Consider the following 107,467-nt stretch of genomic DNA (forward strand, 5'->3'; position numbering starts at 1 on the left):
AAATATGTCATTATATGATTGCACTCCAGCATTAATTATGTGGGGAAGTACCAAATATTTATGTAGATGAAATCGCTCTAAATTGCATTATATTGTTAATCTTTGTTGAATATTGTGGACCAAATTTAGTTGGGCTGTTTTATTTGTGAGCCCAAGTGATTAAAGAGTTGACCTAATGCATTGTGAGGCCTGATTATCCGTTTCACGTACCTGAGCTCGTCGATGGCCACCACGTGTCACTCCACAAGGGTCACGAGCGTGAGCCGTCCAATCTTGGGAGTGTTTCTTCTCTGAGTACTTACCCCTCCTGACTCTTGGACTCTTTCATTTTCATCCATTCATATTGTGGAAACCCCTCTCTCTTGTGATTATAAGGGTGTTGACCCTCTCACTTCTCTCTCTCTACCTCTTCGATCGTTTTCTCTGGTCATTCTCTTGTGCTTTAGTGAGCTTTCATCGGTGTAATCTCTAGCAGATGCAAATCCTTCGTTTGATTTGCTAAGTCGGAGAAAATTCCTTTAGTGTACATGCGAGAGCTGAGAGTCTTTTGTGTTATTGTGGTTCTTGTTAAAGGTTCTTGTTCATTTGAGGTGCTACCTATGTCGAGAAGTTGTGTTGGCGATAGTCAGTGAAACCTAGGGTTTTTGGTTATGAACGTTTGATGGTTCACTACTTAAGACTATCGGTTGAGATTTGGGGAGGTCCTTGACCCAGTATAGTTGCTGCGCAAACTGAGCCATATTCATATCTTCACTCTTTGTTCCTTGTCTTTTGAATTTGTTTAGATCCATTAGGATCTATTACTTGTGTTAATCTATTTATTGAGTGTGCATGTGATACAAGTTGAGGATTCTGACCAGGGTTTTAGTTAATCTCACTGCAATGTATTTTTTTCACTTTACACACATGTTTATATATTTATTTATAGTTTGATATTGTGTTCACTTTACACACATATTTATATATTTATTTTTAGTTTGATATTGTTCGTTTGGGGTCAAGCTTGCACGGATTTGTTTTTTGGTCACTCTCAAAATGCCTCAAACTAATTGGGTTGGACATTAATTATATACACCTTCCAACTTCTCTCACTCATCCGATGTGGGACGGGTTTGTAACCCAACCAGAAGTGTTGTAAGTGGAGAGATAATAAAACTATTTGCATGCCCTTAATGAGCTTATGGGTTAAACTGTCTGCTCATGCACTTAAGGCGTATTTTTTATAATTCGGATTCTTAAAATCGTTATTTTTCCAAATTCAAATTATAAGTATGTAAATTTGATTTTGAGACTAATTATGAAAACATTCTTTAAATGAATATTGGTACTTGAGAGGTGGAGTCATCCTCCTGTTGTAACTGTTATGACTAATGACTTATTAATGTCGGAATCTTCATCGTTGTAATACATATGCCAACAATTGAATGTTTAAATGTTTACAACTTTACAATTATATTCCTACTCATTCCAAGTAGTGGAAGAGACTTTGACATTGACCCAAACCAATATTGATATTAGTGGGGTATTTGAAATACCAAAAAAAATTCGAAAAAAAAATAGCAAGAGTTTGAATCATTAATGGCAGAATCTTCATCGCTGTAATACTGTAGTATTTCTTAGTATTGATGTTGCTGGAAGCAATTCGATATTAATGGTGTAAGTCTATAAGATGTCAATGACTCGAAATCTTGCAAGATTTTTCTGATATTTTTCTCGGCATCTATCTTGATGACTAAGAATCGTAACACCAAATAAACTGGAGTACTATATTCGTTCATACTCCACAACTTTTAAGAGTAACCTGCCCCAACATAAAAATTTTAGCTCCATCACTTATTGATCCGATACCGACATGAACCTAACATTACATGATAACTCAATACCATATCTGAACAGAGAGAAAACAATAACCTAACTCAGTAAACTGGAAACATTAACCTATGTACTAGTACAATTTAGACTAAAGTCTGATTTTAGTCCCTTACATTTGTCGTAAAATTCTTTTTAGTCCCATATATTAAGTTTGTGACCTTTTGGTTCCTAACATATTGTTTGGTACATTTTGGTCCCAAACAAGGTCACAAACTTAATGTATGGGATCCGAAAAGAATTTATTGAAAAATGTACGGGATCAAAATTGAACTTAGTTCCTAGATTATAATTAAGTTATGGAATTGGTTAAAACATTTTGACTGTTAGTTTTATCAGAAAATGGTTTTGAACCAAAACAATATATTTGGAACCAAAAGCTTCCAAAACAATATGTTACTATGTTAGGGACCAAAAGGTCACAAACATAATGTATGAGACCAAAAAAAAAATTAGGTTAAATATTATGGACCAAAATTGAACTTTAGTCTATAATTTATAGTACATCTCATAAGGGGAGTGATCAATTGCTATCTAATTAGCAATTCCAAACTAAGACTAAATTTTAGCCATTAGATTAGAAGATCTAGTGGTTGAAATAATGTCACATGGATTATATTTTTAATTAAAAAAATTAATAAATAAAATTAGAGGGTATTAATGTCAATTTTCTCCCATTAAAATCATCTTAAAACTTTAAATTTATGTAACTCTCTCGATTTAAATTATTTTTTCGCAAAAAATATATCAAATTAAAGATAATTTTATAAGGATTCAAACGAGATCTCAATTGCATATGTTCCGACGACGTTCGGATGATGAAATTTGATATTTTTTATTTTAAATTTTTGTAAATGTTGATTACCAAATTTTTATCAACAAATACATCAAAAAGTTCTCAATAAAACCATTTAAAAATCTCAATAAATATGTGTTGATATTTTCTTGTACTGGTGTTGATATTCTTATGTCATATTGTTGATATTTGTAATATACTATGTTGATATAAAAAAACATTCACGAAAATTATCATAGATAACATAATGACGATATTACCCTTTTGTTGATATTTTGTCCACTATTTATTGAGATTCGTAAGATTTAATCCCATCCACTCATTTTAAAATCTAAGGATAGAAATTTGGTTTTGATTTTAGATTAGCATGCTATAAACATTAGAATATGAACTGATCTCCTGATACACTATTAAATAGACAAGCGGATTATATTTATATAAAAATGAAAATCAATTTTTAGTATAACCTTGTGTCATGCACTTTCTCTCTTCTTTACTTTCTTTTTCATTTTTCTCTCTACTATTTTTTATCTAAATAATTATATTAACCTTTTTTAAAAAAAATCTAATACTATTATTAGTTAATAGTATGACATAGTCCGTACATAAGATGTATATATTTTATTGTTTTAAAATATAAAGTATACATAGTATTAGGATGTATCATGTGTTTTGATTGTGTTAATATATTAAATAAAGAATTAAAATAATACTGGCATAACATAACATGTACTCCAAACTATATGAGAAATCATGGTTGAGCGTGAGCTTATAACCACCAGAATTCGTAGCTTTCTGGCCGATGTTCTAAAAAATTATCAGAGCATCCCCATCCGTGCTCTTAGCTAAGAGCAAAGAAGTGGACCCGAATCCACTTTTACTCCTTGTCCTTAGCTAAGAGCACAACATCCACATCCGTGCTTTTAGCTAAGGACAAGCTCAAGGGTCCCACCATTCTATTATTCAATTTAAATAAAAACATTTTCACAATATTAAAATGCATTAAAAATACCCGGAATACTATTACAAATTACAAAATAATTAAAAATTACATAATTAAAATCCTAAAAAATTTAAAATTACATAATTAAAATTCATAAAATTAAAAAGACCCACTATTCGTTGCTGAATTTCGCCCAAATATGATTGATTAGATCTTTTTGTAGCTCAGTGTGGGCTCTTGCATCGCGCATTGTGTGTCTTCCTCCGATCCTCTCGTTCACGTCGAGACCTCGCGGTTGAGCTTCCGGTTTCATCCTCGTCGTAAAAGTTAGCCGTCATCGGTCCTTCGTCAGCTATAATCATGTTGTGCAAGATAATACACGTGTACATGATGTCGGTGATATTCTTAACGTACCACAGCCGAGACGGGGCCTTCACAATGTTGAATCGGCCTTGAAGGACCCCAAAAGCTCTTTCGACGTCTTTCCGAGTAGACTCTTGACGCTCCGCCACAAGAATCCGTCTCGTGTCTTGCGGATTGCTGAACGTCTTCACAAAAGTCGACCACCTTGGGTAGATACCATCGGCGAGATAGTAACCCATGTGGTACGCATTTCCGTTGATGGTGAAGTCGGTCGCTGGTGCTACACCATTCAAAACATCATCGAAGAGTGGTGAAGAATAGAGCACGTTCAAGTCGTTGTTGGATCTGACAACACCGAAATATGCATGTCAAATCCATAGGCGGTAGTCGGCGACCGCTTCAATGATAAGCGTTGGGCCGCCGCCTTTGTGGCCGCTTAAGTATTGCTCCCTCCAAGTAGTCGGACAATTCTTCCACTTCCAATGCATGCAGTCAATGTTGCCTAGCATACCGGGAAAATCGTGGACTATTTCGTGAAGATGAAGCAACCGTTGACAATCTTTGGTGGTGGGTGCTCGAAGGAATTCCTCGCCGAAAGCAGAACGAACGCCGTCGCAAAAAAATTTTAGGCATAGGATTCCAGTTGACTCACCTACATGCAAATACTCGTCGAAGAGGTCAGCCGTTTGCCTAATAGCAAGTTGTCGGATGGCACAAGTACACTTTTGCAACGCCGAGAAACTTTGCCGACCGATTGCGTCTACACCTGATTGAAAATATTCAACACGGGTGGACAATGTGTTGACAATACGCATAAACAACCGTTTTGACATGCGAAAACGGCGCCGAAAGTAATCTTCTGGATACCGCGGCTGGTCGGAAAAATAGTCGGCAATGAGCCTTTCGTGGGCTCCCTCCCGATCACGATGGATGTAGCGACGTTTTGATCTAGTTGGTTGAGGAGGAGGGACGGGGATATTGGCGGTGACATAGGCTTCATAGGCGACACGATATTGTTCCATGTATTCTTGTTCTTCGCGCTCCGCTTCCGCAATGAGATCGGTGAAATCCATTTTTGAATTTTTTTAGAGAGGGTTTGAGTGCAAGGGGAAGATGTAGATGATTTAGTATGAAAAAGTATGAATGAGAGATAATTTGATGTGACAAGTGGATGATGAATGTGTGTATTTATAGATGATTTTGGGATTAAAAAAAACAAAAAAATCCAAAAAAAACGTCCATAAACGACTCTATTTTTTGGGAATCCATTTTTTTTAAAAAAAAAGAAAAATCAATTTTGCCACGTAAGACTGCTCAGCGGCACGGACGTGCTCTTATTTAAGAGCAGCGCCGTGCCGCTGGTAAGGACGGACAACGTACATTGGCGGACGAGCTTGTCCTTGCCAGCGGCACGAACGGACAGCGGTTTCATTCCCGCTGCGGAAGCTCGTATTGAAAATAGAAGCTTGTTTGCAAATTGCAATGCTCTTTAGTCTTTACTCTTACACTAGCAATTCATGCATCAGATTTCAGTATAATGCCATTACTTTTTTGGCAAAACACTCTACTTCCACAACCTATTTATTTTGTGTAAAAACACTTTGAACTCCATAGATAATTTGTCTTGGTACATCATTAAGGCCTAAATGAAGATTAAACTACGTCTTAGCACATCAACTAAAGATTAAATTAATGCTTTGAACTCACTAGAGACATTTAAAAAGAAACCCCCCTTTAATAATATAGTTCGTTCATTTTGCATACTCAAAACAAATGGTTGCATTTCAGGAAATAATAGGTGGCTCTGGGGAAGTAGAATGTTTAGTGGCCTTCAGATTATCTGGAGATGGAGATGACCACCACCATTCATGCCCACATGAAACCCAAAGGGGAAACAAACACATCTTAACATATTTTGCTCACAATCATCACTATTTGACTTCTATCTCTACATTATTTATATTTAATTTTTAAAAGTAGAATTTTATTATTGCATTGCAGCCCTACTGATCTGTATATTCCTTCATCACCTTAAAGGGAAAGGAACAAAATTGAGGAGATTTAGTAATCACCTACTCATCAACAAACTTTTTTCATTCATTAGTCATTCTATATGTGTTAGGGGTGACAAATCGTGCGTGTCGGATCGTTATCGTGTCAACACGATAACGACACGAACACGATAACAACAAACACGAACACGACCCGTTAAGAAAATCTCAAACACGAACACGAACACGACCCGCTACCCTCAGACACGAACACGACACGAACCCATTAACGACACGAACCGTTTTGGGTCAACACGACACGAACCCATTAATGACACGAAAATAAGTATTGAAAAATGAAAATAATAAGAATAATAATATTAAAATATTATGTGTTAACGGATAACACGAACACGACACGAACACGCATTGTTAACGGATAATACGAACCCGACACGAACACGACACGAAATTTTCGTGTCCTTAATGGGTCGACCCGATAAGAACACGAACACGATAAGCTCTGACTCAAACCTATTAATTTCGTGCCGGTTCGTGTCGCGTTATCGTGTCGTGTCAAAAATTGTCAGCCCTAATATGTGCGCGCACACATATAGAAAGAGCCTCCGATTAGTATTATACCCTCATTCATCCACAACCAATAGTCTTGTTTTTGTCCATAAAAATTAGACATTAATTTTTATTGTGGATAAGTTTTTTTTAATGTGATATTTTTATTTCCATTAATAGTAATATTCCTACTTAATTAATTGTGTATTATAATTTGTAAAGTTAATTAGTAAGATTATTGACAGTGGAAAAAAATAGAGAGTGAGGAATATGAGAAACATCAACGTCTCATTTGATTTGCAATTAAAAATAAATAAAAGTAGGGCCCAAGCTTGTTGATTAGTGATGAGCGCGGCCCAGAACAGAAGAAGCCCAATTCAACTTTATTTAAAAATATTATTCACAACTCATCATCTCCTAACCCTATATTAAAATTAATTTATTTCAACTTAATTGAAAAACAAAATTTATTACAATTCTAAAATTATATTTAATTGAAAACTGAAAAAAATACATAATTAAAAATTGTATGCAATTAAATGTATCATGGCTCCGTCAGCTCTCATTAAATGTATCGTGACGCGACCATCCGCCACCGTTGTGGATGCCCTTACTCCTATAGTCCTATAGTCATACATAATCGATACATACCTTATTTGTATATATACTTAATCTATATATGGATTCATATGCAAGCAAATGGCTGTCTTAAGAATATAGGCAAACTGATTTGATTAAAAATAGTTGGTGGTAGGCTAGTTGTGTTGTACAATAAAGAATCCTATGGAAATTAGCATCAAATTAGAAATAAATATTCCGGTAATGGTATGAGTAGAGGCGTTAATAATAGATTTGGTGTTGGAGCAATGTCAACTTAGCTGGACTACAATTATTGATTGGCCTCACTCAAATCTTTGTTTATAATCATATACTACTATTTATTTATTTAATTATAATCAAGTCACGTGCAATGCCAATAACCTAATGTATTTTGTATTTGTAGATTAAATTAATTGATTATTTAAATTAAAAACGTTTCAACCTCATTTCATCTCTCTCTGTAATTTACTGAGTAGATTCCCAGCAAAGCAGCTTCTCTCTCTGTTTTAATGGTGGGTGGAAGTAATAAATATACAAAATTGGTGTAGAGGGATTGGTGGAGTGGAGCTTATTGTCGGCGGCAGCATCCTTTCTGTCGGCATTATCTCTCTCTCTGCCTTTCTATTAGTATTAGTGTTGCTGGATTGAATTACTAGCTGTGCAATCCTCGCTTTTCCCCTTGTATATATGCTAACCCTTTCCTATCCACCTCACACATTCTCTGCTTTTCAATCCCTATTCATATCTCCTCATCTCCTTCCTTTGCTTTTTTCCCTTTTTCCATTACTTATTTGCTGCTAATCCTCTCATAATTTCACATCTTCTGTCATCCAATTCTGCAGAGCATAGCATGTGTTGGCACCGTATAATTTCCTACAATTTGAAAATCTTCTGAATTTCAGCTTCCATGTATGATAATTATACTCTGTTTGTATTGGAACCCTAGCTCAATTGGATCCCAGACCAAATGTCAACGACTCTTGCAGCAATTATAGGTGGTGCTGCTGCAGGAGGCGTGGCATTGGTGGGGATATTCGTGTTTACCATTTGGTATTGCATCTTCCGGCCTAGGAACGCTTCGAGAACGTCTGATACTGCTTCTTCTGATCCCTCTGTTCAAGGTAACTTCATTTTCTCTCTGTTATGTTATGTTATTGCCTACCAATGCCGTTTAACACCATTGTTGAATTGAATTGAATTGAATTAAGCAGTTGGGAGAGCTGTTGGAATTGAGTTTTCTATGCGAGATGCTAGGAGGTTTGCGATGGACGAATTGTCAGCTGCTACAAAGAATTTTAGTGACAAGAGTTTGATAGGACAAGGGAAATTTGGGGAAGTCTACAAAGGCTTGCTTCATGATGGGATACTTGTAGCCATTAAGAAGCGACCCGCGCCTCCTACCCATGAATTTATTGAGGAGGTATCTCACTTTCTCACCAACTTGATATTGATATGCATACTTGTCAGATGCCTGTGGGAAGTTAAATGTTGCTTATTATCACTACATTGCTTTTTACTAGCATGTGCCATTTCACCCTGTAGTTGCTTTTTCACCTCTGATGGATTTAATGACATGAATATGTATACTGTGCTCGTTTCGACGTTGTTAAAGAGGTCTTGAAGAAATTGTGCATACGTGTTCAGGGCTTAATGCACTTTTTTTGCTCTATATGTTTGAAACCAATTTGCTTTTCTGTTACATTGATAGCAAATCACATGCTGCGACTGAGTTTAGAGTTCATTTCTTATCAGGTCCGATATCTTTCATCTATTCAACATCGAAATCTGGTCACTCTTTTAGGTTATTGCCAGGAAAATGATGTTCAGATTCTTGTCTATGAGTACATACCCAATGGAAGTGTGTCTATTCACTTGTATGGTAATTATTTTTCCTCCATTCATCTCTTAGTATGTTTCTTGTTGCGCGTGCCTGTTAGTGATTTTGACGCATCAGTTCTTTCAGTGCTAAAGTAAAATTTTTAACAGAATGCTGTTTTGCAACAAATTTCATGCCTTTGTTTAGATGACTGACACCTCTGCAACTGATTATATCCTCTGCGCTTGCAAATATTCTTGTTCATCGCCTTTTCTCTGTCTTCCCTCTAACTCCAGTTTTTATTATCTCTTAAGTATTCACTTTCATTAATTTGCGACTCCACCCCCTTCCTTCACAATTCTGTTCTGCGTTAGAGCATCTAACCTAACTCCATGTCATATCTCAGGTGCTGGTCAGGTTTCACAGGAAAAGCTTGAATTCAAGCACAGGCTTCAAATAGCTCTTGGGGCAGCTAAAGGTGATCTTCTGCAAAACCAGTGAGCATTTTTTGGCTTTCCTGGTATTAATTCATCTTGTTTTGTGCTGAAACAATAATCAGCGAGTACTTTTAGCTTTCTTGTATTAATCCATCTTATCTTGTGCTGAAAAAGAATGCTATACAAAACATGGCTTAACAAAAACATGTGTATAGTTTCACAAAGCTTCAAAGTGAGCGTTCTTGAAATATAGCGTATATATGTGTGCTCATCCTCACTTTATATGCACAGGTTTGGCTCACCTTCACTCTCTAAGTCCTAGGTTGATACACAAGGATTTCAAAACAGCAAATGTTCTTGTGGACGAGAATTTCATAGCAAAAGTAGCAGATGCTGGTTTACGCAATTTTCTCGGAAGATTTGATTCTGCAGGCACATCTGCTCAAGTGGCAGTTGATGATGTTTTTCTTGCCCCAGAGTAATATACTTGCTAGTTGGTTTTGTATTACAGTTATTTAATGGAGTAATTATTAATTGTATTGTCATGTGCTGATGCAGGGCCAGTGAATTCAGGCGATTTTCTGACAAAAGCGATGTTTACAGTTTTGGGGTGTTCCTTTTGGAGTTAGTAAGCGGGCAGGAAGCAAAAGAATTGCTATCTTCAGACATCAATCATAATTTGGTTGAATGGGTAAATTCGCTTTTTGCACAAATTTCCATAACCAGATTCTCTACGTGGAACGTTTTACCTCTGCTAATATAAATCATTATACCTACTGCCTTGTATACCAAGAAGCATGTTACACTAGTAGTAATTGTTGTGCTTTTCTTTTCCTTGATCTCATAATGGTATCATGGTGATATTGTAGAAATCATTAACTGTATATACGCTTGGCAAAATAACATATAATTCGAGACACAAAGTGCTCGGGAGTTATACTGCATCACTTACACGAGCCATCCTAAAGCCATGTCAATTTCATGAAAATTCAAATATTTGTGTGGTTGTAAAATACAAACTTATTATGTTTGCAGCTGCAGAATCTTCAGGAAGGTGGCAGCATATCTACCATCATTGATCAGAGATTGGGTAATAGCTTTACAACAGAAGGCATGGAAGAGTTCATGCAGCTGATTGTGCAGTGTGTGAATCCTTCAAGTGAGAGGCGTTCTCTTATGAGCTATGTGGTGACCGAGCTAGATCGGATTCTTGAGAAAGAAATGAGCTTGACGACGATCATGGGGGAAGGAACCCCAGTTGTGACCTTGGGAAGCCAGCTTTTTATGGCTTCAAAATAAGAAGGCTGAGTTGTTGCATTTTGAGTGTGTTTTGAGAAAAATAGAAGTAAAGAATATATCCAGCTGTTTGATAATTGTATAAAGAACAGTTGGATAATTTTTTAATTTTTTCATAAGTTTGTCAACCAATTAATGTTCTTGTAAACCAAACTTCTATATATTGTTAATATTATAGTGAGATTGAGTTGGACATTGTCTTCACATTTCAAATACTTTACCTGCTGAATTGGATTAGTAAATTTTCCTCCCATAGTTTATTATTTGACATCAGTTTTAGAAAAAATGGAATTAGACAGCTTGATCATTGACATGAGATTTCTTAATTGAGCCAAACAAGAAAAAATAATGGAGTCCTATTCCGGAAAAATAAGGTTCATTCTTCAACAAACACATATACACTAACTACTACATTCTTACATTGGCATTGGCATGATGCCATCCATGATTACAAACAGCACATACCACGTGTTATATACAAGAAAAAATAAAATGGAAATGGTGAACTACTGGAGAAATTAGAAATAACTACAACAATAGCTAAAGAAAATCACAAGCTTACAGTTGTTTAGTGAAATAAATCAAGAAGAGGCAGAGGCAGGGGCTGGACTCTGTTTAGCCTTTAGGACAAGTTCTTCCGTAGTCGTGCCTATGATCTCATTAGCACGCTTCAGACCAACACAGTAGTATCGTCCAATTGTATCCTATATCCAGTACCATTACAACCACGACTCAGCCACCTCAACAATCACAAGTTCATTCTTGTATCCCTAACTTTACAAGAATTTTAAAGCCACTATTTTACAAGAACTGAAAAAGCTCACCCGACAAACTATGCCTAGTTTTTCCAGTTTGTGGACTGCATCGTCAACATCAAAATTGCAGCGTTCACCAAATTCATCTGTTATTAGTTCTTCACACTGATGGTCAAGGTCCTGTTTTTATATCATGAGAACACCAGACTGCATATCAGAAATTGTACATCTAGAGGCGCAAACTCGGGATCAACCTAACCTATCATGAAAAGCATTCTAAATCCAGATCTGTGTACCTCAAGAGTAGCTTTCCCTTGTTCCATCAATATGAAAAAACAAATAATGACCTCCTTTACCTGCACATGTGTGATAATTTAGATATTTGGAAGCAGATAAAGTCATGACCACATTCCATGCCAGTTTCTGTTTTGGTAGGCAGTATTCAGATAACACAATTCTATCAAGTTTAAACTCATGCCAACATTCCATGCTCAATGTAATAATCATAAATTCCAGAGGCATGGAAAAAATGTTGTTGCTCATAACACACAAAAAAAATCCTCAGAGCTTTTGTTTGATTGCTTCCAAGTACTTGTACAGAAAAATTATGTCCTCTAGGGAAAGAAAATGAGTCATCCAAACAATTATTGGCTGTCAAGCTTGGAAGTAAACTATACACTGGTCTTACTTACCTCTTGTTGAATTACATCATCGCACAAGTGAAGAAGAGTGCCCCGTCCACTATCCAATTGTTTGTCATACATCGATTGTGTGATTAGATTCTGATATGTAGCCATATTCTGTTGAAACCTGGAAAGTGAACAAACTTCAGCTAACTACACAAAAGTTAAAATCAACTCAAATATGAAGAAACAATCCACGATGGAAATATGGATGGGATAAGAGATTGTGACAAGCCTGCTCACAGAGGATACAGAACAAAAAGACATGGGTTGGCCTAATCACATCAAAAGAGTAGTAGGAATCAAACTACCTTTGAAGGGAGGGATCTTGGGTTCTGGTTGATGCATATTAACAAACTCAATATACAACTGATTGAGCAAAATTTTTTGGAGGGGCTGATTGCGCCTGATTAATTCATACATGGTTAATTTATTTAGTTATGAATAAATCTTTTTTTGTGAAGGTTCTCTTGATAGACTTAATAAATGGATTGCCTGTTGAGAAAAATCAATTTTTACATGTTTTACAAACTATCAAGGGGCAATAACTTATCTTGTCTTTGCTAATCGTTTCCAGTTTAATTATCTGGTTCAGTTTAAAACACACATTTAATACTGTTCATATGAAATACGCCTATCTCTCTGGTGCAAGGAGCAAAATTTCTGATATGCACACAATCATAATCAATGCTAAGGCTAACTTTAGGTTTTTCTGAATGACAATGACTGTGGAACTTGTGATTTCAGCTTTTCAATATTAACACTAAATTATATATGCATTAAAAGAAATAAATTCCAAGGTTGGAAATGCTTAACGTGAAGTAAATCTTAGCACAGTAACCAAGCACTGTGGAAAGAATAGCAAACATGACCCAGAGGTCAGCTTTAGGCATTTCCACAGATCCTACGACAGCAACCTGAAAGAGTAAAACCATGGATATGTTTTTGAAAATTGAATAAAGGAAGTGGCTATGAAATGCAACTAAAGATGATTATGGAAGAAGTTGACCAACCAGCCCAACAACTGCAGATACAAGAAATTTGACCCAGTCCATTGGAGTTAAACTTGGATTTTTTTTCTCCGGCTGTGTTACAAAGAACATAAACTGTCTAATAAGCTCTCATCAGCAATACAAATCTTAACAGGAAACTCCAGCATCTAGGTGAAAATGAAAGCAGGGTAGAGGATCAAGAAAACCAACAAGGACAATTTCCATATCAGCCATAGGGATGTGTTTGAAATGTTTCACATATATGCCTCGTTCTGCTTTGGTTTTTGAACTCGCTCGCCTGCATAGCATTCTCTGTTAACCTTTTGAATTCGGTCAAAACAACAAGAATCAAAATCTCTGACTAACAGTATAAAACAAGGGTGGAAAAGGCACCCAGTTAGCTCAAAGAAATTGAGGTTTAAGTTTTCTTAGTCAATATATATCTGTTAAAGTTTCGACTTGCAACATCAATTCATAAATAATTTCTCAAGTAAAAGTAATTTAGTAAGAAGGGAATCAGTAAAGTAGAGTTCAGTAGTAAAGAGAAAGAATCAAGGCAATTTACGTGGAAACAAAAAGTACTAAGAAACTACAACTTAAAGCTGTTGGACCTGATTATACGTAGTGCAATGTATAGAAATACAAGAGTAACAGAGAAACAATGTTGCAGACATGTAACTATTACTCAATAACAAGATATCAATTGGATACCTGTACACAACTATGATCCTATCGAAAGTAGGTTCTTGAATTGTATTTTGTCTCAGCAGATTTTTTAAACTGAAACAAGAAACAATAAAAGCCATTGGCAAGTTAGCATTACTCAGCATCTTCAGTTAAACATCTTGAAAACATATAATGTGCCCGACTTGGCTTTTTTAGCATCACAGCTAGCTTAGCCTCAGGTAGGTTCACAATTCTCACAACATACAAAGTCAGAGCATAAAACTTATTGTGAGGATCTTCAAACTAAAGAATGTAATATTCAATTCAAGCAACAAAAAAATGGATCATTTATAACATCACTATGAAACCTGAGCTCCATATTTTCAAGTCTAATGCGTTCAACGTATAATTCATGATCTTCAGTTTGGGAAATGAATTCATCGTCTTTTTTAGGATCCTTCTTCTGCCTTGAACTAGTCCTCCTTGAAAAAACCTTCTCTAATCTGAAAGCAGAGAAGACAAGAGCGATTAAAAATCCAGCATGCGTGTGCTTGAAATGAAGGAATAAATGAACTTTATTAGCAGAACAAGGGGAAAGTGAAGGCAGGAGATGACAGCTGATCTTTAAGCAAATCAGACTTCACATGGAAACTTAGTTATCTCGAATCTTTGGCTCAAACAAGTGTTTGCAACACTGAAATTCACTCACCTGGTCTTTCTCATTAACCACCCCCACAGACGTGCAATTATTGCGTCAACTTTTTCCATGACAAAATAATCAGTTGTCTTGTCAATGCCAATCCCACGCCTGAAGATTACATACTGAAGAGCAAAGAAACACAAGTAGAATAATGGAATCCAACAAAATATAATGATGCAGCAAAAAAATTTAAAATAATACTAGTAATGCAACTTATGTTGTATCTAACATCGCAATGGACTATTATGATATATAGGCTAGTAAAGAAGCGAGTATTTATAACTATGAAGGAGACTCATAATATCACCAAATTATGGTGGGTGTATACATTACAATTTACAAGTGATAGAGCAGAAATATTAACTGCTTACTTACATCCTGCTCATTTAGTAACCCACCATCTTGTTTACTTGCAAAAAATCAACTGTCTCAACTAATTAGAAAGCTTTTCAACTTCCTATAAACTCTCATATCAAGTACACAAATATCATCATCCTAGACATAATCGAGCATTATTGCAGTCACTCTAAAATAGTAAATCAAAATCAAAATTTAGTTGGGCATGGGGCACGGACAATATCCATGTTTGCCTTCGTCCTAAACAAAAGTAAGCATTTTTGCAGTTACTCTAAAATACAGTAGTAAATTTAATTTTGGTTAGCTACAGGTGCACAGACAATATCTCAAGAGTGTCAAATTGAGGGTTAAGAGTCTATATTTATAATTATTATTGGAGTACACAGTAATTAGAGATAAATAAGCTAGGACATGTTATAGAAAAATCAATGGGCAGTTTTCTCTTACATCAAGCATGTAAGAAATATGCAATAAAACCATACCGGAGAGAAGCGACAGATACCTTATCTGCAAAGTCTGGGAGATTTTCGTGAGGATGTGTTTCAAAGAACTTCTTCAAAACCTTGTTGTCAAGCTACATTCAGCAACAATAGTTCTTTAAACAGATGAATGCATATCAGAAAGCATGCTATATTACGATTCAACGCATTCATTACTCTACACCTTAGACTCATCAACTGTGATCGGAAGATTAAGGAGATATTGCCCAGAATGTGCCACTTCAATCTCTTCATCAGTGGCTATCTTAAAATTGCTTTTCTCCATAATCTGCAAAACAAGATTAAAAAAAAAGAAAAGAAATATGCATTAACAAGAAACAAAAAAGGGAATTAAAGGTAGATAGGAGATTATAAACATTATAGTCGAAAGCGAATCCAATTGAGAATTTCAGTGTTGCTATAAGTTGACGAATGAAATCCAATATCAACTGTGAGTAGGAGAAGCATAAGCTTACCTGAAACAAGTATCTCAAGAAATTCTGTTCTAGTGTGTCAATTTCTTCGGAAGACAAGTTCTGCTGCTCCAACTTTTGCGTTCCATAGACAGGATCGAAAAGGGAGTAGAGTTGCTGCAGTCATATTCATATTGAATAAGTAAGGTGTTAATTATACATAACAACTCAAGGAATATAGACTAAAGAGAACAGGAGAGGAAGGACAAGGAAATCACCATGAGGTCCTCAAACTGCAACATGTACCATGCCCGGATTGTGTACTCCACTCTCTTGCAGAGTTTCAAGAACTCTGCACGATCGGAGCTCTGTTCTGCAGGATGATTAAAGACATACAAACATTTCAAGTGCTGCAAAAATGCTAAAGGCCATTTTTGTTTGCATTAAATAAACTGAAGCAGTTTCGTTGTAAGGTTAAGATTATTGATCAACAAATGACCCAAATAGGTAAATAGGAAAAAGAGTTTGCCATAATACAATCAATTTCTAACAAATTGGTACAATGCAATTAACATCAGGAATTGGATTGAAAGAATGAAAATTGAAAGGGAGGAGGCAGAGATTGTACCAATGAGATTGGATAAGTGGACGGTGAGCCTGGGCTTGAGGATTGGAATAACAGCTTCGCGCTCCAGCCGGATCACTTCTCTGTTGGTGCCCAAGGTAATCTTCTCTATCGTCGGCATCTTGCCACAACAGAATTCTATCAGAATCTTCCTCTTCCTCGGCCAAATATATGAACGTCCAATTAATCAATGCAGCTGGTTTTTTCAAAAATATATTACTATTATCTTTATGATAAATTTATCATTTTACCAACCTAGCTATGCAAAATTATAAATGGCTCCAATTAATTGACAAAGGGCTTGTGCTATTATTTAAGAACCAAGTTTATACCCACGTGAATTGGAATAAGATAAAGCTGTGGTTCAAGATAATGGCATCGCTTTGCATCTAAGTTTCTAGTGCCATTCTTGAGAGAGAGAGAGAGAGAGAGAGACTACTACTATAATTGAATTTGAGTGGTATGATTATTGTTTAGCAGTTATGATGAAAAAGGAAAGGATGTGACAAAAATACTGTATTTTTTATTGCCGACACTGACAGTTTGCAATTTCTAAAACAGCATAACTAACTTGCACATTGACACAAAAAAGCTCACAACACTTTGAATCTTATTATAAATAGCACATGAGATTTGGCGCCTTCACCAACCCCAAAACCACAATACATTACATATCCCATCAAAATCAAACTATGTAGTAATGTATCCCCTCTCCTCTCCTCCCTACTTAATATACATGGCATAACCAATACCCATTCGTCTCTATCTATTTACACCCAACTCAAAATTCCATCTCAAAAATTTGCTACAATTCACTCCTCTACTGAGTCCACGACCTCAGGAATGGTTTCCCGATCGACTCCTGCATTCCTGAACTCTGCTGTGTCGTCGGCAATCCCATCCATCCCAGGTTGTTCATCTTTATACCGCCTGACCCTTCGTGCCCACTCAAGTAGTTCAGTGGATTCGTAGACACTGGTAAGAAACTGCTGCTGCTGCTGCTGCTGCTCGATGCATGTATACCTCCTATACCGTTGTACGTTCCTGCCTGTATCAATCGTTCTGTGGACCCTGTTGCTGTAGCAGCATCGTAACTGGCTCGTGGTAGCCCATTGCATTCGGATAGGACGCTGAAAAGTGTCTGATCGGAGCTACTTCCATTATTAAACCCGTTAACAGGCTCAAGCGCATGCCATCCGTCCCTATTTCCATTCTCGCCTGTATACCAGCTCTGACCCAACTCTCCGCTGTTCAGATGATGAGCAACTGGCATGCGTACAATATTGACAGTCGCCCAATCATGAGCATTAACTGCCAACGTCTCCTGTCTAGGAACACTAGTAAACCGGTTTCCAGGATAAATATTCTCCTGAATGTTCTGATGCACGTATGGATCATTCAGTCTCTTTTGCCTCATATCTGTTGGAGGAACCGGTGGATGAACATGCTCCCTAAAATGTCCAGGAAAATGAGCGGTCTCCATCACGAGATCACTTCCAGGCTGAAAATCTAGTCCAGAATGTTTTTGTGCTTGATGATGGTATGGAAAAGTACTCTGCGCCTTCAGCAGAGAATGAAGCAATTCACTTCGGTCTTGGTTAGCATATGGATTGAAGAACGACATATCGTCAGTTGGCCTATGCAACATGTCCTTCCTAGTATCTTTGTCTGACCGGTTTGTTTGAACATTAAGCATTTGCACTACTTGCCCCTGCTGGATAAGTTGCGGATGCCCGATCGGTAACTCATGAGTGGATGCATATCCAGGATTTAACGCAGTAGATTGGTAGTAAGAGCCATGAACATCACTAACTGGCCAAATATCACTAGAGGATGCAAGAGATGCCCCTTGGCTAAGTGAAACCTCCACATGATTCATATCTCGCGAGTAACCAGAAACAATTTGCGGGTCAATTTTTGCAGTTCCACTATCACCATTAGATTCCATCTCCTTCGAATTGGTATGTTGATTACTATCGAGTGAACTGATTTGCTGCTGATGGTGATCCTGGAGAAAACCAGGGCTGGATGAAGTTATCCTTGTGCTCCTAGGGCTATTATTAAGCGACTCTCTGTGATCCTGAAGGAAGACATGGTTGGGTTCATCATCGTCCTCATTCATTTCTATATTATCACTAGAACGCTTCTCAACTATGCCATCATTTCTACTTTCTTTTTGATCCTGTCAATCAAATCAAATGAAATTAGAAAATTCAACTTTAGAACTGTCACATATAGAGTCAAAACAAGCAAATCCAGAACCAAATATTTGTAATAAAAAATAGAAAGGAGCAGCAAGATCAACCTCTATTTCTGTATCCATTTCATTAACAGATTCTACATTATCATTCTGTTCCTCGAGTGAGTCAACACTTTGCTCTTTTTCCACCTCCTGCCAGCCAGTATAGAAATCCAGAAAGTGGATTATAATTATGCTAGTCAACGAAATGGTTTTTAAAGAAACTCAAAATTCACACTATCTAGATTAAAATATCTATAAAAGGACTGCTTATAAACCTCAACTGTGTCGGAAGCTGGAACTTCCCCTTCACCATCCGAGAGCTCCATCACATCATTGCTAGAGACATCTTTCTCATCATCCAGATTATTCTGGAGAAATGTGACAAGTAAACAATTGCATCAATTTCACATTTTCAAGTCCAAGTACACAACCAAAATTCGAATAAAACTACAATGCATCAGAACCATAGCAAAAGGCATCAAACCTCTTGAAGTTCCACCTTTTGCCCTATTTCTTCACCCAGGGTCTGTGTTAGTTCTTGTCTCTGCAATTGTCTTTTTCTCCAGCCAGCAAAACCAACTGGGATATCTCTAGTCACCAATTTAACCCTGAGATGTTCACATTTTAATGTGAGTCCGGGATCTCAAACAGCTACCTAGTTTCAACTTTAAAATAAAGTAAATGAATGAACTAACCAATATTCATGCAGCTTCTTACGCTCTTCTTCCTCAAATCTTGCAAATGGTTGCACATTTAAAGCATCAAAGCTACCTAAGACATTATTCAGAGACTTGGGCTGAATGCTATTTCCAGCACACTTGATGCTACTTTTAACACGTTCATGCTGCTCCTTGCTGACCTATAGGATCAGAGGCAGTCAAAACCAACTCAACCATAATATAATAGTAAAACAAAAAGGCATACTACAGAAAAACCATATACTGTGACTTAGTCATGAAGAAATGTCTGGGGAAAAACATTTCCTACGAAAATAGCTGACTTTGATAAGAGTATGAGGCAAACAAAATAGCCCTCCATGGAATCAGTACAGAATAGTTAAAAGTGCTATTTTGGCAAGACCCAAAGGAGTAACAAATACAGCTGTATGTGACACCACACGACCTTGATGTAGGACATGTATTTGGCTCCATCATTTTGCTGGATATTCCATTGGTGTATATTCTCCCCTTTCCTATGTGCCGCACCCACCACTTTTATCCCACTGGAGGAACTATCAGATATCTTTTTCAAGAAGTCTCCTCTGCACATTCCAGCAAACAAGACAAAATTATTACTAACATGGACTTGAAAACAGTGGTGGAGGCCAGGGGTGCACATATTCAATGCCTCAAGCTAACGAAGATAACTCTAATGAATATGGATATCACATTGCACTAAAAAAGGTATTACCTTCTATAAGATTCTCCTTGCACTGTTCCCTGTTTCTGGTTTTCACTACTATAAACCATCTCAGAATTTTCCCAGGAGCAAGAGTCAGGTGTAGCAACATGGTTCTCCTCAGTACCATTGAATCTAGCATTGGACGCATGCATGGTTTTCTCAACATGCTTTCTAGAGCTGTCACACAACATGCAACTCCTTAACATTATTTTGTTTGCATGAAAGAGGCATGCAAGAGGTACAAAACTTGGTATTTTGCCAATCTTAGATATGAACAAGTCAACTAGTTCAGGAAATATATGAACAGTTCTGCTCTAAAGAGAGCAATGATGTTGAAAGTTGCCAGGAAACCAGAATGTTAACCATTCAGCTACCAAGGACTCTGAAACAAGATATATCATCTTATGCAATTCCAAGGACCCACAGAAAGCTTTAAAAATATACAAATCCAACTGCAAAACTTTGTGAACTCATAATCTCATATACTAGTAAAGTAGTAAAGTACATAAAAAAGCATAAAAAAGGGATAACCTCCAAATGTTCTGCATAATATCCACTTCAGGATCCTCGCAACTTGACCACTTATCCTTCCACATTTGTACGTTTTCAATCATACTGGCAAAAGAAGCACAATAACATGGTCACAACACAACTCAGAGTCTCAGACCCATAAAAGGTAATGGATGAAGATATAATTGAGCTAAAAAACAATATGTGGAATAATAAACCAGGAATACATACTCATTATGATAGTTTTCTAAAAAGGAATAGTATGTCTTCTTGGAAGCTTTGAGAGACTGCTCCTTATGTAGAACATTATCTGGATGAAGCTCCCCAAAACAGATAGAAGCACTCCTACAGCAACAAAGTGCAAAAGACCATCAAACTTAGACCATGGGCACCCTACTTACTAAAATTGGATTTATCAGTCATAATTGAGAAATAAAGAGCATGCCAATTACATTTTGTTTCCCACATAAGGAACCCAGAGTAGAGCATGCTCGAAACGAAATATGATAACATAGATAAAATGAATGCTAACAGAGAAAGGAAAGGAAGACAAGGATTCCCAGAAGTACCAATGCCAATGAGGACAAAAGACCAAACAGAGAAAACAAATTATGAAAGATAGTTATCCAAATGCTAAGGATGGAGAAGAAATGCGATGGGATTCCGATAGTTTAGGATGCATTTCCATAACCTGGACCTTGATTGCAAAATGTTCACAGCATAAGCTGCTTACAGCAAAGTATCTTCAAACATCAAAAAGACTTTAACATCTTTTCAGAAGACTAGAGTATTCAAACAGATCATTTCTATTGAAAGAATCGCCATCCAATTTGGTTTCCAAAAAAGAGAAGACAGTTCAACAAGTTTCTGAGAAAGAATCAACACGAGCATCCCCAATCAAAAAAAGAAAAAGAAAGCAGGAAGAGGGGGTTTCAGCCAATGAAAGGGTTCCAAGTGATGATTAAATAGGAGCCATTCCCTTGAGACTCACAAAAAATATAAAAGAAAAAACGAAAACATAAGAATTAGACCAGAAAGGTTTTGAAGCAATATGCAACTAAATCTAATATACTGCCCAAAAAGGACATAAGTGACACTTGCCATTTCATAAAAGGATTTCCAAAATGGAAGTTGTCTCCAGAAAACAATTCTTGAACGGTTTTATCAGGCTCGACTTCTTTAGGTAGGAATTGTGAAAGAAAGCTTCTCTCATTGTCGGATAAATGGCTCTTCCATACCTACAGTAAGTTCCAGATGATGGATAAGTCCCAGAAAAGAAACTTGTGTTTAGAAGATGGAACTTCCTTTGGAATCAAAATTATATGTTACCTCACTAGAAAGAACATCAGAAAGGTTGTCCAATTCAAATATCTCTGTAGGAATGGGGACGACATCAGCCAGAATGCTCCGGCCTCGAGAACCAGGTTCAATAAATGGAATCAAGTGCCTTTTTGAGAAACCAATCTGATCCTTCCTAGAAACTACACTTTTTCTCCTGCCATCCCACTCAAGAGAGATGTTGGGTCTCATGTTCAAATCATGCTGTTGAACGCGCAGTTTTTTCCTGTTTACCCTATATTTTTCATGAGAAGTGCATCCAACCAAATTGGCAGCATTAACCCGCTTCTTTTTCCGCTGATCAGCTGCCATTTTGCCCAACTCAAAAGCTTGTCAGAGAACTCCCAACAAGAGCATTTGATATCTTGACCTAAGTAGAAAATTGTCCCGTACTACATTCCAAACCAAACAACACCTGAAAATAAATAAAATCCAGAGTTTAACATGCATATTAAATAAATTCCCAATTCTTAAAAGATGAAGACCCAAATCATGATTAAAGAATTAGTATTGTCCCCATGAGTCAGGTGTCTTGATCACTTTTATGATTTCCTAAAGTCCCTAAATATACAGCTGAGAATCGAGTGATAATGGCATCCAAATTGTGCACAATAGTGTAGGAATTGAGAGAGGCGTTTAACCAAACAGACAAAATTGGAAGATAAGATAATTCATCCAAACAATGAATAACTAATAAGCAATTAAGTACAACAGGCAGGGGCGATGAATTAGCCATAACAAGCATCTGTTGGACAGCACACACACACACACTAGCAAGACCGAAACTTTTGCAGAGAGAATGAAACAATAAGGGAGAATTGCATGCGAGTATAGGATGGGGCCATGGAATGAAGACGCAACAAACGAAAAACGCAGGTAATTCCTTAAACAAGCAGGCAAGGCAAGCAATTAAATATAACAAGAAGGGAGGAGGAAGCAAGGCCTACAAATCAAGAAGGGATAGAGGATTTGAAACAAGAGGAATAGAAAAGAGCCCTAAAAGAATTGGAGAGCAAGGGTGGGAAAAAAGTAGTACCTGGTAAAGGAGGCGAAAATCAATCGGCAAAAACGATAGAAAAATAAAAGAAGAGAAGAGAGGTAGAGATGAAAATTAAGGCAGAGGGAAGAAGGGGGCGTTGATTGGAGGAAGAGTACGTATAGAGAGAGTATAGGTTAAGGAGGATAGTAGGAGTATCTGTAGCAGACAAATTCCATGGAGCAGCAGGATATACCGTATATGGATGGGATATGAATACGCCCTACCCACTTCCTTCCCTTCCTCCCTCCATTGCAATTTGCAACTCTTCAGGCCCAACTCCCAAAGTCCCTATCTTTTACATTCCATATTCATCATCTTGAATCACAAAAAAAAAAGGTTCTACTATGTGTTTTAACATTGAGATACATACTGATCATTCCAATTGAACAATACAATTTCGATCCCACATCTTAAAATATATTCCTCATTTTTTATTTAAGTTTAATGTCCAACTCTATTTTTGTCCATGTATTGTATTGTTAACTCAGTCCTGAATAGCAGACCTAGATACGGTATGGGCCGGTTCAAGTACGGTGTAATGGTGAAATGTAAGTCTACATATTTGGATAGGTGGACCCAAATTTTCTAAAATGACCTACCTGATACTCGATTAGTCGATCCACATGTCAATTTGGATACCCTAATATCCGATGTAAGTATATGAACCGACTAATCAAGTGCCCACAAACCTGAAATTATTGTATTTCAGATTTATTTTATTCATATAAATTATTCTGTATGTTGTTATGAGTTTATGAGTTATTAAAACTATTTAATACTTATGTTGTTCAAAGTTCAAACTTTAATTTTAGTGTTTTACATTTTTTCATTATTATGATGTTACGACTATACATATATACTAGGGGCGGTGAGTTGGTACAGTCTATACCTTATCGAATCCATCATACTGTATACATTACCGAAATTTCGGTATTTTATTAAAAAAAAAAACATATCTTTACCTTATTAAAATTTTCGGTATATAAATTTCAATATCGGTATTGTACCTCATTTTCAATATGTTATATCAAAATTTGATATATTGTAGTTTTGTGGTATAGTACAAAACATTCTACATCAATAAAAATAGAATGTTTGGGTTTTTAGAATATTATTTAGACTTTATAATTTAAAAATAGTATTAAATATTATATAGTCCATATAATTATATTTATATTTCAAAATATATTTTATGATTCAAAATATATAAAATTTACATATAACTAATTATATTTATATTTTAAGGTATATACAGTGTGAGAAATGATATGCTTATGTGGGCTCCTTATATGAGCATCACTCTCGTTTGACACACATTTAGCGTTATTCGTTTCGATTATCTATTTGGTTTTACTCTAATACATTAAAAAATGTTATTACAATTTTTAATTTCACAAAACTCATAAAAATCAAAGCTCGATTTGCTCGATTTCTCTATAATTTCAAATAAATGAATAAAATAATAAATCAAGTTTTGATTTTTATGAATTTTGTGAAATTAAAAATTGCAATAACATTTTTTAATGTATTAGAATTAAACTAAATAGATAAATCGAAACGAATGACGCTAAAAGTGTGTCAAACGAGAGTGGTGCTCACATAAGGTATGTAGCATATCATTCCTCTATACAGTGTTATACCATATTTTTGACATACCGCGGTATATGAATTCATACCATACCTTACTGAAATCTTTCGGTAAGGTATCATACCGTATAAAAAATAACGATATTTCAAAATTTTGGTATTTTCGTTATTTTTTAAGTACGATAGTCCGGTATTTTAGTAATTCGGTAATTTTTCGCACCCCCTACTAGGAGACATTAGATATTGAAGTACTCAGTTTCAAAAATAAAGGAACTTGTAGGGTGTAGTGGCGGCGAATCAAGGTGGACAAAATAAATTTAAAGTTGAAAGAGTGAACACAAAACATTGGTTTTTGTTAAAAAGATTGATTAAATTAATTTACCCTATGTGCCCATGATAAAAAATATCAATAACAAGTATAAATGCACATATCCATATTTGGATATTAACATGGTACTAATCGGACACCCGAAATCTAGAAAAATCATTGCACCAATTACCTGAACATGTACCAGGCTAGGATCGGGTATACCCAAAACCTAAAAACTAAAATCCCAACTCTAGTAAAATGAATTGGGTTTGGGTTGGGTTCATTGGTTGAAGCATGTTCCAATTGGTTCATTTTCATTCTTATGCTCATCCCATCATAAACTCAACTCGGGTCTAATCCGACGCGACCTAGAACTGGCTCTAATAAAGCTCACAATTAGGAATGTCAATCGGGTTATTCTGTTTTCAAGTCGATCCTGCCGGCTAATCAGTCAGTAAATTTATTGAATTAGAAATTTTCAACTTCGATCCTAAATATTTGGGTTTCGGGCTAGCCCAATAAATTAATTAGATTATTAATAATAGAATAGATATGATCAATCTAGTGCATAATAATGACAATTAATTGTATTTATAAAATGTAAATATAAGAAATTTTGAGATATACTACATAGTATGTTTGACGAGCCAAACTCCAGCTCAACCCACGATTTCAGTGAAATGGTATATTAAAAAAAGGTACGTGGATTGGAATGGATTGAATCAACGGCCATGTTAATGTATATACTTGAAATTCATCCATAAATATACTTAACTTTCTACTTATTGTATCCAAAAAATGCCATAATATGAGGTTGAACCTTTTAAAAATTGTTGAAAATCAGGCTTACGATATCAGGTTGAACCTTTTAAAAACTGTTAAAAAGCATAATTCATCCATAATTTGCTTTACTTATGCTATTTATGTTTTGTGAAATTTGACAAAGAAATGATATAGTAGTACTACTACTTTACAAGACAGTGAATAACATAATCTCTCTGACACATTAGGATTTAGTCAGTAATTTTATACTATTATTTTCTAGAGTAATTTTAATTTTTATGATATTTTGTGTTGATTTTAAAATTTGAAAAAACAAATCTAATTTATTACATAATCAATTCATTTTATCATCCTATAATCATGCAAATAATTTGACTGTCATGTTTTACCGTACATTCAATATTAAAAATTGATCGACAATTATGTTATTACTGTAAATTCAAAAAAATCAATAGATCAATTGGATTCCATGAATCTTGGAATCGGTCGTTAATTGATTTATTATCTTTAAATAAATATTACTGAATATATGAATAAATAATTAATTAAAAAATGGTGGAACTAGATATAGAAAAGAAGTAAACCAATGGTGTTTGCTCCTATATTCTCGCACAAACATTCATTCATCTCGATCCGTTTTCGGATTCCCCCCAATTCTCATCTCAAGAAACGGTTTTGACATTGGGATATTCCATTCTCAACATTATTGCATTGCTAGCATAAATTTAGCTCTTAATTTTGTTTGCATGTAAGCTTTATTAATGGCGATCGCCGCAGTAGTGATCCTCCCTTTAGGTCTCCTCTTCATTCTCTCCGGCCTCATTGTTAACCTGCTTCAGGTATACCCATCGCTCTATTTGTTTATACTTGCGCTATTGTTTCTGGATCTAGCAACCTTTTTTTATGAATGCTGATTAAATTACTAGATGAATGAAATTGAACAAACTTGTTGAATTTTAAGATAGTATTGAATGGCATTAGAATGATAGGGAACATTTGAATGTGGCATTTAAGTAGCAGAGTTGAAGATTTGATTTTGTTTATTGTCTCCATGGGAACATTTAAGTACAAAATTTATTATTCTCAATACAGATGTGTTCTAATCCTCAAACATGGGTTCTGTATATAGAATGTTGTGCCTACTTATGGAGTAAGACATTACTGGCTTACTAAAAAGGAAAAAGGGAAACGATAACGAGAGCGTAGTTTGCTGAGATGCACTTGCAATTGAAAGTGAAGTAAAATAATAACTTGTGAAATGGTGGGTGACTTGAAAACAATGAAAAAGCAGCTTTTAGCTTTTGTAAAGGATTTGGCAGCTTGCTTAAATTTCTTTCCAGAACCTTGAAGTTGAACCTTTCTTTGCCCTTTTGATAAAATGCCAAAGATCTGGTAACTAATGCTTTCAAAATCAGATACTCTTTATTAGTAGCATGTGGTTACATGATTAGCCCATTAACTTATACAGCTTGAACTTGAACTTGAATTGCACATGCCACCACCACACTAACAACCCAGGAATTGGTTAAGCTTTATCTGGTTTTGTAGTATTATGCTTGATCTTTTTAAAAGGTATCATTAGGTTATCCAAAGGCAAGATACATAATTACTGGGATCCTCGTAGCAAATGACTGATCCTGTAGTTCGATCAACTATAGCATTTATTTCTCTGCACTCAATTTTCTTTTGGCTTTAAGTACAAGAGTTAAATGAAGTGCCACCTTCATGGTGTAAGAGGCTATCCTTGATCAAGACGTTGATTCATTCAAGTTTATGTCCAAGAAGTAGTATACATTATTATGTGGTAGCAGAGTACTTTAATGCATGCATTTAATTGTTTGTTTGTTTACTTAGATGGTTGTAACCTGTCTAATATTGATACTTCCCTTAATTTTCAGGCATTCTTTTATATCCTTATTCGTCCATTCTCAAGAAATGCTTTCAGAAGGATCAATAAGGGAATCATGGAACTACTATCACTGGAACTCATCTGGCTTTTCGACTGGTGGGCAAATAATAAGGTATTCTGGAAGTATCATATTACATAGGCTATATACATGATTGAATTTTTCTCTTCCTGATTGAGATTGGAAAGTATGGAAACACTAAAACAAACCAAAAAAGTGCCAGAACAGTTTATAAGATTATGCACAATTCATCAATGATGTAAGAAATGATATGTTATGGCTGCCCTCCTGCTGTATTGTTTACTTACACGGGTGATTAATTGTTCTGACAGGTTCAGCTATTTGCAGATAAAGAAATCATTGAACTCATGGGTAAGGAATTTTTCAATAGCTCAACGTTTGTGCCCAAGCAAAGTGTTTTCCCAAAATGTTGAGCTTTCCTATCAAGGGTTTGAACATTAAGATTTGGGATATTATTTTAGGAAAGGAGCGAGCACTTCTCATTTGTAACCATAGAAGTGATATTGATTGGCTTGTCGGATGGGTATTAGCACAGGTTAGCCACTAATTTATATTGGTCATATATTCTCGACTTGATGAATGTTTTTCTATGATGTTGTCTTTATGATCTTCTTTCATATGTACTTGATGGGATCTTCTCATTGACTAAACAGTTATCTCACTTTTGCTAGCACGCAGGTTGCCTTGGTAGCTGCTTAGCCATTATAAAGAAAGAGATATTATGCCTTCCTGTGAGTTTTCTAAATACATTGGCAACTATATAGGGAATGGAACGTCAAGGTTTTGTTTTTTTAATTGTTCATAGCGCAAACACATACCCAAAATTGGCAGTCCACATGATGCAATAACATTTTATACTATGAAGTTTGCAATGAAATATGATGTCCTCTTCAAACTTAAGTTGATTTGCTTGTTTTCTGCAAATAAGCTCAATTTATAGGCACAAACAATTATAACCAATGTTATTATTATACATACAGGTCATAGGTTGTAGGTATTCTATGCCAGTTTATAACATTTCTGTTCAAAATATTGCGATAAAAATATTATTTCTACTTCTTGCTTTCTCTGATTTATGAAAAACAGCTCAATTTGTAGGCACAAACTATTATAACCTATGTTATTATTCACACAGGTCATAGGCTGGGCAATGTGGTTTTCTGGTTATATTTTTCTGCAGAGAAGTTGGGCAAAAGACGAAAACACCCTAAAGGTGTGCAGTTTAGTGTATATACTTTCTTATCCATCTGGGTTGTAAAACTTATCAGTCCACTAATGTGTTTTTCTTGATGTCTAATTGCAGTCTGGATTTGAGGGGCTAAATGATTTCCCTTTACCTTTTTGGTTGGCTCTTTTTGTTGAAGGAACACGTTTTACCCAGGCAAAACTTTTTGCAGCCCAACAATATGCTGCTTCAGTTGGGCTGCCTATTCCAAGGAATGTCCTAATTCCTCGTACCAAGGTTAGTTATAAGCATTGAATGCGGACAAGTATGAAACCTAGCTTACTGAGATCATTATGTCTCTTAGTTAATCTCATTGATGATTTACTTTTCCTAGACCAGTAGTTAATTCTAACCAGTATATCATTTTACCAAAACTCTGATATACTGTAAGTTTTTTCTAGTAGTTAAATTGTTTTAAGGGGCTTAATGCTAGGTATTATCATTCCAGTTGTCTTTGAATTAGTGAAATATAACTTCTTCACTTGTTAGTAATTAGTATTTTTATTTTCTGTACAGGGTTTTGTTGCAGCAGTAACTCATCTGCGATCACATGTTCCTGCAATTTATAATATTACAGTTGCTATCCCAAAAGATGAACCTTGTCCTACCCTTTTGAGAATCTTCAGGAGGCGTTCTTCTACGGTATGCCATGAGAGTTTGTCAACTTTATTTAATACAATTGCAGAACTGTTGCGGTGAAGTGCTGAATTTTGAATGCTTATCTACATCTCATCTTCAATTTCTTCCATGACACTTTTAATACTGATGAGCCAAGTACAGGCCTTTTTATTCTAAACTGGTTTCAACAAGTATGTTGATGAACTTCCAAATCTCCTACTGTAGGTACATGTGCATATTGAGCGACATCTAATGCAGGAATTACCTGAAACTAGTAGTGGGATAGCACAATGGTGCAAAGACGTATTCGTTGCAAAGGTAATGCTTTCTTGAAAATTGGTTACTTAAAAAATGTCACTCTGTGCAAAAGCAACATCTTGCTTAGGGAGTCACTAAAGTGGTGCACTTAAATGAATGTGTCAACTGGTGAATGAATGGTGAAACAATAAACTAATAAAATCCTTGTTTTCCAAAATTGACAATGATATTTCCACCACATCTATCATTGGTAAATTAGTTTGTCTTGTTTGTCATTGGTAGTGATGTTTTCTTAATAGGGTGGAGTGTTTAGCCCCAATTTTTGAGCAATTTGCCTTTTCATTCGAGATATATATCATACGAAGCCACTTATTCGTTGAATACTACACTGTTCTACTTCATAAGTAGAGTACATGGAATCACCTGAACAATAGGAGCTTTGTAACCAGGATGCTTTATTAGAGCAACATCTCGAAGCGAACTCATTTGGACCTGGACTGCCGCATGAGCTTCGCAGAACAAAAAAATCTTTAATGGTAACTACAACCATACAGTAAGTTGCTTCACTGCACAAAATCGTGATTGATTTTAAACATGTCTCCCGCTTGATGGATAGGTCGTGATTTGCTGGTCGTGTTTCCTACTTGCTGGCGTTGTGAGCTTGTTGGAACGTTTTCCATTCTCGTGGGGAGAAGTGGCCTTTTGCTTGTCGTTCTTGGGTGTCACTGTCATCCTTATGCACATACTCATTATGTTTAGTCAGTCGGAGCGTTCAACTCCTCCAAAGGAGCACCAACCAGACCCGTTGAATCAGGTGCTCCTTCAAACTTGAGCATTCGTATACAATAACAATGGCTATGCATACGAGTCAGGTAGATCTTAATTAGGTTGCAATATACCACATTACAAGCTAGTATGTGGTTTTTCTGGTTTTATTTATTTGTTTATTTATTAATTTATATTGAAAGAAGGATGCCATTTTTCCTTCTTTTTCCAACTTTACTGTATTTTTTTTTTTAGTTCAGCTCTTGTGAAAATAGTAACCAATTTATTTATACGAATATATAAATCATTGGTGGCTTCACTTTTCTTTTCTTACGAAACTAATCAACTTTTATGTGAATCTATTAATCAACATGAAATGTGATCAACTGATGCCAAAAAAAATTGTACCCGCCCTAATACCATATACTGTAATTGACATTAATAAAAAAATAATTTTGGGATCAATAAACTTTAATCGAAGACATTGGCTAATCCTGGTTGAATTAAATCATGGTGGTGTTATTTTAAATTTGTAATTCTAATCTGTAATTTCTGTCATTTTTAAATCTGTAACAATATTTTGCTTGGATTGTCTTCACCCACAAATCTAATCGCTCAATCTTTTCTATAGTACTACTATTTAATAAAATTTCTCTCCCTATAGACTATGCTTTTTTGCTATCTCCATGACTCAAATTTCTATCCCTAAAGACTATGTCACTATTTTGCTATTTAAGAAAATGCAATTTTCGTACGTAGCTATAAAGAGACCCCATTTATTAAAGCATTTTTCGGATTTTAGCCTTTTCTAATTAGTTTTGAGCCATGTTAAGTGGGATAAAAAAGTAGATTTCTATTTATTTCCCTTAAAAAAAGTAGTAGTATCCTTTCTCCGAACACAAAGATATTTTTTTATGGTTTGCGATAACAACGCAATCATCTAATCATAGTATTGTTGTTCTATTTTATTTAATAAATGTAAAATAATTAAAAATACAAAATAATCAAAATAAAATGTAATTATTGCAAATACAAAATTGATAGATAAATACTCTATAAAAGTGAACTACAAAAAGTACTCCGTTTCTGGAAACGTGAACAATTGGACTTCATTTTTAGCATAAATAAGTTATTTTATTCATTTCTATGGTTCCAGTTGTGCCGAGACTATACAATTATTAAAAGTAAAACACTACTATTTGGCAGGTTTGTAAAGTGGTGTGACGTTCAACCATCGCTTTGCTTCCATGTGTATAGAATATGATAGAATAAATAAGAATATAGCAACACAATAATTAATACTCACATCACAAAAATTATGCAAATATATTAAATACAATTTTTTTTTAGAAAAAATCTATGTTATCGAGCACTTTTGGTGAATGTTTGTAATTTATATATTCATACAAAATTGGTTTCAGTTTTTAGTTTTAAACTTAGTATTAATGAGTTTGATGAAATAAATTATAACTAAATAGTATAGTTGACCAGTAGTAGTAAACTTATTCCGAAGGAATTTGGGCGATTTAACGTTTCTAATAGTGAGCCACATTTCATACAAACAAAAATTTATAATGTGTTGTCTAATTATTCGCATTTAATGTATATTACGCAGCCACGTTGTCAAGTGTTGTGTTAATCTCCAACTATCCATGCGTTTTTACTTTCTTTTTTGTATTTAAATAATCAGATGAGAATAGTATAGATTCTAATAAAAGACATGGTCTTGTTTATTCCATGATCCGATGATCGAGACTTTTCATATTTCTAGATTTTATTTTAAACAGATTATTAATGGTAAGAACCCATTAAACCTACTTTTGTGCTTCATGTTTAACACAAAAATACATAAACTAAATTAAAATATTTTGAATTTAAGGATACGTACGTACACAAATCGTTGAACACAAATTCGCATGCAATATGCACTTTTTAATTAGTAACACCCCATCATATTTAAAAAGCAAAAAAATAAAAATAAAAAAGAGATCCGCATGAATTATAGTAAAATTCTCAGTGTCAAATTATATGTGAATGTAAATTCAACTCCTTTGCAGTATAACAATTCTGAGTGAAATTTGTGTGTGAATCATATACTAGTAGTAAAAACGTTCTTACATGATGAAGCTATTTTAAAACAAAGCATGTGTGAGTGTGATAGAGAATGCTAATGCAGTGCACTTCCACAAATGCAGGAATCCAAATCTTGACAGCTAAATGCTTTATTATCCAAACTTAGTAAAAGCCACTCTACTTGTCCGAATGTAACATCAACTTTGAAATTTCATGTGTGGTTTCTGTTCTGCAACCTTTCTCATTTCTGGAGGTCTTCTTTGGGCCCCACACTATTGGGGCTCCGGATTCCAGCTGCAACCTTTTTCTGTTTCACAATTTAATTGCATTTACTTGCCTTCCCTGCCCACAATTTAAGTCTATAGTCTCTAGTTTTTCACCCAAACACTTGCACACCATTAGTCCATTACCATGCTAGCTTAGTTTTTGAGGCGTGCCGTTTCTGAATTGCCACCATTTTTGTCCTCAAGCTTATTCAACAAACTATTTTGCGATCATTCTTAGTTGCGTGTTTTTGTTTTTGTTTTTGTTTTTGTTTTTGCGATCACCAGCTGTCTGCAACAAGGGGATGGCTTGAGAGAATAGAATTATACTATACTCATTACGGTTATGGCGGACAATGATTTTACTCGTCGGGAGAATCCAAGCTGCATATTATTCAAGGATGTCAGGTATGGATGGAATTCTCTTCAATGTTAACTCAGTGGAATAATTTCAGACGTTTGAAATCGATTTCTGTTGTCATTTTGTGTACTTGTAAAGATGATCAATGTTATGTTGTGAGCAGGTCAGCCCTTAAACTTGATGAGCTAGGTGTAGAGATAGCTACTATTGCTCTTCCTGCAGCAATGGCTTTGACAGCTGATCCTATAGCATCTCTCATTGATACCGCATTTATCGGCCAAATTGGTATCATCTTCATCTTCACCCTTTCAGTTAGTTATACACAAAGTTTTGAGCAAACATATATCTGAATGAACAACTATTTATATAGTGAGTGTTTGATCTAATCAGGTGCTGTTGAGCTTGCTGCGGTGGGAGTTTCGATTGCTTTGTTCAATCAGATATCAAGGATTGCGATATTCCCACTTGTCAGTGTGACAACTTCTTTTGTTGCCGAGGAAGATTCAAAGAACGGGGCGAACTTAGATTTCAAAGAGGACGACTTATCTAGCCAAGACAGTGAGGATAAGATGTTGATACCACAAAAGGGTAATGCTAGTTTTTATTATTGAATACAAATTTTATTATATCTCATCTTCCTTTAATTTGTGCTAGGTTTGGATGAGAAAGTCCACCGTTTGGACTCTGCAAAGAGTTTTGAGATAGGTGGGGTTGAGCAGGGGAAAAAGCAGATTGCATCGGCCCCTTCAGCGTTAATCATTGGTGGCATTCTAGGCCTACTCCAAGCTGTGTTTCTCATCACTGCAGCCAGACCATTACTAAGTTTCATGGGAGTGAAATATGTGAGGGAAACACTGTTTTCCATCTTTACTTGTACATATATTTTAGTATTATGATGTCATGGACTCTTGCTCTCGTAGGGCTCAGAGATGTCGAAACCTGCTGAACAGTACTTGAAGCTCAGATCGCTTGGTGCTCCTGCAGTTCTCTTGTCCTTAGCTATGCAAGGAGTGTTTCGTGGTCTCAAAGACACAAAAACTCCGCTTTATGCAACAGGTATACATTCAAACCAGCATCTCCCAAGCATATATCAATTATCAAGGCAAGACCAAGAAGATGCCTTATGTTCCTCACTACTCTCATTCCTCATTTAGTGTCCGGAGATTTAGCAAACATCATTTTGGACCCGATATTTATATTTGTTCTGAAGATGGGAGTCAGGGGTGCAGCCACTGCACACGTTATCTCTCAGTAAGTCGAACACACTCACATATAGCCTTTGGTATGGCAATGTTACATAAAAGCAGCTGCTGTTTTTAGGTATTTGATTGCTCTAATACTCTTCTGGAGATTGCAAAGGCAAGTGGAGCTCTTATCTCCTAGTCTTGGATATCTTCAATTAGGTCGTTTTATGAAAAATGGTGAGAATCTACATGACAAGTTCTTAAATAATTACCTTATAACCACAAATGATAACATCGATTGAAATTCAGGATTGCAATTGCTTATAAGGGTCATAGCCGTAACATTCTGTGTGACGCTAGCTGCATCAATGGCAGCCAGGCTGGGATCGACAGAAATGGCTGCATTTCAGGTTTGCTTGCAGGTTTGGCTAGCTAGTTCTCTTTTGGCAGATGGTTTGGCCGTTGCTGGACAGGTGATCCACATCACTCTTTATCCCTTTCATTGTTCTTTGCGATGGAAAACGTATCATTTTGTATGGATTAATTAAGAATGGTTTCTCTCTTTAGGCCATACTTGCAAGTGCTTTTGCAAGGAAAGACTATAGTAGGGCAGCTGCCACAGCGTCCCGAGTGCTGCAGGTGACTTAAAAATACAAGAAAAGGCTATCATGACATATTGGCTTGATGTAAACCTGTCTGATACGGTCGAGCATTTCACTGCAGTTGAGTTTAGCTCTGGGATTCTGCTTAGCTGTCATGCTCGGGTTTGGATTGCATTTTGGAGCACGAATCTTCACCAAAGACGCTGATGTTATCCGCCTTATTGGTGTTGGCATCCCGGTAGTTTAACCAACTCAACAAGTTTGTCTAATCCAGCGTTTTCCACTTTAAGATTCTCGAAATTCTTGGCCATTGCAGTTTGTGGCAGCAACTCAGCCGATCAACTCATTGGCCTTTGTTTTTGATGGTGTCAACTTTGGAGCATCTGATTTTGCATATTCAGCCTACTCAATGGTATGTTTCTATCTCTTTGTGAGAGATACAATGATGAATAATCCAACAAGCCGGTCTCTAACTCGTGCATAATGGATATGCCTGCAGGTTATAGTGGCTATTTTTAGCATCATCGCGTTGTTGGTTCTTTCATCCACCTGTGGTTTTATAGGGATATGGGTTGCCCTTACTGTCTACATGAGTTTAAGAGCATTAGCTGGATTTTGGAGGTGAGTTTTCCGACATAACATAAGATCTTCAGCACATGGTTTGATGAATTTGTCAACTTTGAGCTATTTGGACAATAGCATTCTTGAAATATTGTGCTTTTCTTTTGTGTCTGATGCAGAATAGGGACAGCAACAGGGCCATGGGAATTTCTTAGGAGTTGATTCTGTTTTGTTTTAGAGATGTGGAAAATCAAATCGATCGATGGCTTCTTCATGTATTAGGAACTAAGATTTGAAAATGTGTTATTGTATATATATATATAGGTTGCGTTTAGGGAGGCTTGAGACCATCAATGATGGCTTCTCAAACCAAGATACTACTAACCAACTATTTTAAATGTGTCTTAATATTAAGCAATACTATTGGGAAATAATATATCCCCAATCAATGTTATGGTGTCACAATTCAAATAGTAGTTTGTATTTATTCATTTGAACACACCTTGTCAATTTGATTATTTTGTATAGAAGATTACTACTATAAAAGTTGTTACCACGAACAAATTAACAGACAAGAGTTGAGCTAATCTGGTAATAACAAAAAAGAAGAAAAAAAGATATGACTAGAGTGGTGGTGGGGGTGATGGTGATCTCCTCCTCATCCGGTGTTGGTGTTAGTGTCATCCGAGGGCCAGATAACAGTCTCTATGAGACGTTCGCGCATCAACTCCAGATTCTGATCCGAGATCCTCTCATACATCTCCACATGATCACATTTCTACATTCACCATTGCTTGTATACATCAACATTCATTCATCACCATCATATCTATAATCATGCTTGCAATTGCTCAACTAACCTTAATCCATCTCCCATAGAGGTGAAGCCGAGTCACCATCACTCTCTCAGCCAGCTCCAGCTTATCCTGTGTCCAAAAAACCACCCATGCTTCAGTTAACCACTAGCTACATTAATAAACAACCCTTCCCTACCTTGACAAGTTCGCGAATGAAGGCCTTGCCGTAGCCACGCTCATTTGATGCAATATAACTGCCACACAAACACATTGCAAACTCTATAATTTCGTATTTCATTTCCAAAAATTGAATGTAGGACTACTCTTACTTATAAAACCAACGATATTGTGGAGGATTCATCTCATAAAGCTGGTTCAACACAGTCCTCACTGCTTTGTAAGTGAAGAAGTCCACAAGTTGCTGCAATCAAACTCACAATTAGGTCAATTTCACTCACAATTAAGTGTATTTATTAACTGAAATGAAACATACTCTTTTAACATCCTCATAGCTTTCCTCATACTGGCCACCTAATCCACCGACTCCAACAACAGTCATCTTTTTCCGGTGTTTCTTCTGCAAATTAGTTGGAGGGGAGAAGAAAGCTCTGTTTGGAGAAGAAGTGCTCAAATCCAAACGAGGAGGCATATGCTTTCTCCCAACTGAGGAATGCCTCAGCGGGATTAAATCTCCGCCGCTCAAATTGCAGGAAGCACACTCCACCAACGACGATGAACCGCCAACTACACACACTGCTCCCGCCATCTGTTACAGAAATCAAACAACAACAACAACAAACACTCTGTTTGTTTGTTTGTTTTTGTTGAATTTCGATGTTATAATTATAGAATAAGAGTATAAGAAGAGATTCAATTTGATTGACCTGGATATATATAGAGGATTCAGATTGGAATTGCTTCTGCTGACTTGAATATTCAACAAATTAAGCGAGACAAAGCTTCCACGGAAACGGTTGATGCACTTTGGAGAAAAGGGTGTCCAAATTCACAACGGAATGTGTTTGGCCAACAACAAAAATTGCTCATTTGTTGAATTATGACCAGAATAATATTCTGAGGCTCACAATGTCCCAACCAATAGAATCTCACTCTGTTACACAAACCAACCTTCTACCATTGCTTCGACTTGGCACATGTTCTAATTTACTACATGTTGCTATTTAAATTACAAATTTTATTCATTTATTATTAATTTAATAAAGTTTCGAAAACTATTTAATTACAAAATTTCAATTTTTTACTCTACACCCCCAAATCTTTAAAATGATGTATTCTAAAATATGGTTTAAGTTTTTTATTGTTATGATTGTACTACTAAGTAGCTAATTGAAGTGACATACACATCCAACTACTGTATTTCTTAGTATATCAGATTCTTATTGAAGGAAAATTACCAATTGTCTAACAAGTAGTAAAAAATTACTACTACGGAGGAGGAGTATATATTTAGCTACAATCTTTTTAGTGTAATTGAGATGTAAATTAAGTGTGAATAGAAAATCTACATGTCAATGTTTGTTTGGCGGATCAGTGACCGGTATTGATTCAAATTTGTTTGATTTAGTATTCTAATTTTGACTTCTAAATATTCACATTAAGTAATGGTTTTTTTTTTTGACATTTAAATATTCACATTTATTAAATAAAAAATGTTTTTGTCTTCTAAATATTCACATTGATTAAATGAAATTTGTTTTGAAGTTTTTGCAGACAGTTGTTCATCTTTTACTTATAAGTTTCCCCAAGTCTTATATTAGTTGGAAAATTTTCGAGACTATTACTACTAGTATTACTTAAGATATACTATTTCAAAACCTCTATTGAATAGTGTACATATTGAAAAATGATTTAAAAGCAGTATTCCATTGTTTAATATCTTCATTCTCTATGCATGATAATTTTTTGACCATGTTTAGATGGACAAGTAATAGAGCCATTATGGCTTGGGGCCATGTGCTCTTAAGATGGTTCTACACTTCTACATGAAAATAGTAGTACTTCTATTCATCTAGTATTTACTTAGGTGGTCAATGATTTTACAGAAACAATTCAGCAGAAACAATTCTTTAGCCAATCGTAAGAAGGATCAAATGTATAAATTCACAAGCCACTCCATAAATAAAGAAAGAGAAAAACATTTGTACATACATGAGTGATGAGACTACGTCTTCACTAGTACCAGATTAAATTAATCACACAATTACGGCAGTGTAGATTGTAGACAAGCACAATTGTCAATGTCTCTTTTTAGCAAGTGCACATTTTAAGTAGGTTTAAAGAAGCCCTTCTCCTTCAAGCTTTCAACAGTTAGCTTGAGGGTTTCTTCAAGAGGGGTGAACTCAACGCCTAGGCTTTTTGCTCTTTCCTTCGAAACCTGATATGTAGGCATCAAAGGCTTGTCATCCGCACACCTGCTCGTAGGATGTCCACATTAAACGAAAGCCATATCAGTTATAAGCAGCATTGCAGTTAGCAACTACATGAAAATCTTCCACTAACCCCTTACTCAAACCCCGACTTACTAATTGGGAGTGAAACGTCTTAACAACTTGGCTACGCTTCGTTGTCAGCTTAGAATCCATGTATAAATAAGTGAAGAAGGAACACAACATGAAGCACCCTTATGGCTATAAACCTAGTTAGAAAATAATTTCACAATTCTTTGAGACTTACTTCGTATGGACTAGGCTATAATTGTCCAACACCATCCTCTAATTGACGAGTGCAAGAAGCAGAAGTAGCTCAAGCTATATTATATGAGGGCTTGACAAAGAACATGGTTCAGTTAAATTTAGTTTTTCAATTTGGTGTCATTAGCTTCAAACGAAACACCAAACAAATTAACTTGAAAAAAACTATGTAGAGAGTAGATGCAGACAATCACATAGTCAATGAGACCGACTGCTAACGTAAAGCCAGAAGGCAAGTAGTGTAATATATCGAGTTGAAATCAAGAACATACTTTTCAGGAAGATGCAAAGTAGGATCGATTTCATGTAATATCTTCACCAATTCTGAGTAGTGTAGAACTCTCCCCACTGTGCAGTATCTTCCATTAGCTGCAGGGTTCTCGAAAGCCAAAATGTGCGCGTTGGCAACATCTCGTACATCCACCCATCCAACTACAGCATTTTGATATGTTTCCGCACCTGTATATATATTTTTTAACAAGACAGGCCAAGATTAGGAACGCAAAAGTTCATTCATACCAATTCAGCATAAAAAATACCAGACACTAGGATTCTCAGCAATCAAGAGTGGTCTGGTGTACGAAGCTTGTTGGGCAATCTCAGTAACTTGACTAATCGATCGAAATTTCTACTTAATGTTAAGCTATAAGTTTCAAAACGCAAATGAGGAAGGGATGATTTTGATTAGTGGGTATAACTCATAAATCATAATTCATTGAAATCATTAGCACATGAAATTATAAAAGAGATAGCATAGAAGACTTATACAGTTGAAGCATCAACTGGATAGACATACCATTTATCAAGTTCAAAATTGCAGCAGAACTTGTGTTGAGAGTTGGCTGCAGGAGCGGACCGATTACCATAGAAGGGTTTATTGCAACCATGTCGATACCTTTCTCTTTCACAAATTTCCATGCAGCATCTTCGGCCAATGTCTTTGAAAGCATATACCATTGCTAATGACAGACAGTAGTGAAGAATGTAACGGTCCGTGGACATACACCAAAAAGTGAAGTTGTCAATACATTTTAAAGAGAGATAGAACTGATCGCAAGAGAAAGAGAGAAATTGAACATTTAATTATGATAATAGCACAGATTAAGAATTATCCATGCATAACTGTGTGCAATACATTTTTTGTATGTAACATCATGCAAATTTATGTTCAACATTATGCATATTTTTCACGTAGCTCCCAACTTATGAATATACAGTATACTGATGTTTTAATGTGCATGTTATGTTTAATTATAATCTACATATTTGTATTCAACTATATACGTGCATATTTGTGTTACTATATTCATAATGTGTACAAATAAACATATTTTAATTTTTGGGGATGGTCACCGGCGTGCGACAGTCTGACATCATTTTTGTCATCATCGCCATAAATGAGCTAATCGCATGAGAAACAGATAAGATGAACAGTAAATTATGGCAATATACTAAGAATTATCCATGCATATTTATGTTCAGTATTATGCATAAAATTGTTTCCGCCTTATGATCAATTAAAACCTAAAAATATGCAAAAAAAGATAAAGCATTAGATTTTTTAGGGACAAAAATATCCCTATGCGCTTTTGATACTAAAAGGGAAGGTGTCGCAGTGTGCCACGTGAACAAAATGTGTGATCCAGATTTGGATCTATATACGCTGAGTGCAAGTGTTCTCACGTTATCAACTATAATAAAGTTATCATCTTAACTCACCCTTCTATACGTTTGGGTGAGAATGACAAAAGTACAAAAGAAATGAGAATTATTTTCAGCTCTTTGATCACAAAGATCCACGGTGAACGCATATCTTTATTGGATTTATGCAGCTCTTGTGTTCGAATCTCAGCGAATATTTTATATTTGTTCATTTATTTCATGTTTGTTGATTTTGTGTGCTTGTTAGTTGATTTTATGTGCTTGTTCTCAGGAAAAGTGCATCCACCATAGATCTTTTTGATCAGAAAGCTAACCATGATTCCCCATTTCTCTCTTACTATTGTCATTCTCACCCAATACATTTCCTATACACTCACATGGGAGGGAGTAAACTGACCTGCGCCTTTTTGCAAAAGTCTGGGTCAGACCACCAAGTCTCATCAACTACAACTTCAGGTGTTCGAGGTCTGCCATTGGCAAAAACTGCAGCTATGGAAGATGTTAAAACAACCCTTTTGATGGATGGCGTCCTTGCACATGATCCAAGCACATTGAGTGTCCCTTTTAATGCAGGATCAATCAAATCTGCCTGAAGGAAGTGAGTCAAAGTGACAAAAGTTTAGCTGAATATAGTGAAGTTTGAAAACCATATATGTGAACCAAAATATAACAAGAAGGTCCCATTAATTTATGACAAGTATAAAAGGCTTATTTTCTAGGAGTGTTACTTAATTCAAATATCATTTAGATTCTCTATTCAATGTCCTCCAAAATGAAAACTTGGAAAACCTGTGGATCATTGGTTGCAATGAAAAATGGGGATGCAGTATGAAAAACACCATCGCATCCGTCAACTACAGCATCAAATGAGCCTTCTTCCAGAAGATCTGCTTTGATCAAATTAAGTCTCTCCTTTGCCCCATCAAGCTCGAGTAGGTGTTGAGTCTTCTTTGGATTATCTGCCATATAAATATGTCCACCTTAAAACTAAACATGATTTCCATTGGCAATATGAATCAACATATACAACAAAACAAACATCATAGAGGTTATCAATACCACATACCAGTTCTACCTAACTTCTGTTTCATGGCTTAAACGTAGTATAAGAGGGAAAAAAAAGATATGCCAAATTAAAGGAACTGACAGATTTACTAGAGGAAAAGATTGAAACCGCAGAAAAGTATATGTGAAGCCTATTTACTTCCATACTACTACTGCTTTACAAGAACTGAGAAGATAATCTGCTAAATCTTTTTAAACTTATGGTAACTCCTTAAGATCCCAAAGGTGCAGTTCAATGCAATGAACCATGTTTGTAGCTCAAAGGAAAGGTCATAGAAATTTAAACAAGGAGTGGAGCCATCTTGCATCATTTAATCAAATTTATCACAAATATTAATTGGACGAAGATCACCGCTGATCTACATGATCTAGAGCAATTTGATTAATTGTGAAGCAAATTTCAGCTACTTTATTGATCTTTTGCCAGCTCGCTTCGTGGAAACATACAGATCAAGGCAAAATACAGTAAAACCACTCTCTGCACTAATTAACCTCGCAAAAGTTAGGGCAAAGACTAGCCGAATTTGGTCGAGAGAAACAATAAGGGTAATTAAAAATGTGAGATGAAAAATAAAGTGAATCCAGAAATACAATATCGCGAAAAGTGAAGAGGAAAACAATGTAAATAGGAGAAGCAAATAGTTAAAGGTAAGGGAGAAGGATGATTGAAGTAACTGGTATCACGAACAGATGCATTGACAGTGTAGCCGCGGCGGAGCAGGAGTTTGACTAGCCAAGAAGCAACGTAGCCTGAGGCTCCTGTTACACACACCTTCTTCATCTCTGCTGATTATTTGTGATGTTCAGAGACACTGAGAGAGATGACTGTATGGTATGATGTAGGGAGTTAGGTAAGAGAGTTTATATTGTTGATCGCTGCTTATCCACCAACTGCCAGGAAGACAAATATCATTACATTTAAATACTCCATCCATCCCATATAATTATTGACACGTGTTTTAATTATAATTGATAAATTAAGAAAGAGGATAAATAAAAAGAGAATGAGAAAAAAAGTTGTCATAAATGAATATGAACTATTTCTATATGACCGACGAAAAATGAAATATGGTCTATTTCTATGGAATAGAGGAAGTATTTATATCCATTTCAATATTTCATGGATTTGTTGAATACTCACTCCGTCCCACAATAAGAGTTATATTTTGTCATTTCGGTCTGTTTCACAATAAGATTCCTATTTCACTTTTACCATAAATAGTAAGTAGGTTCCATATTCCACAAACTTATTCTACTCACATTTCATCTACTATAAAACTAATACATATGAGTGAGACTCATATTCCACTAACTTATTTAACCCATTTTTCATACTTTCTTAAAACATGTGTCATAACTAAATAATACTATTTCTATTGCAGGGCGGAGGGAATATATTACATAAAAGTTTCGTTGAGGTCTAATTCAAATTTGTTACAGATGGTCATCGAGCAAGATGGTAAAAAATTTCTATTTTGATTCATTTGTGAATTAGAGTTCCAGATCATAACTACTATAAATTGTAAAAAGAAGTCCACTCCTCACACTATCATTTAAAATTATATATACTATGGAGGGGGCCTAGAGTTACAACATCCTTCTGCTCATATGATGCCACATGGCACGTAGATGCAACATAACAACATAATTAAGCAACAAAGGATGACACAAAAAAAAATGACGTCAGATTGCATAAATGACATTTTTTATTGCATTAAATGCAATTTATTTTGCATTTTAGTCTATAATGCAACATAAAAGGTTTTTATACCGTCTGTTTATTTAAGTCATCCACTAAGTTTGTTGTTTAATAACTTTGTTTTGTTACTTATATATGTCACGTGGTAGTACGCGATTAAAAGAATGCTGTGAACTTAAATAAATCCGTTTGCTAGCAAATGTCAAATTTCACTATAGGAGTGGTGAATTGGGTCAGAGATTCAAACGACACTGCATCTTTTAATGGATTTAATTCTTTAAAAGTTGAATTCAACTTAATAAGACTATTAATATTAATTAAGTCTACTTAATTTTTTAACACTAAACTACCAAGCATAGTATATAGAGTTGTTAAAGTTGAAGATGAAACGACTTTAGATTTGTCGTAGTACATCATTATTAACATTAAACTACCAAGCATAGTGAAGATGAAGAGACATTTGATTTCCATGTCATTTTTTTTTCTTGTATCAAATGATGCCAAAAAGTTAAAAATGGGCAGTCATCTCATCATAAGTCCGTGCAAATACGCCTTACCTTACTCTGCATAAACACCAACCCACGTCATATTCTTGTTGTCAACTTCTCATTCGTCACCCCCATCCTCCACCGGCGACGCCGCCGGAACCCTACCATTTCACCACCACCTCTTTCCCTAACTCCAAAGGTGACAATATTTCTCCTTTTTCGACTTTGCATTGTTTAATTAATCATCAAGTTGACACTAGAATCAAAATCAAGTTGACAATGGTTTCAAAATTGGGTCTTGCTTGAAGTTTGCTCTTTAATTCTAATTTTTACCATGTTTCACCAGTAGCTGATCCGATTGTACCCCCGTCTCGATTCTGTCATACATAAAGACTGTTATTTTCCGCTACTTGCGTTTTAGCTTGCATGGAGAAAGCATAATGCTATGTATCAATGGATGTTTTCTTTTTTTCTTGGCAATATTTTTGCTCTCAGTTCTGATTTACTTTATGCATGCTTTCTTTATGCCAACCCAAACTAATTGGTAAGTCAGAATCAGTAAAGAATGCACATAGTTAGTTCAGAAAATTTGTCAAAAAAAAATTACCATTTACATGGATTCATCAAATGTTGATGTGGTGTTTGGTGTGCCTAGTGTATATGTGATATGAGGTATCTGTTCCTAAGTTGGTTATATAGGGAGTACTGGATTTCTTAAAATTTGTGTTTGATTATGTATGTTTGCTTTTTTCTCATAATTTTGTGGACTGGTTGATACTTGATACCATATTCAATTTACAAGCTTTGGTTTAAAGCTGGTTGTTTCAAATGATGCAGGGCCCTTACCAGTCAACATGACTGGATTTTGTGATTCATTCTTTTTACACATGAGTGATGAGAGTGATACTGTTATTTTTTTTCCCATGTGTGATGAGAATTGATGTTGTCTTTAGACGCTTTTTAGTATTTGCTGATCTTTTATGATTTGATTGGCTTTTTCGCCCTTCTTTCTAATGTGCTAGTATTGTCTTTTATCATTGATTCATTTATTGTTTGTTAAATGATGGCCATCAGATGGGAAGCAGCTCAGAAGAAGAGTTGGACGTTAGTGATTCGGAGATAAATGAATATAAAGAGAAACCATATGAACTGCTTAAGGCGGGTACTTATAAAGTAAAGTGCACAAACGGTTTCTTCAGATGCCCTTTTTGTGCTGGTAAGAAGAAACAAGATTATCAGTATAGTCATCTTTATCAGCATGCAATTGGAGTAACTAAGGGCGTAGCCAGTGCAAAGCAGAAAGCTAACCATCTAGCACTAGCTACTTTCTTGGAACATGACCTGGCTAACGAGGCTGAGCCGCTGCCTCAACAATCAGCCCCTTTACCTGCTTCTAAACCTGAGAAGAGTGAGCTTTATTGCTGGCCTTGGGTGGGTATAGTTGCTAACATACAAGATGAGTCAAAGTGTGGTGGCTGTGCTGATATCCGTGGTTACTGGCTGAATAAATTCTCCAGATACAAGCCTATAGACATTGAGATGTTCTGGGACGACCATCAGCAAAATGCACAAGCTGTTCTGAGCTTTGATAATAATTGGTATGGGTTCAAGAAAGCAATGGAGTTTGAGAATTCATTTGAAGCTGATGGTCGAAGCAAGAAGGAATGGGACAAAGAAAGAACTTCTCCAGGTCCTAGTCTATATGGGTGGTTTGCTCGTGAAGATGATTACTATTCTAGAGGACTTGTGGGAGAATTTCTTCGCAGGAATGGAGAGTTGAAGACAATTGCTGACCTCGTGCAAGAAGCAATCAATGATAGTAACAGAATTGTTGTGAATCTGGTCAGTGAGATTGACTCAAAGAATGAAAATATTGGTCAATTGCAGATCAAATACAATGAGAAGACATGGTCACTGAGTAGGGTGCTTGAAGAGAAAGCTGAACTTAATCGTTCCTTCTACGAAGGTATCTTTCTTAGATTCTATCATCTTCCCACATGCTCTTGTTAGGTTGTTGTCGGCGATTGACTGTCAGTATGCATGTCTCTCATCAGTTAATTTTACGAGCCTGCTGTAGTATTGTGTTATAATCTATCATTGCTCCAAAACAATTTTTGGTCGTGCCTTCTTGTGTTCTTCAACTCATTAACATGACTTTACAACATATCTTGGTTGTTTATAGATAATCAGAGCAATGGATTATGTTGTTGGCTAGCCATTTATCTAAACCTACTGTTATAAACTCTTTGAGACTGCTTAATTTTGTTGAATCTTGTTCCTTATCAGAAACTAGAAAAATGCAATGCCTTGCTCGTGAACACATTAAGAGAGTTATGGATGAGCAAGAGATGTTAAACATGGAGCTGGTGAACAAAAAGAAAAGGCTTGATTCTTGGAGCAGAGAACTCAAAAACCGTGAGGCATTAACTGAACGCGAGAGGCAAAAGCTTGAAGAAGAGAAGGAAAAGGCAAGTCACTTCCCAATTGTAAATGAGTTTGTATGAATCCACATCAAAATGTTACACTTCTCTCCTGAATGCTAGGCAAGCTGGACTATTAATTTATTCTCATGATTTTCCCACTAGATTTTATGTCTTTCATGTTACACTGAATTTATGTTCAGCTTCTTTTTGTCTTATCCGCTTATCTAGTTTCCTCTGTTTTGGTACTATACTGACCAACTATATAAATCAAATGCATTTACCTTTCTCCCAATCTTCCAAACATAGTGTACTTATATTTGATTAGTGTTAATAGTGAAACTAAACTGATGCTAATGTATGTACTTTTTTATGCTGTCAGAATGATATGAGAAACAGTTCCCTTCAATTAGCTTCGGAGGAGCAAAGCAAAGCTGACAAGAATGTGCTGAAGCTAGTTGCAGAACAAAAGGTATGTCTCTTTACATTTATCTTTCCTTGTTGTATAATGAGCACATGTACACTATAAACTTGTACTATTATCCAGTCACCAGTTTCTCTTGCTTCCCATATATCATGACATCTACTGTAATTTGCAGAAAGAGAAAGAAGAGGCTCTAAAAAAGGTTCTTGAGCTAGAGAGAAATTTAGCTGAAAAGCAAACACTGGAAATGGAAATTCAAGAACTTAAAGGAAAGTTGGACGTGATGAAACATATGGGAGGTGATGACGATGCAGTTGTTCAGCAAAAGATGAAGGAATTCAGTGATCTCCTACAGGAAAAGAAAGAGAATTTGGAGAGCATGGAAGATTTAAACCTGCAGTTAATAGTTAAAGAGCGGCAAAGCAATGATGAGCTTCAAGAGGCTCGCAAGGAACTAATTGCGGTATGATATTTTTTATTTCTAACAAATCAGTTTCCAACTGTAACATGCTACATGTAACATGCTGATACGATTACAAAGGGTAGAAAGTTTCATCAAAGTTAACAATGAATGGATTGTTGTGTATTCATGCATAGAACTTTGGATCTTATTGTTTATTTTGAAGATATGCTGAAGTTCAAAAACAGATTTGGTTCTTATCGTGTATTCACTCTGTTGAGTAATCTTTAGGACTACAAACAGATTTTAGTCGGGCCATGGTTTCTATCCTCATCAACCATGGAAAAAATTGAATTGGATAAATAGACGTATGTGAATTTTCTTGAGGATGGAACATAATTTTTTAGATATTGACTTTGTTTAATGGAACTGTTTTTGTATTTTCGTATGTAATGTATTTTTAATTTAATGATTTTTAGGGTTTGGCTGAAATGCTGAGCGGTAGCCGTGTTAATATTGGGATAAAAAGAATGGGTGAAATCGACGAGAAAGTCTTCGAGAATGTATGTAAACAAAGATACTCACCTGAAGAAGCAGATATCAAGGCTGCCGAACTCTGCTCCTTATGGCAAGAAAAGCTGGAAAATCACGACTGGCGCCCATTACACTATGTTGATGATCAGGTCGCTCGAAAAGACTTATAAACTTCTCATACATTCTTCCAACATGATCATCTGTCAGTTGCAAAACTTAATCCATAATTATGCTGGTTCACGTTGCAGTATGTGCTAAATGAGCACGACGAAGTGCTAGTCCAACTTAAGGAAGAATGGGGAGATGAAGTCTATGAAGCCGTTGGTACAGCATTGAAGGAGATCGAAGTGTACAACGCAAGTGGACGTTACGTGGTGCAAGAGTTGTGGAATTTTAAGGAAAACAGGAAGGCCACTCTCAAGGAAGTGATCAGTTACATTTTCAAACAGTTGAAGAATCTCAAGCGCAAGAGAAATTAAGGAGGTTTGTTTGTGACTGTTTCAACATGGAAACAAAAGCCTTAGTAAATATGTGCATCCTTTTTTGCTTCTCCTAATATGAATGATGGATGCTTTTGGGACAATATTATATTAGGATTTCTCTGTCTTAACTATGTTGTTGTCTTATCCTTATATATATGTGTATGCTAAAGACTGAGTGGCTATTTTAGCTAATGGAATGGAAACTGTCTTAACACTCTCAAACTGTCAACTAAAATTGCTGAAACTGCATGTTATATGTATTTTGCTATGCATCTTTTATTTTTCAACATGATTTATTAGACATAAGATTACAAATAGCAAATATTGTGATATCATGTCCTATAAATAATTTTATACGTCGACCATCTTGTTATATGCAATTTACTTCTATTTTATTAGTTAGTTACTAATCTAATGTTGAGTTTGTTTGTTTTTTTTAAAAATCAATTCCCATAAGTATATATGTTGAGTAGTTGGAAGTGATCAATTGCTAACTCATTATTTAATTATTAACTACAACTAATTTAAGATCATATGATTTTAGAAAAATTGTGGTCTAAAATTTGTCACGTGTAATTTTCATTTTTATTAATTAAATCTAAAAATATAAAAAAAAACTACCAAATTAGGGTTTTGGATGAAAATGTCAATATAGTGTTCCGTAAATATCAACACAATGCTTTGAGAATGTTACACATTATTTATATTGACATTCTACATGTATTATATTAACATATTTTATATACTATGTTGGCATTTGTGTTGTACGAAAAAATTAAAAAAATTTGATTTTTTTTTCTAATTTTGACGTCGGAACATATGCAAGTGAGATTTCGTTAGAATCTTTATGAAACTATCTTTAATTTGATACATGTTGTGCGAAAAAATAATTTAAATCGAGAAAGTTATATGTGTTTCAAAGTTATGGGATATTTTTCAAAAGTTTTTTACAACTAATGTGTTGTAAATTGACCTTAATACCCTTATTGACGTTTTTTTTTATCGTATTGACATTTCAGGGTTGATGATCTAGACATTTAATTTAAATATCTAATGGCTATTATTTAGTTGTAATTAGCAATTAAGTATTGAGTTAGCAATATAATACTTCATTGTTGAGTAGTATTATTATACTCCATCCGTCCCCGATTAAGAGTCACATTTTGACCGGGCACGAGTTTTAAGAAAGATAAAGAAAAGTTGGTTGAAAAAGTTAGTAGAATGTGGGATCCATTTTTTTATATTAATTTTATAATAAAATTTAAGTGAATTGAGTTAGTGGAATGTAGGACCTACTTACTATTTATGCTAAAAATGAAGTGTGACTCTAATTGGAGATGGACCGAAATGGAAAAGTGTGACTCTTAATCGTGGACGGGGGGAGTATTTTATATCGAATTGTGATAAACCTACATAATACTGCAATTTAATCTTTTTCATAATTTCTACAAATAAGGGATTGGTTTACTTAAGAAAAATGTTACTCCCTCCGTTTTTTCATAGTCGAGGCGAAACTTTTCGGCACGGAGTTTTAGAAAGGAATGTTGGGTGTGTTAAATAAATAGATAAAAATGTAAGAGAGAGGAAAATGTGGAGATAATAAAGTATAAAGTGAATAAAGTAAGAGAGAGTAAAGTAAGAAAGAGAAAAAAGTTACCATATATGGAAATGACTCAACTATGAAAAAAATTATCGAAATAGAAAAATGACTCAACTATGAAGAAATGGAGGGAGTATTTTTCAAGATATGTAATTATGTAATGGATCTAATTCCAATTTTAAAAAGAACAGCGTAAGTTTTCATTAATAATAAATGTTACCATAAATATGTAGTACTATTAAATATGTGGTTAGCAGTGATACTATAGCGATGAAAAGAATGGGTGATCTCAATGTTGAAGTATGAAGAAGATATCAAGGCCGTCCAACTATGCTCCTTTTGGCAAGAAAAGATGAATGGTTCCCATACCGGGTGGTGCACGATAATTAATTTACTCTGTCTTCCTTGTATATCCATATGAAAATGCATGTAACATAGTAGTAGTAGTAATACCTATGTTGTTTGCTGGCTTATTCCGTAAAAGACTATGTGGTGAAGAAGGATGACAAATTGCTAGTACAGCTCAAAGAAGAATGGGGAGATGAAGTCTATGGTGCCGTTGCTATCAAGGCATACAACCCGAACAGGGGTCGTGAGGAACGGGTGCTGCGGAATTTTGGTGAGAGCAGAGAGCCCAACCTCCATTAACTCCTCGTTGACATTTTGGGACGGTCCAGAGACTCAAGCACAAGAGTTCTTAAGAAGATAATACATTTTTGGATGTTACTCCCTCCGTCTGCCATTAGTAGTCTCATTTACGGGCGGCAAGTGTTTTAAGAAATACTCCCTCCGTTCCAGATTAAGAGTCACTTTTTGCCATAAAAGTCCGTCATAGTTTAAGAGTCACTTTTAGAATTTTCCATATTTGGTCATATAATTTTATCCCATTCTTCATCAAAATTACATAAAAATGTCATTATCTACATTAAAATAAATCAAAACAAAAATCAAAAGTTAAAAGGGACCCAACTTCAACGAACTCCACCATCTCACTTCATTTATTACACACTCTATCATCTCACTTCATTTATTATACACTCCACCATCTCACTTCATTTATTACGCACTTCAACTCTTTCTTAAAATACGAGCCATAACAATAAGTGACTCCAAATATGGGACGGAGGGAGTATTAAGAAAGTGAGTAGAAAAAAGTTAGTGAAATAAAAGTCTCACACTCGTATATATTAGTTTTAAATAAAATGTGAGTGGAATGAGTTAATGGAAGGTGTGATCCTATTATCATTTATGGTAAAAGTGAACCAGGACTCCTATTTGCGGACGAACTAGAATGGAAAAACGAGTCCTATTCGCGGACAGAGGTAGTATTACTTTTTTGTGATATAACTTCAGTTAATATAATATTCACCACGTAGTTTCCTTGTGTTAAAACTCCCTCCGTCTACGAATAGGAGTCTCATTTTTCCATTTTAGTCCGTCCCCGAATAGGAGTCTCCGGTTCACTTTTACCATAAATGGTAATAGAGCCTCCACCTTCCACTAACTCATTTCATTCATATTTCATTTAAAAGTAATATATACATGTAAGACCTATATTTCACTAACTTTTTTCCACTCACTTTTCTTAATATTTCTTAAAATTTGTGCCGCCAATAAATGAGACTCCTAACAGCGGACGGAGGGAGTACTTGGAAACTATTTAGATCTTTCAGTCTCAATTAACCTCCACCGTTCTCTCAATTTTAATTGGACAAGTGTGACTGTTACTATTAAATCAAGTATCATAATTTATATTTGTATTTGCATCCATGGCATGCAAAATAAAATGTTGTTGGGTCACGAAAAACATACAAATTTTGTTATATACTTCTGCAATTGGTATTGGTTGTATTTTTGCTTGCAATGTCAAAGCAGCATAATACTTCAGTGAGTAGTAAATTGTACTACTACAAAATGATTACGGAGCATACACACTTTGCTTGATGAGGATATTAAAATTTATCCCTCTATTACTAAGAGCATTCCCAATGGAGGTGGCGAATTCTCGGCGATAAATCGCCGGTTATCGCCGAATTATCGCCGGCCATTGTGGCGAAGTCGGCGATAATTCGGCGATAATGTTGCCGTTGCTTCGCCGAGTGGCGTTCTAACGCCGGATTATCGCCGAGCGATCGCCGGCCACTGTGGCGACGCTCGGCGATAATCGGCGATAATTAAAATTTTTTTTTTTTTTTTTTGAACCCAACGGCTATTTTACATTCCACCCCTATAAATATTTCCTCCACTTCCTCCATTCATCACCCACAATCTTCATTCTCTCCATTTTCAATCTCTTCTCCCAATCTTCAATTTTCATCAAAATTATGAGCTTTTGGAAGAAAAGTTCCCGATCGGGTAAGGATAAGGGTAAGGGGAAAGAGTCGAGTTCACAAATTCCCAACACGGATGAAGCAAACGAGCAGTGGATGCAGTCGTTGTTGGCGATGGGTTCTCCTCCCGGCCAACTTCCATACGGGGGTCCGTCTCCTTTGCAGACTCCTCCGGCGCGGAGACTTTCTCCGTACTTCAACTCTGCCGGCAGAATGCCCTTTCCAGCCGACGATGTGTATCGGCCCCAGTTCGACACCCCCGGATCAACCCCAGGCGACCAAGAATCTCAGGCCGCGACACTGAGCGCGGAGGACTTCGAGGTGGAAGAAACGCCCACCGAGCCGCCTTCTAGGAGCGGGAGGGGGAAGGCGCCGGCGTCGTCGGCTGCGACTGATACGGGTTCCGATGAGAGGCCGAAGCGGGTAAGGACTACTTACACTCTGCAAGAGTCCGAGCTGATAGCCGACTGTTGGGCGGACACGTCACAGGACGCGGAGCGCAGCAACTACCAGACTGAGATCATATTCTGGGAGCGGATTGCCGCGAAGTACAGGAGCCACAAGACTGCCTCAATGAAGGACCATGGCAGCGAGGCGATCCGTCGGCATTGGGAGCGCCTCATGAGGGACTGCGGGCACTTCAACGGTATTTATTCTAACTTGATGACTCACATGACGAGTGGCCAGAACGAGCACATGGTCCGAGATGAGGCCATCCGGATGTATAGTAGCCAGTACTTGTCGACGAAGGGCTTCAAGTATTGGAACATCTACGATAAGCTGAAGGATCTCCCCAAATTCCGGACGGGAATGCACGACGCGCTGCACGGGAAATCGGTGCGCTCGCGACTTAGCGTTTCGGAGAGCGAGGGGAGCGCGGCCCACATCGACTTGAGTGGGGATGGTCCGCACGAGCGCCCGGAGGGAGTGAAGAAGGCGAAGGGGAGGCGGAAGGGGAAGGGCGCAACGTCGGAAGTCGCGTCGGAATCCGTCATCGACTTAGAAAAAGCCACTTATTCGAGCAATGTCGCCAATCTGACCCAGATGTACACGCTGTACTTCACCGGCGGCGGGACCCCTGAAGAAAAGGCGGCCCTCTGGAAATGCATCCAACACCTGCAGAGTACGCTGGGGCTCGATCCCGACGCCCCTCCGGCCCCTCCGTCTTAGATTTTTTTTTTTTAAATCTTTGTTTATTTGCGTTTTTTATTTGTAGTTTTTTTTTTCTCGTTGTATTATATTTTCCAATGATTAATACAACGATGAATTGTTCATTATTAGTCTATTTATTAAATACATTTGTAGGGAAAATTAAATAATATAAAAAATAATGATGTAAAAATGAAATGTTGAGTTAGGGAGAAATAAGGGAGAAATAAGGGAGAAACCAATGTAGCACTTGGCTAAAAACTGGGGATAAATTTTGGTGCTGATGTGGCGCTGATGTGGCAGGAGTTAGGGAGAAATAAGGGAGTTTTTAGGGAACTCCATTGGGAGTGCTCTAATAACCATGATATCAATTTCTTTTATACATTTAGAACAATTAGCAAGCAATATCAGATAAAATTCTAAACTAAAACATCGACTGTAGACAAGTAGGCCGGGACTACCAACTTATCTACTCCTAATAAATTAGCATTAATCTCGATACACAAATTCTATAAATATTTTTGCTTTTCTTTGAAATTTTACTAGACCAATGCAATGAATATATCTATTTGAGAGTGATCAGAATTCAGGCATCATTCAAATATTTGAGCATTTTTTAAATGTGAGATGCAAACCGCCTCAAAAGATAATAAACGAAGAAATTTATAAGTGCGGGAATAGACTGAATAGTATAAGTGCATTCATAGCCCCGGCCCGGATTCAGGCCTCAAATCCCATCTACGTCATCATTTTCCTAAATTTCAGGCCCAGACTACAATTCTTATAACCTCATAGGTCCCATTTAGGTCATAACTATTAAATTGCACGATTCATAATTTACAACCTATTTTGTACGTGACATAAAAAACGTTAAACAATTAAAGCACAGAAAATTCATTCTTCATTCGGAAATTGAAATTACACATCGAAAAATAAAAATCGTTCTTCCTTTCTCAACACCAACACCCCACCGCCTCTCTCTCTCCACAAAGCTACTTGCTCCCAATCCCATCTCTCTCTATTTTTAATTGCTACCAAATTCCACCACCTCCCATCTCCGCATGCGACTGCCAATTCCGCCAAATTCCACCACCTCACAAAGCTACTTGTGGCCCGACCCCCTCCAATGCCGGGACGGGACGCAACGGGGCACGGCCCCGCATCCTCCAACCCCGAGCCGGGCCACAACGGGGCGCGACCCCGGGACTCAACTCCGTCACCTGGCGCGGCCTAAGCCGCGTCTCGCTCCCCTCCAACGCGCAGGTCGCGGCTCTAAGGCCGTTACCCGTTGGCCTAATTGCATACTCCATGTATTAGGACACCCCACTTAGAGGTGCCCAAGGTTCCGGAACCGGCGGTTACGGTTCGGAACCGCCGGTTTCGGTTCCGAATCGGCGGTTTTTTAGCGATATTTTACGGTTTTTTCACGATTTTGAACCGTTGGTTTTTTTCCAATCCCGGCTTAGTTTTACGGTTTTTTGCGGTTTCGAGTTGAAACCGCTTGGAACCGAACCACGGTTCAAAAATCGACGGTTTTAGTTCGGATAAATTCTCACAGTTTCGGTTCAAAACTGTAACCGGCTGCTTGATAAACTTTGGGTAGGTCTATCCCACTATGAGCTTTACAAAAAGAGAAATCTTCTGGTGTGTAACAACATTAAATATTTTGAATTCGAGTGTACAACCGTTAAAAGTTGTATTCATTTTTATATATAAAAAATCCTTTTATTTTATTAATATTATTAAAAAATATGCAGTGATCGCGTCCAATTCACTATAATTACCTACTCCATCTCACTGAAACGTTCTTTTAACATAAGATTTTTATGTAGTACATAGTATATTGTCTGTTAGGTTAAGTTTAGAAAGAATAAAAATGTGTTATCCATATTATGAATATCTCTAATTAATATACTGTATTAATGTAAAGAGAAAAATACTCCCTTCGTCCTAAGGAAGATGACCCATTTCTTGAGCGGCACGGGATTTTATGCAACTTTATTGTGTTTGTTAAGTGGAAAGAGTAAAGTAAGAGAGAGGGAATAAAGTAGAGATAAAGGGATTTCCATTTTAAGTAATGGGTCATCTTGATTAGAACAAATCAAAAAGGAAAGTGAGTCATCTTCAATCGGACTTGAGGGAGTAAATTTGAAATGAAGAAAATAAAAAAGATAAAATGCAGTGGGTGGGGCTATTAAAAAAATCCCCATCGTATTTCGAGCCCTCCTAAATTCAAATTTGATTCCCATCTCCATTTTCTCCTTAAAAAGCCCTTTCAAAACCCTCAACCCTTCATCTTCAATCCCTTTCGCCACCACCAAAAATTAGGTCAGATTTTTCCGGTTAAAGTAAAGGAGATGGCGAAGAAAAAAGTATCCCATGCCAACCACCAGAAGCCATCGCAGAAGCAGGACGAAACGGTGAAGTCTCACTCGTTGGACTCGCCGCCGCCGTCTTCAGTAGATTCGGAGAAGATCGAGAGCCTCAAATCTCTGAATCAGATGCTGCTCAAAGAGGCGGTCGAGCGCCGCCAGCAGGTGGACTCCCTTCTCCAGTCCAAAGGCTCTCTGGAGATGGAGCTGACTCGCTCGAACTCGGACAAGGAGGCTTTGGGATCCGAGTTGGCTCGGCTTGTTGAGCGGGTGGCAGAGCTTGAACTTGAGAGGAGAGTTGTGGCAGTTTATGTAGCTGTTCAGGTTGGTGTGGAAGGGGAGGAGATTGTTCGGGAAATGAAGGGGTTGGAGATGGAATTGAGAGAGAAGGAGAGAGAAGTCGAGGAGAGGGCTAGTACGATTGCGAGGCTGAATGCAGCGTTGAGTGAGAGCGAAGGTGCGTTGGGGGCTGAGAGAGCGGCTTCGAAGCGAGTTCACGTGGAGAGGGATGTTTTTGAAGCTAAGCTGAATCGGCAAATTGAGGAGGATTTAGGGCTGAGGGCGAATCTGGCTGAATTGAGTGAAAAAATTAGGGATTTCGAAAGGGAGATTGAAGAGTCGCGAGCTGCCTACAATGCTGTAGTGAGTGAGAGAGAGGGAATGGAAATGCGGATCAAGTTGCTGATTGAAGAGAAGGATTCGTCGGTGAGAGATTTGAAGGAGTCTAATAAACTTTTAGAGAAGCTGAAGGATGATATCAGTGTGATTGTTAGGGAGAAAGAAGAGGTTGAGAAGGAGAAGAATGGGGAGATTGGCAAAAGGAGAGAGTTGGAGATTGTTATGACCGGAATCAATGAGATGGTGGCTGGCTTGAAGAAAGAAGAGGCGAATCTGCAGAAGATTGTGGCCGAGTTGGATAAGAAGTGTGCTGAGGGTGAGACAAAGCTTAGTGAGATGTGGAAGGAGACTGATCGATTGGTTGGGGAGATGAAGCTGAGTGAGAAGAGGTATAAGGAGTTGGGTGCTGAGAAAGGTGTCATTGAAAAGGAATTGAATGATGCGCGTAAGAATTTAGCTGAGAGCAGTCTTGAATTGGAGGGCTTAGCTAATGAGAAGATTGTGATTTTGGAGGAGAAAAGTTGTGTGGAGGACCGAGTTAGAGAGTTGGGAAGCCATGTAGATGAACTTAGGACTGCTGTTGTCGAGTTGGAGGGATCGAATGTGGCTTATGTTGACAAGATCAGGAACTTAGAATCTCAAGTTGGTGAGTATAAGAGTAAACTCGAGAAGGTTTATGTTGAAAGAGAAGGAGTGGAGCGTTGCCTCAACGACGAGAAGCAGAATGCTCTGAAACTGAAGGCTAAGATTGAAGAAATGGAGAAAAGAATCAAGGAAAGCCACAAGGCTAGTAAGGAGGTGAAGACAGAGAAGGCTGCAATCTTGTGTGAGAAAGTGGAGTTAGAGAGCCGATGTGGAATGCTGAAGGAGGAGATTGCTTCTCTGCAAGAAACCATGGCTAGATCGCAGGCTGAACTCAAATCAATGAAGAGTAAGGCAGAGACTGCAGATGCCAACTTGAAACTAGTGCTGAAAATGCTAAAGGGCATATCGGCCTTCTGCTCTAAAGAGGTGTGTGAGAGTGAATTTAGCAATGTGCACGCTAATGGCGAGGCGCTGAAGGTGCACGTTGTGGAAATGGAGACGATAAAGAATGCTTTCAAAAGCAAAGCTGGTAAGGTGGAGGAGATGAAGAGGCAGTTGGAGGTGCTGCAATGCAGTGTGATGGAAGAGCAGAAGAAGAAGAGCTTTTGGACTATGTTGTCATCGGCCACCACGCTCTTGGCTGCGTTATCCCTTGCATATGTTTTTCGTGGCCATTGAACAACATTGTTTTGGGGGCTCACCTCCGATTAGTGTTGGAGGCATGAACTGAATTTTGGTATGCTAACTAGAGGTGAAGAGAGACGTAGTATAATACTATTTGAGAAATTTCGTTTATGAAGAAATAAGCTAAAGCTTTGATGCTAATGGCAAATGTTTGAAACCATTGTGGTAGGTAGTAGATGAGTAACTACTCTTATTTCATCAACTCTTTGCTTAATTACGTTTCCTGCCTCTTTGTTTCAATGAAATTGATTACATTTTGCAGTCTTCAGTTCAAGAAATTACTCTGTTTCTTTTGATTGTTTCTGGAGTTTAAACCGACAGCTTTCGTTTAGAAATTATTCTTGGTATTGAATTTTTAAAATAGTGAATAATAATTCTAAATGATGGTTTTGCAGATGAAACAAAGAACATTGCTTTCATTTTCCTAGATTAAGTTTTCCTACAAACATGAAGTCGTCTCCACAAAACAAGGAATGACTCGAATTATTCGCAACCATTAAATCTGAAGGTTTTTGAAAAGAGAAAGTAAACCAAAAACATATTCAGGAAAACTATAGTAGGCTCTTGAGATCCAGTGTATCATAATTTACTATCCCACCTTTTCATGATCTGTTTTGATTTTTTTTCATCTTTTTTTCTTCAATTCAATTTATACTATGTAGTTTAAATTTGTACTATCTATGAACTAGGATTATCTCAAATAGGATCTTCATCGGTAAAAAAATATTAAAATGAATACATTCCACGTAAAGCAATGTTGTTGTTTTTGCTGGTTTTTCATTTCTCAAGACATTTTGTATGTTTTGTTTTTTAATTATGAGAATCCGTTGATAAGATATTGGATTTCATATCCTACAAACGTAAGAGGACAATTGATAATTGAAAAATACTTAGTCCGTATTTTAACTCTTCTATTCAGTTTGAAATATAAATTTCTTGCAATAAACTCGAACCCAAAATCGGGCAATAGCCACTCTAATATTATTAGGCAACTCACCTCACAATGTTGAATACTCTGTTTTCCTTTTACTTTTGATTTTTGAACTAGGAGGTGGTCTCTAGTGGGCGACTTCCAACAATGACAACAATTCAAATCGGCATTAATTAATTCATTAAAATGTAATTAATTACTATAGTAAGTATTATTTAACCCATCAAAAATATGCCTAATTAGGTGGAGCGTTTGGTGCTCATTACGCATATTAGGCAGGTTTGTTTTGCCTCCTCCTCGCATTTGGTATTTCTTTTTGGGAAATGTTATGCGGCCATAACGTGGCTGGCCATAAAATGGTATTTCAATAAATATAAATACTACGAATAGAAATCATTTAATTACCTTATTTAATGCTTAAACAATGTTTACATTATTACCCTTTACTTAATTGCAATAGTAAATTTCAATTACACAATTTGTTATTTATATTTCTTTTGTTTTAAAACTCTTTCAGTTTTTATTTTTTATTTTTACTAATATAATTTTATGTATGATGTATTATTTATTTAAATATAATGTGTATAATCCAGTTATTAGTTATACGATTGAGAAACTGAAATTTTGATTAATATAATTTCATACTGATTGAATTTAATTAGAACAATAAATATTTGTTGTTAATCATTGAAATATATAGCAATATAGCTTCATAGTCAATATATTTATTTGTATATTAGTGAGATGTATAGTACTAGTACTAATTACTAGTAAGAAATGAGGGATGAAATTGAGCTTAATGGATGAGTTTTGGTAGTTGGTGCCCTGTGATAGACTACTCAAAGTTTTATCTGAGTTTTATAGTAGTAATATTTTATTTTTACATAATACAGTAGTATTATACCATCATGATATGATATTATATAACTTAATAAAAATATTACATACTACTCAAATTGATCTCCTAATTAACATTGGTGATAGTATATTAAATTATCGATAATTCATTTGACTTATAAATATAAAATGGTGATATTCACAACTATAATGATTCGTGCGCTACAAAAGATTACCTTTTAAGGACACGAATTAACGTCCTTAATTGTATCAAAAATTTCTTTAACAATATTTATGTTGTAAAATTAGAACTAATCAAAATTGAGTTAATATATGATTAAATTATAAGTTTATGATCGTTCAAATAAGTAATTGAGTTAATATATGGTCAAACTCAACTACTACGTTGTATTATGAATTTAGGATATACAAATAAATATAATTATGGTTTTTATATTGATCTTAGATTCAACGGGAGATTTAATTCATTTTTATTTAATTGGATGATTATGTTTCAATTCAAGATTTTAATTGATAATATTAAGATGTGACATCATAACAATTGAGGGTTTATACTGATTATAGATATATAATTGAACAATATTAATTTTAAATAAAAATGTATACTACTCATTTTCGATTAATTGAATTGTTGAATACATTAAACTGATTATAAACTATACATGAGTTTTTGTCATAACTAAGCTTTATAAATTATCTAGGATTTTAATTTATTTAATGGATTTCAATTAAGTAATTTCCAATTGTCTAATTTATACATTCAGAATAAGACATTTTCTATGTATACTTTTAATATTGAAACATTGTCTCCTCTAAAAAACTGAATTACCTTTTTTTATAAATGCATTGTATACTAGTATAATATTTATATATATTTTGTTATAATTATGTAAATACTAACTATTAATAATTGACTTATTTTTATAAAGGATAACAAAAATAATTAGTAAAAATTGAATTCTAATATCATTAGATATTTATATTAGTATAACTTTAAAATTATTTTTACACAAAATTTTAAATAACAAAACAAAAATAATAAATAAAAATATAAAAAAGTGATACGAAATCTACATAAAAGAATTGAAAAGAGGGTTACATTTCTCTTATGTTTTCTATATATAGGAATTTTGATTTATTTTATTTTTAATTTGTTAATTAAGTATCTCAAATGATTTTCAACTGAGTGTTCAAAACTTCAAATTCAGTATAATTGAACAACTGAGAGTTCCTATTAATTTTTAGATTTAATATAAAAATTAAAAAATTTCTAATTGATCTTATATTCAATTAATAATTTAATTAATTTTGATTTGATTGAATTATTGAGGATTTCAATGGATTTTTATTATGAATTGCACAATAGTTTGTGTCTCAATTTTTATGAACCATTCAAGATTTCAATTAATCTCCAACCATCAATTTTATATTTTATTTAATCAGAATTTTCTATATATACTTTTAATATTGGAATAATCTTTTCTCAAAAAGTTTGAATTAGTATGTAAAATAATGAATAAAACGTTTACATCTATTTTATTTATAAGTTATTTAAATATTAATATTAAATATAATATACTTTAAATTATTTCATTTGTAAGTGAATCTATATAATAATCAACAATAATCAAATTTTAATATCATAAAGCTATAGGTTCTGATTTAAAAGCAGTTATATATATTAAACAATTAAATAATAAAATATAAAACAATAAATTAAAGTTTACAAAAAAAACTGAGTAAGCTGACATAAAACGAGAATGAGCTACAAATTCAAAGTTCCAAGATGATTTGATGACTTAGTTTTTATGTGTATTTATTTGTCTTATGTGTATTTATTTATGGACAAAGAGTAAATTAGTTTTAGATAATTGTTACTTTTAAGATGAACTAAATCCAAGTAAATAAGTATTAAATGTAACAATATTTTATTAATATTTTATTTTTATGGTCAGCCATATTATGACCATTTAGCATTATTTTTTCTTTTTTCCTTTCTGGCTTTGATTCTTTATTATTTTTCTCCACCAGTCTCTCGATTTTAATTAGACAATGATGTCTTGAATATCATATCAAGTTTCACCATTTTATTTTGTACATGTGTTGTAATCCTAACGTTTAGGATACAAATGTTCAATCGATCGCACGAGATTTATTTAGTACTACTACCTATAATAATGGATGTCAATTCAATTCCAGACATGCGAATTGCTCCGTATAATCTTAGTTTTATAAGTTTATGGATGAAAATTTAGAGTCCAAAAAAAAGCACAATCCGTATGACCCCAAATCATATAGCCAGTAACCCGATAGAGTATTATTTAATTTTCAATTCATAATCCGAATGACATGTATCCAAAGTACTTCATTCGTCTTTCTCACTTACTTTACTTTCTACTAATAGTGTCATTTTTTTAATAAATAAGTGCTTAAAAAAGCGCATCGTTAATAGTGTGACGAACGGAGTCAAATGTGGTAGTGTACATACTATGCCATTGTATTTTGTCTTCAATATCAAAATCAGTACAATAATAGCTCTCAAAATAGTTAGTATTAGTACCCCATATAAGATGTAGGTACAAAATGATAATGATGTGGTGATAAAATTTCTCCTTCTATTATTAATAGCCATATTATCACTTTCTTTTATTCATTTCAGCAAATTAGTAAGCAATATTCTGAGCTAAAAATCGACTATAGACAAGTGATCCCTGACTGGCAAATTTTCTACAAAGAATTTTGATATTTAAAAAAAAAATTATTTACACCTATGTAATGAATAATATCTTTTCACGGTAGTAGAGGACACATTATTTAATTGCTACTATTAGATAATTTTATAGGAGTACTAATTTTTAGATACAAACCGCCTCAACAGACAATAACTGAATAAATTTGTGAGTTGGGAAATAAAAAAATGGCGTTGGTCAAATTACATACGAGCATATATTAAGGCACCCAATGAGGGTGGGCATTAACAATGACGAAGCTTCGTCTTTATTCGAGGTGCATACTTCTACTAACTCCATTAATGGAGTATTAAATGATTCTCATCAACAAAAAATGATAAATAAAATAAGAAAACAAAATTATACTAGTAGTATTAATAGAGAATGTGGTCCATCATAAAATATATAGAAATTTAGGAAAAAATGGTGGATTAATTTTGCAAGACTGATAAAAAATTAAGAAATAAGATTTTTATTTGAAACAAAGGAAGTCTTATTTTTTATTTTAATTTCCATAAATTTAATTATGTTTCTTTGTCGTGACTAACTATTTTCTCTTTTTCTTCTATTTCTTTGCTCTTATTTATTCAATTATTAAATAATTCTTTTGCTAATTTTATTATTAAAACATGTTGAAAATACATACGGTACATTACTCATCATTTTCATTGAGAGCGAAATATTTATTTTTCAGACTCGAGATATTCTGCACACAATAAAGTGAAAGAAAGAAATATTTCTATTTTTATAAATTTTTCACTTTAATGTGATATTCCAAAAAGAAGGATTGTGTTACATTGATTAGGAATCAAAGATAAATATTCCCCAGTTCCATAATATGAATCACAATTTGTATGAGTACACATTTTAAAAAATGTAAATGCCAATTTGTATGAGCACACATTTTAAAAAATGTAAATGCTAATGGATAAAAAGTTAGTGGAATATGGAATTTACTTTTTTATATTAATTTTATAATAGAATTTGAGTGAAGTGAGTTAGTGGAATGTGATACTTACTTGTTATTTAGTAATAATTTTACCCCAAAAAAGAAACATACTCCATACTCCATTCAATTCGTCATTAGGAGTTCCATTTCTTGGCGACACGAGTTTTAAGAAATGTTAAGAAGAGTGAGTGAAAAAAAGTTAATGGAATGTGTCTCACTTGTATATATTAGTTTTAAATTAAATGTGAGTGAAATGAGTTAGTGAAAGGTGATGACCCTACCATTTATGATAAAAGTGAATCGGGACTTCTATTCGTGAATGGATTAAAATGGAAAAATAAGACTCCTGTACGGCGACGGAGGGAGTACTCTCGATGGCCCCATAAATATGTCATATTCCACTTCTTAATTGATAGTACATTTTTAGTCTGTAATTTATTTTAGTTTAACTTGGCGCGAGTTTTAAGAAATTATTTAATTTTATTATAAAAATGTTAGGAAGGATTAGAAAAGATTAGTTCAACTTTTATATATTATTTTTATAGTAAAATGAGAGTATAATAGTTTAATAAAGCAAGAGTCCCCTTTTATCCAAATTGAAAAAAAAATTAAATGCAGATGTGTCAAGATAACAAGACATTATTTTATACTCTAGAAGATTGATAGTATAAAATTTGATGAGATGCTGTTTAATATATTAAAATACAAATTAAAAACATTATTTTAGGAGTACTAATTAAAAACTTCGTCCATCCTATAATAAAGACTTTATAGATGATACGAGTTTTATTATGAAATTAGTAAAGTATGAGAAAAATAAAAAGAAAAAGTGATTGATATATTGTTAGAACACCAATAATATTGGACAAAAAACCACCCCAAAATCTACTACAACCATTTTTTATTATATTTTATATTTTATTCTTTTAATTTTTGATTTAGAAAACAAATAATATAGATACTATCCTCACTGTCCCAACTAAGTTGGTACAAAACTTTTGGCACGAAGATTAAGAAATTGTGTTGAATTGATTAACTGAAAGTAAAATAAAATAGGAAAGAAAAAAAAGTAGGAGAGATAAAGAAAGAGTCAAGTAGATGATGAAATAAAGTAAGAGTGATTGATATTTTGTTTTTAGTCAAAAAATGAAATGACTCAACTATGTTGGAACGTCCAACGATTTAACTTAGTTGGGACGGAGGGAGTATAATGATAGAAGAAGAATGAGTATTTAAGTTTGTCAAAAACAAAAATGATTTAATTTTTTGAGACAAAATATAAAAAAAAGTTTATATTTATGAAATGGAGGGACTATGTTAGTCAGTGTTTTAAAAACCGGACCGGACCGGCCGGTTCGACCGGTCGAACCGCGAACCGGTAAGTAGTCCGGTCCGATTTGCTCATATAAACCGCTTCTGCATTAAGCCGCCTTGAACCAATTAAACCGGCCGGTTGGACCGGATGAACCGCGAACCGAAAACCGATTTTTATAAAAAAATGCTTAAAACCTTGTTGTCAAGGAGGCTTGAACCCAAGACCTCTTGTCAAATCAGTAACACCACCTTTACCACTCCACCACAATGCTTTGAGTGATACTCTCTCCGTCCGTGAATAGGAGTCCCGTTTTTCCATTTTAGTCCGTCCGCGAATAAGAGTTCCGGTTCACTTTTACCATAAATGGTAATAAGGTCCCACCTTCCACTAACTCACTTCACTCACATTTCATTTAAAACTAATATATACAAGTGAGACCCCTATTCCACTAACTATTTTCCATCTACTTTTCTTAACATTTCTTAAAACCCATGCCATTGAGAAATGAGACTCCTAATGGTGGACGGAGGAAGTATGACATAAACATTAACTAAATTTATATATTAACCATGATAAATTTTTATTTACACTGACTTATAATCAAAATTAATTAAATAATTATCAATTATATTATCTATAACTATATTTAGTACTCACTAAATTTTATTATTATTAATATATGGTCTATAATTAAAAATTAGATAAAGAGAGGTGGGGAGGGGCCTATAATAATAAATCCCCCTCGTAGTTCGAGCCCTCCAAAATTTAAATCTGATTCCATCCCTTTCATATCTCTCTCTTCAGCCCCCTTTTTCTTATTGCGGTTACACTTTGGTATTTTCGTGCGGCATTTTATTCGATAACGAGTTAAAATCCTCCCAATAATTTAAACAAAAACCCTCAACCCTTCATCTTCAATCCATTTCTCCACCACCAAAAATTAGGGCAAATTATTTGCCGTTAAAGGAAAAAAAACAGATGGCGAAGAAGAAAGCATCCAATGCCAACAACGGCAAGCAGGAGGAAACGGTGATATCGCACTCCATGGACTCGCCGCCGCCGTCTTCCGTTGATTCGGAGAAGCTCGAGAGCCTCAAGTCGCTGAATCAGATGCTGCTCAAGGAGGCGGTCGAGCGCCGCCAGCAGGTGGACTCCCTTCTCCAGTCCAAAGGCTCTCTGGAGACGGAGCTGAATCAGTCGAACTCGGAGAAGGAGGCTTTGGGCTCCGACTTGGCTCGGCTTGTCGATCGGGTGGCGGAGCTCGAAGTTGAGAGGAGAGTTGTGGCAGTTTACGTAGATGTTCAGGTTGTATTGAAAGGAGAGGAGTTTGTTAGGGAAATGAAGGGGTTGGAGATGGAATTGAGAGAGAAGGAGAGAGAGGTCGAGGAGAGAGCGAGTGCGATTTCGAGGCTGAATGGAGCGTTGAGTGAGAGTGAAGGGGCGTTGGGGGATGAGAGAGAGGCTTCGAAGCGAGTTCGTGTGGAGAGGGATGTTTTTGAAGCTAAGCTGAATCGGCAAATTGAGGAGGGTTTAGGGTTGAGGGCGAATCTGGCTGAGTTGAGTGAAAAAATTAGGGATTTCGAAAGGGAGATTGAAGAATCACGATCTGCCTACAATGCTCTAGTGAGTGAGAAAGAAGGAATGGCAACGCGGATCAAGTTGCTGATGGAAGAGAAGGATTTGTCGGTGAGGGATTTGATGGAGTCGAAGAAGCTTATAGAGAAGATGAAGGATGAAATCAGTGTGATTGTTAGGGAAAAAGAAGAGGTTGAGAAGGAGAAGAATGGGGAGATTGGCAAAAGACAAGAGTTGGAGAATGTTGTGACCGGAATCAATGAGATGGTGGCTGGCTTGAAGAAAGAAGAGGCGAAGCTGCAGAAGATGGTGGCTGAATTGGATAAGAAGTGTGCTGATGGTGAGACGAAGCTTAGTGAGATGTGGAAGGATACTGATCGATTGGTTGGGGAGGTGAAGTTGAGTGAGAAGAGGTATAAGGAGTTGGCTGCTGAGAAAGGTGTGATTGAAAAGGAATTGAATGATGCGCGTAAGAATTTAGCTGAGAGGAGTCTTGAATTGGAGGGCTTGGCTAATGAGAAGATTGCGATTTCGGAGGAAAAAAGTAGCTTGGAGGGCCAAGTTAAAGAGTTGGGAAGCCATGTTGATGAACTTAGGGCTGATCTTGTTAAGTTGGAGGGTTCAAATGTGGCTCATGTTAACAAGATCAGCAGCTTAGAATCTGAAGTTGGTGAGTATAAGAGTAAACTCGAGAAGGCTTATGTTGAAAGGGAAGGAGTGGAGCGTTGCCTCGATGAGGAGAAGCAGAATGCTTTGAAATTGAAGGCTAAGATTGAAGAATTGGAGAAAAGAATTGAGGAAAGCCACAGCGCTAGTGGGGAGGTGAAGACAGAGAAGGCTGCAATATTGAGTGAGAAAGTGGAGTTGGAAAGCCGATGTGGAATGCTGAGGGAGGAGATTGCTTCTCTGCAAGAAACCATTGGTAAATTGCAGGCTGAATTTGATTCAATGAAGAGTAAGGCAGAGATAGCAGATGCCAACTCAGAGCTAGTGCTGAATATGCTGAAGGGCACATCTGCTTTCTGCTCTAAAGAGAAGAGTGAGGGTGAAGTTGGCAACGTGCACGTTAATGGTGAGGCGCTGAAGGTGCACGCAGTGGAAATGGAGACCATAAAGAATGCTTTCAAGAGCAAAGCTGCTAAGGTGGAGGAGATGAATAGGCAGTTGGAGGTGCTGCGGAGCAGTGTGATGGACGAGCAGAAGAAGAAAAGCTTTTGGACAATGTTGTCATCGGCCACCACGCTCTTGGCTGCTTTGTCCCTTGCGTATGTTGTTCGTGGCCATTGAAACAATCTTGTTTTGGGTGCTCTCCTCTGATTAGTGTTGGAGGCATGAAGTGAGTTTTGTTATGCTAACTAGAGGTGAAAACAAACTATGATGAGGTAGTATAATAGTTGAGAGAGCTCGTTTATGAAAAAATAAGCAAAAGCTTTGATGCTAATGGCAGTTTGATGCCAGGGGTAGTTAGTAGATGAGTAACTACCCTTTGCTTTCATCTCCTTGATGCAGTTACTCTTTGTCTAAGTGATGCTGCTTAATTTCGTTTCCTGTTTCTTGTTTCTTGTTTCAATGAATTTTGTTTACTACACTAACTTTACTGTTTGTGTGTGTGATGCCACCAATTCAGTGAAATGCTGTTGATAATAACATTTCAACGACAGACCATTTCCTTTTTCTCTTTTTCTTCTTCCTCCTTTAATTGAACTATGGTGGGGAATTTTTTCTTCCTCCACGCTAGGGTAAAAAATTAAAAAAATCATCAAGACTGATGATTTAGGGCATTACTTAGTGTCGCTTAAACTGAATTTTAGAAATTCTTGACTACTTGCGACTTCAAATAGGCTTGAATTTAGAGATTTCGATTTTTATTTCTGCCAACAAATAAGACTGAAAATCAAAATTTTCTTAAAATTGAATTTAGATTGAATCAAATTATCTGAAATATCGAATTTGAAAATTCAAAAAATGAGGCTAAACAATCATATTTTGCCCACTTAAGCCTAACCATTCAAAATACATGTTCATGTATTATATCCCATATTTAATTTGTTTTAAAATAAAATAAAATCAAGTGTTTGTTTTGATGGATTTGTTTGTTGTGCCTATATTTCATTCCAAAAAAGATGTGCTTTTCTATCTCCACCCTATAAAACAAAATGTACTAGAAATTTATGTATTGTATTTACTATTTAGTTTACTTTTAACATTTTATGAGCAACTACTTTTTTTGTGCTCGTTGGCACAACCGCTGCAAGATAGATCACACATGACACTCCCACATCTGCACTTACTCGAGCACATCGTCGAACCATTGACGACGCCACATGGCATTTCCTATAATTTAAAAATTAAAAAAACTAAAAAAGAAAAATAGGAAAAATGGACAAATAAAAGTGTAACACTCAATTTCTTTGTATTCAATTGTTATATAGTAGGAGTAATGAAAACATGTGAATGATGTTCCTCAATGTTTAAAGGTTGTTAATGCCCCTTACAACGTATACTTTTATATCCCTAATTTTAATGTTTTTACATAAACCATATCCAATTTTTGGTGTCTTTCCAAAACCTAGAATTTGACAAAAAGTTTGATTTAACCCCCGTTCTCAACAACGAGAAATCTTTGGTGTATTATAGTTTAATTAAGATAAAATTATTTTTGGGTTATTCATATTTTGTACCTGAATATTGTAATTTTAAAGAGAAAAACGAGAAAGTTGTCGTTGCAATACATGATTAACTCGTCGTTAAACCCATTAACAAATAGTCAGTCCAGCTAAGAACCCAACGAGCTGACTCATTATTTAACTTTAGATTATAATCAATTAGGATATAAATCAAATTATTCACAAAATTGAAGATTTTTTAAAAGAAAATGTAAATCATAGACATAATAAAAAAAAAAAACTGAAAATTATGAACATGATCTATTAATAAAAAAATAGTGCTAATTTAGAAGTTACCGAGATAAGAATGCGAGTGTAGTAAACGCTAGCCTCGAGACAGAAAAATCAATGATGCTAGCTAGTACTAGTATTTAATAAAAGAAATGGTTGCCAAGTTCTTCATTGAAGAAAGCTACCCTCCCTACACCACCACCCACTAGTTAAACCAAACTACTACTTCAGATAAAACACCAAGAGGGCAACAAGCCATGCCACACATTAAATGCCTAATGAGTGAAATAATGAAGAAATGTAGCCAGTCTCACTGCACATGGTATATAACTGATCAAAATGCCCAAGAAGAAAGAGGCAGATTGGCAATGCTCCTCAAATACTTAGAGCACAATTCAAAAACTTCCTAGCTAAAGCCAATAAGCCATTAACTTGATAAATTGAGTCCAAGAAGTTACCTTCCTAATCACAACTAACATATGCGTGCTTAGAAGGGCTCAGAAAATCAAAACCAAAAATAAAACCTAAAGAGGTAGGTCAAATATATTGCAACTAAAAAATTCTGATTTCCATCTCTTTATTAGTGGGTATGGACATCTAAACTCATAGCACAGGCCAGTCCACATGTGCGTGGAATACCAAAGGTAGAACGCAGTGCAACGCAATAAAAATCAGAAAGAAGCTCCGCCTCAGGTCAGTTGATATATAGCACAAGCATTTCTACTTCCTATTCGAGTAAGAGGAGGGGGGGGGTGTTTGGCTGAGCTTATGAGCTCCTCAAAACAGCCTATAGGCTCTAAGCTCCCCAAAAGTAAGTTACTCAACCCCAACTTATTTTTTAAAATAACTACTATGATTTGTTATCTCCATAGCCTTATACACCTCTCCAATTTGATATCTCTAGCTCACAACATATTGACAACTTATAATCTTTTAACACAATACATCCAATACCTTCTGAAGCTTTTAAGCTCCCTAAGATAACCTTAACCAAACATCACATAACAAACATAAATGATCCAACTTTATTCAACATCTTGAGTTAAACAGAAAAGCCTAAATCCCACATACTCAATCAAAGTCATAATTCCCAATATGAAATGAAGTATAGCAATAGCACTAACAAACAGTACAAGACAGATACTTCAAGGCAATTGAATTTCAAATCCCTTCGCATCTTATCAAATCCAAAACACAAACACACACACACATATACGTATAATATGTACTGATTCAATCATCAAACCACCTCCTTGGCAGGCGGCGCAGGTTTCTTGAGGTCGTCGGTGGTCACCGCAGGGATCGACACGTACCCTAATTTCCTCTTGATATCGGCGACGTCGTCGTCATCCTCATCGTCGGAAACATCGTCGAAATCGAATCGGCCGGGGGAGAAGAGGGCGTACATGAAGTACATCACGGCCCCGGTGAGGGCCCCGCAGCCGACGCCGAAGAGCAGCGCGCCGACGACGCTCATGATATCGGTGGCCCGGTCGCGGATTGAGCTGGAGACGGAGGAATAGAATTTGAGAGGGAAAAAATCGGATGACGTCATAGCTGGGGATGAGTGAGAATTGGCGTCGGAGGAGGGATCGGATTTGAAATTGAGCGAGGGGCGGTGGCCGGAGAAGGGTTTGGGGGCGGTGGAGGTGAAGATGAAGGTGACATAGCGGGGATTGAGGCGGCGGAGGGCGGAATTGGGGTTAGGGTTTGCTAATTGGGAATGGAAAGGATAATAGGTTGTGGTGGTGGTGGTGGTCGTTGTGGCGGAGAAATAGAAAATGGTTTTGCAGGGGCGGGCGGAGGAGGTGGCTGCGAGGAGGGAGAAGAGGAGAAGCAACGCTAGAGCTGAGGCTGCCATTTCCAAGAGATGAAAGATTGAAAGATGAAAGAGAAAGATGAACTCAAGCCGTTAAAAGGGAGGTAATTTCCTTTGGATTAATTTAATAACTCAATTTACATGAAGGTCAATGGGAAAATTGAATAACAAATAGAAATATCTAGTTATAGTACAATGTTTAATAGTAATTCAACATCCAACAAATAATTCTCTTGACAAAGTACTTTCAAGTTTCAACTCATATTTTTAACTACTTTTCTAATCCAAACACTATAGTCAATACTATCATTATGATTTATGAGACTATTTTGAAACCTACTCCTACTTAGAGATTTTCAATTATACGTCTAGTTGACAATACAAAATGTATGGTAATACATAAAAGAGAGAAAAGATTACAAGTGTGACAATATTCAAAAGAAGAATTGTGATCCCATTTCCTATTAAAATGAAACAAGCAACAGAGAAATGGGCCGCAAACTAAAAGATGTAAATGGGCCATAAGCCCAATAATTCTGTTATGAAATACAAAGAAAATTAATTGATTTTTGGCCAAAATGTTTATACAGCATAAGACACTGTAACTGCAAGAAAAGCAGAACCGAGTTGTTGAAATGAAGAAAACAAGTGGAGGCGGAGGCGGAGGCGGAGGCGGAGGCAGTGGAGCAGCTGGCGATAAGAAGAGAGGGCGCCGCTCTTACGTGGACTCCTCTACCGATACCCCTCCTAGGGTTAGTTTTATTCTCAATTTTGTAGTTGAATTGTGCCCGCATTTGAGATTGTGATCGTTTCACCCTATTCCGTTGAATGCTTGCTCTTTGATTTTTGTGTTTGTTCGTGCAGCTATGTTTCCCAGAAAGATCTGCAGTCTTTAATTTACAGATGATCTCTTGTTTACTTGAATTTGTGCTGTTTAAAACTTTAAATCTTGGTTAGGTTTAAAAATACTAGTACATTAGAAGGACAGTCATCTTGAATGAAATTAGGAAGACTTAATCCAACGGCTGTTCCAATTAGTTCAAGTTGATAGTGGATGGTTCATTTAGTTAGCGAAACAAATTCATGGAGTATTCCTGTTTCTCCTCCACTGTTCTGCCCTTTTCCTGCAGGGATAAACATGATTTATATGCTCCTTCATTTCTTTTTACTTGATTTAACATATTATATTAAGAAAATGACTCCATAGGGGCATTCGCCAAAGAAACGTGGAACCCGTAACTTGTAAAAATTCTTTATTATCTTAGAAAATGAAATTTGCATTCCTTGACCGTAGCTTATTAGTTTGATTGAGTTGTACGGATGTGATTGCAGCTGCTCCCCTGTGCCAGTTATGGTGATAACAGCACAACCTCTGGAATTATGAATGTATAAAAGGAATGTCCAATAAGTTAATTGATTTTTTTATGAGTTTCCCATTTGTATGAATTATGAAATGAGGGTGGTAGGAAATTTGTTCTCACATTGACGTTGAACTTTCAATTTCAGAAGCAAGCTGCAAAGAAGGATGTTTTTCAGACATTTGCTGAGAAAGTGAGGGACCATAAAGAACTGGAGTCTAGGTGGGCTGTTTTGCAGGAAACAAGAGTTGAATATTTTAGAGGGAAAGATTTTGTTAGTTTCTTGAGAAATCATCCCGAAATCAAAGACTTACTTGAATCAGATAAGAATTTAGAAATCGAAGATGTTGCAAACTCGCTGCTGAGAAAGAATCTTATAGTGCGATGTGACCGTGTTGTCAAAACTGTTCGACCTGGAAAGAGAAAACTATCTACATGGCCTGCACATTTGGAGATTTTTCCAGTAAGTTCCTTCCAACACTTTAATTTGTGCAATAAGGATTAAATGTCTACTGCTCAGTGCTCTGTGTTCTGGTGGAAGTACTATTTACCACTTGTGTTACTCCTTTCACTAGACGTGCTGGTCAACATTTCTAACTTTCATGTGACTGAATCAAAAACTGATAAAAGAGTGTGGCTATTAGCACCCTTTTAATTCTACCCACACTAACTGGACTCAAACAGTAAAAGGAGGGAGGGCTTCTCATGCATGATTTCTTTCCTCAACAAACAAAACAAACCAAGTATCCAAGTCTTTCCAAACATTAGAAAGAAAAAACCCTAAACCATAATAATTGTTCTGCTGGTCTACAACTCCTACAACTCCTTGGATGCTGGTATATTTGAGGGATGACCAGGCACCTAGTTACCAACATCTCATAGCCACTACAGTGGGTGGTGATGTTGTTGCACTTACTTCATTGATGAATACCAGTAGCAGCTGATGGTGTTGGTATTGAGTGGCAGTTGATGGGGGGTTTTTAATAGAGGAATGGCTGATGTGTTGTGAGTTCATGAGCTCACACAAACTTTTCAGATAAAGTGGCAGTACTCATGGGGGTCACCTTCAACCTGCGTGATAGTTTTAGGATGGAATGGTGATGTTATTGGTAAAAGTGGTGAAGCTATTCTGGGTGGTGTTTTCAGGTGGTGATTGGTGGCAAAGAAGCAATTTTGTGCATCGGTCAGGTGATCTGACAGCAGCATGATCTGCAGTCCTGTTCTGGCTGTTCCTGTATGGTTCGATGTTATCTGAAGAAGGGGGCAGTGGTGGTATGACAGAGCTAATTAGGGCCATTTTCATCATTTTTCGTTGGGTCATTCTCACTATAAATTAAAAATAGTAAAAAATAAAGAATTGGTGTATTAAGATCTGCCAATGTGATTATCACTCCCATTAATAAATATGAAATGGATGCTGCATGGAGATACCAATAACATAACACCTCTCTGGGGACATGGTCTTAAAAAGATAAGCTGAAGGTCGTGGAGTTGCATCCGACAGATAGGAATAATCAAAATTTATCGTGCCATTGTATTTGTTTTTCTCTCCTTTGCTTGTATTTACATTTCTTGTATGGATAATTGGATATACCTTGATCTTGACCCTTTTCCACCTGGGCTGTGTAGCTCTTCTTTCTTTTACTTTTTTATTGTAAACTGAAAAAAATGTTGGAGTCAGGAGTGGTGACTCTCCTTGCATATTAGACAGTGAGTTTGATGGTTCATTATCTTTTTAGTATGGATATCTTGTTTTCCATATCTTATTTTTTGTGATATGCAGGACCAAGTATTTTCTGATAATGACGCATTCTTTGCATGGACTTTTGTCAACCGAAGACCATTATGGCAGACCCTTCTCTCATTTTGCTGGCCTGTTTTGACGCTAGCAATATGCTTGTTTCCTGTGTATCCCCACCAAGTCAAGCTACTTATTCTCTACTTCTGTGCGGGTGTATTGCTTCTTATACTCTGCCTGCTTTTGTGTAAGTTTTTTGTGCTGATGCTATTGTCATTTTTATACATTGGATCATCCTGCCGACCTATATCTACATGACCTAACTTATGTAATGGATCTCTAGGTATGTATGTCATGTATTCACTTTAAAGTATCTCTATAACTTCATATACACTGAAAGTTATGTTAGCATGTATGACTGATTGATATCCAAGACACAAGAGCTGTTTGTTATGAGTTACACTTTGTCTTGTATCATCATACTATTTCTGTTTTTAGTTGATAGGACATCTAACCTGAGTAGTTCCTCCATGTTTTGTAGATCACTGCATGAGTATTTATGTTGCAGTTGTTGGTTGTACTTTTTGATTTGTATGTTGCCTTGAACTAATATTAGGTTTCATTTACTTGCAGTAAGAGCCCTTGTATTCGGAGCTCTATGGATTGTTCTTGGAAAAAGGGTATGGTTCTTTCCGAATATTCTTGCAGAAGAAGCAACTCTTAAGGAGTTATTCCAGTTTTGGCCCCAGAAAGATGAGGGAGAGCGCCCCAAGTGGACTGCTCGGATGTTTTTTGCACTTGTTGCCTTTCTTGTCATTCTATTACTGAGGCACCATGCTCCGGATGAAGCCGCCAGAGCCAGGTACTGGTTATGAACCATCTATCCAGTGAAAATTTATGATAGCTTCTAAGAAGTCTGTATGTTTTGCCAGTAAACTATATGAGTAGTTCTTTAGTATCTATGATAATAGTTTGATATGCTAAATTCATAATATATGTTTGTTCACCGCATGCTTTGATGGCTGAACTATTTTGAGCTTATTGATCATGTAATCTCGATATTCTCAATATAACCGAAGTAAATTGCCCCTGCTTGTTTGTGTTCCTGCCTAATTAGTGAGACCATAAATTGCATTAAGCTGAAGTGTGGTAATTCTGTCTTTACAGGTACCAGAAGCGGGTGTCCAATATAATAGATGATGTTCTCGAATGGTCTCCCAGGCTTGCCCTGTCAGGTATGATGGACAAGGTTAATGAGACAGATTCTGAGAACAATACAACTGATGATGGTGTCAAGGCAACACCTCAGCCCGATCATACAGCGGGAGAAACAACAATTCCAGAGGAATTTGAGGCAGATGAAACCCCAGATCACCATTATTAAATATTAGGATGATATGCTACCACAGTAATGAAAGTCCCAACTCCAAGTTTACATTTGTTTCTTTTATCAGCTTGCCCTATGTATTCTCTTTTATCTTTAGGTTTCTTTTTCTTTTCTTTTTTTCAAATAATGTTTTCACCTCGCATTTGTCTGTGGATTTTGTTATTCTGTTGTAAGTTGATATATTATGCCGGAGGTAAGTTTACAAGTGTGCCTTATCAACACAGAATTTTATTGAACTTTCCAAATGTCATGCAATAGTGTTGCTTTATATTTTCACTAAAATTTTTCAATAATTGACAATTGTCAAGCCAAATTCTGTCTACTGCAACCTCGGTTAGTTTAGTCAATTAGCACAAAACAAGTTCCAATAAACATTTTATATCAAACCAAAAACTGTAGCAGCATAGCTTGGTTTAATCCAACATATTATGGCAAGTGCACTTTTAAATCTGGAAATTCGACCACTCCAAGCATTAAAAACATGAAGCACAACTTTACAATAATTCTAGGAAAAGTAGCTTTCGCCTACTCAAAACTCAAGCTTCAATAATTCTAGGAAAAGTAGGTTTTGCCTATTAAAAACTCAAGCTTCCTTCCCACTCGCTCACAAGATTTTATACAGAAAGTAACAAATAGTCATCGAAACAAGCCAAGAATGAATTGCCGCCCAGCTAGTGAAAAGCCGGGATTTTAAGCCTTTGAAAATCACCACCACCTGCATATGTAGTTCTTTCCCTGTCTTTAGTGAGAAAGGGGCTGGTGAGATTTCTGCAAGTTGGTTTGCTTCCTAAAATTGCATGCACCAGCATTGGTCTGAACCCCAGGCAATTTAGTTCCAGAGAGGAAGGACTTGGCACGTGATGAACTGTTGGTGTGAGACAAGACACCGCCTGAGCTGGGCTCTGTATCCTTACAGCTATCCGCATCAGACTTCTTTGCGAAACGACCACCAGAACCTCTTTCTCTCCGCAAGGCGTGTTGATGCCGGGACTCATGGAGATAAGGCTGTCGATATCAGAGAGAGAGACCCAATAAAACCATTAAGTATTAATACCAGAGAAGTAAAAGAAGAAACAAGCCCAAAGATTCTTGACACATCTATTGATTACAAGAAAATGAAAAAACACCTTTCGGGCTTTTATTAGTTTCCTCTCTAGCTCTGCTTTAGCACGGGATTGTCGTCTTCGCAGAATACCATGATACTGCTTGGCATTAACATATACAGGCTCTTGCGCCATCTCCAAGGGTAGAGGCATCCTTGTGTGGTGCATATCGTACAAATGAGGAGGGACCTTTACAAAAACCCATATTTCATGATCATGATGGCAAGCATTTAATTAAATGAAACTATTTTCAAGGTGTTTATGTCGAAGGATTTACTGATCTTTAGAATAATGGTTTCAATTACATGGCACTAGATTGCAAGTACACACTATAGCTCATCAGTACAGCAAAATCAAATTGAAGATATCTATATAGCTTAGAGAACCATGGAAGAATCAGTAATCTTGTCCAAATAACTAGACCACAAATTCAAATACATAGTAAAACACTATTAGAACCAAACTATAAATATTCAGAAGTGTCATGCACACTAACATACTTTGTTTAGGTACTGATATCATGTTACTTCAAACACATCTTAGACATCAAATACAACTAATTGTTAATAAGGAACAAACATTTTCTAGGGAGAACTTGACCAAAGACCAAAGAAACTCTAGTCCACAACAGAACCATGGTGAGATTTCTATTGAAAGTTTGTAACTAAAACTCAAACATCCAGTTGTATTACAGCACAAACCTTTTATAAGACCAAATTTGACAAAAGAAACTTCAGAACACAACAGGATAATTTATAGGTTTTGATGTAACTAAAACTCAATGTCCAAACATACTTCATAGTTGGAACGAACTTAGTGAATCTGCACCACTCTCTGACTCTGTCTGCCTATACCACAAAGTAAAAGCAATCAAAGTTGATATGATCCCTCCAATAGCACCATTTTCATTAAATTCATATCAATTGCAGAGGCAAGTTGTGGGATGCCCATAGGTACTTGCAGGAAGCACACAGATACAAGCACAAACAGTATGAACAGAAACTAGAATACTGCCTGGCAGTAAAGCAACTTTCCTACTACAAGGGCGTGAAAAATAAAAAACAACAGTAAAGTTCTGCAGCCATACTCATACCAAAGGTTGGCCATAAGCTGCCATCATTCCTCCATAATATGGATCGTACGGATTAGATCCACAGGCCTGATGATAAACATATTTTCATGTGAAAACAATAGATTTGAACACTTCAAGATATTGCGACAGTGTGCAGCATTCTTACAATTGAGTGTGCAACGAGCTCAGCTTGTGGAGCTTGGTTGAAGCTTACATCAGGTCTTGGATGGAAGGTCGGTGGAACTTGCAGATGCTTCGGACCCTCCCGCTCATAGTTTCTTTCTGTGGTTGAAGCAAGACTTAGTGCATCAAAATTTGTGTCAGAAAAACAAGAAATTCAATTCAAGAATGTATTATAACCTGCTGTCATATTAACATAAAAATGTACACTATTATAATAAGAAACACAACCTTTAGTTTCCCATTTCGGTAAACAAAATGTAGCTTGGAAGAAATGAAGAAACTACTATCAGGCACACAATTGAAAGATAATGTTAGTCTTCTTTCACCAACATTAGTTTTTGTTTAGACATGGAACACATAAAACGATCAATAAATGTCCTTTCTAATAGGAATATAAAGAGAATGGAAACTAGTCGTCTAGTCCCCAACAAATGTCCAACCACACTTTAGTTAAATTAAGTATGTATACAGTATATTATAGGTATATCAACTATCATCATCATATGCTAGTGACTTGACAATGTAACTAAGAACAAGATCAAACACAACCAACAACGCCTGCTGGCCAGAAGGAAGAAGCCTGGCTGAACCAACGATCCGTCTGAACCAAAAGTCAACATAAAATCTTGAAACCTAAGTCGCAAGCACTAAACATTACCAGGCTGCAAAGATGAAGTGCTTGGTGACTGTTTGGCAGTATCATCATCTTCATTTATCCCACCTTCAGACTGTGACTGCTCATCCACGGATTGTTCCGGCGATGATGAATCTGATGCATTTTCCCGCATCATCATGGGGGAAAAGGAGTTAAATCCATTATTATTCAACCAAGGATCAGAATATCCAGTTGAGGTTGCAACATTATAAGGGTTGGGTTGTCCTTGGTTAACACTCTTAGGCTTGGATTGCATGCTCCTTTGATTTCTCTAAGTGGTTGATGTGGCCTTACATTAACACAAAATAGAAGACCAAGTTAGTCCTAATGAGGTCAAAGTTAAAACTTGGGATACGGCTTAAATATCAAAAATAAACATTACACTACGGGATAGAATACTGCAGAAGAGATTCTATAAGCATCCACCATAAATATGGTTTCCAATTAAGTACCTCAAAAGTGAGCCAGACACACAAAATTGTGATGGAATCAATTCGCAAACTTACACCCAGTAATGCTAATATTTGGCCTCATAAATAACAAGTTACTATCCAAGACCCTGCCAATCACAACATAGAAACTCACTTGGATTATTTAGCAATTTTGTAAAGATAAGTACTGAAATTCTCATAATTGGTAACAATGGGATTCCCAATCTACTAACCTAAATTGGATCATCAAGACAAACAAAAGAATAGCTTAGTTTCCAAATTCAGTGAGTGGAAAACAACAAACACACAACAATGCATATATTAATAAATTGCACAAGAGAGAGATGAAGAAAAGTATCGAAGATAGATCTTTTGTAACACTGATCAATAGGCAAGCAATTTTCTAATTTAGGCAGCCAGAAATTCACGACCAGCAATTACCACCAGCCAGGCATCTTTGAAAATGAGATATATATGCATAATGTTTTAAGTAAAATTACGAGCAAAAAATTAATGAGAACATATGTACAAGAAGACCTACAGCTTGCAAAATACCACATGCCATTCTAAGTGTTTCAGATCTTGCATCAGCATCTTTTGCGTATGTTGTAAAAACATTTTATTTAAAAATAGCTTAAAGTATTTCATTTATTTTGCCATACTTAGGGACAACCTCAAAAGTGGCCATTCATTCTGATCAGTAGGGAGTAGTAGTCAATGATAATTGAAGAATCACAATTGATTTTATTCCAGGATCCCCATTCCAATTCCTCATTCTAATACTTCTAAGCAAGCACTCCCGGTTAATGAATTCAAATCAAAAGTCTCCTCTTCTTGAAGCAACACAGGCTTTAACATAATTTCGGCATACCAATATAAGACATGAACACTTCAACTACTGTAACCTCGAAATTGTTTGCCCTAACTTCATTGAACTGAGCCCAAAAAAATACACCTCACAAATGAAAAGAAAGAATGCCAAGACACAACCTTGCAAATTTAAACCCAAAAGAAAAGGAGAGATAGAAAAACACACTGGCGCTTACTACAATGGTGGGGGGACAGAAACAACAACTCAAATAATTGCTAGAAAGCTTAAACCAGCTAGAATTCACAAATAGAAGAAAACACAGATAAGAAAGCTCATTCTATAAAAAAATTAAACACATGCATATGCAAATAGAGACATATAAAGCTGAAAACATGCGTAGAAAGGGCACATGCAGCAGAAAATACACGAAATTGTAGGTAACGAAAAGAGAGAAAACGACCTGTTAAGGCGAGGAGTGAAGAGGATCGGGAAAAGAACCCTAGAATTTGGGGATGTGAGAGAATTTGGAGTGAAGGGTGGACTGCAGAATTTTTTAAAAAGAGTTTACAACAGCAGAAGTTGGGCTTTGATACAGTCACCGTCTGTGACTTTGAGCAACCCATAGTTCCACGCCACACGTGTTACATGATCCGCTATACTTTTCAGTTTTCACCAAATGGATCGATCATTATTAAATCCTTCAAGACATAGTTGTTGGCTATATAAACTGTATTATAATAATAATAATAATAATAATAATAATAATAATAATAATAATCTTTTGGTTGGTGATTTTAATATAAAAAATGTTGATCTAATATTAAATTCTATTAAAAAAAAGATAATAATGAATATATTTATTGAGATTAATAAATATTCCCTCCTTCCACAGGAAGAGTCTTGTTTTGTTATTTCAGTTCGTCTCACATTAAGGGTGCGTTTGATTAGTATGAGAGTATTGTGTATGATAGGGTAGTTGTATATGGCTTTACATGATAATGGCGATAGTATTATATCTCAATCGGATGTTTGTTTGGGCTGACAGTGCAAATCATATAACTTATGTAGTCTTTAGTTGGCCTAATACAAAACCTAGATAGCAGCTTTGTTTGACACATATGCCCTCATAAACATTTCGTATTGACCAAATTACCCTCATTAAACCCTATTGACTTCAACCTCAAAATGAAAATGGCGCCCAAACTAAAAACACCGCGCCTTTCTCAAATTCACCGCTTGGTGAGAAGCGGGAGGCGATTTAGCTCTACCAAATCCTAAAATTCACCATCTCGAATGGGCTCTCAGCAGATGGGTTTCAGCGATGACGATGGTAGCCTAGCAGCAGAGGGTATTTGTGTATAATCTTCAATTTGGTCGCTAATATTGAAGGCTGAATCGATCTGAATTAATTTGTGCATTCTCGTTCATTTAATTTTGTAGGTAGCCACGATTTGGGTCCGAACAAAAACGTGAAAGTCAATAGGTTGAGGCGCGTTTGGAGTGCTCGCGAGGAAGAGATACTAATGGCAACATTGAAGGATCTGGCAGCCCACGGCTGGAAGGCCGACAACGACTTCCGGTCGGGATATCTTGTACGGTGTAGGGAGGCGATAAATCGAGAATTTCCAAAAACGGATATCTTGCCTCATCCTCACGTCTATTCGAAGATGACAACGTGGAAGAGGAATTACGGTTCTCTAAAGATGATGCTTAACTTCAGTGGTATTGGGTTCAATTCCGATGGTAAATACAAAATCGAATGTGATGATGAGTCGTGGGCACAATTCTTTAAGGTTTGTCGTAATGTGGATAAGTTCAATGATTATTAGTATTGTATGAATTTCGCGACCATCCTTGAATGATCTATTGTAGTATATACTTTCCTATACTTGCATCTGTCACCATTATTTCCTCTATTTGTCTGGAACTGTTAATGCTTGTATATCATGAATGACTAATGCTTGAATAGTTAGAATGAGTATATGTAAGAATTACAGTATCATTTCTTGAGCTATCTATGTACAAACTGAGTAATGCTTCGACCTCACTTCACCATATCCTCATGGAGTCTGCATGCTTATAAGTAGCTTAAACATTTGTAGTTTGTTGCTGCTTCTAATGGCACCTTTGTATTTCACTTTGAAATGTGTTAGAAAGACAACAACGCAAGGTATATGAGGAATAAGTCGTGGCCGCAATATGAAGACTGGAAGGAGGTATTCGGAGTTGATCGTGCTGACAGTGAACGCGGTGCAGATGTTGCGGCTTCAGCTGATAAGATCTATGGTCAGAAAGAGGTCTCCCCTGACGCGGTTGGTCCATCCCACCCAATGACATTTGAAGAGCTATTCTCGGATGAAGTCTTCCCAGATGGTGTTCTCCCGGAGATGGTAGATGAGGGCCAATTTGTTACAGAGGGTGGTGCGGCTATGACTGGTGCAGGGGCTGGGTCAGGGACAGGTGCTTCGGTAGGGGCTGGAAAAGGGGTTGCGGGAGCAGGACGAGAATCCGTGTAACATTCCGAGTTTTTCCTATCTTTTTAGTTGATCTTGAAAAGACGTCAAATGGGTATCCGATTTTATTTTTTTTTTTGTTTAATCTTCATTCATTTTTTACAATCAAAGGAGTATTAGATGTTTACGATCGATCGAGGAGTCGTAATTTAAGTTTAGTAATTAGCATACCACTAAAGTACTAATTGTCAAATTTTATGAAATGAATTTAAATTCAAGAAATAAAGCATAGAAGAAATAAAATGATTTATTTCTTGTGGATCTAATTTAAAAAGAAAATTTCATCATTTTGAGAGTCCACTCTCTGAAAACCCAAATCACTAAAATTATTTCTTCTTTGGAGCCCAAAAGGTCCAACACCAAATCTCTATGTGGATAGCTCTCCTCCACCTCCTTCTTGCTTGATTACTATCCCCCACATCAAGCCACGTCTATCCTCCACCTCATGCGATTAGAGTCCACCTCCTACACACTAACTCTCAAACGTAATGCCAATCAATTCCACTTTAATCACACAATCAAATTCAGAGAGTTAGTAAGAAAACAGAGAGAGAGCGCTAGAGGTGGGCAAGAATTTGGAGTTCGTATTCAATCCTTTCAAGAATTTACCTATCAAAAGGTATAATTCTTTCCTCATTCAAACTCATTTTTCTTCATGAATGGCATAGCATGTAATCAACCACAAAATAATCACATAATTCGAACAGTAGCATCAAATAAGCACCAATCGAACACCCTCGCTGATTAATCGAAAACGTAAGATAAGAACATAACTAGAATGTAAAGAACTTATCTTTTGTGGTTGTTCGGGTTGTTTTGGGGTTGTTCGGATGTAAACGGAGGCTGTCCGGTTTCCGTCGGGGTGAATCGGGGTTGTTTCGGGGCTGTTCGTGCTTAGTCGGGGATGCCGAGTGGTTGAACAGGGGCTTCCAAATAGCCGTTGACGGAGAATTTAGAGGATCGATGGACTACTCCTCGAACTGTATAGCGGCAATGACTGAATAGGCGAGATAAGGCCGCAGAGTAGCGACAACGAGGTGCCTGACTCGACGCTGTTGTTCGGCTGCGGTGATTCCACGGTGGTGGATTGTGAACAACGACCACCCCCTCTCGCTGCAGCTGCGATTTTCGCCAAAAAGACAGCAGCGGCGTGGCTGGCGAGGGCTGACCCGGCGAGCTGGGATAGCAGCGACGGCGTGATACCGGCGGCGTGGAGTCGTGAGGAGGAAGGCAACTAGTTCGGGTTGCCGATTTGGGGATTTCTCAATTTGGGGGAAATCCTTTGTGAATTAAAATAAGGGGAAGGGAGTGATGGAATCGATGGTGAAGGATGGGAGTATAATTTTTGGGCCATAGCAATTGGATTGGGCTAAGGAGTTTTTGAATTAAACCTTTGGGCCAAAAGAATTAGGAGAAGGAGAAAAGAAACTTAGGTCAAGGGAATTAAAATAGTTGGGCTGCTAGTATATTGAGTTTGGCTGGAAGATCAATTAGGTGCTTGAACTGAATTTTCCTAAGGAACAACGAAATCGTAAAATGAACTCCACTTAGGCTGCATGGATTTATTTTTAGATGACTTCTTTGAGTCTGAATAGTATGTGCTTTTATTGTTTGCAAGAAGGCCATCTCCACGAGCGAGTTAAGGTTGGAGTAAGAAAATTCAAGTTATGGAAATTAAACGAACGAGGTGCACTTTCCTATCCTACATACTAATGTGGATGAAAAATATGAAAATATGAACTTATGTATGTTGTTTATGCAAATGATGTTGTCTTGCCATAAATGATTTATTTTTATGTGTATGGAGCCTATCTGTTTGGTTGGAACATAAGAATCGAATTCAGGTTCGAGTGAGGGTGGTGTCCCAACTCGGATTAGTGTACACAGGTGATCGTGGAAGGTGGCCACCTTCTACGGCACAAAGATGATATAGTGGAGGCCGTTGGGAGGTGGCCACCTCCCCGGCTGGAGAAAGATGTAGGTGACTGTGGGAGAGCACCATCTCCACGGCACTTGGTGTTCAGATATGACAAAAGTACATAAAGAACTTAGACTGATCAGTCGAACTTTAGCTCACAAAGAATTTAGTAAGCTCGGGCCTTTTAAGAGAAAACCCTCGAGTGTTACTGTGATGGCATGACAATATTTTCATTTTATGTATGTATATTTTGGCAATGTGTTCACTTATACTCAGCCCTGCATATATTTCTAAATGTGCAGGTTGAGCAGTGACGGTGGAGAATGATGAGCAGAGTTATGATTTTCCTTTTATTTTAAGTAGAGGCTCTCGGCGGTGCATGTCTCCATACATGTGACCGCGTTCATTCCGCTGCGTATCGTCCTTCTATACTCTGATAAATAATTATTGAATAGTAAGATTTTCATTAAAGTTCTTATGATTAAAAGTTAATAAGAAATTGTTTTTCCCCTTATTTCTAAGTGAATATTCGGTCATTGTTTTATTCCCCTTTCTGTTCTCCTCTTCTTATTTCCCACCCGGTTCTGGATCTGGAGCGGGAAAGATATCGAAGAAAGTTCTCAAGAAATGGAAAATAGAAGACAAGATGGACGGAGTCCTTACTCTCATGGGACAGATACACACTGATACAAATGAGCGGCTTAAAGAGATCTCAGCGAGGATTGGATACGAGTTCGGTCTGAGTACCAAGAGGACCGAAGTGTTTGATCAAATGAAAGGTATTCTGGGTCTAACTTTGAAGCAACTGTTCTACATTTCAAAGAAGCTTGTGAAGGAACCCGAACTACTTGACCTCTTTCGGGGATTGCATGAGACTGCTCGTGTGGCCTTTGTCTTTGATATGTTGGAAACAGATGGAATGCTCAATGTGACCGTTGTGGCCGCTTAAGTGTTGCCCCCTCCAAGCATTCGGACAATTCTTCCACTTCCAATGCATGCAGTCAATGCTGCCAAGCATACCGGGAAAACTGTGGACTATTTCGTGAAGATGAAGCAACCGTTGACAATCTTCGGTGGTGGATGCCCGAAGGAATTCCTCACCGAAAGCAGAACGAATGCCGTCGCAAAAAATTTTGAGGCATAGGATTCCAGTTGACTCACCCACATGCAAATACTCGTCGAAAAGGTCTGCCGTTTGCCCAGTAGCAAGTTGTCGGAGGGCACAAGTACACTTTTGCAACACCAAGAGATTTTGCCGACCGGTTGCGTCTCTACGTGATTGAAAGTATTCAACACGGACGGACAATGTGTTGACAATACGCATAAAGAACCGTTTTGACATGCGAAAACGGCGCCGAAAGTAATCTTCCGAAAACCGCGGCTGATCGGAAAAATAGTCGGCAATGAGTCTTTTGTTGGCTCCCTCCCGGTCACGAGGGATGTAGCGGTGATTTGATCTAGTTGGTCGAGGATGAGGGGCGGGGGTAGTGGCGGCGACATAGGCTTCATAGGCGGCACGATATTGTTCATTGTATTCTTGTTCTTCGCGCTCCGCTTCCGCAATGATATCATTGAAATCCATTTTTGAATTTTTAGAGAGGGTTTGAGTGAGAGAGGAAGAAGATGTAGATGAGTTGTATTAAAAAATATGAATGAGAGATAATTTGATGTGAAAAATGGATGATGAAAGTGTGTATTTATAGATGATTTTGGGATTAATTTTTTTTAAAAATAAATTTTAAAAAAATTTAAAAAACGGTAATAAAACGGCTATAATTTTGGAAATCCGAAAATATATATTTTTTAATTTTTGCTATTATTTTCAATTTAAAAAAAAATAGAAAATCCAACGGCTAATCCGTTGGCGAATAGAAACGCGCCACGTCGCTTGCTCAGCAACACAGATGTGCCCGATGCATCGAGCAATGCCGTGGGAGCGGCAGACAAGGGGTTGTCGCGCCAGCGGCATGGACGCCGTCCTCCGCAGAGAGCACCGATACGGATGCTCTAAATCAATATAGTTTTCAATGTGACTTTTTATCCTACTTGTTATGAACTTAAAAAGTAGTAGTTTGAAATAGAGTAAAGGCCAAAATTTATCCTGAACATATGACTATTTTACCATTTTGGTCCTAAACTTTATCTTTTGGATTTTTTGGTCCTGCACACATGGAAATTTGATCATTTTGGTCCTCCGTCAATAGTTCCGTTAAAAACTAACAGTCAACGGGTTTAATCCCGATTTTGGAAAAAGATAATGTCAGGAGCAGAGCACTCTGTTGCGCTTTATAACATTTTTGGGCTGATTTGCTCGATGTGGTGAGGAAAATTGTTGATGCATATAAAAGGAAGAAACAACAATTTTTCATAAAAAATAGCTCTTGGATTTTTTGGTCAAAACTTTCAGAAAGAGGAAATTTTTCAGAAAAAAAAAAACATTGTTGGAGATTTACGAAATTTGAATTGTGAAGACCAAGAAATTTGGGCAAAAAAGATAGAGCTTTTGAATCAAACATGAAGAAACTGACAATGGATGAAGCTGAAACGATTTGAATACCACGTTCCAAAAGAGAGAGATAGAGAGAGAGAGAGGGAGACGAAGGAAAGAAAAATCACCATTACGTTTTCTCCTCCACTGAAACCTACAACCTCTGCCGATAAAATCTGATAAATATCAGTAAAGCCGGAGTCCTCCAAATCTGCAACAACATGCAACCAAAAAAAATTCGTTACGCACACAAAATGTAAATCATACGCCAATTTTCTAATATTATCCCAACAAATTACCTTGGTCTTCAACTTGGATGTTAACAGAGTTGAACCTCTCGAAAAAACTTCAAAAGAAATGAATCCGCATCCCATACACCTAAAAAAAAGCAGAATCCATAGCAATTTAAGTTGATTCGCTCCCATACAGCGCTGAAAATAGCGCTTTTAGCAGAGAAACACGAAGAATTCTGAGGTTTATTCGGTCGATTGCGATCCTCTCATCCACGAAACCGATCTCAAATCTCTCAAAAATTCACCCAAGATTTATTTTTAATTTTAAATGGATATTTGTTAAAATAATTAGGAGATTAATTAGTGACTTAAAAATCAGAATTAAGAGTTTAATTTGGTCAAAATCGGGATTAAACCCGTTGACCGTTAGTTTTTAACGGAATTATTGACGGGAGGACCAAAATGATCAAATTTCCATATGTGCAGGACCAAAATGATCAAATTTCCATATTTGCAGGACCAAAAAATCAAAAAGATAAAGTTTAGGACCTAAAAGGTAAAATGACCATATGTTCAGGACCAATTTTGGCCTTTACTCTTTAAAATATCATAAAACATACTGTTGCCAACATAAAACAAAATTTTGAAGAAAATATCTTATTTGAGGCAGTTTGAGAAATACCAAACAAAGTGTAAAGTTTATGATATTATAGATCAATTTTAAAGTTCGTGGAAAATAAATGGCAAAGTTTATGATTTTAGGGATCAATATCTCTGTATATAAGTGGAACTCATATTCCACTAACTTATTCAACTCATTTTTCTTTAATTTTTAAAACTCGTGTCGTAACCAATATTTATAGTTGTAGATATTTTAAAATATTAAGAATGGGTAAACAGTTCATCGGTTATTAATTAACCGATAATTGAACTATCGACCTCACTTAGATATTAATTATTACTACTACTCGAGATGTCAAACTTAGTTTGCAAAAAAATCATCGACCTCCACATAATTCTCGAGGCATTTTTTGTTGCCCAATATGAAAGACGTTTCTAATTGCGAATTTTTTGCAACATCGATGTCATTTGTCAATCCAAAGATTAGATGACTTTTCCTAAACGCTGCAACGATTAAATTCAATGGGTTGTTTAGTCCGTTGCTAGTTTATAAGGTTGTGAAACTTTATTGATTGGATGATAAACTTTGTGACGTAATAACATTTTCATAAAATGCATAACAATTAACACATGGACTATATATACACGGCATCGTGATTCTTTCCTACCAACGCATGTGTGTCAGTGTGTCTGTATATATTATGGGGTAGGGCTAAGATAAGATTGGTCATGCGTAAACACTTTATAATTAAATTATTTATTCAATTTTGTGATTTGAAGTATAAAATTGAGGTGGGATAGAAAAAACAAGTTGAAGACCACTTCGCTCCAAAAATTCAAAAATTGACTAATATAGATAGTAATTTATAGTAGTAAAAAATTTAATGACTGGAATTCGTATGGGTTTGTGATGATCTTCAAAATCAGGCATAGGCCCAGTGCAATCATTTAGAACTCCTTTCTATAAATTCTACTACTACAATATAATTCTTTAATTACATGTACTTAAATCGTAATTTTTCATTTACCTCTTGTCAATGTATTTATGAAATTGGAATATAAAATTATGACCTTTTAATTTATTCACAAATGTTAAAATCAAAACTAATATGATATGACAACAAAACCAAAGTGTTTCAGATAAATCAATATTATTTTAATTAACACTCAAAATAAAATGAGTTAAATCAATATAAAATTCTTATTTAAACAGCAATCATCCCTTAATTAAATTAAAAAATACTGCACATACTCGAGCCATAAATTCCTCACATTAATCTTGAAAGTAAAGATTTTACTGCAACCTGTTAAACAAAGAGTACATAACTAATTTGAATTAATGCAATGACTAATGAGTATCTGGATTATGCTTATATATCTTCATTTGATTTCTTTGTACATTTTGGAACCACAGTACATTTCTTTGTTTACATTGAAAGTTTGACTTGCTATTAAATTTGGACGATTGTAATTACAAAATAAATTTGATTGTTCGGTATTTATACAACGATATACAAGTAATAAAAAGTTAATTACCAATACAACAATCATCCCTTAATAAAATTATATTGCAATCATCACTATCAGAATTTAATACTATTGTTATTCGCTGGCTAAATATAATAAATTCCCATGTGTGATCTAGCTAGTGGGAGAACAATTATTTGGTCACAAAGAGACATTTATTAGGATTTGATTAGGAGGATTGCTGGGCTAGATACCTAGTAATATATGTTGAGATTTTTTTTAGAATGTGACAGATTGGTGTGGCGTATAAATTAATTAAGGAATTGGAGGTACGATAAAACTTTTAAATAAATAATTTAAAACCGACAGTGACAATGGGTCCACTCCCCAGGTCTTCGGAAGTTGAATCCAATGTTTTCGGGTGATAATTTATTTTATTGAATTTTCATGTATTATTGAATATTAGTATTACAATTAATTTTTAATGGACACTAATAGAGTTTCACAAGTACCCACAGTCCACTTATCACAAACAAACTAGACATTATTTACTTCTCTAATGTCATGGAGTATATTTATTTAAATTTGATATTTTAAAGTTAAAAAACAAAGTACATTATTGAAAACTTAAAGTTATACAAATAAAACCATAAAATAATAGAATTAAAAAATTAGAAATCACTTAATCCTAAATGGTGTCAAGTTGGTCGACAAAGCTTTCGTACTTTTGCTGAATATATTGCTCATGTCTTGGACAACGCTTTATAGTACATGCTGGCCAACATCGCACAACTTATTGAATCCATTTTATCGGCCACATTGTCCATAAAATCCGAACCCTTAATTCCACTACTCATTGTCACCTCATCTTCCTCCGACCTTCCGTTTTACCGTTTTTACCAATGGAAAGACCATCACTCGATCCCGTATCCTCAACTCGAGAGTGAGGTTATATTTGGTGCTTGCGCTGATACTCGGGTATTGGTAGGAGGCGGAGACTTCATTCTCTTTGGACCACAATGAACATCACAACAGAACTTAGGGTGGCCTTTCACAATCTCTCACATCACCTCATTTGACTCAAATTGCAAGGACATAAAAAGTTGAGCTTTGCATCACCCAAATTAAACATCATTCTTCTAGAAGTTCATCGCAGTCTTGAATTAGAATAAAGTTGTAAGGGCAGATGGGAATCATAGACCTAAAATAAAACAACAAAAGTAATACACCCAACAGAAAGAGCAAACGAAGTAGACACGTAATTCCTTGAATAACAAATGTCTCACTTATATATCTGACGGAGTTTTCTATGTCCCATTTTCCCCATGCCTTATTAATTACTACTAGCTTTTTATGTTGAATTCAAAAAAGAAGTGTCTAATTAGGCTTCTTTAGTAAATTTGTGGCAATTGATTGGATAATGGAGTACTAATATACTGGAAATTGGTTTTTATTAGAGCTAGTGGTGCTTGGTTTTGAAGATCAATAAGGTTCATAATGACCAAATCCAAGCCAAAATTACAGTTTATGTTTATATTAATATTAGTTTTTGATTTATTTTATATACAATCAAAATTTTATTGTTTCTAATTCTTAACATTTATGCCCCCTTCATACTATTAACACACCGCATGAAGTTTCAGTTTTCTTTATATAGTCTTTATTCAACATTAGAAAAAAAAAAAAAAAAAAAACAGAACAAATTGTAAGAAAAGAAAACAGAATTGCAAAAGAAAAGAAGTACGCAGGAGTACAACAAAAGAAAATATTCCTTACATCCGCGATTAGGAGTCTCGGTTTAGTTAGATAAATATTACTCCCTCCGTTCCATAGTAATAGAGTTATTTTGCCATTTTGGTACGTTCCATAGTAATAGAGTCATTTCCCTTTTTAGTAAAAGTCAACACATTTTTTCACACCTACTTTACTCCCTCTTACTTTTCTCTCTCTTCATCTTTCTACCTTTTTCATTTTTCACTTTTTCTCCCTTTACTTAACTCACCTAACACAATTTTTCTTAATCTCCGTGCCGAAAAAAAACGCCTCCATTACTATGGAACGGAGGGGGTAAGAAATAGTATAAAGGAAAATAATACTAGAAGAAAATTTGAGATAAATTTAAATTAGAATCATTATCATAACAAGTGGAGTGAATGTTAAGAATTACTATAACAATCCCTTAAATGAAATTTTGAAAATGCAAAAGTTTCAATGTTTAATTGGTAAAATAAGATAGATATAAGAAAGAAAAAATAATTAAACTATTGGCCGTGGAGAATAGTTTTAACATCATTAGAAAGAGAGATAAAGATTTCCTTAATAGAAAATAATAATTTCAGGAGATGACCTAAAATAAAAGTAGTTCATATTTTTAAGGAGGATAGGATGGGGAATATATATATTAAGGACTAATTGTATCTAAATATTCCTCAAATGCTTATGCCATCCTTGTTGCAAGTTTTTCGATTTTTTTAACTTGACATGTAGACCTACGTGGTATAATTAAAAAATTTACTTGGTATATTATTCTATGATTAAACGAGTTCATACAAAGTAACTTGTGATATACATATCTTCTGAATCACGTTGATAATGAATGGGTTAAGTAATGTTTTATGACATAATAATATGGAAGTTATACAAACCACATGTGATATGTGAATCCGTTTGTAACTGCTAAAGAAAATGAATTGAAGATAAAAAATGATAAGTAGACTGCTTACAATTTGATAATGTGTGATATTGGTAGTTAGGCTTAATATTATGGTGTAGGTTGAGGATTGTTGAACAATTGAACTCATGTGGACTATGTGACACTTGGTGTGTTAAAATAGATACATGAATGTTAGTTTTGGCTATGTGAATTTATAAAATAGTCCATATTTTATGAGTTAATATTTATTAATATTTATGTGAATTGGACAAAACCAATTGAATCTTCCAAATTGGTAAAGTAACTATAACTATTCATATATGATGACTATACATCATTCGAGTTTTGAGAATTACATTATAATATGTGATTATACTATTGAGCTTGTGAACCTTATCTCTTTTAGTTATTCTTCTTGCAGATTATACTTTTTTGTCACCAAAGCGGCTGGGTAAGGTCACTAATTGTTATTCTAGGGTAAATACATAGAAAGAGTACTTAGAAAGAACGGTTTTGTCGCTCCGCGGATCGGATGCCTCATGTACCGAGGACGTACATGCATTGAGAGCATTAAAATGACGACATGTGTAGGATTATTTCTTCGGCGAGCCACGATGGGTGCAACTGTGTTTCAATGCCGATTCTATATGCACATATTGTTTTTCATGTGCATAGCTAACACGTTGGTAGGACGTGATGCATGTTTCTAGCAGCGAACAGATAATGTGGCTGCATGGACGCTTGACGTAGCAAAAATATACAATAGCGACTTGACAACTTGCGTTTAGTTGGTCTCCACCCTATTTTGATGAGTACATGTATATACGTTGCTGACACAGTGGGGCGGGGATACCTCAAATGATTTTCTCGCAAGCTCATTGAAGCATTCCACGACGCATATTCAAGAAGATCAACGGTGCAAGACACCTAATGATTAATGAATATGCACTAGAGATTTCACACTTCCCTATATTCAGTGGTGGATCCAGGATCTTAAAACGGAAGGGGCGAAATAAAATTTATCGGAAGCTAACAGAGGGAGAGGGGCGACGTCAGAAGCTATTAGAGGGGGCGACAATGGAAAAATCACGTTCGAGTCTATGGTAGCAGATCGTCGGGAGGGGCGGTCTCCCCCTCTTGCCCCCTGGATCAGCCACTACCTATAATGCTAGCTAGCTAGCATCGATTGTATGCACTAGTTACGAAAAAATTGGCCTATGACATAGAGAGACGCACTCACTAGCGAATACAAGGACATGCAATTGACGATCACTCTTCCGAGTAGTTGTTGACCAAGTTTTATGGATTTGTCATGCACTCTTTCGGTGTGTACGCATTGAACAATGACAATCAACACCACGAACCACTCGTCTATCTTTAACAAAGTATGCGTTGGCATGACACCATCAATCAAATTCACACTCAATCATTAACTCTGCAACATGGGCTATTATTTGGCCGATGATATATATATCCAAAGTTTCAGGTGTTCGCCAAATTTATGTGTCCAATTGACCTAAAGAGCACATTGTTTGTTACTCCCTCCGTCCCAGTTTAGGAGTTTAATTTAGTTAGGGCACGAGTTTTAAGAAATAGTTGGAGACTTGGAGTATGTAATCATTGAAGTAAGGTAGTGGTTGTTGGAGTGTGTAATCATTGAAGTGAGGTAGTGGTTGTTGGAGTGTGTAATCATTGAAGTGATGTGGTGGAAAGCGAGACCCTTTTTTGACTTTTTGTATGTTTAGGATTTGTTTTGTTATTTTTTTATGAAAGTAATGGTTGTAAATTTCATCAACAATGAGGCTAAATTTTATATCCAAATATGGTAAATTCTAAATGAGACTCTTAAACTGGGACGGACGAAAATAGCAAAACAAGACTCTTAAACTGGGACGGAGGGAGTACATGGCAAGAGGCAACACGAAATGATGCTGACGCATTTTCAATGTACTCTTGTTGGATGATTGCAAAAGGCCTGTGGTACGAATCATGCATTGTCGACATCATGTATACATGTATTACTCATCACACCATCATAATTAAAGATGAAGGAAAAAACACAACTAATTTTGCCTATGTTGAAGCCAAATCTAGCTTGACGACTCCCATGCCAACCCATCCGAGGTGCATCGCCTCAATTTCGAGAATTTCAAACTCAGAGTTTTCTTTGCGAAAATGAATTTTTGACCAACCCAATACGATCTTACTGCAGAGATTCGATCACTTCAACTAATATCAATTGTGTAGTTTTTCTATTTGCATTATACGTATAAATTTTTATTTTTTAATTATGTAATTTTCTAAATTTTAGTTACGTAAATTCTGAATTTTTAAATTATTTATTTTCATTTTATAAATATTGTAATTTAAATAAACATATGAAATTGAATATTTAAAAAAATGATTTGTTGAAAGATTATGATTGTGGTTGAAATTTTATAAATGTTACCAAATTGAAATTCGAGATACTAGTGTGAGAGATGAATAATTTAAGCTTGAAATTTACTGAAATCTAAAAATAAACACCCAAAATTCCAAGAAGAGTAATGAATACTAATATTCGTCAAATGTGCAGAAAGAATATAATCTATGTATTGATTGATTTTGTTGACATGCTCGGTACTATATCTATATGCATATGATCAAATTGTATGCTCTTTTTTTTAATAATCTCTACATAAGCGAAAAATTAAATGCATAGAAAGAAACTATTAAATATTATGCTAAATTTGATTAATATTTCGCTTTTTAGCTAATTTTACATCGACTTTCTAAAACATCATATGTTAAAGAGGAAATAATCCACATCACGCTTTGCTCGCCAAACTTAGGATCTCTAAACTTCATATATTTTACTCGGTTTATTTGTGACACTTTATTCAAAGATTGATTATATAAGAGAAATACTACCCTTTAAATTTTTAGGTACATGCTGGAAAAACTTTTTCCAATATTAGGACATTGTTTAACTTTAAAACCTAAATTGAATGTTGTTGACTTTAGTAGAATCACTTCAGATTTATAAGTGTTGATGTCTTACTAGACAACATTGATATATATTGCATATTTTAAATGAAACATGATTTTATATAGGACTATTTAAAAAATTAAAAAAATTAGAAAGTGGCGCAGGTACACTAGACACAGGGTACAAATATTAGGAGCGTTTGAACCTACCCAACCTAAATTAACGCTAGTCAAAAACCGCAACAATGGAGACTCCGCCACTGCTACCACCTCCGCCACCGCCACCTCCGCTCCAATAAATATCCCACACATACAGGCACAGCAGAGAGGGAATAACACAATCAAGCCTAGAGAGAGAGAGAGAGAGAGAGAGAGAGCCTCCTGCAATGTCGATGGCCAACACAATCGGGCTCATTTCATCACCGTCGCCGCCGTCATTCTCCTTCCACCACCGCACCAATCCCAATCCTCTCTCACTACCTACTCCTTCCCTCTCCTTGAGCTCGAAAAATCCGAGATCGCTCTCTCTCATCCTGTTTCCTCAAAAGCATTCACTGTTCCGAAATGCCGCCGCAACCAACAGTGAGATCAATGTCAAATTGGTCACCGGAGGCGACGGCGGAGACGACGGAGGCAGGCTCGGAGGCGGCGGCGGCGGCGGAGGGGGAGATGACAATGACGGCGGCGAAGGCGATAGCAACAAGAGGAGGAACAGGAAGGAGGCGCTGATGGCGCTGGCTGAGGCCGGGAGGAGCCTCGAGAGCTTGCCGCTCGACATGAAAGCTGCGGTGGAGGACGGCAGGATACCTGGATCGATTATTGTGAGGTATTTCGATCTCGAATGCAATGGATTTCTGTCGTGGTTGATGAAGTTCGGTGGATTCAAGGAGAGGTTGTTGGCTGACGATCTCTTCTTGGCTAAAGTTGGCATTGAATGTGGCGTTGGATTATTCACCAAGGTATTTGATGCATTTGCCACTATGTGTGTGTGTGTGTTTTCGTTTAATATTTCATTTCTGATTTTTTGTTCTGTTTTCTCTGTTATTTTGATTTCTACACAGACTGCTGCAGAATACCAGCGTCGCAAGGAGAACTTCTTCAATGAGCTGGAAGTTGTATTTGCTGATGTGGTATGGTGGTTTCACATCATGGCTATTCGTTATTCATTTTCACTGCAAATACTTACTTAGATTTACACTTTGTTATAGTGCATATGATGTTATATCAATTGTTGAAGAATTCCTATCTTGAACTGATGTATGCAGAGTTACTGTCACCATAAATTAGTTTTCTGTGATGATTTTGTAACAAAAACAATAGCTCTATAATAAGTTTGTGCTCAGAAAGTAATTTAGGGTGTCTCCAACGGCGCCCCTCCCGTTCGCCGTCGGGGACGGGCGACCTGACGCCATAGTGGGCGGGAAGGGCGCCCACGCCCGTCCCGTGTGCCCTTGCGATGGCCTCGCCCCTCCTGTCGACGTCCTACCTGACGGGCGCCACTGTGGCATGGGTAGGATGTCCCACCGATTTTTTTTTTATTTTTTTATTTTTATAAAAAAAACTCTATAAATATGGCTCGTATCGAAATTTTTAATTCCGTAAATTTTAATTTCGTAAATTTTAATTTTAATTGTGAATTTATTAATTTTATTGCGGGAAGTCCTAGTGGGAAGGGCTAGTGCAGTGGGAAGGGCTAGTGATGTGGCAGTGGAATGGGAGGGGCTAGTGCTGACGTGGCATGGGAAGGGCGAGTGGGAGGGGCGCCACCGGAGACACCCTACGGCCTCTATATACTAGTGATAATTGTTGGTTGTTCACTTGCCTTTGATTATGTTGATAGAAACTTACTACCAACAGGCAAGTCTGATGAGACTCGACCTTACGCTGTCAAATTGTCTTTACCTCAGGTGATGGCTATAATAGCAGATTTTATGCTCGTCTATCTTCCAGCTCCTACTGTTTCTCTGAGTCCTCCTCTTGCTCAGAATGCTGGACGCATTGCTAAGTTCTTTTACAGCTGCCCAGCCAATGCTTTTCAGGTGAATTAACTTTTTATTGCGTCTGCACATATTTCTCCAATCCGAACTGATTGATAACACCTTGGTTAAATCTTGTATGCAGATTGCTTTGCCGGGATCCTCATTCTCATTGTTGCAGAGAGTGGGTGGCGTTGTGGTAAGGATCTCTCTCTTACCTGCTGTTGAATAAAATTCAAATCAAACAACTTTAGATTCTATCTTATATTCTGTCAAACTTTTTCAGCGGAATGGTGCAAAGCTGTTTGCTGTTGGCACTACTTCATCTCTGGTAAGTTTCAAGGTCCTTCGTACAACAAAAGTTGAAGTCTTGGTGTTCGTCATAAAATAGTCTTTGCTTTCATTTCTTGTAAGTTGTTTTAAGTTTATGATCCATGGATGTTAGACAGGTTTCCCTGTTTTTTCAGTTAAACGTTCTGCACCGTATACTCCGTCTATCTGCCTAATTAAATTCCTTACATTTAAAATAGTTACATGTGTCAAGTAAAGAATGTTGTCATTTTGTTTTTTATTAACACGTGAAACCATCTCTGACAGATATGTAATGGATTTTTGTGATACTTTGGCTCTGTTCTTTCATGTACTGGCTTCTAAAAGAATTATTTGTCTGAGGGTACCAGTGAGGAAGCTTTTTAACTAGTTTTGTGCTACCAAACTTTCCCGTCACCTCTATGTTTAGTTTAATTTGATTGGTTTCAGCAGAAGTTAGAGAAAAATAGAATATAACAATGATTCGTTCATGATGTATAATAGGTTGGTACAGTTGTGACAAATGCATTAATAAATGCTCGTAAAGCTGTCAAGGACTCGGATCAACATGGTGTGGAGAACGTTCCAGTCATTAAAACAAGTGTAGCATATGGTGTTTACATGTCTATATCAAGCAATCTTCGGTATGTCACGAGAATAAACACTCTTTTTTAACGTCTTCTCTCCTATTCTATAATCTTAAAAGCTATATCCTTCACAACTATAATATGGGATCATGACAGATAACCCGTTGAGTTTTGATCATAACGGAATACTTCTTTGTCCACAATATTTATGCGTCGAACACCTTGTTTTCTTCAACAGATACCAGGTTCTGGCTGGTGTTATCGAGCAACGCTGTCTAGAACCATTGCTTCACCAGCACAAGTTGGTCTTGAGCGCAATTTGCTTCGCTGTGCGAACAGGCAACACGTTTTTAGGCTCATTACTGTAAGTATCTCGCCTCTTTTGGCCTCACATTTTCTTGTAAACTGCAGCGTAACAAAAAACTATGGAAATCGTTATGCAGGTGGGTCGATTATGCTCGTTTTATAGGTATACAATAGGCTCAAGAGCAAGAATCGGAGGCAGAAAATACATGCCTCCATTATGATCTGAACTACAGTTGTTTGGTGGCTGAGTATACAAGGACTTTGCTTAGATTGGCGTAGTTAATTTTCAAGAGAATGAAATATGTATGGTTCTTGCAAGAATAGCTCATGTCTTTTTTATCAAAATATTCCAGTATAATTGCAAGATTTATTTTGTTTTCTCAGCCCAATTCAGAATATGAGACAGACTTCAGTAGATGAAAAAATAAAATATTAATGTGTCTGTTCCAAAACTGTATTCTGTATTCTGTATTCCTCTTTCATTCTTTTGCATCTATCTCTAACAATAATCAATAATTGGAGATGACTCCCAATATTTAATCTACTGTTCTACTACATATGCAGGTATAATTATTGTACTCATGTAACTTAAGTCTTGTTTAAACGGCTGAGGCTAGTTGTGACAGATTGATTTCAAAATATATCAAAAAGTAGTTTTAAATGACTTTATTTAATTCCTTAATTCATAAAATGCGAAATTTAATTATCCGAACTGTATTATGGTCTAAGTTGAGTGCCTAGAACTTTAAAATAACCGAAATGAATTTCAATTATTAATAGTACATCTAATCGTTTTAGAATGACAATACACAACTAGGGGTGGCTAAATGGTTAATTAGTTATTGAATACTAACTCCGTCCTTGAAAATTTGTTCCATTTTTCTATTTCCATCCGTCCCCCAAAATTTGTCCCAGTTCACTTTTTACCATTTTTGGTAGTGGACCATATTCCACTAACTCATTTCTACTCACATTTTATTATAAAAAAACTAATAATATACTCCCTCCGTCCCAATAAATATGAAACATTTGGTTTCCGGCACAGGATTTTATGCAAGTGTTGTTTTGTTAGTTAATGAAGAGAGAATAAAGTAAGAGAGAGGGAAAAGTAGAGAGAGTGATGTTTCCATTTTAGGAAATGTTGCATTTTTAGTGGGACGATCCAAAAAGGAAAACGTTGCATTTCTAATGGGACAGAGGAAGTATAAAATTAGGATTCACAATCCACTAACTTTTTCAACTCACCTTCCATTATAGTATTTCTTAAAACTCGTGTCAGGTCAAAGTGAGGCAAATTTTGGGAAACAGAGGTAGTAAGGGCATGAATAACGCTGTCGGGCCGGGCCGCAACTCGCGAGTCCCGGCCCGTGTTTAGCGTTGGAGGAGGTTGAGTCACGGCCCGGGACGGTCCCGAGGACGCAGTTGCGTCCCCGGGCCGCTCCCGAGGCCCGTCCCGGCCTAGCGTTAATCGGCATGGGCCGTGCCGCAATGAGTCCCGGCCCGGCGTTATTTGTGGTTCGGGCCGGGCCGGGCCGCAACTTCAATAATTTTTTATTTTTTTTTAAATTCAAAAATTAATATATAATACCACTCTTCCATCCATTTTCAAATTACTTCAACTTCATTTCTCTCACTCTCACGATAAAATTCGAAAAATGCCGCCTCGGCGTGAAGGCCAACGAGCAATCGAAGCTCAAATGGCTCGAATGTTAGAGACGGTGATGCCCGCAAACCAAGAAGAAATCAACAACGAGGTGGAACGCTATCAAGCTGCTATCCAAGCGTGGAACGAGCAACACGACCGGGTACCGCGTACTCGGATGTATATCCACCGAGACCGTGAACAAGCTGGTTTGCGGCTTTTCATGGATTATTTCTCTGCAGATCCTCGATGGAGTGATCAGATGTTCCGTCGCCGGTTCCGGAGCGGAGGCATGTGTTCTTGCGCATTGTCAACGCAGTTGTGGCTCGTGACGCGTACTTTATGCAAACCTTCGATGCTGTCGGGCGGCAAAGTATATCGACTTTACAGAAATGCACATCCGCCCTCCGCCAACTCGCTTACGGAACAGCTGCAGATATGTTTGATGAGTACCTCCATGTGAGCGAGCATACTGGACGCGCTTGCCTAGCCAAATTCTTTCGGGCAGTGATCGAAGCATTCAAGGACACATACTTGAGAAAGCCAACGTCCGACGATGTTCGCAGATTGGTGCGAATGCACGAGGAGAGGCACGGCTTCCCGAGGATGCTGGGCAGCATCGACTGTATGCATTGGCCGTGGAAGAATTGTCCAATGGCTTGGAGAGGAGCATTCACTAGCGGGCACAAGGGCACACATCCAACGATTGTGTTGGAGGCCGTTGCCGACCAACGGTTGTGGATCTGGCATGCATACTTTGGAGTCGCTGGGTCGAACAACGACCTCAATGTGTTGAACGGGTCTCCATTGTTCAACGACTTGTGTGCCGGGCGAGCGCCTACCGTAGAGTTCACGGCCAACCACCGTCGGTACACTATGGGGTACTATCTGGCAGACGGGATCTACCCTAGATGGCCCGTATTCGTGAAGACCATCACATGTCCGACTACGGATAGGAGGAAGTTGTTTGCCAAAAAGCAAGAGGCGGCTCGGAAAGATGTGGAGCGCGCATTTGGAGTTCTCCAATCACGTTGGGCTATAGTGAAGGGAGCGGCCCGTGGTTGGCACCGTGCGCTAATCGCCGACATCATGTATGCATGTATCATAATGCATAATATGATCGTTGAGGACGAGGGAGACAACGCCACTGTCTGGAGCGACGATCCGCTCGTCAGCGCCAGCAGTAGCTACACTGTCACCGATCCGGCCGTGCAAGGTGTTCCTCCCGACGTGCGCAATGTCATGGCCCGTTCAGCGGCGATGCGCCAAGAAGATCAACACACACGCCTCCAAGCGGATCTAATTGAAGAAATTTTGAACCGCAATTGAGTTATGTTTTAAATTTTTTTTTTTGAATTTTTAAATTTCAATGTTGTAATTTTCTATTTTCCGACTGAACAATGAATTTTCCCAGTTTTAATTGTTCAACGTATTCTATTTTACGATTAAAATATGTTGTGAATAGTGCAGATGAATAGTTGTGGCCTGAGTTGTGGCCCGAGTTGTGGCCTGCGGTGCTAATGGAGTTGTGGCCTGGAACCCCTAATTTGAGGGAATGATGACGTGGAGGGGACTTGCGGCCCAAATCCGGGCCAGGGTTATTCATGCTCTAATTGATAGTTGAATAGAATTGCTCCGATAACCAATAATCAACATTTTCAGATACGGTTCGTAACCATTGGGTTGTAATTGAAGAATGAAATAAAAATTATAATTAATAAAAGAGTGAACTACATAAATGGTACCTGATCTTTCACTTTCGTACATAAATAATACATGATCTTTATTTTATATCGTTTTTGGTACCTATAAATCACATTTTTTGTACCTGATGCATTTTTCACCCCAAAATACCCTCTAAACAAATTCAATTTTTCATTTGTGCCATAAAGGATATTTTGGGCATTAACAAAATTAGTACCAAAAGTGATATTATAATATCTTCTCTCATTCTCCTCACTCTTTATACTATTATTATTAATCAATATTAATATTAATATTTTGATTTTATAATTAAATTATTTTTTAATATCATTTAAATATACTTAATCATAATTATAGTTATAATTATATTTAATTATTATAATAATATTATTGTAATAATAGTAAAAGTTAGTAGTGATTAATAAATAATAATTATTATTTTATATTAATTATTAACTAATCAAAATTTAAAATTGTGAATTGTATTCACAATTTAATTAAAAATATTCAATTGATTTAATTATTTTAAATAATTAATTTAATTATGTGTTTTATTATTGATTTATATTATGAATGCAATTAGATGTATGTATAAAACAATTACAAAGAAAGAAGAAAAAGAAGAGAAAAGAAAAAAGAGGAAACATAAACTAAGGAGAAAAAAGAAAGAAGAAAGGAAGATAAAATACTCAAAAGAAAGAAGAGTAAACTAAAGAAGAAGAAAAAGAAATAAGAAAGGAAGAAAAAAAATCACATATTTGGTTCTATTTAATTGAAATTTCCAAAATATCCTCCATAAGAAAAAAATTCATATGTTGAGTATCTAGGGTTATTTTTGTCATGGGGTACCAAAATCGATATAAAATAAAGATTAAGTACTATTTATGTGCGAAGATGAAAAATCAGGTAACATTTACTCATAATTCACTATTAATAAAAAGATCAAACTATTGAGATATGTCAAAAGTGTACATGTGGCTTGTCAAATTGAATTATACCAAATGAAATTTTATAATTTAAAGTTGAAACAGATAGTTTAACAACAACATGGTGTGCTCTTAAAAAAAAGAGTGAACTATAAAAATGGTCTCATGGGGTTATCTTATAAATGGTCCCTAGACTTTAAAAATATCACCAGCAGTTCCTGGATTAAGAGTTGATATAAAAAACGGTCCATTTGCACTGTTTCGAGATGAAAATGCCCTTTTGAGGGGTTTGGGGAATTTGGTCTTTTTACACTTTTAACATTTTAAATCTGATATTATTTCAGTTACGTACTAAATTTGATATTATTTCAAAATTATCATTCTTCTTCCCTTTTGTCATCTTTCACTTTGTTTCTTTATTTCAATATTAGATTTTTTACAAAATTAAATTTTAAATTTCAGTTTTTAAATATCAATAAATTTTTTTAATTATAAAAATTATTAAATAACAAATAGCATAATCAATACTCCGTGTCTAATATTTAATCAATAAGATATAACAATGCCTTAGTTTTAATCAATATTTAATAGCTTTAATCATAAATAGATCATATAACACGATTTATTTTGAAATAAATATGCATCTAATGTAAGACTAATATAATTTTCGTATATAATTTGAAAACAATCATAATTACTAGAAAATTTCAACAAAAATACTTCTGTATAAAATTTTTAGTCAACTTCATAATATTCTATCACAAGCAATTATAACAACCGAACGGAGGCTAAATAGAATAACTCTTATTTTTCCATCACTATTAATATTATATTTTTGTACTTCTTCAATTTAGCTGAATATTATATTAAATAACAAAAATTAATAGTTTTAATCAATATTTTGTTAGAGTTTGTATACTAGAAATCACGTTTCGAGTGATTGAATACTGTAAAACTCTTATTTTATTTTCCAATGAATAAAACAGATTATTTTTGTCATAATGTTGTTATGTTTTACATTTAATGGATATTAATGCATGTTTAAATGTATAAGTTAACTTAACAAAGTCTAAGTCTTTGTTTTAGTAGACCGGTTGTTGGCGGCGTCCATTTTAAGGTAACACGGTCAGTTCTAAACAAAGAAAAAGATGAATTTCACAACCTAGTTGGAATTTGACTATCCATCGAGAAAGGTTGCAATGTCAGTCCGCATATTTCTAAGTCTTACTGAAATAAGATGACATTGGTGTGGTATAGCACTGAACGGATCTAACAGCAAGACTTGTCCTTATGCTATCTACTGAAAGGCGAGGTCTTGATAAATATTTGTTTCTTAATCAATGTAGATTAGCATTGAGCATACGGTATTGATTATGCATTACTTTGACTTATCAAATGGTGCGGGTTTTCGTAACCCAATGATCCTGATATATTGGGTAGTGGTGATCAATATCTAGCGGTGCTAGGATTGCTATTATATTGAATCGTGTGCGAGGTGAGTCTCGTTTGATAATGTCCTCAAGAGGAGCGCGAAACTATTATTCGGAACCTAGCTAGTTGGAGTTTGATTACTCTATGAATAATAAATGAGCGTTTCATGCTAAGTCCACTCTTGGAATTAATAAGAAGTTAATTAATTAAGTCCATAGCAGATATTAATTAATTAATGGACATTTTTATCTTAAGCGCGGGAAATGAAAGTTAAACGGAAACCCGGATTACTTATAATTTCGGATTTGGATGGGGAGAGTTCAATATTACTTCTGTAGTGGCTGCTCGTAATATTCCAATTATAACTTATATTAAATTGTGGATTCAATTTAATTAGTAAAAAGTAAATTGGATGAGCCCATATCCAAAACCTTCCATAGATCCCTGTCTGGGCCCAAAAGGAACTTAATATAAATAGGAGAATAAAGGAGACAGAATCATCACAATTTTATACTTGAAATTTTTGAATATTTCGACTCCCTCTAGCTGAAGAGGAATTCGAATTCTACTCCTATTCCCAAAAGGATTTCTTCTGTCTTCTTTATTTAAGTCCTACTATTCTGGTGAGATCAGCCCACACTGGTATCGGAGTACAGTTCGGGAACCAGAGAGAAGATTTGGGGTCTAGTATTCAAAGCGTCACGTGGAGAAACAGCTAGCCATCTTCAATTCTTTGGAGAATTAATAAGGTATTTTTCTGCTCCGTAGAAAAGCATGTTTTAGGTTTCAATATTCTTAAAGCATGATTAATTCAAGTTATGAGCATGATACATGTAAGAATTACGCGAATAGATTTTGTCTAAATAATCTGCTAAATAGATCTGATTATTATGTGATTTATTGGTGTGATTAATAATTGCTAAATTATGTTAATCCATGCAACACCTCTTCCGCTGCCAGTTCCTTCATATTTATAGTGTCCATGAATTAATAGTTTTAATTAAAAAAATTTATTGATATTTAAAAATCAAAATTTAAAATTTAATTTTATAAATTAAATCTAATATTGATATAAAGAAACAAAGTGAAGGATGACAAAAGGGAAGAAGAATGATAATTTTGAAATAATATCAGATTTAGTACATAACTGAAATAATATCAGATTTAAAATATTAAAAGTGTAAAAAGATCAAATTGCTCGAACCTCCAAAAACCCCTCAAAAGGGCATTTTCGTCTCAAAACAGTGCAAAAGGACCGTTTTTGATATTAACCCTTAATCCAGGGACTGTTGGTGATATTTTTAAAGTCCAGGAACTATTTATGAGATAACCCCATAGTCCAAAGACATTTTTGTAGTTCACTATAAAATAACATGGTGTGCTCTTCAGAAAGATTTTGAATGAAAAAATATTGTAATAAAATATAAATTAATTTTCGATTGCGTTTTCAGAGAGAAGGGAGATGTTCTTCATTCAATGTGTAAGGCCATCCGCATCCCTGTCTCTTATCCGTCTCTTAACCGTCTCATCTCTTCACTATTCATGGGCCCCACTGTACTTTTCAGCTCATCTCTTGACTAAGAGACAACACCTGCATCCCTCCATCTCTTAACCATCTCTTAGTCATCTCATCCCTTAACTATTCATTCAATTTCATTTTTTATTTTTATTTCCAACAAATTCAATTAATAAAAACGCACTTCATTAAATAAAATAAAAATTACAATTTAAAAGCCTAAAAAATAAAAAAAATACATAATTTAAAATCCTAAAAAATAAAAAAATACATAATTAAAATACTCTAAATTAAACTATAAAAACTACTCCACCGGCGAATCATCCCCCGAAGTTGGCGGTGCACCTAAGTTAGATCGATCTCGAATAGCAAGTTGAGCTTTCGGATGCTCAATTCCGTCCATATGGGCTTCAAATTGGCGAGGATTCATTTTTGAAGTGTCAGCCATCGTGGCGACCAGGTACATGGACATTAGGCTGTTGTAGCCCGTGCCCGTGCCGGAGCCCTCGCCCGCCTGGCTTGATTCGCCACGGCCCCTCCCCCTCCCTCTCCCTCTCCCCCTCGCTCTCGCCACCTTCGCCGCCTTGGTCCCTTGCAGCCGACGCTGTGTACCGGAAGAAGACCCACCCCCCTGCATCATCGGTTGGCGTATCGGTTGGCGTGCCCTCAAGTGAGGTGTTGCCTTCACCGCCATCACTAGACGAGTAGTGGCCACGCGCCGTGTGCTTCGTGCGTTTCGAGCCCAACTCGACACCGCCAACCCACCTTTCAAGGTGGTGGACTTACGACCACACATCGACAAACTTGAAATCTTTATCGATGTCGTCTTTGAAGACCCGCAACGCCGCTCTCAGAATGTCGGCTCCACTGGCTCCGCTTTGATAATTCGCTTCTTCTGCCCTGTATATCGCGCAAAATTTTTTGACATCTTTGTCGCATCGGTCCCAATGACTGCGGAGCATCTTCACGTTGCGGGCAAAGGTGTTCTTCGGCCTTCGTGCGTTGTAAACTTCAGTGACTTTTTTCCAAAAACACTTGTTGGTTTGTTGATTCCCGACGATAGGATCGTACGAGACGCTGATCCAAGCGTCGTACAGAGCCAACGTCTCGTTTTGGCTGTATGGATGACGACTGCCGTCCCCCACAACCTCGTGGTCTCCCTCTTCCTCCTCTTCCTCCTCGGCATTGACGCCGATCCTAACCCCGATCCTGCCGGAGCGGAGCCTCCACCTATTGGCCAGTCGGACAAAGTGCGTTCAGGCGGCAAAAAAATCTCCGAAATTTGGGATAATCCCGACGATTGCCTGTACCTCTGGGGAGGGGGAGGGACGATAGTATGCATCCACATCAAAATGTGGTGTTTGGTACGCCGGCGGAGTGGTCGAGGCTTGGGTGCTCGACGACGAACCGGGAGTACCTAAAAAGTTGTACATGCTCGCCTAATCGTCGAACGAGTTCAAGTCGAGCCCGCCGGAGCGCCGCCTACCGGAGCCGCCGCCGCCGTTGGAGTTTCCATCGTCGGACATTTTTTCAACAATTGAAGAGAAAGGAATAGATGTGTAGTGAATGGAAGAGGAATGAGAGTAGTGTTTGTGTGTAAATGGTGAATGGAGTATGGAGTATTTGTAGAATAATAAAAGAAAAAAAAAGATTTAAAAAATTCGACCGTTTGATGCAACGGTCATTTGACCGTTTAAATTTTTTTTTTTTATCCACGTGGGCCGCGCGCGCCGTCTCGCCAGCTCGAGGCCGGCCTCGCCGGCACACGTCGCGCGACGAGATGTCGCGTCTCGTCGAGACGAGACGAGCGTCGCAACGCTGTCTCGATGTTGTCTCGTCTCGTCGAGACGAGACCGAGACAGCATCGCGTCTGCGATGCGGATGCCCTAAAGCTCGATGATGAGCTAGTGTGGTGTGAGTTGTAACTGCTGAACACTATAGTCATATTTGATATCTCCAACAATTTGTCAAATTAAATACTAGTACTATCCTAAAAAATTGAGTGAATACTTTTAAGTTTTGACCATCATTATTCTAGTTGATGGGGCATTTCAGTCTTTGAACGATCGATTAGTTTGAAATTTAAAATGTTAGTTTTACAATATTTAGTTCACTTTTGTTGTTTATGTTTATTTTGATTAATCAGTAAAAATAATTTGATCATACAAATTGATATTTTATTAAACTGCACTTAAAATAATTCTATAATATAAAGTTTTACTATATAGCTTTCAAATTATTTTCCTTTTAATAAAATGATTAATGCAGATTATATTACACGGCAAGATTGGCCACAAAAGAATTAGATTTGGAAGGAAAACGCTTATACTTTTTTCAAATCGAAGTTTTATTATTTGAGATTAGAAAATTTTAATTGGGAATCAACGTTTATAATTAATGTATGAAGTTTACATTTTTTGAGATTTTAAACTTGGAAATCAACATTACTTGTTTGATGTATGAAATTTTTTAATTAGAGCATCCGCAATGGTCGGCTAGCGACCGGCTAGCCGATTCGTCGCGCTAGCCGAACCATTGCAATCGGTCAGCGCGAAATCGGCGAGCGCATCGGCGTGGGCTGGCCGATCGCTCGTCGCTAGCCGATCCGCTGGCCGATCGGCTAGCCGCCATTGCAGAGGCCCGATCGGCTAGCGATCGGCCAGCGGTGTTTTCCGATTTTTTTTTTTTTTTTAAAACCTATATAAACGCGATTTTCGTTTCATTTTCATTTGCACCACTTGTTTTAACGAGTTTTCTCTCTCTCTAACTTTTTGTACAAGAGCATTATCGAGCGATGGATCACAACAACGAGTCCAGCCCAGCGACGAGTGGATCTCAGACTCCCACGGTACCTGTGGGATCTGGATGGGGGCAGATGGGCCCGGGGTTTAACATCCCTTGGAATCAGATGATGGGGATGATGGCTGGTGCGCCGGGGGGTATGCCTGGTGGGATGCCGGGGGGTATGCCGTGGGGGATG

At 36.4% G+C, this 107,467-nt stretch overlaps 15 protein-coding genes and 1 long non-coding RNA gene across 24 annotated transcripts; 10 read left to right on the top strand and 6 right to left on the bottom strand.

The window, feature by feature from the left end:
* The first annotated feature begins 7,591 nt into the window (after nt 1-7,591).
* On the top strand, nt 7,592-10,874 carry LOC125202096 (putative serine/threonine-protein kinase PBL3). Of its 2 annotated transcripts, none has more exons than XM_048100433.2 (7): nt 7,592-8,253; nt 8,344-8,552; nt 8,885-9,011; nt 9,355-9,426; nt 9,677-9,863; nt 9,944-10,076; nt 10,427-10,874. In XM_048100433.2, exons 1-7 carry the CDS (start codon nt 8,100-8,102, stop codon nt 10,682-10,684), a joined length of 1,140 nt encoding a protein of 379 aa, XP_047956390.1. In that variant the 5' UTR covers nt 7,592-8,099; the 3' UTR covers nt 10,685-10,874. The 2 variants fall into 2 exon arrangements, with proteins under 2 accessions (XP_047956390.1, XP_047956389.1); XM_048100432.2 differs by having other exon boundaries at nt 7,595-8,253; nt 10,421-10,874.
* Nucleotides 10,875-11,019: 145 nt separating this feature from the next.
* On the bottom strand, nt 11,020-16,802 carry LOC125217941 (uncharacterized). 3 transcript variants are annotated; one of them, XM_089065440.1, is made up of 16 exons: nt 16,688-16,802; nt 16,355-16,547; nt 16,005-16,099; nt 15,790-15,903; nt 15,498-15,602; nt 15,337-15,408; nt 14,487-14,599; nt 14,146-14,280; nt 13,823-13,891; nt 13,322-13,409; nt 13,133-13,204; nt 12,936-13,036; nt 12,129-12,246; nt 11,733-11,792; nt 11,506-11,616; nt 11,020-11,385 (listed from the first exon to the last, which is right to left on the bottom strand). In XM_089065440.1, the coding sequence occupies exons 2-16, from the start codon at nt 16,470-16,472 to the stop codon at nt 11,263-11,265; spliced, it is 1,494 nt and encodes a 497-aa protein (XP_088921566.1). In that variant the 5' UTR covers nt 16,473-16,547; nt 16,688-16,802; the 3' UTR covers nt 11,020-11,262. The 3 variants fall into 3 exon arrangements, with proteins under 3 accessions (XP_088921566.1, XP_088921565.1, XP_088921567.1); XM_089065439.1 differs by having other exon boundaries at nt 16,684-16,794; XM_089065441.1 differs by having other exon boundaries at nt 16,355-16,505; nt 16,607-16,720.
* Nucleotides 16,803-16,942: 140 nt separating this feature from the next.
* On the bottom strand, nt 16,943-23,216 carry LOC148932764 (uncharacterized). Of its 3 annotated transcripts, none has more exons than XM_089065563.1 (12): nt 23,075-23,216; nt 21,834-22,257; nt 21,606-21,742; nt 20,736-20,849; nt 20,526-20,609; nt 20,004-20,171; nt 19,716-19,854; nt 19,289-19,452; nt 19,078-19,201; nt 18,869-18,961; nt 18,657-18,743; nt 16,943-18,533 (listed from the first exon to the last, which is right to left on the bottom strand). In XM_089065563.1, the coding sequence occupies exons 2-12, from the start codon at nt 22,152-22,154 to the stop codon at nt 17,172-17,174; spliced, it is 2,793 nt and encodes a 930-aa protein (XP_088921689.1). In that variant the 5' UTR covers nt 22,155-22,257; nt 23,075-23,216; the 3' UTR covers nt 16,943-17,171. The 3 variants fall into 3 exon arrangements, with proteins under 3 accessions (XP_088921689.1, XP_088921690.1, XP_088921688.1); XM_089065564.1 differs by lacking the exon at nt 23,075-23,216 and adding an exon at nt 22,879-23,068 and having other exon boundaries at nt 19,093-19,201; XM_089065562.1 differs by lacking the exon at nt 23,075-23,216 and adding an exon at nt 22,879-23,068.
* Nucleotides 23,217-26,137: 2,921 nt separating this feature from the next.
* On the top strand, nt 26,138-30,674 carry LOC148932765 (1-acyl-sn-glycerol-3-phosphate acyltransferase 2-like). The gene is made up of 11 exons (XM_089063994.1): nt 26,138-26,400; nt 27,460-27,582; nt 27,801-27,840; nt 27,951-28,024; nt 28,161-28,220; nt 28,625-28,702; nt 28,793-28,951; nt 29,231-29,356; nt 29,558-29,650; nt 30,040-30,126; nt 30,207-30,674. The coding sequence occupies exons 1-11, from the start codon at nt 26,323-26,325 to the stop codon at nt 30,420-30,422; spliced, it is 1,134 nt and encodes a 377-aa protein (XP_088920120.1). The 5' UTR covers nt 26,138-26,322; the 3' UTR covers nt 30,423-30,674.
* Nucleotides 30,675-32,760: 2,086 nt separating this feature from the next.
* On the top strand, nt 32,761-35,896 carry LOC125198432 (protein DETOXIFICATION 42-like). The gene is made up of 13 exons (XM_089065464.1): nt 32,761-33,099; nt 33,216-33,337; nt 33,443-33,640; nt 33,707-33,894; nt 33,973-34,108; nt 34,207-34,303; nt 34,373-34,473; nt 34,546-34,709; nt 34,804-34,875; nt 34,960-35,076; nt 35,155-35,250; nt 35,338-35,459; nt 35,579-35,896. Exons 1-13 carry the CDS (start codon nt 33,038-33,040, stop codon nt 35,619-35,621), a joined length of 1,518 nt encoding a protein of 505 aa, XP_088921590.1. The 5' UTR covers nt 32,761-33,037; the 3' UTR covers nt 35,622-35,896.
* Nucleotides 35,897-35,902: 6 nt separating this feature from the next.
* LOC125198441 (chaperonin-like RbcX protein 2, chloroplastic) lies at nt 35,903-37,305 on the bottom strand. Of its 2 annotated transcripts, none has more exons than XM_089065466.1 (6): nt 37,081-37,305; nt 36,690-36,962; nt 36,526-36,617; nt 36,393-36,450; nt 36,260-36,325; nt 35,903-36,177 (listed from the first exon to the last, which is right to left on the bottom strand). In XM_089065466.1, the coding sequence occupies exons 2-6, from the start codon at nt 36,960-36,962 to the stop codon at nt 36,058-36,060; spliced, it is 609 nt and encodes a 202-aa protein (XP_088921592.1). In that variant the 5' UTR covers nt 37,081-37,305; the 3' UTR covers nt 35,903-36,057. The 2 variants fall into 2 exon arrangements, with proteins under 2 accessions (XP_088921592.1, XP_088921591.1); XM_089065465.1 differs by having other exon boundaries at nt 36,690-36,999; nt 37,081-37,304.
* A 960-nt stretch (nt 37,306-38,265) lies between these two features.
* On the bottom strand, nt 38,266-42,518 carry LOC125200925 (phenylacetaldehyde reductase-like). The gene is made up of 6 exons (XM_048098761.2): nt 42,310-42,518; nt 41,359-41,528; nt 40,967-41,158; nt 39,704-39,866; nt 39,180-39,366; nt 38,266-38,628 (listed from the first exon to the last, which is right to left on the bottom strand). Exons 1-6 carry the CDS (start codon nt 42,413-42,415, stop codon nt 38,481-38,483), a joined length of 966 nt encoding a protein of 321 aa, XP_047954718.2. The 5' UTR covers nt 42,416-42,518; the 3' UTR covers nt 38,266-38,480.
* A 1,377-nt stretch (nt 42,519-43,895) lies between these two features.
* Nucleotides 43,896-48,281, top strand: LOC125200924 (factor of DNA methylation 1-like). The gene is made up of 7 exons (XM_048098760.2): nt 43,896-44,020; nt 44,896-45,787; nt 46,108-46,289; nt 46,624-46,713; nt 46,841-47,128; nt 47,545-47,748; nt 47,848-48,281. Exons 2-7 carry the CDS (start codon nt 44,896-44,898, stop codon nt 48,076-48,078), a joined length of 1,887 nt encoding a protein of 628 aa, XP_047954717.2. The 5' UTR covers nt 43,896-44,020; the 3' UTR covers nt 48,079-48,281.
* A 7,116-nt stretch (nt 48,282-55,397) lies between these two features.
* LOC125202240 (uncharacterized) lies at nt 55,398-57,687 on the top strand. Its single transcript, XM_048100601.2, has one exon. It carries the CDS (start codon nt 55,518-55,520, stop codon nt 57,411-57,413), a length of 1,896 nt encoding a protein of 631 aa, XP_047956558.1. The 5' UTR covers nt 55,398-55,517; the 3' UTR covers nt 57,414-57,687.
* A 7,345-nt stretch (nt 57,688-65,032) lies between these two features.
* LOC125200969 (uncharacterized) lies at nt 65,033-67,368 on the top strand. Its single transcript, XM_048098823.2, has one exon. It carries the CDS (start codon nt 65,180-65,182, stop codon nt 67,061-67,063), a length of 1,884 nt encoding a protein of 627 aa, XP_047954780.1. The 5' UTR covers nt 65,033-65,179; the 3' UTR covers nt 67,064-67,368.
* A 2,307-nt stretch (nt 67,369-69,675) lies between these two features.
* On the bottom strand, nt 69,676-70,586 carry LOC125198449 (uncharacterized). Its single transcript, XM_048096789.2, has one exon. It carries the CDS (start codon nt 70,532-70,534, stop codon nt 69,914-69,916), a length of 621 nt encoding a protein of 206 aa, XP_047952746.1. The 5' UTR covers nt 70,535-70,586; the 3' UTR covers nt 69,676-69,913.
* Nucleotides 70,587-71,082: 496 nt separating this feature from the next.
* On the top strand, nt 71,083-75,211 carry LOC125200778 (uncharacterized). 2 transcript variants are annotated; one of them, XM_048098541.1, is made up of 6 exons: nt 71,083-71,244; nt 71,825-71,878; nt 71,999-72,313; nt 73,634-73,835; nt 74,222-74,450; nt 74,756-75,211. In XM_048098541.1, the coding sequence occupies exons 1-6, from the start codon at nt 71,128-71,130 to the stop codon at nt 74,970-74,972; spliced, it is 1,134 nt and encodes a 377-aa protein (XP_047954498.1). In that variant the 5' UTR covers nt 71,083-71,127; the 3' UTR covers nt 74,973-75,211. The 2 variants fall into 2 exon arrangements, with proteins under 2 accessions (XP_047954498.1, XP_047954499.1); XM_048098542.1 differs by lacking the exon at nt 71,825-71,878.
* A 205-nt stretch (nt 75,212-75,416) lies between these two features.
* Nucleotides 75,417-79,794, bottom strand: LOC125200779 (nuclear transcription factor Y subunit A-1-like). Of its 2 annotated transcripts, none has more exons than XM_048098544.2 (7): nt 79,691-79,794; nt 78,495-78,547; nt 77,992-78,277; nt 77,317-77,432; nt 77,172-77,237; nt 76,103-76,267; nt 75,417-75,980 (listed from the first exon to the last, which is right to left on the bottom strand). In XM_048098544.2, the coding sequence occupies exons 3-7, from the start codon at nt 78,242-78,244 to the stop codon at nt 75,717-75,719; spliced, it is 864 nt and encodes a 287-aa protein (XP_047954501.1). In that variant the 5' UTR covers nt 78,245-78,277; nt 78,495-78,547; nt 79,691-79,794; the 3' UTR covers nt 75,417-75,716. The 2 variants fall into 2 exon arrangements, with proteins under 2 accessions (XP_047954501.1, XP_047954500.1); XM_048098543.2 differs by having other exon boundaries at nt 78,441-78,547; nt 79,691-79,792.
* Nucleotides 79,795-81,910: 2,116 nt separating this feature from the next.
* LOC148932766 (uncharacterized) lies at nt 81,911-84,175 on the top strand. The gene is made up of 3 exons (XR_016135374.1): nt 81,911-82,362; nt 83,365-83,430; nt 83,964-84,175. It is a non-coding gene; the product is annotated as an uncharacterized LOC148932766 (long non-coding RNA).
* Nucleotides 84,176-94,306: 10,131 nt separating this feature from the next.
* Nucleotides 94,307-97,720, top strand: LOC125203156 (protein RETICULATA-RELATED 4, chloroplastic-like). The gene is made up of 8 exons (XM_048101458.2): nt 94,307-95,049; nt 95,152-95,220; nt 95,998-96,129; nt 96,212-96,265; nt 96,353-96,397; nt 96,880-97,019; nt 97,201-97,326; nt 97,406-97,720. The coding sequence occupies exons 1-8, from the start codon at nt 94,477-94,479 to the stop codon at nt 97,440-97,442; spliced, it is 1,176 nt and encodes a 391-aa protein (XP_047957415.1). The 5' UTR covers nt 94,307-94,476; the 3' UTR covers nt 97,443-97,720.
* Nucleotides 97,721-98,923: 1,203 nt separating this feature from the next.
* Nucleotides 98,924-100,239, top strand: LOC125198460 (uncharacterized). The gene is made up of 2 exons (XM_089065219.1): nt 98,924-99,119; nt 99,173-100,239. Exons 1-2 carry the CDS (start codon nt 98,924-98,926, stop codon nt 100,237-100,239), a joined length of 1,263 nt encoding a protein of 420 aa, XP_088921345.1.
* Nucleotides 100,240-107,467: the final 7,228 nt, after the last annotated feature.

The sequence above is a fragment of the Salvia hispanica genome, chromosome 2 (assembly GCF_029641045.1).
Source record: "Salvia hispanica isolate PSC_SH4W2 chromosome 2, Shi_PSC_v1, whole genome shotgun sequence".
In the NCBI taxonomy this organism is placed as follows: Eukaryota; Viridiplantae; Streptophyta; class Magnoliopsida; order Lamiales; family Lamiaceae; genus Salvia; species Salvia hispanica.

Coding starts and splice junctions, on each gene's coding strand:
- LOC125200779 (XM_048098544.2), bottom strand. CDS start 78,244: ATGCAATCCAAGCCTAAGAGTGTTAACCAAGGACAACCCAACCCTTAT. Junction 77,433..77,991: donor CACTTCATCTTTGCAGCCTG/GTAATGTTTAGT, acceptor CTTCAACCACAG/AAAGAAACTATGAGCGGGAG. Junction 77,238..77,316: donor AGCTCGTTGCACACTCAATT/GTAAGAATGCTG, acceptor GTTTATCATCAG/GCCTGTGGATCTAATCCGTA.
- LOC125200924 (XM_048098760.2), top strand. CDS start 44,896: ATGGGAAGCAGCTCAGAAGAAGAGTTGGACGTTAGTGATTCGGAGATA. Junction 45,788..46,107: donor TAATCGTTCCTTCTACGAAG/GTATCTTTCTTA, acceptor GTTCCTTATCAG/AAACTAGAAAAATGCAATGC. Junction 46,714..46,840: donor AGCTAGTTGCAGAACAAAAG/GTATGTCTCTTT, acceptor TGTAATTTGCAG/AAAGAGAAAGAAGAGGCTCT.
- LOC125217941 (XM_089065440.1), bottom strand. CDS start 16,472: ATGCCGACGATAGAGAAGATTACCTTGGGCACCAACAGAGAAGTGATC. Junction 15,409..15,497: donor TCACAGTTGATGAGTCTAAG/GTGTAGAGTAAT, acceptor TGCTGAATGTAG/CTTGACAACAAGGTTTTGAA. Junction 12,247..12,935: donor TGTGCTAAGATTTACTTCAC/GTTAAGCATTTC, acceptor TTCACTTTCCAG/GTTTCAACAGAATATGGCTA.
- LOC125202096 (XM_048100432.2), top strand. CDS start 8,100: ATGTCAACGACTCTTGCAGCAATTATAGGTGGTGCTGCTGCAGGAGGC. Junction 8,553..8,884: donor CCCATGAATTTATTGAGGAG/GTATCTCACTTT, acceptor ATTTCTTATCAG/GTCCGATATCTTTCATCTAT. Junction 10,077..10,420: donor ATCATAATTTGGTTGAATGG/GTAAATTCGCTT, acceptor TTATGTTTGCAG/CTGCAGAATCTTCAGGAAGG.
- LOC148932765 (XM_089063994.1), top strand. CDS start 26,323: ATGGCGATCGCCGCAGTAGTGATCCTCCCTTTAGGTCTCCTCTTCATT. Junction 26,401..27,459: donor TCATTGTTAACCTGCTTCAG/GTATACCCATCG, acceptor CTTAATTTTCAG/GCATTCTTTTATATCCTTAT. Junction 28,952..29,230: donor TCCTAATTCCTCGTACCAAG/GTTAGTTATAAG, acceptor TTTTCTGTACAG/GGTTTTGTTGCAGCAGTAAC.
- LOC125200925 (XM_048098761.2), bottom strand. CDS start 42,415: ATGAAGAAGGTGTGTGTAACAGGAGCCTCAGGCTACGTTGCTTCTTGG. Junction 41,159..41,358: donor TTGCAACCAATGATCCACAG/GTTTTCCAAGTT, acceptor CACTTCCTTCAG/GCAGATTTGATTGATCCTGC. Junction 38,629..39,179: donor ACTTTGCATCTTCCTGAAAA/GTATGTTCTTGA, acceptor TCCTACGAGCAG/GTGTGCGGATGACAAGCCTT.
- LOC148932764 (XM_089065563.1), bottom strand. CDS start 22,154: ATGGCAGCTGATCAGCGGAAAAAGAAGCGGGTTAATGCTGCCAATTTG. Junction 18,744..18,868: donor CAGCTTCCGACACAGTTGAG/GTTTATAAGCAG, acceptor ACTGGCTGGCAG/GAGGTGGAAAAAGAGCAAAG. Junction 18,534..18,656: donor AAATGGATACAGAAATAGAG/GTTGATCTTGCT, acceptor TTTGATTGACAG/GATCAAAAAGAAAGTAGAAA.
- LOC125202240 (XM_048100601.2), top strand. CDS start 55,518: ATGGCGAAGAAAAAAGTATCCCATGCCAACCACCAGAAGCCATCGCAG.
- LOC125200969 (XM_048098823.2), top strand. CDS start 65,180: ATGGCGAAGAAGAAAGCATCCAATGCCAACAACGGCAAGCAGGAGGAA.
- LOC125198460 (XM_089065219.1), top strand. CDS start 98,924: ATGCCGCCTCGGCGTGAAGGCCAACGAGCAATCGAAGCTCAAATGGCT. Junction 99,120..99,172: donor CCGAGACCGTGAACAAGCTG/GTTTGCGGCTTT, acceptor TGGAGTGATCAG/ATGTTCCGTCGCCGGTTCCG.
- LOC125198441 (XM_089065466.1), bottom strand. CDS start 36,962: ATGGCGGGAGCAGTGTGTGTAGTTGGCGGTTCATCGTCGTTGGTGGAG. Junction 36,618..36,689: donor GCTATGAGGATGTTAAAAGA/GTATGTTTCATT, acceptor GTTTGATTGCAG/CAACTTGTGGACTTCTTCAC. Junction 36,178..36,259: donor TCTATGGGAGATGGATTAAG/GTTAGTTGAGCA, acceptor TGGTGAATGTAG/AAATGTGATCATGTGGAGAT.
- LOC125198449 (XM_048096789.2), bottom strand. CDS start 70,534: ATGGCAGCCTCAGCTCTAGCGTTGCTTCTCCTCTTCTCCCTCCTCGCA.
- LOC125198432 (XM_089065464.1), top strand. CDS start 33,038: ATGGCGGACAATGATTTTACTCGTCGGGAGAATCCAAGCTGCATATTA. Junction 33,641..33,706: donor GATGTTGATACCACAAAAGG/GTAATGCTAGTT, acceptor AATTTGTGCTAG/GTTTGGATGAGAAAGTCCAC. Junction 34,876..34,959: donor CAGCGTCCCGAGTGCTGCAG/GTGACTTAAAAA, acceptor ATTTCACTGCAG/TTGAGTTTAGCTCTGGGATT.
- LOC125200778 (XM_048098541.1), top strand. CDS start 71,128: ATGAAGAAAACAAGTGGAGGCGGAGGCGGAGGCGGAGGCGGAGGCAGT. Junction 71,879..71,998: donor CAACCTCTGGAATTATGAAT/GTATAAAAGGAA, acceptor TTTCAATTTCAG/AAGCAAGCTGCAAAGAAGGA. Junction 73,836..74,221: donor TATACTCTGCCTGCTTTTGT/GTAAGTTTTTTG, acceptor ATTTACTTGCAG/TAAGAGCCCTTGTATTCGGA.
- LOC125203156 (XM_048101458.2), top strand. CDS start 94,477: ATGTCGATGGCCAACACAATCGGGCTCATTTCATCACCGTCGCCGCCG. Junction 96,398..96,879: donor TTGGCACTACTTCATCTCTG/GTAAGTTTCAAG, acceptor GATGTATAATAG/GTTGGTACAGTTGTGACAAA. Junction 97,327..97,405: donor ACGTTTTTAGGCTCATTACT/GTAAGTATCTCG, acceptor ATCGTTATGCAG/GTGGGTCGATTATGCTCGTT.